Source organism: Ovis aries, chromosome 7 (assembly GCF_016772045.2).
Source record: "Ovis aries strain OAR_USU_Benz2616 breed Rambouillet chromosome 7, ARS-UI_Ramb_v3.0, whole genome shotgun sequence".
NCBI lineage: Eukaryota > Metazoa > Chordata > Mammalia > Artiodactyla > Bovidae > Ovis > Ovis aries.
In genome coordinates this window covers 62,947,340-63,067,116 of record NC_056060.1, presented here as the reverse complement: position 1 = coordinate 63,067,116, position 119,777 = coordinate 62,947,340, and the positions used below count along the sequence as shown (strand labels likewise).

At 42.5% G+C, this 119,777-nt stretch overlaps 2 protein-coding genes and 1 long non-coding RNA gene across 3 annotated transcripts; 2 read left to right on the top strand and 1 right to left on the bottom strand.

Annotated features, from left to right (window-relative positions):
• Positions 1 to 9,190: 9,190 nt before the first annotated feature.
• On the bottom strand, positions 9,191 to 60,464 carry LOC121819982 (uncharacterized). The gene is made up of 2 exons (XR_006060392.2): positions 60,202 to 60,464; positions 9,191 to 9,604 (listed from the first exon to the last, which is right to left on the bottom strand). It is a non-coding gene; the product is annotated as an uncharacterized LOC121819982 (long non-coding RNA).
• Positions 25,326 to 37,903, top strand: BLOC1S6 (biogenesis of lysosomal organelles complex 1 subunit 6). Its single transcript, XM_042252523.2, has 5 exons — positions 25,326 to 25,476; positions 29,553 to 29,694; positions 35,025 to 35,112; positions 37,056 to 37,146; positions 37,785 to 37,903. The coding sequence occupies exons 1-5, from the start codon at positions 25,395 to 25,397 to the stop codon at positions 37,901 to 37,903; spliced, it is 522 nt and encodes a 173-aa protein (XP_042108457.1). The 5' UTR covers positions 25,326 to 25,394.
• Positions 60,465 to 60,866: 402 nt separating the features above from the next.
• Positions 60,867 to 114,792, top strand: SQOR (sulfide quinone oxidoreductase). Its single transcript, XM_004010645.6, is given in 11 exon segments — positions 60,867 to 60,947; positions 84,593 to 84,843; positions 89,022 to 89,192; positions 95,418 to 95,471; positions 99,244 to 99,438; positions 100,932 to 101,141; positions 110,671 to 110,806; positions 110,809 to 110,853; positions 112,535 to 112,602; positions 113,103 to 113,281; positions 114,477 to 114,792. Coding segments are annotated over 10 exon segments (1,350 nt in total). The 5' UTR covers positions 60,867 to 60,947; positions 84,593 to 84,609; the 3' UTR covers positions 114,535 to 114,792.
• Positions 114,793 to 119,777: the final 4,985 nt, after the last annotated feature.

The following is a 119,777-nucleotide window of genomic DNA, read 5'->3' as shown; positions in this document are numbered from 1 at the left end:
ACCATAGCCTTGACTAGACAGACCTTAATCAGCAAAATAATGTCTGTGCCTTTGAATATGCTATCTAGGTTGGTCATAATTTTTCTTCCAAGGACTATGCCAAAGCCTTTAACTGTGTGGATCACAATAAACTGTGGAAAATTCTGAAAGAGATGGGAATACCAGACCACCTGACCTGCCTCTTGAGAAATCTGTATGCAGGTCAGGAAGCAACAGTTAGAACTGGACATGGAACAACAGACTGGTTCCAAATAGGAAAAGGAGTACGTCAAGCCTGTATATTGTCACCCTGCCTATTTAACTTCTATGCAGAGTACATCATGAGACATGCTGGACTGGAAGAAACACAAGCTGGAATCAAGATTGCCGGGAGAAATATCAATAACCTCAGATATGCAGATGACACCACCCTTATGGCAGAAAGTGAAGAGGAGCTAAAAAGCCTCTTGAGGAAAGTGAAAGAGGAGAGTGAAAAAGTTGGCCTAAAGCTCAACATTCAGAAAATGAAGATCATGGCATCCAGTCCCACCACTTCATGGGAAATAGATGGGAAACAGTGGAAACAGTGTCAGACTTTATTTTTTTGGGCTCCAGAATCACTGCAGATGGTGACTGCAGCCATGAAATTAAAAGACGCTTACTCCTTGGAAGAAAAGTTATGATCAACCTAAATAGCTTTGACTAGATAGACCTTTGTTGGCAAAGTAATGTCTCTGCTTTTTAATATGCTGTCGAGGTTGGTTATAGCTTTTCTTCCAAGGAGCAAGCGTCTTTTAATTTCATGGCTGCAGTCACCATCTGCAGTGATTTTGGAGCCCCAAAATAAAGTCTCTGTTTCCACTGTTTCCCATCTATTTCCCATGAAGTGATGGGACCAGATGCCATGATCTTAGTTTTCTGAATGTTGAGTTTTAAGCCAGCTTTTTCACTGTCCTCTTTCACCTTCATCAAGAAGCTCTTTAGTTTCTCTTTACTTTCTGCCACTGAAGTGGTATCATCTGCATATCGAGGTTATTGATATTTCTCCCAGTAATCTTGATTCCAGCTTGTGCTTCATCCAGCCCAGCATTTTGCATGATATACTCTGCATATAAATTAAATAATCAAGGTGACAATATACAGCCTTGTCATACTCCTTTCCCAATTTTGAACCAGTCCATTGTTACATGTCCAGTTCTAACTGTTGCTTCTTGACCTGCATACAGGTTTCTCAGAAGGCAGGTAATGTGGTCTGGTATTTCCATCTCTTTAAGATATTCTACAGTATGTTGTAATCCACATAGTCAAAGGTTTTAGTATAGTCAATAAAGCAGAAGTAGATGACTTTTTGGAATTCCTTTGCTTTTTCTGTGACCCAGCATATGTTAGCAATTTGATATCTGGTTCCTCTGCCTTTTCCAAGTCCAGCTTGTTCATTTGGAAGTCTTGTTTCACGTACTGCTGAAGCCTAGCTTGAAGGATTTTGAGCATAATCTTGCTTGCATGTGAAATGAGCACAAAAGGAGATTAAACATGTAACACAGTGCCTGTTGTATACTAAGTACTCAGTAAATATCAGTTTGTCTTTTTTAAAAGATTTATTAATCATTCGTGGTAGTTGGTAGTTAAAGATTTCCAAAGAACAATTCTTAGCTTTAACTCTGCCTCTGAATCAACTACAGTCCGTGGAGTCACAAAGAGTCAGATACAACTGAGTGACTAACACACTCACTTTCACACTGAATCAGCAGCACCAGAACTTTACGTCATCTTGGTGAGGAACTTCCTTACACTGGAGCTACTGAGTCAACACTGTTTTCCACAAAAAGACTTTTATAAAAATATTCATTTGTTGTTGTTGTTTAGTTGGTAAGTTGTGTTTGACTCTTTTGCAATTTTGACTAATTCCGATTTACTTTTCTTTGTTTTTGTCTTGTGTTTTGGTGTCATATCTAGAAATCCCCTTGCCTAATCCAAAGTCATAAATATTTATACCCTTGTTTCTGTTTTGTAGCTTTAGCTCTTACATACAGGTCTATAATCCACTTTGAATTAATTTTTGGGTATGGTATGAGATAAGGGTCCAAAGTGATTCTTTTATACGTGAATATTCAGATGTCCAAGCATTGTTTGTTGAAAATTATTCTTGGCATTGAACTATCTTGATCCTGTTGTGGAAAAGCAGTTGAACACAAATCAGTTTTCACTCCAATCCCAAAGAAAGGCAATGCCAAAGAATGTTCAAACTATAGCACAATTACACTCATCTCACATGCTAGCAAAGAAATGCTCAAAATTCTCCAAGTGAGGCTTCAACAGTATGTGAACTGAGAACTTCCAGATGTTCAAGCTGGTTTTAGAAAAGGCAGAGGAACCAGAAATCAAATTGCCAACATCCATTGGATCATAGAAAAGGCAAAGAGAATTCCAGAAAAACATCTACATCTACTTCACTGAATATGCTAAAGCCTTTGACTGTGTGGATCACAACAAACTGTGGAAAATTCTTAAAGAAATGAGAATATCAGACCATCTCAGCTGCCTCCTGAGAAATCTGTGTGCAGGTCAAGAAGCAACAGTTAGAATTGGATATGGAACAGAGGAGTGGTTCCAAACTGGGAAAGGAATATGTCAAGGTTGTATATTGTCACCTTGCTTATTTAACTTATATGCAGAGTACATCATGCAAAATGCTGGGCTGGATGAAGCACAAGCTGGAATCAAGATTGCCGGGAGAACTATAAATAACCTCAGATAACACCACCCTTACGGCAGAAAGCAAAAAGGAACTAAAGAGCCTCCTGATGAAAGAGGAGAGTGAAAAAGCTGGCTTAAAGGTCAACATTCAGGAAACTAAGCATGGCATCCATTCCCATCACTTCATGGCAAATAGATGGGGAGACAATGGAATCAGTGAGAGACTCTATTTTGGGGGGCTTCAAAATCACTGCAGATGGTGACTTCAGCCATGAAATTAAAAGACGCTTGCTCCTTGAAAGAAAAGCTATGGCAAACCTAGACAGCATATTTAAAAGCAGAGACATTACTTTACCGACAAAGGCCTGTCTAGTCAAAGCTGTGGTTTTTGGATGTGAGAGTTGGACCATAAAGAAGGCTGAACATTGAAGAATTGATGCTTTCAAACTGTAGTGCTGGAGAAGACTCTTGAGAGTCCCTTGGATTGCAAGGAGATCAAACCAGTCAACCCTAAAGGAAACCAGTCCTGACTATTCGCTGGAAAGACTGATGCTGAAGCTGAAGCTCCAATATTTTGTCCACCTGATGCGAAGAACTGACTCCTTCGAAAAGACCCTGATGCTGGGAGAGATTGAAGGCAGGAGGAGAAGGGGACAACAGAGGACAAGATGGTTGGATGGCATCACCAACTCGATGGACCTCAGTTTGAGCAAGCTTCGGGAGATGATGAAGGACAGGGAAGCCTGGAGAGGTGCTGTCCATGGGTCGCAAAGAGCTGGACATGACCAAATGACTGAACAACAAACAAAACATATGGGTTTATTTCTGGACTCTCAATTCTATTCATCAATCTATACACCTGTCCTTCTGCATAGTTTTCAGCATAGTTCTAGCTTGCATTTGTGTTTTCCTGGTGACTAATAATTGCCCTAGAAGTTCTTTTCTGCCCTTTCCCGTCAATCCCTTTCCTTACTGCTTAGAACTGACCACTGTTTTGATTAGTTTTTTTATATATATTTTTTTACCATACATCAGTCTCTGCTGTTCTAGAACTTTACATAAAAGGAACCACACAGTATGCACCCATTTAGTAGAGGCTTCCTTCACTCAACATAATCTTTTTGAGATTCACCTTTTGGGGCCAGTGTGAGGAAATCAGGACAGACTCCATCTTGAAGCCTGTCATCCATCTTAAAGACAGGATGTGAACTGGGCCTGAATACCTGCCCAAGAGTGAGGAAACTGTTGCTAGTGAAAACCAGGTCTGGAGACTTTCCTCCCCTACAGATGACAACCGGAGACTGTAGTTGAGGTCAGGCCGCCCCTGATTGGGTTAACCATGGAGACATTCCCTCCTGAAGTATAATCATTGTTCCCTGCCTTTAACCTTAGTTGTTTGTTCTCCTAGCACCTACTTGTAAAACTCAACCATATATAACAAAGAGGTTGCTAACATGTAACCAGGCATGTAGTGGGGGTTACAAAACTGGGCCTCTCAGAAACATCAGGGTCCTTGTTGGGAACTGATTCCCCTTGGACCCGCTGGCATAAGAAACTGTACTCCACTGTCTTGAGTGTCCTTTGTGAAGCTCAAGTGTGTTTTGCGACTGCGGTTTCCACAACATTTCTGGCGCGTTGGCTGGGAAGCCCTTGGCGAGACAGGCTCATTGAGCCTCTGCCTGTAACTTGCTGGGACGAGAGCCTCTGGGAGAGGAAGATGCCTCCCCCTCCAGACTGGCTCTTGTTTTAGCGACTGTCCTTCTAGGTGGACTTCACAAGACCGTGGACGACAGAAGGGAAGCTCGCAGGTAGGTCTCGCTGTAATAGTGGAAAAAGGGGCCTGATCAACCTCTTGGGGCTGGATGAGTCTACAGCGGCTGTGTCCTCATAGGCTCAGTGGGAAATTGTTCATTGAAATAACTGGTACTCTGTTAACCAGGCCTGTACTGATTGTCAACGTATCTTTTGGTTTCCAAGGGACTGTCCCCTTTGCCATGACACTCTCCCATTCTCCTTAGGGACTCAGGGACCTCCTGAACATTGCTTGGGGTCAGATTGGGAACTGTGGCTTTGGACACATGTTTGCCTACATCATCCAGTGATGAGATCGTCTTGGATTTCGGAAGGATCAGAGTTGTATAGAGAAGAGTACGTGGAAGCCTTAATTGACTGGATCTGGCTGGCTGCTGAGAGAGCAAGAAAAGCATGAGAGGTAGTATTACCATTGAAAGACTTAGCAGGTAAAGCCCTTTTAACCCCAGTCATAGCTGAGATAAAGTGGCAGTTGTCTTGTTTCTTTGAGTGGAGACATTGGTATTGGCTGGGATATAAGACCCTGGCAAAGGAGCAATGAATTAGAAGTTGGATTTGCCATAAGTGATAAAAGGAAAGTAAAAGCAGCATGACTGGTGGAGAATCCAAGCCGACCATTTTTGAAAGCATGATTAAAAACTTCAGAAAGGGCTTTGGAGGAGACTATGGCATAAAGTTAACCCCAAACAAGCTTAAAACCTTTTGTGGATAGACTGGCCATCCTTTGGGGTAGGATGATCTTCAGAGGGAACCTTAAAATTGGACAAGGTTCCGGCTGTGTACTCTGTGATAACCAGGCAGCCAGGCCACCCAGATCAGTTTCTGTACATTGACTCATGGCTTCTAATTGTGCAAAACCCATTCCCTTGGGCCTGGGTATGTTACCTTAAAAAAAGAGGAAGTGAGATTTTGCTGGCTCAGGCAGAACCCAGGCAAGACAATCTGAAAAAATATATATTATGATCCAGAGGAAGAGGAGCTCCCACTTCCTCCCCCATACTGGGGAACACGACAGGGACTCCCAGGCGTCTGAGGTCTAGAAAGAAACCTCAAGAGAGAGAGGTTTTGCAGATACCTCTTAGGCAAGTCCAGGCGGCACTGCAGACCGGCATATTCATCCTGGCCCCACTGCTCTTTACTACCAGCCGTTCTCCATATATAAAGAAAGGGGGCTATTAACTGCAACTGACAAAGAGATAAAAAAAATAAAGATAAAATTCTGCTGCTGTTGGAAGCAGTGTGGGAACCCGCTGCAGTGACAGTAATGCACTTGTAGGGGCCACCAGTGGTTGGACACACCTCAGACGAAAGGGAACTAACTGTCTGGCCAACTGAGCAGCAAAACAAACAGCCGCCCCAAACAATATAGCAACCAAACTTATGGTGACGCCTGTGGTATCTAGCCTACTAACCGCCCAAGCGGCCCCAATCTAAGACAAGGAAAAAAAAACCACCTGGGCACGAACTGAGCGAGATTTTAGCTTGCTATTTTATCATACCATATCTAACTAGCCTTGTGTGCAGATGTAAGCCTCTGATGCTTAACCTGTGCCAAGAATAACCCGTCTCTCAAGGAGACTGGGCCTCTGGGAATACAATTAAAGGGCATAGCTTCATTTAAACATCTAGAAGTGGACTTCACTGAGGTAAAGCCATGCCAAGGATACAAATATTTGCTGGTGATGGTATGTACTTTTACCGGATGTGTAGAAGCTTATCCCACCAAGACTGAAAAAGCTAAGGAAGTGGCCTGATTCTTGCTGAGAGATGTTATTTCTAGGTTTGTCTCTGAGTATAGAATCAGATAATGGGCCCGCATTTGTGGCTGAATTATTCTAACTGGTCTGCAAAGCAGTAAATATTCAATGGAAACTACATACAGCGTATAGGCCACAAAGCTCAAGAATGGTTGAGAATGAACTGGACCATCAAGGTGACTTTGGCAAAATGGGTGCAAGAAACTGGCGCCACTCCCCCCACCCCCCCAGATGGATGTGCAGTCATCAGTGTTAGTGAGGATCAGAATGACCCCCTAGTTGCATGGGTATTCCCCCATGAGATAATGTTCCAGAGGCCTCCCCCACTTATTTGGGAAGTAAAGTGAAATTTATTACGAAAAGAAGGGATGGAGGTATTGCGGCAACTGGAACAGTTGGGGAAGGTGATCTGTGACATCACCCTTTATGTTAAAAAAGAATTCCATTTTCTCTAGACACTACTGTACACCCATACTCACCAGGAGATTTAGTATGGGTAAAGGATTGGAAGCAACAAACGCTGTCCCCACCCACCTGGAAAGGGCCATACACAATTGTAACCACTCCCACTGCAGTTAAAGTTGCAGGTATTACTCCCTAGATTCACCATACCCAGTTCAAGACAGCAGCAGAGGAAAAGGGACCTTGGACTGCCCATCCTAACCCGGAGGAACCACTGAAGACCTGACTTGTCTTCCATCGGCGACCACAGATTCAGGATGGAGCCGCTGTGAATAATTCTGCTGTTCCTGATCAGCACGATGATCCTACCGGGACTGCAAACTCAGGATAATGTGTTCCTCTCCTGGGCCCACTTGTATACAAACTTCCAAAGTACTTCTAACTGTTAGGTTTGTGGGGCCATGCCTTTGTCAGTGTTGGATATACTCCCTTGGTGAGTGTCTCCCCTATGCAGAGGGGACTTCAGCTCCGTCTGCTCATTTTTGAGACAGCAACAAGAGGTGTTTGCTTCTTCGGTAACTCACAACCTGTCACTTCTTGCTTGGTGTAACCTGGACTTTAACCAAATTGATCAAGGCCATGGGATAACATTTGAGATAAATGCAAGCCTTACAAAAGTGACCAAAGCCTATACATTTTACTTAAAAAATAAAAGGAATGAGAACTCAATGGCCAGTAAGAAGGGACAATCCATCAGGTAATTTGATTAATTTTACAAGATATGGGATGAATATTTTTGGATGACCCCAGAAAAAGGCCAACCTATTGTCCCTGCCCGTATCTGTTGGGAACAAAGGGAACAAGAAGTTGGATTTGGTGACCATCCCATAGATGGAAAAGGACTAAAATATGTGGGATACTTGTCTTCTGAGCAATGTGAACAAATATTAAAGGTCACTTATTGCCCAGATTTACCAGCTCGCTGGCCTGGCTCAGACTGGGATCTGAAGGGTGGCCCCTAATGACACCCAATGACTGTGTGGATCAAATTTATGGCCTTGGCTTCCGGTCAGTTGGGTCAGCTGCTGTACATTAGGATTTGCCTTTGCTCATGGAAGTATTAAGCCATCCTTACAATGAGCCCCAGTAAATTTGCCTTATTTACATATGCAGTGGGCAAGGCCTGTGATGATTAAAATAAAAGCTCTAACTAACTTCACAAAACAGGCCCTCCTGGACAATGCAAAGGCAATCCAAGCTTTAAATGGAGAACAGATACAAATGAGAAAGGCAGTGATTCAAAATCAAATGGCTTTAGACATACTTCTGGTCACCCAAGGAGGGACCTGTGCTATAATTAAAATAGAATGTTGTGTATATATCCCTGATTTGTCTGGCAATGTATCAGCCACTCTGGACAACATGAAAAACCAGGTAAAAGCTATGTCTAATGGTAATCCTCCTTTTTAGATGTTGGTATTTTCTTGGATCAAAGGTGATCGGTGGAAAATCTTTTTGTAATTATTTTGTTAATCATTATCTTATTAATTTGGGGGCCTTGTATTCTCCAGTGTATAACTCGATGTGTAACCTCCAGACTGACAGCCCTGCTGCAGTTATTTAGTCCCTGTGTGCTGTACTTATCCATGACTGATGCCCATTGTTAAAGATAAGATGAGCATCAAGAGGGGGGAATGTTGGGGCCAGTGTGAGGAAAGCAGGACAGACTCCATCTTGAAGCCTGTCATCCATCTTAAAGACAGGATGTGAACTGGACCTGAACTCTGCCCAAGAATGAGGAACCTGTTGCTGGTGAGAACCAGGTCTCCTGGAGACTTCTCTTCCCTACAGATGACAACTGGAGATTGCGGTTGAGGTGAGGCTGTCTCTGTCAGATTAACTGTGGAGACATCCCCCCTTGATGTATAATCATTGTTCCCTGCCTTTAACCTTAATTGTTTGTTCTCCTAGCACCTACCTGTTGTAAAACTCAATCATATATGACAAATAGGTTGCCAACTAAACCAGTCATGTAGTGGAGGGTATAAAACTGGGCCTCTCAGAACCATCAGGGTCCTTGTTGGGAATTGATTCCCCTTGGATCCACTGGCGTAATAAACTGTACTCCACTGTCTTGAGTGTCCTCCAAGGCGTGTTTTGTGGCTCTGGATTCCACAACACACCCATGTTATTATTTGTGTCAGTCATTTGCTTATTTTAGAAGAAATTTTTATTATGAAGATTTTCCAATTTATTTCAACTTCTTTCTTTTTCATGTAATTTCTATGTGAAAAATTCTAGACTACTAGCTGTTTTTTACATTTCTCATCCAGTAGCTGATTCCTTTAATTTGGTACAGTTTTAAGTCTGTTCAGTTTTGAGTTTCTAACTTTTCATTTATTCCTGTTTTTTTTTAAAAATCATTTCCTATGTAGTTTCCTTCTTAGAGTTCCTTGAAGGCCATACCATTTTTTCTTCCTTTCAGTGTTCATATTGACATCTTTTTACTAACTTGCTTATTTAAGTATGTATTTATCCAAACATTTTATTTTTTCCAACTTAGATTTTATTTTTCCTCTTGAGTTATTCAAATACATTCTTAGTTTAGGATACCTACTAATTTCTAGAAAATTTGCCAGCATAATTTGTGATATCTGGGGAAACCCTCTAGATGTAGAAGGAACCCAGTTCCCTCCCTGCTCTTCTTTTTTTCAGGTGCATTTTTGCAGATGAGTCTGGAAGCGTTCAGTTCAGTTCAGTCGCTCAGTCGTGTCCGACTCTTTGCGACCCCATGAATCGCAGCACGTCAGGCCTCCCTGTCCATTGCCATCTCCAGGAGTTCACTCAGACTCAGGTCCATCGAGTCCGAACGGCCGAGAGGAGCTATCCTGCGTCCGAGGTCAGGGGCTGCCGGGAGGAGCTGGAAGCGTTAGTTGCAAAGATATGCATTCGCCTCTCTGGTTACATGAAAAGAAGAGAAATGTACAAAAAGGCTAAAGTGAGCTTGTGCTGTTATGAGAAAGAGCTTTCACGGTGCTGGCAGATACCTTAGTCCCATTAGAAAGTCAGTGGTCCCTCTCTGCTCCCACTGCTGCCAATAACTAAAGCTGCTGAAGAAGAGTGAGTTCGTGGTATGCTTGCCCCACCTTTTCTACCTTTCTTTTCTTTGAACTCTCAGTGTTCTCTGAGAGTTTTCTGTCCTTTCTTTTCTTTTCCCAAACAAAGACTTCCCTGGGTAGAATTGTCAAATCAACTCCCCTGTCAGCACTCGCCTTTGCTGCCTGCTCCTCTTCCTTTATTCCTCTGTGCAGGCCTCTCCCCTTTTTCTGCCCAGCCCCCAGTCCTCAGTCAGAGTTCAGCCAGAGAAGCAGAACCAACAGGAGATAGATTTAGAAATGTATTGCATAGAATTGGCTTCCATAACTGTGCTGGCTGTGAGGGGACACTGGTAGGGTGGACCATCAGGAAGGGCAGAATGGGACTCTTGGGCATCAGTTAAAACTGTTATCCACAGAGGAATTTCTTCTTCTGAGAAACCTCAGTTCTACTCTTGAAAACCTTTTAAATGATTGAATCAGGCCCACCAGACTATCTAGGAGAATCTTCCTTAAAGTCAACTGATTACAGATTTAATTCACATGTACAAAATATCGTCACTGTAACACCTAAATTAGGGTTTGATTAAATAAGTGTAGACTATGTCTAGCCAGGTTGACTTATAGGACTGACCAGCAAACCCTGTTTCTTTTAAAATTTGGCTTTTATATAGTGGCTTAATTAGTAGTTATTAATGGAGTGAGGGAAGTGAGGAGGGGCAAAATTGTGATAGGGGATTAAGAGGCAGAGACTACTATAAATAAGATATAAGGATATAGCTTAAAACAAAAAATAAACTATAAAGATATATTATACAGCACAGGGAATATAGCCAATATTTTATTATAACTTTAAATTGAGTATAATCTATAAAAATTTTGAGTCATTATGTTGCACATCTGAAACTGATATAATTTTTAATTGACTATGCCATGGGACTTCCTTGGTAATTTAGTAGTTAAGACCCTTTGCTTCCAGTGCAGGGGCATGGATTCAGTCCCTGGTCAGGGAACTAAGATCCCACATGCTATGCTGTGTGTGGGGAGGGGCCCCCTCAAAAATACCTCAATTAATTAAAAAATAGATTTCAGTTCATCACAGTGAAGAACCTCCTAATAATTATAAATCCTCAAAAACAATAGGCCATTTAGTGAAATAATGAGTTTTTCATCGCCAAAAGCTATTCAAAAAGAGATTGACTGTAATTAAAGATTTCTGTATTGAAAATGAAATACAGCAACAGCTATAGACACAGAGAACAAATGGTGGTTGCCAAAGGGGAGGGGGTGGTTGGAGGGTAGAAATAGGTGAGAAAGATAAGAGGTATAGACTTACAGATCAGAATAAATGAGTCACAGTATGAAATGTAGTGTGTGGAATATAGTCAATAATTATATAATATTTTTGTATGATGACATGGTAACTAGACTTATGGTGGTGATAATTTTGAAATGTACAGTAATATAAGGTCACTGTGTTGTATAACAGGAACTATTGTAGTATTGTAGATCAAAAATACTTCAAAAGCAAAAAAATAAAATAAAATAAACTCATAGGAAAAGAGATCAGATATGTGGTTACCAGAGGCGGTGGTTGGGGGAACTGGATGAAGGCTGTCAAAAGGTACAAACTTTCAGTTATAAGATAAATAAGTACCAGGATTGTAAGGTACAACACTACTGTATGAAAGTTGTTAAGAGAGTAAATCCTAGGAGTTTTCATCACTAGGAAAAAATTATTTGTCGTACCTATGTGAGATGATGGTGTTTACATTTATTGTGATAAGATTTCGTGATGCACATTCATGCTGCACATCTTAAACTTACACAGTGTTATGTGTCAATTATATCTCAATAGAACTGTAAGAGAAAGAAACATTGTTTAAGGGAGCCTCTGCAGGGGGAGACATTGCAAAAGCAGCCTCTATTTGTTGAGAGTGGTCCTTAGTCAGCTGTCAACAAAAAAAACCCCAGAGACTTCAGTCCTACACCTGCAAGGAACTGAATTATGTGAACACTCTGAATGATTGCTTCTTCCATAAGCCTCTAGATGAGGATGCCGCTAGCTGACACTGTGATTTCAGCCTTGTGAGACCCTGAGCAGAGAGCCTAGACAAAATATGCCAGACTCCTAGCTCGCAGAAGCTGTGAGATAATACATGTGTGTTGTTTAAGTTACTAAATTCATGGTAATACATTATGCAGATTGAGCAAACTAAAGCAGGCCTTGTTTCTGGATTAGTTTCTCCCTCCAAATGTTTCTCCTTTGTCAGTTGGCATGATATTAAGCTTTGTCAGTAGGAGGTGCTGGAAAGACATTGCAGGAGGAGGGTTTTTCTCCTCTCTCTTAACTCCTGGGTACTTTTCTCCCTGGTGCTCCTGAAGTCTGTACGGCTTCTGCAGTGCCCGGCTCTTGCAGTGCTTGCAGCTTCTGCAGCTTCTTCAGCATCTGCTACTGTGTGCCAGTAACTTCCCTGTGGACAGCTTCCTCCAGCATCTTCCAGAGTGGCCTTGCAGTTATGAGGTAGGGGCTGGTTTCCCTTGGCAAGTTCTGCTGGTGTGATACCATAGCAAACGTCTCCACCATTTAGTGAAAGAAAGAAAGTGAAAGTAAAGTTGCTCAGTCGGGTCCTCTTTGCGACACCATGGACCGTAGCCCACCAGGTTTCTCTGTCCATGGGGTTTTCCAGGCAAGAATACTGGAGTGGATTGCCATTTCCTTCTCCAGGGGATCTTCCCCACCCAGGCATTGAACCCAGGTCTCCCGCATTGCGGGCAGATGCTTTACCCTCTGAGCCACCAGGGAAGCCCACCATTCAGTGAGTCATGGCTATTCTGTTGCCACCACGATCTGGAGCTTAGTTTTGGTGAGGTAGGGAAGGATGGTACTTGCTCTCTAAGCACCAGAGTTGTAACTACTTCTTATATTTGCAATCCTTTATTATTATTATTTTTTAATATTTGTTTTTGGCTGTGCTAGGTCTTTGTTGCTGCTCTCGGGCTTTCTCTAGTGATGGTGAGCAGGGGCTACTCATCGTTGTGGTGTGCAGCCTTCTTATTACAGTGGCTTCTCTTGTGGAGCACAGGCTCTAGGGCTTCAGTATGGCATGTAGGGTCAGTAGTTGTGGCTTGCCAGCTTTAGAATGTGGGTTCAGTAGTTGTGACACACAAGCTTGGTTGCCTCACAGCACGTGGGATCTTCCCGGACTAGGGATCAAACTCTGTCCCCTGCATTGGCAGGTGGATTCTCAACAACTGGACCACCAGAGGAGTCCTGTACTTGCTATTCTTGTGTTCTTTAGATTTCTCTTCATTTCTTATTGGCCAATCCTGCCTTACTCCTGTGTCTATTATAGTGAATAATTCTTTATATTAAGCCTTCCTCATTGACATTACTGCATGGATTTTCTCTCCTGAGTGGACCCTGACTGACAAAGCTGAAATCCTGATAGGATTCTGCAGTGGCGAGCTAGGACCAGACAGGAGAGCCAGTTGTTGCTCCAGCTGCCTTTCAAGGCAGAGAAGGACAAAGACTGGGATTTCTTCTCTACTTTCTCCTTTCAATCTCCCAGCCTCCAGTCTCCACCAGTGCCCCCAGCTGGCCAAACCCATCTGGAAGTCAGTTGACCCAGGGGCCAGGAACACAGGAGCCTGTGATACAGAGCAGAAAAAGGAAAGGTAGGGAGTGGATCTGAGGGCCACCGGGGCTGGAAAAGTCCTTCACAATCACTGACATTAAGGAATTAGTTTTACTAGGCCAATGGTGAAATACAGACAGATTTTATTTATCTAAGTAAATTAAATGAATGTATTTTTCTCCTGGGACACATAATTAAGACTTCTATGAAATCTTAAAAAGAAAAATGACATTTTAAAATCTTTTGAAATCTTTAGCTTTGAAATCTTTAAAAATAATGCTTTTAGGGTTTACCTGGTGGCTCAGTGGTAAAGAATCTGCGTGCCAGTGCAGGAGACACAGGTTCAAGCCCTGATCCTGGAATATCTCACATGCTGCAGAGCAACTAAGCCCTTGTACCGCAAGCCCAGGAGCTGCAACTACTGAGACCACGTGCTGTGACTCCTGAAGCCAGTGCGCTCTACAGCCCATGCTGTGCCCAAAAGACGCCACCCCAGTGAGAAGCCCGAGCAACTGCAACTAGAGAGTAGCTCCCGCTAGCCGCAATTAGAGAAAAGCCTGTGCAGCAGTGAAGGCCCAGCACAATCAAATAAATAAGTAAATAAAGTTATTTAAAAAGTAGTGCTTTTAAATGTGCTCTTTCATTTAGTAAATCAGGTAAGCAGTTCAGAAAAAATACTAGATGAAGATGAAAATAAGTGAATAATTAAAGACAGCACTTTCATAAAGTAGTTCAAAAGACACTGATAAGAAATTTATAAGAAGGCCAAAGACTAGAGCAATCACTTAAAACTAACGTGATCCACTGGAATTTTTAAATTGAAAAAGGAATTGGAGACACTGAACTTTCTGTATTACTGACCTCATCATATCACGTTACAAGAAACTGAAGTTTTATATATCATTTCACCATCTGGTCTGAAGACTCTTTGGAAATTATTTATATCTAGCAACAGAAATACTTTGAAGAGAATATTTAAAGTAACAAATAAGAACTGTTTTGGAAAGCTACTGCATGTACTACTTTTAGTAATTTTGAATAAAGCATGATTAATATTATCTTAGCTTATTTAAATAACTCTATCCTAAAAAGAAAGCTGAGTTCTGGAATAAGTTATATTGCCTATAGTCATTGAAATTCCACTTTATGCATTATATAGAAGGTGAATATGGTTGGTGGCCACTTTGATATCTACATACTAAGATAAATGAATTTTGTGAAAACTCTAAAGTGGAAGAATTATTGCCTTTTGAATCAATATAAGCTTATTAAAAGAGAATTTTAAGATGTAAAGCTCTTGAATGAATAAAATTTTTATCACAAGTTTTACTAATAGTCCAAAAACAAGACACTTTGTCCTCCCCTTTCACACCAATAGAAGCAGGATACTGACAGTGGTATTGAGAGTAAGGAAAGTCTTGGGTGTTGGTAGTTCACACATGAGAGTGTGTGTGTATATATATATATATATATATATATATATATACACATTATATAGATATTTTTCCATTATATTTTCCATATTTTGCCATTATAGTTCTATAATGGAACTATATATGGTGTATCTATATCTATATTCTTTTATCTTGGATTTTTTCCCATTATCCTTTACTATCAATACCACCATCAGTATTCTGTTTCTATTGGTGTGGGAGGGGAGGACGAGGTTTATCTATTTTATATATGGTATTGTGTATCTGTTAATTCCATACTCCCAATTCATCCCTGCCACCCTTTCCCTTTGGTAACCATAAGTTTGTCTTCTATGTATCTAAATTTTATTTCTGTTCTGTACACAAGTTCATTTGTCCTGCTTTTTAGACTTCATGTATTAGTGATATCCTATATTTGCCTTTCTCTGTCTGACTTACTTCACTTAGTATGATAATCTCTAGGCTCATCCACGTTGCTGCAGATGGCATTATTTTGTTCTTTTTCAATGGCTGAGTAATATTCCACCACGTATATACGTACCACATCTTCTTTATCCATTCCTCTGCCAATGGACATTTAGGTTGCTTCCGCATTCTGACTATTTTAGATGGTGCTTCAGTGAACATTGAAGTGAAAGTATCTCTTCAAATTATGGTTTTCTCTGGATATATGCCCAGGAGTGGTATTGTTGGATCATTTGGTAGCTCTATTTTTAGCTTTTTAAGGAAACTCCATACTGTTCTCCATAGTGACTGTATCAATTTCCATTCCCACCAACAGTGCAGGAGGGTTCCTTTTTTTCCACACCCTCTTCAACATTTAAGATTTGTAGACGTTTTGATGATGGCCATTCTGACTGGCTTGATTGGCACCTCATTGTAGTTTTGATCTGCCTTTCTCTAATAATTAGTGATGTTGAGCATCCTCTCATGTACCTGTTGAATCTGTATGTCTTCTTTGGAGAAATGTTTATTTAGGTCTTTGGGGCATTTTTTATTGTTTTTATTTGTTATTGTTACTGAGTTGTAAGAGCTGTTTGTATATTTTGGAAATTAAGCCCTTGCTGGTTGCATCATTGCAAATATTTTCTCCCATTTTGTGGATTGTCTTTTTGTTTTGCTTATAGTTTCCTTTGCTGTGCAATGTTGCCTCTACTAATGTTCTGTAAAACTTGCTCTTAATCCCTCAGTATACAAAAGGATCTGAACTCCCCCCAATCCATGATTATCTCCTCTTGAATAAAGGACATCGAACTTGTTACTAAATTGTTTTAGTGTTGTCATTTGACATAGATGAGGTACTAATTACAGAAATAATACTGTTTCTTCTGACAAATAATATGTACTTAGGGACTGCTGTTATTTGCAATAGTGCTTCACAGCTTACAGATCTTTTCATATGTTTTATTGAGTGTTTGTTTCCCACAAGAACTATGTCCAGTAGTGGGGTCTGGTATTATTTCCCTGTCTCTTTTACTGATGAAAAAAAAATCAGAGACTAAGTGACTTGACTAAAACCTCACAACTGATATAGTTGATATCTGTTGCTTTTGTTGGGCCAGTTTACTTTCTCATTTTGGTAATATGACTCTGGTTTTCCTTTAAGGAACTATCCCTGTGTCTTTCTGTAGCCCCTAGCAGGACTGCCAATCAAGGGACTTTGCCTATCTCTGTTACATATGACCCACACTAGCCTATCAGATCCCACTATATCCCACTAAATGTAGAGACTGAGATACAGGTTGGCATATGGTCCAAGTAATTTGAGGTTTTTTAAAAAAGAGAGAAATAAATGAATTCTAGGAATGAGTTGGCTTCACTTGGGAGCTGTAAGGACCATGAAAACCTGGAGCAGTTGTGTAGAGAAAGCTGCTAGAGGGAAGCCAATACAGAGGAAAGCCAAGTAGAGAACCAGAAAGAGAGAGAGATAAAGAAAGAAAGAAATTCCTGATTTTATTTAAAGAAATGAATATAGCTATCTCTGAAGCTGGATTAACTCCTGGTTTTTAAGTTCTTTGATTCCTTGTTTTTCTTAAGCAGGTTTGGAGTTTTTCACTTGAAACTCAAAACTCCTAACTAATTCACCTAATAACTATCTTAGCTATGATTGAACCATGTCTTTTGATATTAAATCCTTTGTTAATTCCACTGATGCATACTTCAGAAAGATGTTCCTATCTATAAATGTCAAAACTGATAGGCTGCCTTTGTGGGAGATTTGAGAATCTTCCCTCTTTACATGAAGACATTCTGCCCTGGGATCCTTTTAAGTTTTCATTAAAAAAATTCTATTAAGAGAATGAGAAGACAAACCACAGACTGCAAGGAAATATTTGCAAGAGACATGTCTGATAAAGGACTGTTACCCAATGTATACAAAGAGCTAAACAACAAGAAAACAAGCAATCTGATTTAGAAATGGGCAAGAGATCAGAACAGATGTTTCACCCAAGAAGATATACAAATGGAAAATGAGCATATAAAAAGATGTTCTACATCATATGTCATCAGGAAATACAAATTAAAGCAATTAAAGAATACTACTACACACTTATAAGAAGGCCCAAATTCAGAATACTGACAAGTCCATATGCTTGCAAGGATATGGAGCAAGAGGAACTCTCTTTCATTGCTGGTGGGAATGCAAGTGGTACAGCCAATTTGGAAGATAGTTTGGCAGTTTCTTCCAAAACTAAACACACTTGTACCATATGATGCAGCAATCTTGCTCCTTGGTATTTACCCAGAAGAGTTGAAAATGTATGTATGCACAAAAATCTACACCTGGATGTATACAGCAGCTTTATACATAATTGCCAAATACTGGAAGTAACAATGATGTCCGACTATGGTGAAAGAATGAGTAAACTGTAGTACATCTGGACAATGGATTATTAACTCTATGCCAACAAGAAATGAGCCATCAATCCATAGAAAGACTTGGAGGAGCCTTAGATGCATATTGCTGAGTGAAAGAAACCAATCTTAAAAGGCTACATACTATATGAATCCAAATATATGACATTTTGGAAAAGGCAAAAGTATGAAGTAAAAAGATGAGTGGTTGCCAGGGATTAGAAGGATGGGAGAAATAAATAGGTAGTGCGCAGAGGACTTTCGGGGCAGTGAAACCATTCTGCGTAATCCTCTAGTGGTGGATATGTTATTTTACTTGTCCAGTTTCAAAGAATATACAACATGAAGAGTGGCTCCTAATGTAGACTATCAACTTTGGGTGATAATGATAGGTTCTTTTTAAAAAAAATTTTTATTTTTCACTGCTGCTGCTGCTGCTGCTGCTGCTGCTGCTGCTGCTAAGTCGCTTCAGTCGTGTCTGACTCTGTGTGACCCCATAGACAGCCCACCAGGCTCCTCTGTCCCTGGGATTCTCCAGGCAAGAATACTGGAGTGGGTTGCCATTTCCTTCTCCAATGCATGAAAGTGAAAAGTGATGAAGTCGCTCAGTCATGTCTGACTCTTCGCAACCCCATGGACCGTAGCCTACCAGGCTCCTCTGTCCATGGGATTTTCCTGGCAAGGGTACTGGAGTGGGGTGCCATTTCCTTCTCTGATTTTGCACTGGGGTGTACCCTATTAACAAACAATGTTGTGATAGTTTCAGGTGATCAGTGAAGGGACTCAGCCATGCATGTACATGTATGATAATGATATGTTAATGTACATTCATCAATCATAATGAATGCAGCACTCTAGTGAGGGATGTTGATAATGTGTGTGCAGGAGTAGAAGATATCTGTACCTTCCTCTTAATTTTACTGTGAACTAAAACTGCTGTTAAAAAAAAATCTATTTTGGACTGGTGGTCCAGTGTTTTAAGAGTCGATCTATCATTGTAGGAAACACAGGTTCGATCCCTGGTCTGGGAAGGTTCCACATGCCACAGGGCATCTAAGTCCGTGTGCCACAACTACTCATGAGCCACAGCAAGAGAAGTCACCGCAATGAAAAGCCTTCGCACTGCAACTACAAAGTAGTTCCTGCTCATTACAACTAGAGAAAGACTCTGAACGGCAATGAAGGCCCATTGTAGCTAAAAATTAAAAAAAAAATTTTTTTGTGAGTCTATTTTAAAATGTCAGAGGCCATTGCTTTTGATCTCTGCATATATTTTACAAACTTTGGCAGCAAGTTTAGAAGAATCGGTTGGTGAAATAATCCATGGAAGAGTATGCTTTTTGGATAAGGCAAGAAAGGAGTGATGGAAATGTAGCAGAGTTACCATGGGTGGAAGAATTTTATTACTTTGCTGATGTGAAAGAATATTTCTCATGTAAATATAAGAAAAGTGGTTAAAACTGCTTAAGACACCTTTTCAGGTTGGTTCATCATAGACAAAATGGTAAACTGTTTTGCTTTAATGTCCCAACTTCTCTGATTTTCTACCTCCAATTCCCTTCCTTCATTTTTATTTTGCAAGCACAGCACCGTATATGAATGTTTTCAAATTTTCAACACTTTAATCCACTAGAAGGAAAGGTCACGGGCTGTAACATCTTTCTCTTATATATCTTCCTCCTTTCCATCCCTTTTCTTCTGCAGCCTCTGGTCCCTGCATTTTTCTCACTTGAATCTTTTTGTCCTCCCACCTCCATTCTTTCATTTTTAGAAAAGAATGGGGTGAGATGAAGGGAAGGGACAAGCAAATCCTGTGAGAGAATTAGGTCAAATTCAGTTCAGTTCAGTTCAGTTGCTCAGTCGTGTCCGACTCTTTGTGACCTCATGAATCGCAGCATGCCAGGCCTTCCTGTCCATCAACAACTCCCGGAGTTCACTCAGACTCATGTCCATCGAGTCGGTGATGCTATCCAGCCATCTCATCCTCGGTCGTCCCCTTCTCCTCCTGTCCCCAATCCCTCCCAGCATCAGAGTCTTTTCCAATAAGTCAACTCGCCTCATGAGGTGGCCAAAGTACTGGAGTTTCAGCTTTAGCATCATTCCTTCCAAAGAAATCCCAGGGCTGATCTCCTTCAGAATGGACTGGTTGGATCTCCTTGTAGTCCAAGGGACTCTCAAGAGTCTTCTCCAACACCACAGTTCAAAAGCATGGATTCTTCGGTGCGCAGCCTTTTCACAGTCCAACTGTCAAATCCATACATGACCACAGGAATAACCATAGCCTTGACTAGACGGACCTTAGTCGGCAAAGTAATGTCTCTGCTTTAGAATATACAATCTAGGTTGGTCATTAGGACAGTTTTAAAAAATCAAATCAGCATATCCTAAATTTAGGACACCCTGATCAACAAAAGGAATAGAAAATATTCATGTATTAACATTTTTTACTTGACTCTGCTATCTAGCTACTCCCCTTATGTTAGCAAAAATGATGTAGGAAAATTTAAGGAAAATGGCAAAACTGAAAAATAGAAAAAAGATTTTGTGTATTTATTGCAATAGGTTTGCTTTCCCTCTTTTGGAGTTCAAGTTTCTTGAAATCCAATGGGTTTCTTTTCCTTTTGCTGTGAATACATACAGCATTTAGCTCTTTCTGGATATCATTTCTTTGGACTAAACTCTCCAGAGCAATGTGACCACATTTTGTGTTATTTTTTGTCTTTGTAAGTTCTTTTGATCTAAAGGATTATACAACACCTTTCTTCACTAGGTTCTTTTACTAACCATTTAATCTATGTTATTCCTGTTTTCCCCAAAAGTCAGCACCTTGAGGTCTTTGAGCCTTAATTAATACTCTTGTTACTTATGGTGTGTTTGTTTTTCCTGTTAGAAGGTTTAAGTAATATTTGCTCTGCATATTACACTGACCTGTCCTTCAAGATATAGCTTAGATTAATTTACTCTATTAAGTTTTAAAATTTTCTCTAGTTATCTCCCATTCATGCACTACACAACTGCACACCTGTGGCTGGCTGAATAATGCCTTCCCCTCCCCCTCAAATATGTTCATTTTCAATTCCCCAGAATCTGTGAATATTACCTTACATGGCAACAGGAACTTTGCTGATGTGTTTAAAAAGAACCATGATGAGATGGGGAGACTATCCTGAGTTATGCAGGCAAGTTCAATGTTATCACAAGTCCTTATGGGTCCTTATGAGGACCAGAGGATCGGAATAGAGGAGGAGACGATGCAGCAATGACAGTGAAGGGAGAAAAGGCAGTGTGAGGTGGGGTCATGAGCCAAGCAATGTGTCTACCCTCCAAAAAGATAAGAGAGAGGCTTCTTTCTCAGAGCCTCCAGAAGTAAGCAGCCCTGCCAAAACCTTGATTTTTAGCCCATAAAGGCTTATTTTGGACATTTGACCTCCAGAATTGTAAGGTAATAAATTTGTGTTAAGTTACCAAGTCTGTGTTAATTTGTTACAATAGCAATAGGAAACTAATATGACATCATGATGTATTTTATATTCTTCTAGGTCTGTCCACATAATTTAGTACTTTACCATCATGCTGTCTAACTTCTACTATGTAAATGCTAGAATATAAATTCCTGGTGGACAGCAACAAGAATTTTTGCCCCCCCTCTTTTTTTAAAATAACACCCTACAGTGCCTAGTCCAATCTCAGGTACTCAGTTATTTTTAGTGGATTATAACTTTGGTGAATAAATGAGAATGGCCACTACCACTGGGGAAATTAAAGGTACTTCAAAAGATGTATATAACTCAACAAACTGTTTACTTCTTTGGTATCAAATTCCAACCTTTCGGTTTTGAGCTGTGTTACAATGCAGTACTAAGTGCACAGTATTTGATTAATGGAGGCTGGAACACAGAATGTCCTCAACAAGAACTACATGCATTGAGTTGAAATCTGTGGGGATAAAGAAGAAAAAGAAGAGAAAAGCAACATGGGTCTGGCATAAAGTCCTCCTTGTCATTTTTGTCCACTAAGTAAAGTTAAAATGCTTTAAAAGGACATTACTTCTTTTAAATGTTCTTTTAAAAAACATTTCAATGTTTAATTAATTTCATCTATTAAACTTTAATATCTAGTATTTTAAAACCCAAGTAATATGCTTAATACTGTGCTAAGAGATAAAGAGGTTACAGATAATTCATTGAATAAGGGTCTATTCCAAAAGGTTTTAGCATCTGGTAAGGAGCTAATACTGACAATCAACTAAGGTTACCAAGATTTATTAAGTGCCATCTCATGTAATTCAGAATTTGGAGATTACAGATCTTGGAATCTGTATCAATTCTGGAGAATCAATACTTCATTCAGTAAATATTCATTTAGAACTTATTTGGTGCTCTGTGAATGAGTTTCTGTTTGGAGTTTGCAATCTGATACAGGAAGTCAACAGAAGCAACTAACACAAGAATGGATTAAGTGCTAAATAGCAGGAGGATGCTTTGTAGTTGGGAAAACGTTACTACTGTAATTCCTGAAAGCAGAGTTGAAAGGGGAGGAGGAATTGTGAATGATTTTACAGTAGTTATTATTTTGGCCAAGCCTTGAAAGATGAGTAAGACTTTGAAAATAATAAAATATTCTATGCATGAAAGGGCATAGTTTTGGGGAGTATGCTCAGATGAAACAAAGGATGTTTGAAAGACAGTGCATTAATTTATTATTCCTATTCCTATTATTTTACAAATGTTATTATTAACAAATAACCACAAACTTAAGGCAATACAAATTTATGTATTATCTTAGAGTTCTGTAGGTGAGCACTCCAATACAGATCCCATTGGGGTAAAACTGAGACATAGCTGAGTTCGATTCTAGAGGCTCTAGTGGTGAATCCACTTCCTTGTATTTTCCAGCTTCTAGAGGTCACCACAATTCTGGCCAGTAGCGCTCATCCTTTACTTTCGAAGCCAACATTGCATTGCATCTCTCTAGTCATTCTTCATGGTCACATCTCTTTCCTGACTCTACTCTTCTGCCCCCCTTTTCCAGGATTGAAGGCCCCTGTGATTACCTTAGGTCCACTCAATAATCCCGGGTAATCCATTTTACAGTCGTTGGGACTAGCAACCTTAATTACGCTTTTGTAGTGAAACAACATATTCACAAGTTCTGGGGATGAAGTCTGTGGACATCTTTGGTGAGGGCATTGTTCTGCTTACCACAGGTAGTAAGGAGCACCTAATCTTGAGAGGAGAGAAGGCTAAAAGAGGAAGGGGTGTGAATGCACCGATAAGGTAATTGGGGAGCAAGTTTCTGAGGCTTGATATAAATTCTCATTTTTTTGGAAAACAGATTTGCCTGTTGAATATAAAATTGTTTGGACAGGCAATTTTGGCATGCAACAAAGCAGAAGATATTAAGAAGAGGTGGCAAGAATACACAGAAGAACTGTACAAAAAGATCTTCACAACCAAGATAATCACAATGGCATGATCACTCACCTAGAGCCAGACATCCTGGAATGTGAAGTCAAGTGGGCCTTAGAAAGCATCACTACGGACAAAGCTAGTGGAGGTGATGGCATTCCAGTTGAGGTATTTCAGATCCTGAAAGATGATGCTGTAAAAGTGCTGCATTCAATATGCCAGCAAATTTGAAAAACTCAGCAGTGGCCATGGGACTGGAAAAGGTCAGTTTTCATTCCAATCCCAAAGAAAGGCAATGCCAAAGAATGCTCAAACTGCTGCACAATTGCACTCATCTCACATGCTAGTAAAGTAATGCTCAAAATTCTCCAAGACAGGCTTCAGGAATAAGTGAACTGTGAACTTCCAGATGTTCAAGCTGGTTTTAGAAAAGGCAGAGGAACCAGAGATCAAATTGTGAACATCTGCTGGATCATGGAAAAAGCATGAGAGTTCCAGAAAAACATCTACTTCTGCTTTATCGACTATGCCGAAGCCTTTGACTGTGTGGATCACAATAGACTGTGGACAATTCTGAAAGAGATGGGAATACAGACCACCTGACCTGCCTCTTGAGAAATCTGTATGCAGGTCAGGAAGCAACAGTTAGAACTGGACATGGAACAACAGACTGGTTCCAAATAGAAAAAGGAGTACATCAAGGCTGTATATTGTCATCCTGCTTATTTAACTTCTATGCAGAGTATATCATGAGAAATGCTGGGCTGGAAGAAGCACAAGCTGGAATCAAGATTGCTGGGAAAAATATCAATAACCTCAGATATGCAGATGATACCATGCTTATGGCAGAAAGTGAAGACGAACTAAAAAGCCTCGTGATGAAAGTGAAAGAGGAGAGTGAAAAAGTTGGCTTAAAGTTCAACATGCAGAAAATGAAGATCATGGCATCTGGTCCCATCACTTCATGGGAAATAGGTGGGGAAACAGTGTCAGACTTTATTTTTTTGGGCTCCAAAATCACTGCAGATGGTGACTGCAGCCATGAAATTAAAAGACGCTTACTCCTTGGAAGAAAAGTTATGACCAACCTAGATAGCATATTGAAAAACAGAGACATCACTTTGCCAACAAAGGTCTGTCTAGTCAAGGCTATGGTTTTTCCAGTGGTCATGTATGGATGTGAGAGTTGGACTGTGAAGAAAGCTGAGTGCCAAAGAATTGATGCTTTTGAACTGTGGTGTTGGAGAAGACTCTTGAGAGTCCCTTGGACTGCAAGGAGATCCAGCCAGTCCATTCTGAAGGAGATCAGCCCTGGGATTTCTTTGGAAGGAATGATGCTAAAGCAGAAACTCCAGTACTTTGGCCACCTCACGCCAAGAGTTGACTTATTGGAAAAGACTCTGATGCTGGGAGGGATTCGGGGCAGGAGAAGGGGAGGACTGAGGATGAGATGGCTGGATGGCATCACCCACTCGATGGACGTGAGTTTGAGTGAACTCCGGGAGATGATGAACAGGGAGGCCTGGTGCGCTGCGATTCATGGGGTCACAAAGAGTTGCACACGACTGAGCGACTGAACTGAGCTGAACTGATTACAGTTTAAGTGAGCAGGTCTAAAGTAAGGAGGTATCATTTTATTGGTCTGAGGCAGCTTCTGCCCATTTCTAATTGTTTTTCATAAAAATTCATGACATCATCCCATAGGATCTCAGTAAGTGCAGTTTATGGTAATTTGGCTGAATTTGCTCAGTAGATATTAATAGATGCTGCAAGCCAGGCCTTACATCGTTCACCTACAATCAACAAGAGGAGAGATGAATCTTGACAAACTCCTAGTTAGCAAGGCTGAGGAGAGCTAAACGTGAATTTATAATGGGTTCAAACTGCAGTCCTTAAGGTATTTCCTTAATAAGGATACAAAACTGAAAAGCTGCACCTGGCCTACTGATCAAAGTCCAACTGCTGGCCCAGGCTCAACACAGCGCGAGCTCAACCTAGCCGCTTTCAGACACTGCCTCTTTCATCCCGCCCGCCGACCACCAGAGTCGGGGACTCGCGCCCCACGACTCCCATAGACTCCCAGTCCCCACCCCACTAGCACTTCAGCTTGAACTCCTAAAAGCGCCGGGAGGGGGAGAGAAAAAAGGGTGTGGGAAAGGCCCGCAGTCACGTGCCCCGAGCCGGCCATCTTCCGCTTTCGTCACTTCCTGGTGCGACCGTCGCTTCTGTCCGGGTGGGCTCTGGGCGCATTCGGTGCATCCTCACTGCGTCTGACAGTCTGTGCAACTGCCCCTTCCCTGTTCCCAGCGGGAGGGACATGAGTGTCCCTGGGCCGCCTTCCCCGGACGGGGTCCTGGCAGGGCCACCCGAAGTCCTGGAGGCCGGGGACCTGACGCCAGGTAAGTGCTATTGGGCCGGGCGGGCAGTCTGACCCAAGTGGGTGGTTCTCCGGGCTGCCCAGCTGGAGTAAGTTGCTTTCAGCAGCTGCTGACCCGAGACTGGCCGCGGGGCGGAATAAGGGAACCTTGCCCTGCCGGCCTTCCTACCCAGAGGAGGGGCGGGAAACGAGATCTGGGGGTGGAGGGGGGGTGGGAAAAAACGGCGTTTGGGGTGCTGTTCGTGGGGGTTGAAAGAGAAGCCATTCTGAATCTGCTTATTGACTGCAGCACACTATTGGCTATTTGTTACAAGTTAGTGGTTGAAGATGGATTTGCCAGGATGATTGGTTTGTTATTCAGAGAGCTGAGGTATCCGGTATTACTGACCACTCACTCATGAAATGCTTGTCTTGCTTGTTGACCTTATTGCATCCCTGTTCCATTCAGCAGTCTTTCTCAACCCGAATTCAAGGAAAGGTTTAAACCTGAATGGCCTAAGGCATCTACTGAATGTAATGAATCGACTTGTTCTGCATCCATAGTGGTACTGCCTATGCGTATGTACTATCCTTGGGAGAATTGAGAAACAGTTTGTGTGTTCTGTGGTTCAGATGAGGAACCCTAGATAAGAAAGGCTGCAGGACTTTGGACGTGCCTTTACTTGTACTTCCTGTTCCAGAAACATAGAACTTACCGCGAAGCTGATAGCTCTCAGGTCTTCCTTGGTCATGCTTTTCCTCAGTGATCTCCCTCTTCACACCTTCATAAGTTGCTTCTATAAATATGACTTCCTTGTATGTAAATGCAGGTTGGGTCTCTCTGCTGCTTGCTCTTCCATCTGCTTTCTGGGTACTTTAACATGGTCATTTTGCACTAATCTTACCCTACAGCATGTACTTAAGTAAATATAGATTTCTGATCCTATTAATGGTGCCAAGTCATGATCTCTTGAAACTTTGACATTATTCTTAACTCTTTCCTCCCACCCCTGTTTATTCCAAGGGATTCTGCCCTACAATTTCCTTCTCCCTTTTGTATTTTCACCCTTTAACAATAACAGTTGTAAGGCTAGTCCAGCTCCAGTCTCTTATTATTCTTCCATCCCATCTATCACACTGTCACATCACTGCCCCAAGATCTGGGTCCCATCATGTCACTTACTTGCTTGGAAACCATAAATGGCTCCTTACTAAATTAAGGGCCAAACACATTAGCTTGGCACTCAAGGGTCGTCATTGCTGGCTGCATAGTCTTAGAGCTACTATTCAGCTCACTAGTGAATCTCTCATGCTCCAGACACGCTGAACTAACCTCTCTTTCCAGAGCAGTCCTATGCTTCTTCCTTTCCTCTTGTTGTACCCCTTTTTCTCCAGTCTTAGAATTCTTCCCCATTTGGAGATAGCCCTCTGTAGGTTGTTGGTGGAAGTGTAAATTGGTGCCATCTCATAGGAAGGTAGTTTTCCAGTGTCTGTTAACAAATGCATAAACCCCTTGTCCCATTAACCTAGTTCTAAGAATTTATTCTACAGAAACAATGATATGAATATGCAAAGACAAGCACAGCTCACTGCAACATTGTTTGAAATAGCGAAAAGTGAAATAGATGGCTTATTTTCTGTAGGTGTCTTAGTCTACTTGGGCTGCTGTAACAAAATAACATAGACTGAGTGGCTTAAACAACAGACATTCATTCCTTGAAGTTCTGGAGGCTGTGAAGTCCAAGGTGTAGGTGTGAGCAAAATACATTCCTGCTGAGGACACTCTTCAGATCTTGCAGATGGCTGCTTTCTGCTGTGCCTTCACAGGGTGGAAAGAGAGAGTACTGATCTCTCTTCTTATTTTAAGGCCCGTATTCCCATCATGGGGGCCCTACACTTACACACCATCTAAACAATTATTTCCCTAAGACTCCCACCTCCAAATACCTTTACATGGGAGGTTAGGACTTCAGTGTATACATTTTGGGGGAGGACACAAACATTCAGTCCATAACAGCAGGGAACTGGTTACACAAACTATGGTAGAATTGTATTATGTTAAAAACAATGGAGTAAATTCATATATGTTGATACAGATGATACCTGAGATCCATATTTATGAGAAAAGTTACAGTATAAGCAATATTTCATTTGTGATAAAAACAGGGTTTAAGCATGAGTTTGCAAAGACAATTTCTTGAAGGCTATTTAAGAAAACTCCAGAGTGACTCTGTCTGGAGTAAGATAGCGAGAAGGCATATTTTTACTTTTCAGGTTATGCCCTGTTCTATTGTATTTTAAGTTTTTCACAATGAGTAACATTTAAAAAGAAAGAAGAAAGAAATGAAAATTCTATCCCATTCTTCAAGCTTCAACTCAAATGCCCACACCTCCTTTAGAATTGTTCCCCAATATCCCTGGTGAAAGTAATCTTTCTCACATCCAAGGGCACCTCTCACATTCTCGGATTCACCTGTATCGAGCCCTTTCAGGGAAGGGGACTTGCCTCATTTATTGTTGTAACCCCAGAAACTACTGCATACAGCATATGTGCAGCAAAAGTTTCTTGTCCCTGACAATAAAGCACCTTGAACTTAGGGAATAAATGTGTGTAAAAGATGAGTAACAGACTCTTCCAAATACTAACCAGAAGTCTGGGGTGGGGCGGGGGGAGGGTAGTGTCTGTGAATTAAAATGTTTATATAGCATAAGGAAGGTGTACTGGTTCTTTTTCCTTAAGGTTGAAATATTCTTATTTGTTTCTGCTTATCTGTGATCCTTTTGTTTTCTATATTTTTTTTAAAGAGAGTTGCTGCTGTTTGCACTATTTTGTAAAGAAGCCTTTAGCAGTGGCATGAATCATCAGATATATTTTATTAGGTTCCCATCTGATGGTACATCAATGGCAATATCTGTACATACTTTACTTTTCCCATTACATTTTTTATTTCATTTGTGGAGTGCTTCAGTTTCTAGCTAGCTCTTGTTTTAATATTGCCTTGCAACCTAGGGAAGTCCAGTTTGTTCATGTGTTTCTCAGGATCCAAATAAAAACCGTGCTATTTTATTTTGATCTCTAAAAGCTAATTTTGAATATATGACAGCCTGTTGTTTTTCTCAGTCTTGCCAAAATTTAAATCTGTGGTAAAAACTGTACTTGGAAAAGAGCTATAAACAATGTATTGTGGTAAATGTATTCTATATAATGACCTAATTTGATATTACAGGTTATTATTAGATTATGATTAAAGATAGGTATTTCAGAGTTTAATATTAATTTTGAAATGGTTTGGACTACAGTTTTAATAATGTGACCATTCACTTGGTTTTTTTTTTTTTTTCATTCTAGACCAGTGATTCTAAAATCTTACAATTCATTGAACCCTAGTTAGAAAATGTTTTGTATTTTTCTTGGTACGAGTAGTGATTGATGGGTATTCATGTTAGACATTTTTGAATGCCTAGCACAGTGCTTACACTGTTATTATTCAAAGGAAGAGCTGGCATCATGTCTAGATTTACACAGTGATGATTACTTTACACTATTTTCTATGATAAATTCAGATGAATCTCAAGAGAGGAGAAATTCTTAGAAAATCTCTCTCCTGCTCTCTGAAAGCTGACAAAACAACTGTCCTTTACATGTAAGTAATATATCAGGCTGTCTGCAAAATAAATGTTCATCCATTTCAGTCCATCGACCTGAAAGAAATATTTTTAGGCACTGCATTTAAAATATGTATAATTTGGAAAAGAAGAATTTCTTGCTTCCATTCAGTGATTATTCCTTCCTTTTAGGCCTCAGACTCCTTTAATAATTCATTGAAAACTCTAAATCCTCTACCCTGAAAAATACATAAACATGGAAATTGCACGTATTAATGTTCTTTTAATCTAGACATAACCTTGTGCTAGTAACTTAAAAATATTTTTTGAGTGCTCATAGCTTAATTTATAGAGGCTTCTCAGAAAGTAAAAATTAAAAAAAAAAAGATACTTATAGTATCCTGTGTGTGTAGTCTGAGCTCACTGCCAGCCTCCTTCCCCCCATCCCTACTACTCTCTTATCCCTGTGTCAGTTTAAAAGTTTCCTAAATACGATCTTTTGCTCGGGGACAGGTTTAAGTGACACTTCTCCAGATGAAGGGTTAATAGAAGACTTGGCCGTAGAAGATAAGGCCGTGGAGCAGCTGGCAGAAGGCTTGCTTTCTCACTACTTGCCAGACCTGCAGAGATCGAAACAAGCTCTCCAGGAACTCACGTGAGCCGGCGAAAACCACTGACACCTCTCTCCCCTCTGGCATAGTCATAGTTCACTGTATAAGTAACGTATATACTGTATTAGGGGTATATTTTATAGCATATAATACCATAGAGTATTTCTTTATCTTTTGTGATAGCAAATGGACATGGAGTAATTAAATTACACACATACTATCCTGTGATTTAAATGTAAAAAGTGAGATGAATGCTCCTAGAGTATTTGGTGTCTTCTAAGAAGTACGCCTAAATCTTATCTAGATGCTAATTAGTTTTGGTTTCTCACCACCATTTTAAGAAAGTACTGTCTCTTGGGAATGTTGCAAATGGGTTTATGTCTATTTCTGAGTAGAGCTGCAAAATTGTCTCCATGAGAGTCACATTTGTTTTCTGTTGTTGGTTCACATGAGTTGCCAGAAAGTTCTAATTACCTCTTCTTGAGATGACCCATTTCAGTCCTAGTTAATGGAATGGAGCTCTACTAGCTAACTAAAAGATTGGGGAATAAGCTAAGAGACGAACAGGATAAGGGAGAATGGAACCCATAGTGTGTGATCAGGGTGTGAGCCCAGAGTGTGATCAGTATGCAGAAATTATACTCTGACTTTATCAGTTCCCACCCAGAAACAAATACCTGAGTTTCTAATTCCTCTTGGGTTAGGACCTCTCTGAATTGCCCACACTGGCCTATTATTTCTTTTTTGTGGTGGTCAGCTTTAAACTCGCTATGAACAGCTGCTGCACCAAGGCTTTCTCTTTGAAAACTAATCTCACAAGCCTTTATTAGGGCAAAAGGAGAGGAGTAATCAACAACATTGTCCATTTTGTAAATAGTAACCAATGTTACAATCCTTGGGTTTGAAGATGATAAATGAGTACAAAGATGATACTGTGTTCTATTACATGTGGTACCCTACTGTAGTTAAGGGAGTTTGTAACATTCTTAGTTTTCTGCTAGTTCCAAGTGAGATATTTTTTTGTTCCTTGTGTGTGTTATGTCTTGTATTTTAACACCAGTCAGTGCTTGTGGCAGAAGAGTCATAAAGATTTTGTGAGTGAGTTTGGATGATGTGTGATAGACTGAAGGAGGGTAAGCAACTCTGCAAGCAAAGCACATTAGAGAACACTTTATGTATAAAAAGCTGGGAATCAAGTAAATGGAAAGTGTAATTGGTGAGGACATTGGCTGAAATTTAGTGTTTGAATAGCCCCATTTATCTTCTTAGGCATCTGGACAATGATGATGAGGATGATAGTAATTTCAGCTACTATTTATAACAATTGAATATGATAAATAAGCAGTTAGTAAAGTTCCTAAGTGTTAAGGAAAGATAAGCATTCATTATGCCAGCAAATTTGGAAAACTCAGCAGTGGCCACAGGACTGGAAAAGGTCAGTTTTCATTCCAGTCCCAAAGAAAGGCAATGTCAAAGAATGCTCAAACTACTGCACAATTGCACTCATCTCCCATGCTAGCAAAGTAATGCTCAAAATTCTCCAAGCCAGGCTTCAGCGGTACGTGAACCGTGAACTTCCAGATGTTCAAGCTGGATTTAGAAAAGGCAGAGAAACCAGAGATCAAATTGCCAACATCCATTGGATCATTGAAAAAGCAAGAGAGATCCAGAAAAACATCTACTTCTGCTTCACTGACTACGCTAAAGCCTTGGACTGGGTGGATCACAACAAACTGGAAAAATCATAAAGAGATGGGAATCCCAGACCACCTGACTTGCCTCCTGAGAAATCTGTATGCCGGTCAAAAAGCAATAGTTAGAACTGGACGTGGAACAACAGACTGGTTCCCAGTCAGGAAAGGAGTACGTCAAGGCTGTATATTGTCACCTTGCTTATTTAACTTATATGCAGAGTATATCATGAGAAATGCTGGGCTGGATGAATCAAGCTGGAATCAAGATTGTTGGGAAAAATATCAATAACCTCAGATATGCAGATGACACCACCCTTATGGCATGAAGAGAAGAAGAACTAAAGAGCCTCTTGATGAAAGTGAAAGAGGAGAGTGAAAAAGTTGGCTTAAAACTCAGCATTCAGAAAACTAAGATCATGGCATCTGGTCCCATTGCTTCATGGTAAATAGATGGGGAAACAGTGGAAACAGTGTCAGACTTTATTGTTTTGGGCTCCAAAATCACCGCAGAGGATAACTACAGCCATAAAATTAAAAGACGCTTGCTCCTTGAAAGAAAAACTATGACCAACCTAGACAGCATATTAAAAAGCAGAGATACTACTTTGCTGACAAAGGTCTGTCTAGTCAAAGCTATGGTTTTTCCAGTAGTCATGTATAGATGTGAGAGTTGGATTATAAAGAAAGCTGAGCACTGAAGAACTGATGCTTTTGAACTGTGGTGTTGGAGAAGACTCTTGAGAGTCCGTTGGACTGCAAGGAGATCCAACCAGTCAATCCTAAAGGAAATCAGTCCTAAATATTCATTGGAATATTCATTGGAAACTGATGTTGAGGCTGAAACTCCAATACTTTGTCCACCTGATGTGAAGAACTAACTCATTGGAAAAGACCCTGATGCTGGGAAAGATTGAAGGTGGGAGGAGAAGAGGACGGATGACAGAGGATTGGATGGTTAGATGGCATCACTGACTTGATAGACATGAGTTTGAGTAACCTCCAGGAGTTGCTGATGGACAGGGAAGCCTGTCGTGGTGCAGTCCTTGGAGTCGCAAAGAGTTTTGCACGACTGAGCTACTGAACTGAACTGAGCTGAAGCAAACTTCAGAGAAAGAAAAAAGAAATTTATGGGTCAAGTTAAGCGCTTTCTAGACTATTCCGTTGATCAGTGTTTCTGTTCTTTCAGTAATACGATGCTATCTTGATTTTTGTAGTTTCTGTAATGAAATTTGAAATTTGGTAATGTAAGTAATATAAGTCTTCCAGTTTTATTTTTCTTCTGTATGTCTTGGCTAGTCTGGGTCTTTGGCTTTCCATGTGAATTTTAGAGTCAGTTTGTTGACATCTACAAAATAACTTGCTGGGATTTAGATTGAGATTGCATTGACCCTATGGATCAAGTTGGGAAGAATTGATATCTTAGCATGTTGAGTTTTTTATTCCATGTACTTAGAATATCTCTTCCATATTTAGATCTCATTTATTTCTTTCATTAGAATTTAATAGTTTTTACATATAGAGCCTATATGTATTTTGTTAGATTTATACCAAAGTATATTTTATTTGACAGGGATTATTGTCAGTGGTATTGATTTTTTATTCTAATTATGCATTGCTGATATGTATGAAAGCGGCTGACTTTTGTATGTTAACTTTGTATTCTGAAACCTTGCTGTATCCATATTTTCATTCCTGATTTTCGTCTGTTGTTGATTCTTTGGGATTTTCCACAGAGGCAATCATGTTTTCTGTGAATAAAGACAGTTTTATTTCTTCCTTTCTAATTGTATGCTTTTTATTTCCTTTTCTTGTCTTTCTGCATTAGGACTTCTGATACAGTGTTGCCTAGGATTACTGAGAGTGGACTTTCTTTTCTTGCTCCTGATCTTTAGGTGGAAAGCATCTAGTTTCTTACTAGATGCTGTGGCTATTATTATTTTTTTTTAAAGATATTCTTTATCAAGTTGAGGAAGTTTCTCTCTTCCTAATTTGATGAGAATGTTTTTAATCATGAATGTATGTTGGACTTTGTCAAATGCTTTTTCTGCATCTGATGAGACCATATGGTTTTTCTTCTTTAACCAGTTGATGTGGGTTTCACTGATTGATTTTCAAATGCTGAACCAGCTTTGTGTATTTGGAATAAATCCCACTTGGCTGTGGTATATAATTCTTTTTCGTATATTGCGGGATTTGATTTGTTGGTATTTTGTTGAGGATTTTTGCATCTATGTTTTGTGAAAGATAATGGTCTATAGTTTTCCTTTCTTGTAATGTCTTTATCTGGTTTTGACTTTAGGATAATGCTGGCCTCATAGGATGAATTGGAAAGTGCCCCCTTTGCTTCCATTTCTAAAGGAGAGTGTGGAAAATTGGTATAATTTCCTCCTTAAATGTTTGATAGAAACTGTCAGTGAAGTCATCTTTCCTGGTACTTTCATTTCTGGAAAGTTGCTAATTATAAGTATAGGCCTACTTAGATGATCTGTTTCTCCTTGTGTGAGTTTTTGTAGTTTGTGTCTTTCAAGGAATTAGTCATTTCCATTCTAAGTTATCAAATTTGTGGGCATAGAGCTATCTGTAGTATTCCTGTATTATCCTTTTTAACATCCATGGGATAAGTAGCAATGACTCCCTTTCCATAAATTATGTTAGTGATTTGAGTCTTCTTTCTCTTTTTCTTTGTTAATCTAGCTGGAAGGTTATCAATTTTATCAATCTTTTTGGAAGAACCCACTTTTGGTTTCTTTCTGTTTTTATGTTTTCCAGTTGTAACACCGTGGTTTTGCTGTCCTACTTGTCTTGGATCGTTGACTTGCTGAGTTCTCCTCTCATCCATTCAGTGTTTCACCCTCTGTTGTCTCCAGTCAGAGCTGAAGGGACACTTATGACCTGTGTGGTTTGTGTGCTGAATGAGGAGATGTTACAACTGCCCTTCAGTCTCTTCATTGCTATTTCTTTTTGTCATCATTGTTTTCTGTCTAACATAGTTTTGGAAGCCCATCATGTCATACCTTTGTTTGTCTATATTAGTCTTCACAGTATTTGATTAAATGACACCCCCCCCCCCACCTCCCCCAGTGTCACTTATTCCCGTGATCCTAGCATTGGTTGATCTGGAGGAGAATATCAGAGAAGTTGGTTTCTCTTCCTCAATTTTAATGAGAAATCTTAGAAATTACCTGATGTGACCTTCTTACTTTGTAAATGAATTTAGGTTCAGAAAAACTAAATTTCCAAGATCACACAACTGGTTATTATCCCTTGATACTACATTTTTTTCCCCAGCTCTAATCTAAAAATTCATGACTTCTTTTCCTTTATGGTAATGTTACAATTTTAATATATATAAAACATCAGATTTCTTGGGCAAGATAGTATAAAAAACTTTTTCAGGGATAATACAGAGTTGCTAGAAATAAGTAATAAAATAATTAAAAATGGTTTGATGTTACTAGAATCTGAAATTGAGGCCAGAATAAAAGACATATTTGGTTATCAGAATGTGGCTTTGGAATATTATTTTGAAAAAGATTATGTTAAACTAAATAAGCATTGAAAAGTCAATAAATTTCCAACTTAATCTACTTTTAACATTAACCAAGATGAATGTGATTCCTTTTACTGAACCATCACTTAAAGTATATAGAGTTTATTTTGGCTGTATGCTTTTGTTTCAGACAGAACCAAGTTGTATTATTAGACACACTGGAACAAGAAATTTCAAAATTTAAAGAATGTCATTCTATGTTGGACATTAATGCTTTGGTGAGTATGATTTGGGGGTTTCCCAGGTGGCTTAGTGGTAAAAAATCACCTGCTGATGCAGGAGCCACAGGAGATGTGGGTTCAATCCCTGTGTCAGGAGGATCCATTGGAGGAGGAATTGGCAACCCACTCCAGAATTCTTGCCTGAATAATCCTGTGGATAGAGGACCTTGATGGGTTACAGTCCATGGGATCACAAAGAGTCAGCACTTACTCTCAAGTATGATTTAGTTGACAACAGCTTAGAGACAGGTTGTTTTAGAAATAGTTTTATCCTCCCAATTTTGTACTTACGTATGTTTGAGATTTTTTTTCTCTAATTTTTAAAATTTAGAATGTGTTGTTTAACAGGAAACCTTGATTTACTTTATTGGATCTTCTATTGTCTTGAATTGTTAACTTTCAAATGTTAAACTTGTGATAGGAAATTGAACTTGTATATGAAAGTCTGGAATAGATCTGCTCATAAGTAAAGACTAATAAAGAAAAGTAAACGTAAGGAATTTTGGGGGTGCTGTTTTTCCCTTTAAGGAAGACCATCTCTCTTTATCAAGTACATGGTTTTTAAAGTTAGCATTTATTTAATTGTATGGCATTTTTGTAATGCCATAACAAATTAATGCTGAAAGAGACTGACGGTCCTTGAGGGACCCTTTATATCTTTCAATATAAGTGGCAACAGTTGCATTTTGCCAGAAGCTTTTTAGCTTTTTGATGAGAGGAACTGATATACTTTATTTTAAGAAATGGGGAATTGACAGAAATAAGGAACTTGTGGCTACCTTTCTCTTTACCCTGAACATTAGAAATAGTGTAGTTTGCATGATTTTGTGGGCTTTCTTATATATGTCAAAAATGGACTTTCCATTGGAAAAATGTGGCTGATTAATGTTTTCCTTTTATAACAATCAAATCAAGTCCACCTTCTCTAGTGTTAGGCAGTGACGTGTGGTTGTAAATACAAAGTCTTCTAGTAAGTGGTCCCTGATTTGTGAAGGAAGTGGGCAAAACCCACCAACTTTTGTCTTTCCCACTGAGTTCATATAGCAGCAGAGCACATATTTGTTGAATGAATTAAGGATAAATGAAAGACCCAAGCAGATGTAATACTGTTGCTTCCATCTGAAGGGGCAGAAACTAAGTCTTCCTCTTTTTCCTTCTCTCAGCCCAAGAGTGGTTTTGATTGTCATGTAGGAATTGATAATAGAAGGCCAGAAAGAGAAAGAGGGTCTGTAAGCTCTCTAGCTCATCAGACTCTGACTTGACTTGTAGCTACATTAAGGCTGCTAAGCTCGCTACTGACACATCTTTCATTTTTGTTACCTGATCTTCTCTCTCTGTTACCTTGCTTCCTGAGAAAGAAGTGCTTTTTCCTTCTCTCCTATCTCTGGCTGAAATGGAAAGTCTGTACATCATTCATTGGGAAGAAAAGTGTCCTTACAGAGATTGTTCTCCTTGGTCTGACTTCAGAAGCCCAAAGAACATGACCAAACTTGTCCACAGCCTTCTCAGGGCTCTTTGGCCACAGCTTGGTTTTTCCAGATGGGCAGACACAACCGTCCTGTGTACCCTGCTCGGTCTTTCCCTTGTACAGAGTGTTTTACTTTTCTTGAATGAAACTGGTACCATTGTTGGATAGTCTTACTAAAATTTCAGGATTATACTGCATGTTTTTAAGGGGAAATGTTATCTTTACAGAATATAAATGTCTATGTTTAGTAACTTTTTAATCAATCTGAACTGAATCCAGTATTCTCAAAAGCCCTACTAGTGGTTTAAATTAAATTTAAACTTTTTGAATTAAAATGTGGAGATAATTAAAGCTTCAAAAGTTTTGACTAATTTAGGAAGAATGAGCTATAACTTAGATATTGGTTTATTCATCCATTTTGATATTTCAGTCTGTTTTAAGTTGACTTTTCATTTTACTTTTCCATCTTAAGTTCACTGAAGCTAAACACTATCATGCCAAGTTGGTGAATATAAGAAAAGAGATGCTGATGCTTCATGAAAAGACATCAAAGTTAAAAGTGAGTTGAAAATTCTTTTTACAGTCTTTACAGAAGTAGAGGATTGTCTCTTTTTCTTCAGAATTCATTTTCTGACTTTTTATATATTCATATACAATCACATACTTAATTCATGGTACATTAGTTTCTTTTAAAACACATTCTTATGAACCCCACTGGGTTTTTCTACTAATAACTGGGCTGGTGGGCTCACATTCTCTGAATATGTCACTGTAATTGTCATTCGTAGGAGTTTTGAGTAACAAACTTTTTGTATCAAGGAGACTTTAAATTACCCAGAACATTAAAAATTGTGAATCACTATATTGTATACCTATAACTTATATTGTACGGCAACTATACTTCAATAAAAAAATGGCCCAGGACAAATTTTAAAGTTAAATATGAAATTTATTACTATATAAAAGCACCATTACTTAAATTTTTTTTAATTTTTAAAGGTTATTTTCCATTTTCAGTTGTTACTAAATATTGGCTATATTCCCCTGTTGTACAGCACATCTTTGAGCCTGTCTCACACCTAGTCATTCGTACCTCCCAGTTGCATCTGCCCATAACCACTAGCACTACTGCTTTTAAACTAGGCCATAACCTATAAGCCTTTTGTTCTCTTGGCTTTTAATTTTTTTTTTTTTGACTTAGAAAGAGCACTTAAACTACAGCAAAAGAGGCAAAAAGAAGAGTTGGAAAGGGAGCAGCAACGAGAGAAGGAATTTGAAAGAGAAAAGCAGTTAACTGCCAAACCAGCTAAAAGGACGTGAGAAGTCAGATGTTGGTATCCTTCCTTTTCCTGTTCCTGTTCTGGATTTAAGATGATCCGGTGTAGACTTAATGTTAAGGTAGTGCCTTATACCACTGTGCTCTGTTTTGAAATCCTTTTCCAGGAGTGCTGTCTCTCTTCATTTCAGCCATTCAAGAAGCTTAAAAGACATAATGTCGCCTGGTTTGGATATTTGTATAATTTTTCAACTTTGTTTTGCTTATTTTTTAAATTCATTATTTTGGCCTTAGGTCATTTATAAACCAAAAAAATGGTTTGATTGTTTTAATAGTCTAGACTCTTTAAGTGGTTAAAATTTATTATGCATTGTTTAGCTTCTTAAAAACTATGGATTTGAAAGTTTCAGTTTCTTATTTTATGAAATGATTTGCCTTTCTGACAATACAATACTGGGTTTTGGCAGTTGCCTTTTCATTGTTTGGTTAAGAAATGCCAACTGTTTAATCACATATGCCACTGGAAAAGAGGTGGTATAAGCCTTTGTGAAGAATGTGATAGAAAAGTATATACACAGGAAATATTAGCATCTTAGACATAGGATAGGTGAACAAGATGCCATAGAGGTTCCACTGACCATATACTTTTATCTGCTTCCTAGCTTTGTTGTTGCTGTTTAGTTCTTACGCAGTTCTTGGGTTCAAAGTAGATTATATCTGTTCCTAAAATTGGGTGAAGGTGGTGTAGCTTTCACACAAATGCACTTAAATATTCATAATTTTTAGTCATCACACTCTGTGAGATATACAGTTGTGAAGTTGATAAGATAATGAACTTGACTTTCCAAGGGGAAAGTGTTACTGTTATTTCCAGCTATCCTCTGATTTGCTGTGTGGCCTTACATGTGTACTTTTTTGTGGTTAAAAAAAAAATTCTCAAAGTAGAATTATACATGGCAACTATCCGTTTTACAGATAATGACAAAAGTGGTGGAAAACTAGTAAATAGCTTCTTCACAAAGGAGGCAGCATGATATCCTTAGTGTTTTCTAGATCCCCCCCCCAGTATTAAATGTAGATATTTATTATGTGAGGGAAATATTATGAAGTTTCATTATTTTAAATTGAGCATGTATTGTCCACTTTTTTAGTATTATTTAATATCCAAATGATGTCCAATCTCTGTTACACACAGACTGTACAGAGTAGGTTAGGTTACAGATTATGATTAGAATGTGTCTCTCATAAACTACATTACATTTGGTGGGCTGGAAGCACTATCCCTGATCACATCCCAGGATGGAGAAAGCATTTAGATTTACGTTAAGTGCTAAGAACCAGTCTGTTTAAAGATTTTTCCTTCTTTAGTGAGTGAATTATGATCTCACAGTTCACTTGACTTTGACCTTATGTGTAAGAGTAAAAATATATTTTATTTTTAAAGGCTGTGTGTTACCCTCAAAACACTAGTTAAAACTACAGGGGTGGCAGGATCATGAGTACTGGCAGAATGACGCCACCTAAACTGCTGAATATGCTCATTTGCAACCTGACAAAGTCCGTGCATTGTTTCTTAAGAGTGGTTTGTGGCCCACCTGCAAAGATTATTTGAAATACTGGTTCTTGGACACCATTCTCAAACTGCTGAAGCAAATCTGTTTGTTTTGCTTTTTTTTTTCTTCCTGTTTTTTAAAAAAGTTTTGTCAAGTGACTCAGATGTACTTTATAAATTGAGAACCACTAGTCTGGTGATCCAGGTCAGAGTCTTCCAATCTAGGCTGCATATTATCACCTGGAAGCTAAAAAAAAAAAAAAAAAGTTTCTGAAAGATTTTTACTCATTAGTTCTTAGATAGGGCCCATGCATATTTTAAGGACCCTCCTAGATATAAGCCTGATTCAAGGAACCACTGGTTGAGACTTTGTAGTGATTTAGATTTATAAGGAATAAAATAATGTGAAAGCTACCCAGTAACTCTTGGGATTACTCTTATGAATAAATTCTTAAACTACTGCTTTTGATACGAAGTCAGATTTAAGACTGAAATAAATATGAAATAGGTATAGAATTCTGGTAAATTGAATTTTTGTGATCTATTTTAAAGCAGATCATGTTTATTGAATGAATGGCAAGATACATGTATTTTTAGAAATGTGTTTCCATTTTGAAGATTTCTTAAAATGTTGAGAATATGTATTGGCATCCCCTATTTTGGGGGCTTCCCAGGTGAAGCAGCAGTAAAGAACCCGCTTGCCAATGAAGAAGACTTTTGTAAGAGACTTGGGTTTGATCCCTGGTTTGGGAAGTTTCCCTGGAGAAGGAAATGGCAACCCACTCTGGTATTCTTGCCTGGAAAATGCCATGGACAGAGGAGCCTGGTGAGCCCCAGTCCATGGGGTTTTAAAGAGTCTGACACTACTGAGCAACTGAGCACGCACCACTATTTTTAGGTCAATTGTAAAACAGAAGTACTGTTACCTTGGTAATTAAAATCTAAAACTTTTAGCTGTATTTCAGTAGCATACACACATATCTTACTGACTAAAACTGAGCAGAACCCTTAAATTAGTCTTGCTGTTTTTTGTACAAAATAATGAATTGGTACTTGAGTTGAAAAAAATTGCCTTTGGTATTTTGTTTGGAAAAAACTGCCTTTGTTTTGATTATGTTTGTCTATGTTTCAGTACGTATATCATATACATACTAAAGTGATGGGAGTTAATCTTGTATTTACTTTGCAGGAAATATCATGTAAATATGCAGACGTTGAATGTAGTATGGATTGTGTCTGCAGTGAGCTTTTTGGTGGGTACAGTTTATATGTGCCAGTTATATACCCTCATATACTTGCCTGATTTTGAGCTTGTAAAAATGAGAACTCGTTTTTACACATTTAATAAAGGAAAAAAGGTCTGTGAATTATCCAGTATCATCTGTCAAGCACTGATGTGCACACAGCCCTGTGTGCTTTATGTACTTTATTCAGACATTCTGTTCCTTTGCTTTCCTCTGCTGTCATCTTCCTCTCAGTGTTCTCTGTAGGTGTGTCACAGAATGACTGGTCTGCTCATGAGATCCTTTTCAACAAGGTGATGGCAAGTGTTACGAAAAGATTCTAGCTGAAACAACCCAACTTTATAAAATTCTTCACTATTTGAGAATAAGTTATACTTTCAGTGGTTTGGTAAAAAGTGCTTCATGAAGACCATACATAGCCTATGGAAACTCCAACTATAATAGAATATTTTAGGTCAAGTTTTTAATTTTTTTAAGGTGGTAGTCCTTGGGCATCTGGAGGAGGGACTTCTGTCAATGGCTTTTGAAAGAGACATGAACTCTCATAAATTTCTCACAGAGATTTGTATATATGAGTTTCTCAGGATTGAGTCTACAGATTTCATTAAATTCTTTTACAAATAAATTATATATATATATATATGGTTTCCTTAAAGCAGTGATTTTTAATCATTAACATTCAGACCTCACTGTGCACATATTTTAAAAAGTAGTTTCTAGGCTTCCCTTTTGAAGGAAGATGGTTCCTATTTTATATATTTGCTGAGAAATTATGCTTGTACCGGTGACTCAGACATTTAAGATTTGTTCTAGTTTAGCTCTGCTTGCATGTATGAGGCCAGGTGCCATCTAGTCTTCAGGTTAACATTTGAGTGAAACTATTCAGTGGGTTTGTTTTCAGAGCCACTAAGAGAGTTTAAGGGAGTAGTCAAGGGAGACGGTTCTAATGACTAGTTTAAAAAGCACTTAAATGGGGAGGGAGGTGGGAGGGGGGGGTTCATGTTTGGGAACTCATATACACCCGTGGTGGATTCAAGTCAGTGTATGGCAAAACCAATACAGTAGTGTAAAGTAAAATAAAGTAAAAATAAAAATTAAAAAAAAAAATAAAAAGCACTTAAAGCAAAAATTCCAAAGAAATACAGTGTGAAGGAAGGGCAGTCAAAGAGAAGATAAGTAAAATTTGGAGTTGGTTGAGTATGGTAGTTGAGTAAGAGAAAAGGAAAGGCTAAGACTGAAATAGAAGGAAACAGTGATGTATCTTTTGTGTACCCTGAAATAAGGGAGGCTTATAGGCATGTGAAGAAGAAGAATAATATTCACGTGTTTTAGATTAACATCTCTCCCTCCTGTCCCTTCATCTTAAACTGAAGAAAAGGTTGTAGCTAGCTGTTCAGTCTGGTGTAGATCATGCATATTCCCAAAGTGCTTCAGGAGGCCTGCAAGGTTCAAATCTGGGTAAGTGTACATAGGTGCTGCTCACTTCCATTCCAGGTTTGACTTTTATTAGGACTTTGAAAAGGAGAGTCAAAAAGCATATAGAACTTGGTACAAGGGAATAAAAATACAATCTTAAAATCTGCTGATTTATATTTTAGTCTCATCTAGAAAATACCTTCACAGCAACATCTAGACTGGTATTTGTCCAAATAACTATATAACATGATCTAGCCAAGTTACCGGGGCTTTCCTGGTTGCTCAGATGGTAAAGCATCTGCCTGCAATGTGGGAGACCCGTGTTCGATCCCTGGGTTGGGAAGATCCCCTGGAGAAGGAAATGGCAACCCACTCCTGTACTTTTGCCTGGAAAATCCTGTAGATGGAGGAGCCTGGTAGGCTACAGTCCATGGGGTTGCAAAGAGTCAGACACGACTGAGCCTAGTTACCACGTAAAATTAGCCATCACAGTTGAGACTGAATTGAATCTAATAGGAGAGAGAAACAGATACTTAAAATGGCTATAATAAAAACCTGTATTACATAAATGCCAAATAGGGAATATTAAAAAGATTAAGTTCCTGAGATTGTAACATGGCTTAGGAGCTGGTAATCCTTGGATAATCCAAGCCATTGCTTCTATTCCTGATTACATACTCTGTTAGATTTAAAAAGATAGGCAGTCCCAAGCTCTTGGGAATAAAATGCGCTCAGAGATAATGTGTGTACTGGACTGTAGAAGAATAGATGCCACATCCATTGTAGCATTATTCCTTCTGTATTAACTAGGGGTCTGCTCAGTTTTCTTAAAAATGGCTTCAAAGAAGAGGTAAATAGTTTTAGAAAAGACTCAACAGATGAACACACCTTAGACTTGAAACCCGATGAAATACAGAAGGGACACTGCTGCCATCTTGTGGTACCCTGCTCCCCTAGTCTACGAATTCTGTATTGTCTCAACCAGTTTGATGAAGTTTGGCCTAAGCATTTTCAACTATAGTTTTTTTGTAAGTCAAGATTTCCTGTATGATCTGAATTTTTGTTTAAGCAGTGAGATGTTTGAAAGTGATCTGTGAAATATTTGATAAGGTTTAAAATTACATTCTTCTAACTTTTTGAATCTTTAGTTTGATGTTAGGCTTGAAGTTTCTTTCTTTCTTTCTTTCTTTCTTTTTTTCTTTCTCCAATCATATAATCTGTCATTAGCCACCATGCTTGGAATCCTGGTCTAAGAAAAGCATTCTAGGCCAAAAATAGATCTGGTTGTGGGCAAAGGTCCCAAGAGTTCTGTGCTTTGATTCACCTGACTCTTCCCCTTGGTCCTGGCCCAAGGGCAACCAACCTATGGGCTCAGTAGTGGAAAAATTAGTCTGGCAGTAAAAACTGCCTAGATGGGGACATAGAGAATCTCTTTGGCTTAGTCAGTTACTGTCTTGGGAATATGTAGATCAGAGTACTCACTTTTAGTACTTGAAGGAGAAATGAGAAGATATATGGAAACAGAACAGCTGAGTGTTACGGGAGTGAGGGGAGGAGTAGGGATCCATGAATTTCTGCTTCTGAAATGGGACAAGGTCCTAGGCCCCTCAAAATGTCCTGGATCCTGAGAGCTATTTTCCTGTAAAGGCTTTGTGCGACCTGGGTGCTGGGTTTTTCTTAGCTTCCTATGGGCTTTGATTACTGGGCTAAGATTGCTATTTTCCACAGATATTTTACAGTACCACCCTTCCGTTCCCTACTTCCCTTATTTATGAGACAACCTTAACAGTTCTCTATTTATTACAACTTTAAGCATCTAACATTGTCATTGTCTCCTGCTCTAGCATATTATATTTTTCAAATATACATTATCTAGTTTAATAAGGAACTCCGGCTTCCCAGGTGGTACAGTGATAAAGAATCCACCTGCCAATGCAGGAGAGGCAAGAGACTTGGTTTCAATCCCTGGGTCAGGAAGATTCCCTGGAGAAGGAAATGGCAACCCACTCCAGTATTCTTGCCTGGAAAATTCCATGGACAAAGGAACCTGACCGGCTACAGTCACGGGGTTGCAAAGAGTTGGACACGACTGAGCACACAAACGCATGATCTAATTTAATAATAAGGATGCTGTTTAGGAGCTTATGTGTTTCTATGCCTGCTAATCCAGGAATTCAAGGCGGAAGGCAACACTGGCCAGCGCCCGGGTGAGTCCTGCCACTAGCCCATACTTGTTCTCATTGCTTGCTAGCATTTGTTTCGTCCAATTTCTTAGAGAATTCTCATCTCTGGCTGGATCCATAATCCCACATTTGCCTCCAGCTTATTCCCAAGCCTGAAGTTCAGAGCCCCAGATCGGCTGAGTTGCCTTCCCAGTACCATATCCTTACTAGCATTTTATCGATGAGGACATTTTGCAGTTGAGGACAGCTGAGATACACTGAGTCTGAGTAACTGCCCAGATCACACAACCACAGTTGGTGGAGTGAGATTTGATTCTGGGAAAAAGCCAAAGCTACCACATTGCTGGGGAGTTTTCCTGGGCCAGAGACCCTAGGAACAGAGATAGAAATAGGCTTACTTTAGGAGTTTTACTTTAAACCTTCTGATAAAACTATTCCAATCCCAAAGAAAGGGAATGCCAAAGAATGCTCAAACTACTGCACAATTGCACTCATCTCACATGCTAGTAAAGTAATGTTCAAAATTCTCCAAGCCAGGCTTCAGCAATACATGAACCGTGAACTTCCTGATGTTCAAGCTGGTTTTAGAAAAGGCAGAGGAACCAGAGATCAAATTACCAACATCCGCTGGATCATGGAAAAAGCAAGAGAGTTCCAGAAAAACATCTACTTCTGCTTTATTGACTATGCCAAAGCCTTTGACTGTGTGGATCATAATAAACTGGACAATTCTGAAAGAGATGGGAATACCAGACCACCTGACCTGCCTCTTGAGAAATATGTATGCAGGTCAGGAAGCAACAGTTAGAACTGGACATGGAACAACAGACTGGTTCCAAATAGGAAAAGGAGTGCGTCAAGGCTGTATATTGTCATCCTGCTTATTTAACTTCTATGCAGAGTACATCATGAGAAACGCTGGACTAGAAGAAACACAAGCTGGAATCAAGATTGCTGGGAGAAATCTCAATAACCTCAGATATGCAGATGACACCACCCTTATGGCAGAAAGTGAAGAGGAGCTAAAAAGCCTCTTGATGAAAGTGAAAGAGGAGAGTGAAAAAGTTGGCTTAAAGCTCAACATTCAGAAAATGAAGATCATGGCATCCGGTCCCATCACTCCATGGGAAATAGATGGGGAAACAGTGGAAACAGTGTCAGACTTTATTTTTCTGGGCTCCAGAATCACTGCAGATGGTGACTGCAGCCATGAAATTAAAAGACACTTACTCCTTGAAAGAAAAGTTATGACCAACCTAGATAGTATATTCAAAAGCAGAGAAATTACTTTGCCAACTAAGGTCCATCTAGTCAAGGCTATGGTTTTTCCTGTGGTCATGTATGGATGTGAGAGTTGGACTGTGAAGAAAGCTGAGCGCCGAAGAATTGATGTGTTTGAACTGTGGTGTTGGAGAAGACTCTTAAGAGTCCCTTAGACTGCAAGGAGATCCAACCAGTCCTTAGCCCTGGGATTTCTTTGGAAGGAATGATGCTAAAGCTGAAACTCCAGTGCTTTGGCCACCTATTGCGAAGAGTTGACTCATTGGAAAAGACTTTGATGCTGGGAGGGATTGGGGGCAGGAGGAGAAGGGGACGACAGAGGGTGAGTTGGCTGGATGGCATCACTGACTCAATGGACGTGAGTCTGAGTGAACTTCAGGAGTTGGTGATGGACAGGGAAGCCTGGCGTGCTGCGATTCATGGGGTCGCAAAGAGTCAGACACGAGTGAGCGACTGAACTGAACTGAACTGAATGATAGGGAATCATGTAGACCCACCATTTCATCTGCTAATTTGTTTAATCCAGTCTGATAATATTGGAAGAAATGGAGGAGGCATGGATTTCCTTGTTAGGAGAGAGCCTAGTGGGAAGAATGCACAGAGCTCTTCTTTGGTTTTCCTGCAAGGCAGTTTTAATTCTAGACTGACTGTGAAGCTCCACATTTACTCAATAGATGCAAGCAACAATGAGACTGGACCTGGCTGAGACATGGCTCGGGACCCTTCCTTTCAGATGCTGGTGCTGCTGGAGTCAACAGAAGAAAGGCAGAGCTGCTCGGAGAAGTGAGTGACTCCAGAAGGGCCAGGGCGTTCCCACTGCAGCTGTTTTTGGACATTTCACTACCACCACCACCTTGAGGAAGCTATCATGGATGTTGCCTTGCTGGGCCTGCATTGCTGGGTCTTCAACCTATTGCCCAGTTTCATTTCTTTGTGCATCTTTATGGCTTTGGGGAAAGAACACAGGATGAGAAGCCAGGTTCTCTCACTGGAGGCTTCCAAGCATTTCATTTCCTGTCAGGGGTAAACATGCAGATAGGAGGTGATCCCTGACTCTTCCAGCATTAACATCGTGAGATACCTTGTATCCCATGGCAGTCAATGAACGTAGGCTTGTGGGCTGTTGTTTTCACTTGATGAGGGTACCAGTCCATCTGCTTGGTACAGTGGCAGCATCTAGGCAAAAGCATTCATCTCAGATGAGATATTTCTAGCCTTTAACTACCTCACAGCCTGGCCTCAGAAGAATCCTAAGGTCTGTGAATTTACCCTCGCACAGTGAGGGAGCTGGGAAGAGATCACTTCTGAATGAAGGCAGAGGATCCTTTTCTGTCTGGATTGCAAGAATAATGGTGAGGAGAGAGGAGGGGAGACACATGTGAGTCACCCTGCCTTTGCAGTCTGTCCTGGAGCTTCTTACTGTATTGATCACTCTCCTCTTCTAAGAGAGGTGTCATTCTGATTGACAGCTTGTGCCCCCTTAGAAGTCAGACCTCTTACTAAAGATGTGCACTGGCATTTAAAGTGGATTTTGTCACATGCACCATAACCTCCATTCTGGGCCCCTGTCGTAACCATGAGACTACATCTCACACACCTCTAACTAGAGGGGCCATAGCTGACCAAGCACTCCAGCCACACTGTTCTGAGGCCCACCTGCATTTGTACCGAGGCATGTTTCCTACAGGCTGCTTCCAGCCAGTGTCCACTCCTGGGAGACATGGGGTATCTCTGATGTCAGCTTTGGCTCAGGGACTCCACACTGGCTTGGATGAAGCTCAGTAGTTTAGGATGCTTCCCCCAACCTTATCTCCTTCACTCCAGAAGACAGTCCAGGAAGGAATAAAGTGGTTGAGGAAAGTGGACATGCTGCTGCTGCTGCTGCTGCTAAGTCACTTCAGTTGTGTCCGACTCTGTGAGACCCCATAGACAGCAGCCCACCAGGCTCCCCCGTCCCTGGGATTCTCCAGGCAAGAGCACTGGAGTGGGGTGCCATCACTTTCTCCGGACATGTTGGAAGGGCTCTATTTATGTAAGCCAAAAGACCAGCTAGAGGATGCATCCCATGAGAGGATATACCAGTCCCCAAACCATTGAAATGCACTGATGAGAGGGATACCAGCATTACTAAGAAGTTGTGCAGGCTGGGGATGATGGAAGGAGAAATGGTTACAAACTGAGCTTGTTAGCATCTGCAGGAGTGATATAGGCCAGGAGGTGGCACTTACCTGCCAGAAGTCAGGAGGCCATAATTACCTCACTCTTCAAAATGTAAGGTCAGAGGGCAGTCAGTGGGCTTTATCTGCAGAGGGTTATGGAGAAGGCTAATGGGGTGCAGTGTAGATTTGCATCTAGAGGCAAAATGGTTAGCAAGGATGCTGCTTAGCATCTCTTAATGGGATGAGCAAACTTTAAAGGTCCAAATAGTATTTTAGGCTTTGCAGGTCACATGCTCTCTGTCACAGCTGCTCAACTCAGCTGTTGTAGCACAAAAGCAGCCTTAAACAATATGTAAACAATTTTAAAGCTGTCTTTCAATAAAACTTTATTTACAAGAACAAGTGGTTGTCTGGATTTAGCCAGTGGAGCTATATTTGCTAATCTTTTACCTATTAAAAAAACAACAACCCAAACTAAAATTGGATTAAGAGGCTGAGAGCCGTTACTTTAATAAAAAATCATGATCTCATGCTCAGTTCCCAGACTTGAGTCAGTTTTCAGATCTGAAACCCAGTGACCACAGAAGTAGCAGGAGGAGGGACCCTGCAGCACTATTACAAGTGCATACTGTGGCAGTCCTTCCAGACTTTCCTCAAAAGAGTCTACTCATGGCCATTTAGTCACATGACTATACACTAGTACTATTGGACAAAGGTTTGGAGTTGATGCCAATATCCACAGACCGAAAAGGTGCATCCTGGCCATCCTGTTGGATTGGGGGGCCTTTGAGGGCTAGGTGAAAAATGAGGTCCTGTATAAAGTCCAGCTTACAGTGGGCCCACATCTACAGATTGAGGCAGGGGTTACCCTATCTTCTCTCACCACTGACCCCTCCAACACCATGGGGGTCAGCTAACAGGCCTACCTGCACTGGGCCCATTGGGCCTGTTGCAACACCATTTCCTGCTCCGGCCCTACTCAATGCTGGCAGCCTCTGTGTCACTCAGTATGTGGGCCAGGAAATATCCCTGGGGAACACAAAGAGGCAGTGTACTCCTTCTTTGAGACATGACTGTCAGATGCAGTGATTTGTCTTCTGCTTTAAAAGGGGCTGTCCCATAATACCCTTGACCACTAGGCTTCTAAAAACATCATTGAAATGGCCTGTTTCTGTCTGTCCATAAGGTTTATTTCCCATCGGAAGCACAAGTATCTTACTAAGACCTGGAGCATTCTAGCTTACTCCCTCGTCCTATCCCGATAGGGAGGTCATTGGTGTAATGGATCAGTGTGATATTTTCTTGGATGTCAGCACTGCAGAATTCTCAGTCTATAGTATGAAAGAAGGTGGGAGAGTTAGCATAACCCTGAGGCAAACTGTCAGTGAATATTGTCTTTATCCTGCCTACAGATCCTCAACCAGCCCTTCTATCTGGAGGCTTACTGAATGTCTGATCCACAGGAACGGAATCCCATACAGCAGAGCATCCAAGCAGGGGCTGTACTTCAGATGCAGCTGGTGTGGAACCAGGGCCCTCTGGTTGTGTCATGTACTGCACCACCCAGAGGTAACTGGCCCTGTGGATTTTGGGAGGGCCTTCTCAACTCAACTGGAATGCCAGCTCAGAAGGCACTCTGAAAGGATGGAGTGCTGTCCTTCAGCACATAGTGTATTAAATCGGAGACCTCTGTGGTGCTGTGTCCTCAATAGGAAGAAATCAAGGGTCTGGAGACCAAGAGGTGGAAGCAGGGACGGGCTTGGTTACCGTCATTCTGAAGGACCCACTGTGGAGTTTTGTGCTGCTTTTCCCTGCAGCTCGGCTTTAAATAATTGTAGTTTCTGGTCCCCGAAGAGAACACACTCTTGCCAGGGGCACCATAAACATTCCAGTGATCTATATGGTAAAGCTACTGACAGGACAGTGGGAAATTTCTGTGTCCGGGGAACAGCAGGCAAGAGAGGAGTTGCCGTGCCGGCAGGTCTGACAGACCCTGGTCATCAGGAGGAGGAAGGCTGCTTTCACACAAGGGGAGCGAGAAAATGTGTGTGAGACTTGGGTTCAGGTGGGCACCTCCTGAACCCTTTGCCCTGATTTAACTTTGTGAATAGACATGTGCAGCCACCCAGCCCGAGGAGGGTTTGATTATCAAGCTTTCAGACCCCTCAGGAGTGAAGGTTTGGGTCACATCACCAGGTAAGACACCAGGACCTGCCAAGACGAGAGCTGAGGGCGAAGGGGGTTATAGAGTAGACAGTGGAGGGCAGGAAGGGGAGATGGTGAGAAAAACGTGGCCTTGGGATCAGCTCTGTGCTCTCAGAGGACAGTAATTTACCCCAATACTTCCTCTTTTGAGTTACCCCTCAAGGAAGGAAAGCACACAGGTCCATGGGGGAACTGCTCCCCGCACCTGTGAGAAGTAGCTCTATATGACACGGGTGACTGGTGGACAGGAGACATGGTTCCCAGCCCTTCCAGGGAAGTGCTTGCTGCCCAGATCCTCACTGTGCAACTTCATGGTCTCCCAGTGCTCCCTCATTAGATGAACTCTCCTGTCCTGTTCAAACATGCAGAGAAAAGACACAGATGAAGCAGTGGAAGGATTGCTACCTGCTCCTGGGGTCAGGAAGGCCTCAGATCCTCACATGCTCCGCACCTCCTGAGGTTTTCACTGAATACTGTTTTCCAGGTGCTTATCAAATGTGAGCTGTAAGTTTACTAGATTTCTGACAGTCCTTTGAGGCAGCTTGTTTTAGCTTCCTTGGGCACTTATACTCTTACCTAGGAACCATTCCATGGAACCCAATACACACTTTTGGGAAAAAGACCCTGCTAAGTCCTGGGGACAAACAGATGTAGAAGACATAGTTCCTGCCCTCAGTGGCTTCATGTTTTTTTGTGGAGAGACACAATGTGCCACTATGCATAACTTTGTTAAAGAGGGTAATAATTAACCATGACACCAAGTACCAAAGGAACAGAAACCGGGAACCATGGGGCTCACTGCTGCCACGAAGGCAGGTTTGGGAAGAGATGTCTTGAAGGAACTGTCACTGACAGGGAGCCAGAGGAAGGTGAGTAGGAGGGGCTCTTTTGATTTTGAGGCAGAAGGAACACCCATAAGCATTTATTTGCCCTGAATGATAGATTGAGACCTTCTCCACTCTGCTTCATCACTTGGGAATATCAATTCTACTCTCAGATTCAATTTTATGTCTAAGGGGCACTTTGCAGTGCAGTCTATCTGCCTATACTGTAAATAGCTTTTCTACATCTCTGATCATTCTCATCTTTGAGAAATGAAGTCTACCATTCTGATACTAAAGGACTTCCCTATAGCTCAGATGGTAAAGAATTTGCCTGCAATGCAGGAGACCCAGGTTCAACTTCCGGGTCAGGAAGATCCTCTGGAGAAGGAAATGGCAACCCACTCCAGTGTTCTTGCCTGGGAAATCCCATGGATAGAGGAGCCTGGTGGGCTACAGTCTGTGGGGTCACAAAGAGTTGGACACAATTGAGCGACTAACACTATTACTACTACTATTCTTATCAGTTCAGTTCAGTCACTCAGTTGTGTCTGACTCTTTGAGACCCCATGAACTGCAGCACGCTAGGCCTCCCTGTCCAACACCAACTCCCAGAGCCTACCCAAACTCTCTATCGAGTCAGTGATGCCATCCAACCATCTCATCCTCTGTCATTCCCTTCTCCTCCTGCCCTCAATCTTTTGCAGCATCAGGGTCTTTTCAAATGAGTCAGCTCTTTGCATCAGGTGGCCAAAGTATTGGAGTTTCAGCTTCAATATCAGACCTTCCAATGAACACCCAGGACTGATCTCCTTTAGGATGGACTGGTTGGATCTCCTTGCAGTCCAAGGGACTCTCAAGAGTCTTCTCCAACACCAGAGTTCAAAAGCATCAATTCTTCTGCGCTCAGCTTGCTTTATAGTCCAACTCTCACATCCATACATGACTACTGGAAAAACCATAGCCTTGACTAGATGGACCTTTGTTGGCAAAGTAATGTCTCTCCTTTTGAATATGCTGTCTAGGTTGGTCATAACTTTCCTTCCAAAGAGTAAGCGTCTTTTAATTTCATGGTTGCAGTCACCATCTACAGTGATTTTGGAGCCCCCCAAAATAAAGTCAGCCACCGTTTCCAATGTTTTCCCCATCTATTTCCCATGAAGTAATGGGACCAGATGCCATGATCTTTGTTTTCTGAATGTTGAGCTTTAAGCCAGCGTTTTCACTCTCCTCTTTCATCAAGGGTCTCTTTAGTTCTTCTTTACTTTCTGCCATAAGGGTGGTGTCATCCGCATATCTGAGGTTATTGATATTTCTCCCAGCAATCTTGATTCCAGCTTGTGCTTCATCCAGCCCAGCATTTCTCATGATGGACTCCGCTTATAAGTTATATAAGGAGGGTGACAATATACAGCCTTGACGTACTCCTTTTCGTATTTGGAACCAGTCTGTTGTTCCATGTCCAGTTCTAACTGTTGCTTCCTGACCTGCATACAGATTTCTCAAGAGGCAGGTCAGGTAGTCTAGTGTTCTTATACTAGGCCCAATACTCATACTATTTCGTTTGTCTTAGAGCAGGCCTGTTGAACTACTTTCTCTTCAACTCCTTATATAATGCCTATCCGAACACTGGATAGCAGTAATACCTATAAAGCTGTAGTTATTTTGGTGACTACCATTCGTTGTTGTTTAGTTGCTAATCCATGTCTGATTCTTTGCGACCCCATGGACTGCAGTACACTAGGCCTCCCGGTCCTTCCCTCTCTCCCGGAGTTTGCTCAAACTCATGTCCATTGAGTCGACCTCATCCTCTGTTGCCTCCTCCTTTTGCCCTCAATCTTTCCAGCATCAGGTTTTTTTTGCAGTGAGTCAGCTCTTTGCATCAGGTGGCTAAAGTACTGAAGCTTCAGCTTCAGCATCAGTCCTTCCAGTGAATGTTCAGGGTTGATTTCCTTCCTGAATACTTATTTTATGCCAGATATGGTACCAATCACTTTCTATATATTAACTCTTAATTTTCATAAGTATACTATGAGGTAGGTACTCATAAAAATACCCATTTTACTGATACAGTTAACCAAGGCACACCAACTCATTCTGAGAGTGGTGGTGTATGAAGCCAAAGATAACCTCTGGTCTTCATAGTTCCACATACTCTGAGGGCTTTGTGGCCCAAAAGACATAATGTTTATTCTTCCAGAATATCCTTGAGGTAGGAGGACAGATTTATTCCTATCATATAGATGAGGAAATTCAGGCAAAAGTTTTCCATAACTGAGTTTGAAGCTTAGTTTCTGAGAAAGGCTTGATTCCAGATCCAGTCTTTCTCTTATGTCCTCCATCCCTTTGGATGGAGAGTCTGAGCTTGCCCAAGCCATGCCTTCATTCTCCAGCACGCTAATGTACATGTATTTGGCAGAAGTCTTTGTTGCTCTAGGGCAGAGTGTTCTTACTATCACACCACCTTGCTTATATAAGTATAAAACTATATAATAAGATCTAATATTTACAGGGCCTAGAGTTGACATTTTCCTTTTCCCTTTTGGGAACCTAGTTTTCAATCCCTTTTCTGGTCTGGGGGAAATACTCATCATAAAAGTCCAGGTGGAAGTCAGAAGGCCCATGTATGCTCTCTCCTTCCTCTGCCAGCTGGCCTATGACATAGATTTGGTCAGTGGACACTCCCGTGAGGACTTGAATTCTCATTTCCTTTATATTTGTGTCACTCACTTTAGAGTGAATTGTGAAGGCAGTGGGAGTATTCAAGGGGCAGCCTGGCTGTTCCTGATGAAAGATGGCATTGTGTTTTCTGCTTTTTGATTTTGTAGAAGTTCAGTGATTCCTGTGCACATTTCCTGCCATTATTACTTTGTCATTTTGATAGTTCTGTGAACCCCTGAGAGCCTTTATACATCCTCTTTCTGCGTAAGTTATCCAGAGCTGTTTCTTGCCTACAGCCAAGAGTGCTGATTAAGAGTCCTTTGTAGCTTGGGAAGCACCTCCACGTGCACTAGTGCTTCTAGTCTGAAAAACAACTTCATCTTCTCTGTAACAGATAAGGAAACTCTAGTCACCCTGTAGCCGGATAACAGTTTTAGTTCTTATTTGACATGCAGCATGGCTGTGAGGAAAATGGTACATTTGTGAGGAGTTAGTCTGCCTTGAAAAAGAAAAGCCTTGTATGGTACACAGTCATCATGCTCTGTGTGACTGCCTACCCCGCTCCAGTTCTGAGAATGCAGTGGTCTAGCAGGATGAACACTCTGGGTCCCTACGGTAGGAACTCACCCCCAGCTCCCATTCCCACATGACTGCTCCCCGTCAGCTGGGCTGCTCTCTCAGCTAGGGAGCTTAGGGAGGGTTTGCTGGGCCCGAGGCCTGAAGCTGCTTCTCTAGCTACTCACCAAGGGAAGAATTTGCTACCAGGAAGGGACGAGATGGGGCTTGTGGATCCAGCAAAGCAGAGGGTACTATTTTAAGCTGCATGCCTGCAGAAACAGCCCCTTCACAATGCCTTTCCTCCTGCGCCTTCCCTTTCCTATGCTCCAGGGAGTGCATGTCTCTGTTCTATTCCCCTCGCCCGCCCATCCATTCCTATTGCCGGCCCTTCCTGCTCACGAGCCTGTGTATCTTCCCAGAGCCCTGTCAGCTTACTACTCCTTCTCCTGGATGTTCTTGAATTGGAGTGTGTTCCTCTTAGTGCCAGCCCCAACTGTCACTGCCTATCACATCCTCTTCCCACCCTTCCACAGTGCGTCTCCTAGTTTCCCAGCTTCCAAAGTGCACTCTCACTACTTTGCAAGTCCCACAGGGATAGGAACCGAGTCTGAGTTTTTCAGCAGTGTGTGGCCAGGCAGTAGGCACAGGGTTTGCTTGTGTAGCAGAGAGGGACCAAAGGATCGTTCATCCGGTGAAAGAATAACAGAGTGAGTGAGTGAAGTCTCAGCCCCTTCCTGGCTGTCTGATGTTCTAGTCCTGGCTCTTCTTCAAAGGATAAAGAGAGGTCTTGGGTAAGATAATAGGATAAATATAGGTAGAAGTATCCAGCATGTGGAATCTTCTCAGGACATCTTTTTAAAGTCTGAATTTGACCCCATACCCAGCAACCTCAAACCATGCACAAACAGCACATCTCTTGTAGTTCTTTCCTATCTGCATCCTTCCCATCTAAACCAAGGCTGCTTTTTTATGGTTCAAACCAGGGCTGCTGCTCCTTTTCTTTTTAATTTTAAAATTTTATATTGGAGTATAGTTGATTTCTGGAGTAGGAAATGGCAACCCACTTTAGTATTCTGGCCTGGAAAATTGCACGGACAGAGGAGCCTGGCAGGCTGAAGTCCATGGGGTCGCAAAGAGTTGACATGACTGAGGGACTGAGCATGCACATAGCTGAATTACAATGTTGTGTTCGTTTCAGGCAGCAGTTGAGTGATTTAGTCATACATATATCCATTTTCCCCCCAGATTCCTTTCTGAAACTCTAATCAGAATACCGAGTAGAGTTCCCTATGCTATACCGTAGGTCTGTGTTGACTATCTAGTTCATACATATTAGTGTCTGTTTACCAATTCCAAACTCATAATTTATCCCTAATTTAACTCCTAATTTATTCCACTTTGGTAATCATAAATTTGTTTCCATAGTCTGTGAGTCTGTTTTGTAAATAAGTTCATCTGTATCATTTTTTTTTCGATTCTACACATAACTGATATCATATGATATTTTTCTTTCTCTGACTTACTTCTCTTAGTATGATAATCTCTAGGTCCATCAGTGTAGCTGCAAATGGCATTATTTCATGCTTTTTATGTGCAAAAGCTTTTAAGTTTAATTAAGTCTTATTTGCTATTTCTGTTTTTATTTTCATTAGAAGGTGGATCCAAAAAGATACTGCTGCAATTTATGTCAAAGAGTGTTCTCCTTATGTTTTTATCTTAAGAGCTTTATAGTTATCTGGCCTTACATTGAGGTCTTTAATCCATTTTGAGTTTATTTTTGTACATGGTGTTAGAGAATGTTCTAATGTCATTCAAATGGTGAGACTAGGAGGTGAGGTAGGGCATTTTGGAAACACTCAAGGACATTTTTGTCAAGATGACTGGGAAATAATCTATTGGCATTTAGAGAGTGGGAGCCAGGAATGCCAGTCTCCTGTGCTGTGTGGATAGTTCCACACACAGGTAATTGTCTTGCATGATTTCTGGTGTTCCCTCTTGCCCTAACATTAAGTATGAAAAAAAAAAAAAGAAAGGTGGTTTGACTGTAACACAGAGAAAAGGCAGAACCGAGGTACCAGTGGAATTGGTGCCTGTAATCCTGGCCTTCCTGCAGCTGAGACTGCAGCCCCAGAGAGCCCCCTAGTGGCAGGGGAGGCAGACACAGGACTTGGGCTTCCTTGCCCATGGCAGTGCCTGCAGCACAAGAAGCTGGGCTGCAGTGGCAGTTGTACATGGGACACCGGCCCACTAGCTGCTGAGGTGCCGCTGGCTCCAGCCCCCTGGTCCACCACCTGTGAACCTGACACCACCACATGGCAGACGCACCTGCCCATCCCCGGCCTGCTCCCACTGTCCGCCCCTCAGTGGTGATGGAGCCTGTGATTCAGGGGATCCTGGGTGAAACAGAGGAGCCTAGTGTCCTGGTGCACAGGCAGCCACACCAGCAACACTGACCCCAGAGGAACAGATGTGATAAGGAGGGCATAGGGCCACATCTCTGACGGAAGTGGTAGAGAGTGCAAAGTACTGATTCTTGAATATAATTTATCAGAAGCAGTGCATGGAAAAGAAACCAAAAACTTATGCTGTAGTGCCACCTACAGGAAAACAAAAGAAACGCCTTTAATTTCTAATCTGTTGAATTGTTAGAATCCGGCAGAAAGGTGTTGGCTACTTCAGGAATCCCCAACCCTCAGTACTGGTCCATAGCCTCTTAGGAGGTGAGCAGTGGATGTGAGCAGTGGGCAAGCGAGTAAAGCTTCATCTGTATTTACAGCTGCAGGAAAACAAGTTCACCGATTCTGCATTATGGTGAGCTATATAATTATTTCATGATACATCACAATGTAATAATAGAAATAAAAGGTGGCAAAGTGGTATAAAAAGTCTGCCTGTCAATGCAAGAGATTCAGGTTTGATCTCTGGGTCAGGAAGATCCCTGGGAGTAGGAAATGGCATCCCACTCCAGTATTCTTGCCTGGAAGATTATATAGACAGTGGAGCCCAGCAGGCTACAGTCCACAGGGTTGCAGAGTTGGACATGACTGAGTGATTGAGCACACCCACACAAAGTGCACAGTGAATGTATGTAATGTGCTTGAATCATCCTGAAACCATTCCCCGCCCCCCTGGTCAATGGAAAATGATCTATGGAACTGGCCCCTAATGCCAAAAAGGTTGGGGACCACTGGGCTACTTCAAATGCACTGGTAGAAGAACTATGCATCAAGCACCATAAAGAACCACAGTAACAACATACCACAAATTGAAAATGACAGTTCTCCAGAAACCAAACTTAATGTCATAGAATATTGCAGTCACACTGGTAAAGAATTCAGAGTAGCTCTCGTGAAGAAACTCAGTGAGCTAAAAGAAAACTCAGGCAGTTCAGTGAGCTTACTAATAAAATTAATGAACAGAAGGAGTATTTCACCATAAATAGTGTGAAAGTGAAGTCGCTCAGTCGCGTCCGACTCTTTGCGACCCCGTGGACTGTAGCCCACCAGGCTCCTGTGTCCGTGGGATTCTCCAGGCAAGAATACTGGAGTGGGTTGCCATTTCCTTCTCCAGGGGATCTTCCCAACCCAGGGATCAAACCCAGGTCTCCTGCATTGCAGGCAGACACTTTAACCTGTGAGCCACCAACTTTAAAAAAAAGAACCAGACAAATTTTGGAGCTGAATAACTCAATAAATGAGATAAAGAATGTATTAGAGAAAGCATCGGAAATAGAGCAGACCATATGAAAGAAAGAATTAGTGAGCTTGAGGACAAATCTAGAAATGATACAACTGGAAGAGGAAAGAGGAATGAGATATTTAAAATGAGGAAATTCTGTGAGAGTTATCTGACTCTTTTAGGAAGTGTGACATTAGGGTAATGACTATCTCAGAAAGAAAAGCTTGAGAAGGGAGTGGAGAATTTAAATAATACCTGAGAATTTCCCAAACCTGGGAAAGGAACTGGATATACAAGTCTGTGAAGCCAAGAGAGCATCCAATACACATGCCAAAAGACCTTCTTCAAGACACATTAAGACTGTCAAAAGTCGATGACAAAGAATGAATTTTAGAGGTTTCCCTGGTGACTCACTGGTAAAGAATCCACCTGCCAATGCAAGAGACATGGGTTTGATCCCTGGTCTGGGAAGATCCCACATGGATCAACAAAGCCTGTGCACTACAACTACGAAAGCCTGGTGGTCTAGAGCCCGTGCTCCACCACAAAAAACAACTGCAATGAGAAGCCCATGCACCACAATGGAGAGTAGTGCCTGCAATTAGAGAAAGCACACTGGCAGCAACAAAGACCTAGCACAGCCAAAAATAAATTATTTTTTTTTAAATAATGAATTTTAAAGGCAACTAGGGAAAAAAGGATGGTAACATACAAAGGAACCCCTATTAGGCTTTCAGCAGATTTCTCAGCAGAAACCCTGCAGGCCAGGAGGAAGTGGAATGACATTCTTAAAATATTGAGAGATTAAAAACTGTTGCCCAAGAATACTCTATCCAGTAAAATTATCATTCCATATAAAGGAGAAATAAACACTTTCTCAAGCAAACAAAAACTGAGGGAGTTCATCACTACTACACTTCCTTATAAGAAGCCTTGTAAGGAGCTCTTCTACCAGAAAACAGAAAGGCAAAATACATAAAACTTTGAGCAAGGTGATACATAGAACCAGAAAATTGCAACTCTCAATAAGATTAGATTTTAAACACTATTATAGCATAAAGGTTAAGGAGGAGAGCAGAAAAAAAACTAGTGTATACTTCAACTTTGTAACAATGTAAAGAGATAATGTGAGACAACAGAAACAAAAAGAAGGGGAAGGAAAAGGAAGAAGCCTATATAGGTAAATAAAGATAAGATACTACCAGCAGAAGGATTATTTTACCTATGAGACATTTTATATAAACCTCATGGTGACCACAAAACAAAAATCTAGAGCAGAGACATGAAACATTAAAAAAAAAGAAAGAGGAAACAAAAATATCACAGAAAAACACCAAAACTAAAATAGCAGACAGAAACAAAAGGAAAAGGAACAATGGAGATGTAGAGTAACCAGAAAATAAAGGATAAAATGGCAAAATTAAGTCCTCATTTAACTAATCATCCTAAATGTAAATGGATTGAATTCACACATTGAAAGACACAGAGTGTTGGATGGATTAAAAAATTAGACAGATGGAAACAATTTTTGTTGATAAGTGTGCTGTAGGGTATACAGGGACAGAAGTGGAACACATAATATAAACTAGTGTTCAGTCGCTCAGTCGTGTCCGACTCTTTGCGACCCCGTGAATCGCAGCATGCCAGGCCTCCCTGTCCATCACCAACTCCTGGAGTTCACTCAGACTGACGTCCATCGAGTCGGTGATGCCATCCAGCCATCTCATCCTCTGTCATGCCCTTCTCCTCCTGCCCCCAGTCCCTCCCAGCATCAGAGTCTTTTCCAATGAGTCAACTCTTCGCATGAGGTGGCCAAAGTACTGGAGCTTCAGCTTTAGCATCATTCCTTCCAAAGAAATCCCAGGGCTGATCTCCTTTAGAATGGACTGGTTGGATCTCCTTGCAGTCCAAGGGACTCTCAAAAGTCTTCTCTAGCACCACAGTTCTAAAGCATCAATTCTTTGGTGCTCAGCTTTCTTCACAGTCCAACTCTCACATCCATACATGACCACAGGAAAAACCATAGCCTTGACTAGATGGACCTTTGTTGGCAAAGTAATATCTCTGCTTTTGAATATGCTATCTAGGTTGGTCATAACTTTTCTTCCAAGGAGTAAGCGTCTTTTAATTTCATGGCTGCAATCACCATCTGCAGTGACTTTGGAGCCCCCCCAAAATAAAGTCTGACACTGTTTCTACTCTTTCCCCATCCATTTCCCATGAAGTGATGGGACCAGATGTCATAAACCAGGGTTACCTCAATAGATAAACCTAACAAGACAAAACCAGAGGGAGGGGCTCAGAAGTTCAACGTTATTAGGCTCCTACTTCTCTGTGATTGCGTCAATTTTTGGTTTGCTAGGATTTCACCTTAAAAAGTTGGTTGAAACAAAAAATTCAAAAGAGATTAATCAAAATTCACAGAATGAAATGTAAAAGAAATAAACTTTCAAGGCACTTTTTAAAGGCAAGTTTGTTAACTCACATCTGAAATTATTAAAGCTTAAAACTGCAGTAAGACTTCTGGACATCCTATATGTTATAAAAAGGGGTTCTAGATCTGACGTAGTGGAGAACTACTCACCTGCATTTCACACCTACTTAAAGCAGCCAATTGAAAATGTTCATTCATGAAAGTAGGACCCAACGTTGCGTGGAGATTAGTGTCTGAAAGCTTGCTCACCGTGACCTCCATCCTAGGGTTGAGAGTGCTGCCCTGGCGCTTGCTTACCAAGGCAAGTCTGGGGGCTTCTCTGGGCCTCGGTTACCTTTTACGTGTGAAAGAAGAGCGGGAAAGCGGTGTCTCTGGACAGCCCTGGGGACCAGATGAGAAGCACAGGGCTCACTGGAGGACCCGACACAAACCGCCAGGCCTCTATCCACAGACCCGCCTTCACCTTTGTCCCTCCCAGTTACGCAACAGTGTAGGCACACGGGATGGGGAGGGGGGGCGACAGGTGGCCTCCGTGCCCTCCTCTGAGGCACCAAGGGGTCCCAGCTGCACCGCACAGTGCACTGGCGGGTAGGGGCGAGTCTGCCCTGCCGGCAGTGCCCCTGACCCGCCTGACCCGCGCCCCTGGCTGTCCCCCGTGCGCGCTGGAAACCCGGGTGTAGCCTGCACTTGGCCTTGGTTCCCCGGGCTGTGGCGCCGGGCGGGGCAGCTGTGGGACCTTCCCGGAACTTTCCCGGGGAGCGGGGGGAGGCTCGCTCTCCCCGCCTCCAGCCTCCGCCCGGGGACCGCACGGGCCCCAGCAGAGGCCGCGAGCCCTCGCAGGAAGCGGCAGCTTTTACTGCGCCAACGCTGTGGCCCGAGGCTCCGCGCACCTCTGGGTAAGAGGCATCCCGCTATCAGGCACTTGGCGAGGGAAAAGGGACCCGGCGGGGAGAGAGGTCACCCCTAAAGCCGATTGTTAACCCAGCTCTGTCCCGCATCTGGGACAGCGCGGCCCCAGTGCATCGCGTTCCATGCCGCTTCACTTTTTTTCTCCACCCGCCGCATCCGCAGCTCTTGCAGCCCCTGCTGGAACCCGGGTCTTGTGACGTCCTGGGGTCGTGGAGCTGCTGCCCTGCGAGGGGAGGTTAAAAACCAATGTATCCATGGTCTTGTGAATGGGAATTTCTTGGTGCCCTGGTGTGTAGGAATTTCTGGCATCTTCCACTTGTTGACTGTGTCACTCCGGCGTGGTCCCAGCGCGCAAGGGGTTCTCAACCCCCCGGGGTAGGAGGTGACGTCTGCTGGTCTGCCCACAGTGGGGCCCGTTTATCCACACAGCCTGTGGGAGGGAGGGGCGGGGGCTCAAGAAGTATCCTTCAGCTATGGCTGGAACCGGCCATGGAGAGCATTTAGGGCCTGTGCTAAACAGGAACTGGTGGAAAGGGTTCTCTGGTGAAATTGGGGTGCTTTCCTTTCTCTTCGTTTCTCTCTTTTAATAATAAAAATCCCAACCTAGCCTCTTACTCAAAGACACAGGGAGCAGAGCTCTGGATTTGCCTGGGCTGCCCATTGCTGTGGTGTAGGGGTCTGACCCATTTTTGTGCCATGTACCGCTTTGGCAGTTTTGGGGAGACTAAGGACCACTTTTAGGTTCAGTGCTTTTGAAGGTGTAAAATAAAAGGCAGAGTGTTATAAGGGAAACCTATTCCAAATCACTTGTCCAAATATTAAGAGAATTGATGTAGTAGTATATATGCCTTTTAAAAATAATGCATTAAGTAACATCATCTAGCAGTGGATCTAATAGCTATCATAATTTTGAAATAGTAACAAATAATATTTCAAGATTTGGGTAATGCCTGTAATATAAGAAAATATCTGTGATTTCTGTTGATGATAAAGTCATAGTTACTGCATATATCTGCTGGGGTTTGTTGCCTGAGAAGAATGAAGTGTTTGTTACTCAGTTGTGTTAGATTCTTTGTGACCCCGTGGACTGTAGCCTGCCTGGCTCCTCTGTTCATGGGATTCTCCAGGCAAGAATGCTGGAGTAGGTAGCTATTCCCTTCTCCAGGGGATCGTCCCCACCGAGGGATCAAACCCAGATCTTCTGCATTGCAGGTAGATTCTTTATCATCTGAGCCACTATTTAAAATGGAAGAAAGTGCTAAATTTTAGTTAGAGATTAGTGAAGATGAAGATGTAAATGTTTATTTTCTATGCAAGTTCCTGGTTAAGTGGAAGGTACTGCCCAGGAAGTCAGGTCACATGACTTCTGCTCTTGATGCTTTCACTGACTAGCAGCATGAGCTTGTCTTTTGGACTTCTTTTCACCTTGACTTCTTCACTGTACCGTGGAGATAATCATACCTTCCCCTTCATTTAAGGTGTCCAGTGCTATACCTGGCACAAAGCAGTGAAATAAGTACTGTTTACTAGAACTTGTGTCCCTCTCTGGACCCCAAGCCATTGCCATTATGTCCCCAGTCCTGGTACATAGAATGTGGTGGTGGTTCAGTCACTGAGTCCAGTCCCACTCTTGCCATCTTATGGAATGTAGCCCTCCAGGCTTTTCTGTCCATAGGATTTCCCAGGCAAGATTACTGGTATGGGTAGCCGTTTCCTTCTCCAGAAATTCATCAATAAATATTTTTTGAATGAATAAATACATTGGAAATTATTGCTTGTAACTACAACTAAAACACTCAGAATTTATCCAGGGGACAGCTGGTGGTTTGTGAAATGACTCCGCTTAAAATAATCTGGGGTTTCTTTTTCCTAGTGGCTGAACACATCTGGAGCTGGAATGCTTGAAATGTCAGTCAGGGCCCTTGGGTCTATGTGGGTCTTTGTGACTAGTGTTCTGCCAGAGAAAATGAAACTTGATGTTTATAGGAAGCTAGAACTCTTTTGCAGAACAGTTTATCCTCCATCTTACCTGTGTCTAGGCTCGTTAATTTGATGTGATGTAACACAGGAAGTTGTCTTATAGGGAGTGGAGCCTGACCCATGATGAGGCATTTCTGGGCCCAGTGGCACATTTCTCTTCCCTCTTTTCTTTTCACCTTCCCGTGCCCCATTGCACATTGCATAACTCCTCTATGGCCCTTAAAGATTTGGTAAGTAGGAGCAGTAGATGGAAGTTGCTACAGGCTGGCCAGATTAGACCTAAAGCCAGCTAGCTGCTTCTTAGTGCCCAGCCTTAAAAGTCTATGTAATCCAATAAATGTGGATGTTAATAGGAAGAAGAAAATCAGACTCAGCCAGGGACCCCTGTGATTTACTTTGTAAAATTGCTAAGTTGGGGCGGAAAGATGGGGAGAGAACTTTGTAAGGAACAGTAAATTTAGAGCACACTGGGGCTTTTGATGGCCGCAACTTAGGAAGGGGCAAATACTGATATTATGAACTGAATTGCATCCCCTCAAAAATTCATATGTCGAAATCCTAATCCCTGTATCTTAGAATCTGACTGTTCAGAGAGAGGGCCTTTAAAAAGGGAATTAAGGTTAAATGAGATCATAAGGGTAGGACCCTAATCCATTATGACTAGTGTCTTTATGAAAAAGGAAAAGACACCAGGGGTGCATGTAGAGACAAGACCACATGAGGACGTAAGGAGGCCCAGGCCTAGGAGAGAGGCCTCAGGAGAAACTATACATGCTGACACCTTGGTTTTGGACTTCCAGCTTCTAGAATAGTAAGAAATAAATTTCTGCTATTTGAGAGACCCAATTTGTGGTATCTTGTTATGAAAGCCTGAGCAGAATACTACACAGGCTGAGGAATGTTAGATGGAATGTGAGCTCTTTCTTCCTTCCAAGCTCTTTCTTGCAGGTTACACTGACCTTCAAGGCTCTATGTTCCAAATGATGTTGCTAAAAGATGGAGGAGGAAGGCTCAGCTCAAATAAGTTTTCTTTTGCGGAGCCACTGACATTTCTGATTCAATTTTTGCTGTAGGATAGCCTGATGAGGCAGACTAATTAAATCTGGACTTCGCCCTTTGAAAACAAAAGGTTAAGCACCTGACCCTTTGGTTCTGCAGATCCATGGGATGAACCCTCTGTGCCACATGTCTGGTTGCCTGAGTGGGGTTAACTCTCAGGGTAACTAGGAATATCAAGGTGAAAAGAGTTGGTTAATATATCAAAATATTATACTGCTGCCTTTACATAGGGCCCCAAGGGACCCTGATCTTGAACTTCCAGCCTCCAGAACTGTTAGAACATAAATTTCTGTCATTTAGCCATTTTTCTTTTTCTGTTGTTTGGTTTTGTTTTTAAGGGCAGCTCTAGCAAGTAAATAGATCTGGGCACTCTATTCTAAGTCGTGATCCCAGCAGGTCCTTCAGTTTCTCTTAGGACACCTCTCCCTTACCTACCCAAGAGAATCTCATATGCTCTTTCTAGAGACACTCTGTATTGTCCCTTGGATCCTGTCTGAGGTTGTTAAGGCCTTCTTCCCCTTCATGATCCTGACAGTTAGGAAAAAACAGAACTTGACATCTTAAGCAAATGACCAGCCTAGTTGCTGAGCCATGTACAGAGCAGATGCTTTATAATTGCATGGTGGGTGATGGGTTGATGGTGCTGGTGATGATTCTTAAGGACCATGGGGTAATTCCTTTCTAATCATAATGATTTTCCAAGTTTTGACCCTAGCTTGGTCCTCAGGAGCTTTCATTTCATGCAGCAAGCTCTGGCCCTATCTACAGTAATGGAGAGAAGATACCTCTGTTTTTATCCTGGGACCAGTCTCTAACTTCTGGGGCCTATGGTGATTTCACTCTATGTACTTTCTCTTTTCCTTGGCAGTTTGCTTTAAGGCAGCCCATGATGTCTTCATAGGAAAATAATGGGTTTTAATAATCACCTTGCTACAGTACAGAATGTGAGAGCATTCCAAGGAGGTTCTGGGTTTAGTAGATGTGGTTTTATGTTTCTGTAAGCCTGTGAATGGTGCTCGAGGTAGGGGACTAGACATTCTCTTTTCTGGCCAACTGGGTTTGCATGGTAATCACGAGCCTTTCAAGGTCTAGGTGGTCAAACCTAAGCTTGTTTTGAGTCACAGAGAAGGAGGGGCCTTTAAAGTCAGCTGGACGCAGTGACTTATTTTACACTTCTGGAAATGGACTCAAAGTCGTTGTGACTTGCTCATGGCTCCACAGTGTCTGTTTCCTTACTTATAAAACAGGGGTAATAATACCAACTTCTCAGGTTGTTGTGAGAAATTATGTGAAGAACATAACCTGTCCTGTCACATAGAAAACCTTCAGTGATTTTTTTTTTCTGATATTTTCCTTATTTCTGGGATAGTGCACGGCGACTCCCAGTGAATCATGGTCAGACTTGGGGGAACATAAAGGGAGATATGGTTCCTATTCTGTTTATGTTCAAGCCCTGGCAACAAACCCTTGTCATTCTTTGCTGCAATAATTCAGAGCCCAATCAGTTTAAAGAGTTAGTAGAACAAGTATTCCCATTTGAGCATCTGCTTGTGAACCTGTTTCCCTTTCCCCCTCATTTAGAGGATCACAACGTTTAGAGAAGGAAGGGACCTTTGAACCTATGCAGTTCAATCCTTTATTCCATTGTTGAAGAAAACATAACCCAGAATAGTTAAGGATGAGCTCTACCTGGCACTACCTGGAATGTGGATTTGGGTCTCTGACTGCTGACAAATCCTCATACAAGGCTTATGCAGTAGTGGGGAACTGTGTCATTAATCTAGATGTAGGAAAGACACGAGCTTGAGGAACCTGGTACACCTGTTACCTGGCACCCCCTCATTCTGTCTTAACCATTAAAGGATTGAATCTGGCATCTCTTCAATCACATTCAAAGAACACTTGTATAACTTATAATTAAAGAGTCCCTTCTCATTGTGTTAAGATCTTGGATGCTGGATTCCAGGCAACGATATGCCTGACAAATTGGCCAGTCCCTGTTTATAATGAAACTCCATTCCTCAGAGTCTTCTTGTATGTGAAACTCTGAGTGGGAATCACAGCACTCCTGAGGCTGATGCATACTTTTATTGTGATCATTGAGTGGGTTCAGGAGACCAAGGCAAAGCTGGATCCTTGCTGTGTGACTGGAAGCAAATTAATTCTATGTTAGGCTCCCGCTGTCCTGTGTGCCTTGCTCTACAGTCCCCAGATGGACATGCACAGGCTTATGCATATGTTGAAACCTTCAGTATACTTACTTGACTGAAGGCCAACTGTGAATGGTGGGGTTAAAGGGGAGCCAAATTGTGATGTTTTATGCACTAGAACATGAGAGGTCAAGCAAGCAAGGAATCAAGGCATTTCCCCCCATATAATTCAGTCAAAACCTGAAAATTTTCAGTTGCAATAATCCAATTGACTGACATTTTCCCCTTTTCTGGAGCTGTAGTGTGAGCTGATTTCCCTCCCATGAACAGAGTTTCTGTTTTCTGCTTAGTTAATATATGGTTTGGGGAAATCATCAGTCCTTCCCTATTATAAGGCTTTCTGACTGTAAAATGTATATAGGCTAGGGAAACTGGTAGGAAATTTCTCAGCAGCAAAGGGAACCAGTGTTTCATTGCTGCGTCCTCATTAGTAACTCTTAATCAGCAATTCTTTAAAGAAAATTCCTACAGTTCCCTCCTAAAGAGTTAGAGAACTAAAAAACCCCAATGCAATTCTAAGCGCTGAATCATCAAGGAGCTGTGTGGGATTGTTTCCTGGGTCTATTTGCTCCTGGTCCACACCTAGAGCACTAGTCTCACAGCTTAATGTTTAAACAAACATTTGACATTGCAACAGCTCTAGCGGTAGAGTTCTGACATGGCCCTGCAGGCCTAAATGAAGGTTGCTCCATTTTCTTTATTTGTTAACAAAGTAGTAATCCAGTTCCTGAACACACAGGCGATGCCATTACTCAAGGGGAGGTGAGCCAAGAGGAAGGGTGCTGCCTGTATAATCCCTCGGTGGGCTCCGCTCCTTTGGCTCTCAAGGTTCTCAGAGGGTGTGGATTCCTTCTCTCCCCTGGTGCTTTGGACCTTTGCTGCACTTTGCTGCACTTACACCCTCTCTTCCATATAGCCACCCAGAGCAAGGTCCCATTTCACATCCTTCCTTCTTTATCCGCTGTGGCTAATTTGTCACAAACATGGCTTCAACATCGGTTTTGGATTCACACCTTCGTCTCTCTTCTCATGTGTATTCCAAACCCTGGCTGGTTCCTCAGTTTCTGAATCAGCTACTGAATGATCTGTATATCCCTGGTCTTCTTACTCATCCTGGGCTCCTCAGTGTGTAGCACAGTGCCTGGCACATAGTAAACACTCAAAAATGCTGAATTCAACTGAATTGCTCTAAGTCATCCCCTCAACTCCCTCGCGGGGTCTTCGTCAGTTTCCTTAAGAACTTCAAGGGCTCTCATTTCCGTTAGCAGGGACCACAGCTCACACGCAGCCAGGGCTGAGCAGTAACAAATACAAATCTTGGCTATGTGGGGCTGGGTGAGCTTTAACTTCGTTCAGGGTATAGATGGGCAGTGACCAATCTAGAGATGGGCAGTTCCAGCTGAGAGCTGACATGGGAGAATGTGGGCTTAGTGTTGTCAGAGAGGCCAACGATCTGGAATTTTGAAGGTGTGTGTACATGCTCCCTTCAGTCGTGTCCAACTCTTTGCAACCCTATGGACTGTAGCCCTCCAGGCTCCTCTATCCATGGAATTCTCCAGGCAAGAATACTGGAGTGGGTTGCCATGCCCTCCTCCAGGGGATCTTCCCAACCCAGGGACTGAACCTGTGTCTTTTATGTCTCCTGCATTGGCAGGTCGGAGAAGGCAATGGCAACCCACTCCAGTACTCTTGCCTGGAAAATCCCATGGACTGAGGAGCCTGGAAGGCTGCAGTCCATGGGGTTGCGAAGAGTCAGACACGACTGAGAGACTTCACTTTCACTTTTCACTTTCATGCATTGGAGAAGGAAATGGCAGCCCACTCCAGTGTTCTTGTCTGGAGAACCAGGGACTGGGGAACCTGGTGGGCTGCTGTCTATGGGGTCGCGCAGAGTCGGACATGACTGAAGCGACTTAGCAGCAGCAGCAGCAGCAGCAGCAGCAGCAGCAGCAGCAGCATTGGCAGGTGGGTTCTTTACCAGTAGCGCCACCTGGCATATTCAAAATTTTTAATATTGGGTTAGTAATGTTCTCACATTACTAATTCAGAATTTAGGCAGAATTTGTGAGTCAAACAAAACACAGCTCTGGTCTGCATTGGGACTGCAGGTTGCTTCTTTGTGACCCTTAGATTAGATGACTATTGTCTAGGATTAAGCTTCCAACCCCAAACTTTATTTAACGTATGCCCACCCAGTCTTCTTTCTCCCTCTTCCCAGTGGACTCTGGTTTAGACTCCCTTCCTCCTTTCCCACAGTTGTGCCATGCTCATTCTAGTTGATTCTGTTTCCTAAATCTCTTAACTGTCCCAGACCAGCTCAGACAGGCCCTGGCCTAGACTTCCCTGTTTCTGCCCAAAGAATTCCTCTCTCTTCAGCTGCCTAGATGTCAACGTTGGCTTTTGTTTTGTTTTCCTGAAGGGGCCCTTCCTACCTCTCATTCAATCATTCTCTTTCCCTTTTCTCTGTCTTATCTAAATTTTTATTTGTATTTCTAATGCTAACACTGTATTAGGCCCTTATCATTACACCTGGACCTCTACACTAGTTTCCTGATTTCCAGACCTGGTTTTGCCTCTCCGATTTAATTTCTCCCTGACACTAGATTCATTTTTTCAAAGCTGCCTCCTCTGTTCTATCACTTCTTAAAACTTTTTTTTTTTGTTTTGTTTTTCAGTATAAAGCCTCAGTTTGCTAGCATGGCCCTTTATAATTGGACTGTGATGTTTCCTTATTATCTACTCCTCTCAGTGTCAGTCAATTCTGGTTGGCCTTCCCAGCTTATTAGTCAGAGTCTTGGGAAATACTTGGCATGCTCAAGGCTGTTAAGAGGGTTTAATGAAACAACTGTTTACAAAGGTGTGGGCAGGGTTAAGGGGAACCAGCAAGAGTAGTGAAGCAAATGTATTGATTTGGGGCATGAAGAAGCAAGCAGAGGGAGTGATTACTGGCACCTTGGGAAAAAACTGTAGCTGAGAAGAGGGCCACCCCACAAGAGCCAAGGCCTTTGGCTGGAGCAATCCAGTATTGCTGAGCCGAAGCTTAGCTGGGAGGGGTCCGGGCAACAAATATCCTAATTTCATTCTTTTCCCATCCTCTAATCTACTGGTGCCTCCTACTGGCTGACTCCACCTGGAAGCCAGAGAACCTGGGAGGCCAGCTGATGCCCATCTCACAGGTCAGCTCTCAGGGCTTGGAGAGAGCAGAGGCGGCTGGGGAGAGGCCTGGAGGGTGGTAGCCCACTCTTTTACTTACTTAAGCTGTTCCATCTCCCTTGGTGTACCCTTGCATAGCATCTCCACTTGTCCAAATGCTGCCAGTCTTTTATCTCTTGCTCAGATCATGTCTGTTTCACCAAACTGTCATTGGTTATTTCTTCTCTCCTGAAAACACCAGAGGTGTTTAGTTCCTACTGATTACATTGCATTTTGCTCCTTCAACTTATGTCTAAGAACTGGGATATAAACCCAGAGGTTTGGAAACCAACCACAACTTTCCTCCCGACTGATCCAGAGATGATGTAGGTGGTGAAAAATACAGGTGCCTCATTTTTGGCAGCTGTTCCTGAGAAGGTGGCTAGAGAATGCTACACTCTTGGTAGAGTACAGAGGTTTTCTGCCTGCTGCTCCCGACTGTCTGGACCCAAGAGATGACAAGAAGGACTCAGATACTCCATAAGTGTTGTGAAGATAGATGGGACCAGAGTCTTGAACCATTGAACCAGAGTCTCAAACCATCAGGCAATTTCAGACTCTCTGGGTAAACAGATGCGTCAAAATGCCAACAAATAAACGATGACCACAAGAAAGTTCTAAGAAGGGCAGGAGAGGTACCACAGTTTGTAGACCAGCCTGGCTGGAGGCACTACAGAAGCGGGGACTTGGGCTGGACTTTGGGCCATGGCTAAGATGAAGAAACGGAAGGAGGGAGCATTTCAGGAAGGCGTTATAGTGGAGGGTGAGGGACTAATGTGTTCTCCATTCCACTAGAATGCAAGTTCTGTCAGCACAAGGACCTGATGTGACATGTTCACTATTCTATTCCCAGCATCCAGCACAGCTCCTGTCATAATGAAGGGTAAGATCTCAGTCACTGCCTTAGTCCACTGGGGCCCCGATAACAAATATAGTAGCGCCCTCTTATTGGTGGGGGAATATGTCCCAAGACCTCTTCAGTGAATTCCTGAAACCATGCATAGTACCAAATCCTGTATATACTGTTTTTCCCTCTACCCACACATCTGTGATAATATTTAACTTATAAATTAGGTACAATAAGAGATTAACAATAAGAATAAAATAGAACAATTATAACAGTGTAGTATAATGAAAGTTGTGTGAATATCATCTCTCAAAATATCTTATTTATGAATTTAATATAAATTTAGTTTTCCATCCCAGCTAAGCACGTATCACTCTGGGGTTGTAACTTTTACAGTTTGAGGTGTGATAGCAAACTAGCATGAATTTCTTTTTCTTCTTCTTCACAGTTTCATGATAGGTTTGTTCTTACCATACCACTTACCAATCTCAGCATAGGGGCCCCCCCGCCCCACCTCCTTTATTGAAAACCTTCACCTTTTCATTTAAAGGAAGCACTTTATGGCTTTTTTTGGCCTTATTCAAATTGTCAGAATCACTACTCTTGTGTTTTGGGACCTTTATTAAGTAGAAGAAGGGTAACTTGAACACAAGCACTGCAATACAGTTTATCTGATAGCTGAGGTGGCCACTAGGTGACTAACTGGTGGAGTAAGCTGGATGAAGGGAGGTCATGTCCCACGTGGGATGCAGCAGGATGGTATGAAATTTCATCACTCCACTCAGAGTAGCATGGAGGTTAGACTGTGTGAATTGTTTATTTCTGAAATCTTCCATTTAATATTTTTGGACTGCCATTCACTGTACATAACTGAAACCATGGAAAGCAAAGCTGTGAATAAGGGGATCTATGGTACCACAGACTGCTGCTGCTGTTTAGTTGCTAAGTCATTTCTGACTTTGGGACCCCATGGACTGTAGCTTGCCAGGTCCCTTTGTCCATGGGATTTCCCAGGCAAGAATACTGGAGTGGGTTGCCATTTCCTTCTCCAGGGCATCTTTCAGACCCAGGGATTAAACTGGTGTCTCCTGCACTGGCAGGTGGATTCTACCATTGAGCCACCTAGGAAGCCTGTACCAAAGACTAACTGGCTTATATACAACAGACATTTATTTCTTGTAGTTCTAGAGCCTGGAAAGTCCAAGATCAAGGTACTGGCGTGGTTGGGTCAGGGCCGATGTCATTTCTTTGTGTCCTCACATAGTAAAAGGGGCGAGGGACCTATCTGGACCCTCTTTTATAAGGGCACTAATACCATTCATGAGGGCTCCACCCTCAGGACCTAATCAACCCCAGAGGCCCCACCTCCTGACTAACACCATAACCTTTGGGAGTTAACATTTCATTCAACATGTGGATTTTTTTTGGGACACAAATGTTCGGGCCATAGAGTGAATTAACAGATGGCTGGATTTATTTAGTACCTTTACATGTCAGATGTATACGTGATGAATGAAAGTAGAACTTCATTCAGAAAAACTGTATTGGGTATGGAGGAAAACATAAACACTTTCAAGCTAGGAAAAAAAGATGTGCACACATCTCATTACCTTTAATTTTCCAGTATTTAAATTAGACCTTCTAACATTAAAAAACCAAAACTTTCCCCTGAAATTGGGCTCACCTTGCTCTTGGCCTGCATCATCAGCAGCTGGCAAGCTCTGCTGTTCTTCCGTTAGCGTCTAAAGCTACTAGACTGGGAATGGGACCAGGGCAGATGGGGAAATTGCTATGTGTCAGCGCAAGTCCTTGTGTGTAGCAAGTATGCCATGCATACTTGTGGAAACACGCTTAGCTATAGCAGCACTGTGATGATGCAAATTTCATGTAACTCTTTCCATAAAGATATACTTGCACATTTAGTGTTGCTAAATGTAATTTAATCTGAATACCTTATGTGTAGGAGACAAATCTGTAAATAAAAATATAGCTTAGACAATGTTTTTTGAGCACTTCTGATTGATGGCACTTCCCTTTTTATCAAGGATAAATGAGTAAAAAAGATGAGAACTTTCCTTGGTGGAGAAGATATCTTGTTTCGATACTGCAGGTGAAAGAGTGTGACAAAAGAAAGGAAGGCCCCATGCTGTATTCTTCAGGAGTAATTATTGCATTAAAAAATCATACCGTAGCTGTGTTATTTAATTGTAAAATTTGGCCCACTCATTCACATAATTATAGCATTCAACAGTAATACATAATTAAATTGCTTTTTAAATGCCACCTGATAGTTGAGTGGATTTGTAAGGAGGAGCAGAGCAAAATTTGTTAAACGTGTAAAATCTTCCATCTGACTGAATAGTAGTGAATGCATTTTAGTGTAAGTATATTAAAATGTACCTGAGATTTGTTTTCAATCAGGCATGGTGAGGCCAGCCCATCAGGAGATGACTGCCGTGAAAGACGAAGCTTTGACTCCCAGTTCCCTAGGAACAGGAGGCCTGCTCCACCGCACTGGGTCACATGAGGAAGCACCAGATTGGTCAGGCAAATTAAGGGGAAAGCATGGGCAAAACCTGGGTTTCCCTGGTGGCTCAGATGGTAAAGAATCAAGACCTGGGTTTGATCCCTGGGTTGGGAAGATCCCCTGCAGATGGGAATGGCTACCCACTCCAGTGTTCCTACCTGGAGAATCCCATGGACAGAAGAGCCTGGAGGGTTATGGTCCATGGGGTTGCAAAGACTTGGCCACGACTGAGTGACTAACACTTTCACTTTTCATGGGCAAAACCTATGGTGTGATTTTCATGAGGCAGGGGGAGCAGACTGACCAGGTTTGGTGCTGGCTAATTTGAATAATTTTAGTGGACTCTGGACTGTAGGGGCTGCCCTCGTTGTCTTGATGTCTGGCCCTGGGATGATTAGGGGCGAGGAATATTGCCTTCTGGAATGTAAAAGCCAGATAGAGGGAGTGGTTCAGGTTTGGGCTCTGGGTTGGTTGGTATAATTACCAAAGGTGTGCTTCCAGACTGAGGTGTTTACATTTTTAGAAGTTGGCTAGTCCTAGAAACAGTGTTTCTTTGGGACTAAAGCTTCCCTGGTGGCTCAGAGGTTAAAGCGTCTGCCTCCACTGTGGGAGACCTGGGTTCGATCCCTGGGTCAGGAAGATCCCCTGGAGAAGGAAATGGCAACCCACTCCAGTATTCTTGCCTGGAGAATCCCATGGACGGAGGAGCCTAGCAGGCTACAGTCCATGGGGTCGCAAAGAGTTGGACACGACTGAGCAACTTCACCTTCAATAAAGCCTCCAGATGTCAAACAATCGTAAAATACAGAAATTAAAAACATGATTAATACAGTAGGATTCAGAATATCTCCAGGAAGGTTTCAGGAAGTGTCTTATCCAGTGCCACTGATAAATGCTGCAGATATGCCTACAGACTTGACTTGGATGTGCTTCAGATTGAGATGTGATCACATTAAGGAACCATAGCATTTTGAGCAGAGAAGGCAATGGCACCCCACTCCAGTACTCTTGCCTGGAAAACCCCATGGATGGAGGAGTCTGGTAGGCTGTAGTCCATGGGGTTGCGAAGAGTCAGACACGACTGAGCGACTTCACTTTCACTTTTCACTTTCATGCATTGGAGAAGGAAATGGCAACCCACTCCAGTGTTCTTGCCTGGAGAATCCCAGGGACTGGGGAGCCTGGTGGGCTGCGCTCTATGGGGTTGCACAGAGTTGGACATGACTCAAGCGACTTAGCAGCAGCAGAAGCATCAGCAGCAGCATTTTGAAGGTCAGTGTGTATCAATTTCATGGCAATCCAATCATGGTGACAATTTCCCTCTGATAGTTTAAGTCAGAGGGTGTGATGGCTACTGTTATGTATCAACTTGACTGGGCCATAGGGTGCACAGACATTTGGTTAAACATTATTCTGGGTGTGTCTATGAGAGTGTTTCTGGAGGAATCAGTAGACAGGGTAAAGAAGGTTGCCCTACCCAATGTGGGTGGTGTCATACAATTAGCTGAAGGTCTGAATAGAACAAAAATGCTGACACTCCCACGAGTAACAGAGATCTCAGAAGAATCCTAAATCACCAAGAATCCAGACATTTATTGTGACTTATTTTCTCATTCAGTATTATCTAATTTTGTATCTGTAAATTTGGTCCCCAAGTTGTATAGGCGTCCCTGGATCTGCCTATAAGGCTGCCCTTCTGGGGCATGGCATGTGAGGGCCCAGCAAAGAGGTCGTCCAGAGATCTAGAGCTGGAGAAGGTCCAGACTGGGAGCTTACCACCTCTGAATTGCTGGCACCTTCTAATGCCTGCATTGCTGCTCCTTAGGGCATACAGGAAAAGTTGCTTTACATAGAAAGAACTCTTTGTGGCTCTGGTCTCGCTGCAGATTCAAGCGACTTTTGGGAGATCACCTTGGGCCTCTGAGCCTCAGTTTTCCCATTTGTAAAGTGGTATCAATACCTCCATTGTAGGCTCAGGTATGGGCCTTGTGAATTGTAAAGTTCTAGGCACATGGGAGGGAAGTATGATTATAATTGTGTTGCTACTTGTATTTCTGTTATCTTGCTGTTACTTGAAATATGCATAGACGTAGCATTTCAGTGACTAAAGAGCAAAGCTAATGTCCATCCTGATATGCAGTTGTTTGCTGTTTCATTCATTCTAATTTTTTATTGTGGCAGCTTTCCAGAATATCCAAAAAAACCACAGATTACTACAAGGAATGCCCATATAAATCCATAAATTGGCTTCAAATTATTATCAACTCTGAAATAATGCCATTTGTAGCAACATGGATGGACCTAGAGATTATTACACTAAGTGAAGTAAGTCAGACAGAGACAAACATCGTATGATATCACTTGTATGTAAAATCTGAAAAAAATGGTGCAAATGAATTTATTTAAAAAACAGAAATAGACTCACATAGATAACAAATTTATGGTTACCAAAGGGGAAAGGAGGGGCAGGGATAAATTTGGAATTTGGAATTATCAGATACGGACTATATATAAAACAGATAAACAACAAGGACCTACTACTGTAGAGTGCAGGGAACTATATTCAATATCTTATAGTAACCTATAATGGAAGATAATCTGAAAAAGTATATATATACACATACATATATATCTGAATCACTTTGCTATATACTTGAAATGTAAATCAACTATACTTCAATAAAAAATTAAAATTTAGAAAATATTATCAACTCATAGCCAATCTTGTGTCACCAACACTCCTACCTACTTGCCACTTGTAATATTTGCAAGCAAATCCAAATGATTTCAACTGTAAGAATATCAGTATGTATTTTTAAATTTTAAGAGCCCTTAAAATTATATTAATGTCAATACTATTATTCTACCTGGCTCATTCCCCCCAAAACTTAAATTTTTTCTTCCAATTTGCTTAGTAAACTAAAATTTAATATCATATATTCTCTCCCATCTCACTCCATGGTGCATAATCTACATTATATCTGAATGTAAATAAAATTCAGCTGGTAGGCATTTTCCTAGAGTTATCTCTTAAGTCTAATGCTGTGAGACTCCTCAACGGAGGAGTCAGTTTGAATTAAACTCTCATCTTCAATTAGTCATGTGACCTTAAGCAGGTACGCCACTTTACACTAAACTTCAGTTTTCTTTTATGTAAAATGGGGATACTAACACTCTCTTTACAAAGTTATTGTAAGGAGTCTGTCTCTGAGATACCATAAGTACAACTAAAATGCTCAACAAGTGTTAGCTGTTACTGTTATCACAGTCTCTCCATACTTTTTCTTATTGAATCCTCTCTTCTGGAAGTAATTTGGTGGAGAGATGTAAATAACTGATGGTCAGTTCAGTTCAGTTGCTCAGTTGTGTCTGACTCTTTGTGACCCCATGAATCGCAGCACGCCAGGCCTCCCTGTCCATCACCAACTCCTGGAGTTCACCCAGACTCACATCCATCGAGTCAGTGATGCCATCCAGCCATCTCATCCTCGGTCATCCCCTTCTCCTCCTGCACCCAATCCCTCCCAGCATCAGAGTCTTTTCCAATGAGTCAACTCTTCGCATGAGGTGGCCAAAATACTGGAGTTTCAGCTTCAGCATCATTCCTTCCAAAGAAATCCCAGGGCTGATCTCCTTCAGAATGTACTGGTTGGATCTCCTTGCAGTCCAAGGGACTCTCAAGAGTCTACTCCAATACCACTGTTCAAAAGCATCAACTCTTTGGCGCTAAGCCTTCTTCACAGTCCAACTCTCACATCTATACATGACCACAGGAAAAACCATAGCCTTGACTAGACGGACCTTAGTCGGCAAAGTAATGTCTCTGCTTTTGAATATACTATCTAGGTTGGTCATAACTTTTCTTCCAAGGAGTAAGCGTCTTTGAATTTCATGGTTGCAATCACCATCTGCAGTGATTTGGGAGCCCCTCAAAAATAAAGTCTGATACTGTTTCCACTGTTTCCCCATCTATATCCCATGAAGTGATGGGACCGGATGCCATGATCTTCGTTTTCTGAATGTTGAGCTTTAGGCCAACTATTTCCCTCTCCACTTTCACTTTCATCAAGAGGCTTTTTAGTTCCTCTTCACTTTCTGCCATAAGGGTGGTGTCATCTGCATATCTGAGGTTATGGATATTTGTCCCGGCAATCTTGATTCCAGCTTGTGTTTCTTCCAGTCCAGCATTTCTCATGATGTACTCTGCATAGAAGTTAAATAAGCAGGGTGACAATATACAGCCTTGACGTACTCCTTTTCCTATTTGGAACCAGTCTGTTGTTCCATGTCCAGTTCTAACTGTTGCTTCCTGACCTGCATACAGATTTCTCAAGAGGCAGGTCAGGTGGTCTGGTATTCCCATCTCTTTCAGAATTTTCCACAGTTTATTGTGATCCACACAGTCAAAGACTTCGTCATAGTCAATAAAGCAGAAATAGATGTTTTTCTGGAACTCTCTTGCTTTTTCCATGATCCAGCAGATGTTGGCAATTTGATCTCTGGTTCCTCTGCCTTTTCTAAAACCAGCTTGAACATCAGGAAGTTCACGGTTCATGTATTGCTGAAGCCTGGCTTGGAGAATTTTGAGCATTACTTTACTAGCATGTGAGATGAGTGCAATTGTGCAGTAGTTTGAGCATTCTTTGGCATTGACTTTCTTTGGGATTGGAATGAAACTGACCTTTCCAGTCCTGTGGCCACTGCTGAGTTTTCCAAATTTGCTGGCATATTGAGTGCAGCACTTTCACAGCATCATCTTTCAGGATTTGAAACAGCTCAACTGGAATTCCATCACCTCCACTAGCTTTGTTCGTAGCGATGCTTTCCCGGCTCCACTTGACTTCACATTCCAGGATGTCTGGCTTTAGATAAGTGATCACACCATCATGATTATGTGGGTTGTGAAAATCTTTTTTGTACGGTTCTTCTGTGTATTATTGCCACCTCTTCTTAATATCTTCTGCTTCTGTTAGGTCCATACCATTTCTGTCCTTTATCAAGCCCATCTTTGCCCGAAATGTTCCCTTGGTATCTCTAATTTTCTTGAAGAGATCTCTAGTCTTTCCCATTCTGTTCTTTTCCTCTATTTCTTTGCATTGATCACTAAAGAAGGCGTTCTTATCTCTTCTTGCTATTCTCTGGAACTCTGCATTCAGATGCTTATATCTTTCCTTTTCTCCTTTGCTTTTCGCCTCTCTTCTTTTCACAGCTATTTGTAAGGCCTCCCCAGACAGCCATTTTGCTTTTTTGCATTTCTTTTCCATGGGGATGGTCTTGATCCCTGTCTCCTGTACAGTGTCACGAACCTCATTCCATAGTTCATCAGGCACTCTATCTATCAGATCTAGGCCCTTATATCTATTTCTCACTTCCACTGTATAATCATAAGGGATTTGATTTAGGTCATACCTGAATGGTCTAGCAGTTTTCCCTACTTTCTTCAATTTTAGTCTGAATTTGGTAATAAGGAGTTAATGATCTGAGCCACAGTCAGCTCCTGGTCTTGTTTTTGTTGATTGTATAGAGCTTCTCCATCTTTGGCTGCAAAAACCTTAGTTAAAAGGCCCAGAAGGCCCAAGGGGGAGGAGCTAATGAAGGAGGCGAGCCTTCCAGGCATTTTGCCACCTGGGCAGTAGGTATAAGCCCAACCCATGCTGTGTGTAGATGAGGTTCACTTGTGTCTCAGAGACTGGGGCCCACAGAGATCCAGAACTTCAGGACTTCACAGTTCTGTGTAAGCTTGATAAGGGAGCTGGAGGCCCAGAGTGCAGGTAGGAGAAATGGGGTAGGTGGCGAATGCTGGAGGCTGCCTGTTTTCTGTTTTTCCTCTTTGGTTTTGAAAGTTTATATGAAGGTGATGTAAACTTTCAAAACCAAAAAGGAAAAACAGACAACAGGCAGCCTCCATGAAGGTGATATGTTAAAAAGATGGCCTTGTGGTTATTGAAACCCCAAGCAAAGAGGGCCCAGCCTGTTGTGGGCTTGAGATAAAATAATAGTGACCCATACAAAGACCCCTCAGTTTCCTCAAGAGCAAAAATAACTGAAAGATTGACTATAAGTCCTATTGGCCTGGCGGATCTTTTGTTAAGATGCTCTGAATAATCCTTGTTTAGAGGCCAGCTCTGTTTGAACTCAGCCAAGTGTCCTAGCTGACACCCAGTGAGTGGCATGTCACATGGCCCAGGATTATGGAGCTCTCGACACTGGCAGTCTGCACTGATTTTCCCAGACGGGCTGGCTGTGGAAAGGTGTAGAGTTCCAAAGACTTGTCTGGACCAGGACCCCAGATCAGCAGCCAGAAATGTAAGTAGGAGGTGCCTCACAGGCTGTCTTATCTTTCAATTAGCAGGGCTTTTATTTCTTCAGTCAGACTACAGATATAGCAGAACATTTATTTTGATTCTTTGAAGGAAGCACTCGATTTAGGATTAATTGAGGAATTTTTATCTAACTTAAAAGTATGACATTATTTAATTAGAACATGTATTTGATAAATGAAATACATTTATTTCCATTAAATAAATGTGGCACTTGTTAAAAGAAAGTTAACTTTGCCTTATTGATTGTTTTAAAAAGAGTGTGTGTTTCACTTTGTAAGAGTGTAGAGAGAAAGCAGCTACATTTCCTGCATTGTTGGTGATTCTTATTTCTTAACTTCGGGTATATGTGTTTCAGGCTACCTTCTAGGGAGACTCAGAGACTTAGATTTATGCTCCTTAGTTATTTTGTTGACAGATTTTTTTATTTCTTTGCTGTTGACTCCAGGGTCAAATTTGGCCTTTCTTTTTTTTTTTTTTTCATTCTGGTTCAGATTATGTGACTTGCTTCCTTCAATTGTCTGGTTTTTTTGATTGTTTCTCCAGTCTTGGTTTAGGTCAATGTTCCAACATTCCAAAGTGGGATCTAAATTATGATTTTGCATTATTGCTCTGGTTTCTTTCTGGTCTTTGACTTTGTATCACGCCCTACCTTCACTACTGATAGCATTAGACTGCGGTTTTGGTTTTTCTGATCTGAAACTTAGGATGACATTATATTGTTAGAATGAGTGTGTTACTGAGATTTTCAAGTGTTTTGAAACTTGGAACATTTCCTCTAACATGTTATTTTGTGTTTGTGAAATTTTTGTTTATGGTTGAAATTTGACTGCAAAGGCCGGGACATTCTGCTTGATGACGATTATTAATGAAGTTGATAGAATTAGTTCAGAGGACTTTGTGTTTATTAATACAGAATCCAGAAATAAGCTGTGGGGGACTGCTGAAATAAAATAGAACTTGCCTTCTTGGCTGAATGAGGGAAGTATTTGCATAAACTCTTCCTCTTTTAAGAGGAGAATCATGGGGTACTAGGCTGGAAGGCAATTAGGAGGTTGAAGGGCCTCAGATTGCGTGGCTTGAAAACAGAAACTTAGCCAGGCTTCCTTTTAGGTCATTATTTTGTAACTCCATGGAGTTAAGGTTCTGTGTCAGGGGAATTGCCTGGCAGTCCAGTGATAACACTCTGTACTTCCACTGCTGAGGGCCTGGTTCAATCCTTAACTGGGGGACTAAGACCCCACAAGGCATGTGGCCAAAAAAACCCCCCAAAAGATGTTTTGTTGGACCATGAAAAAGTGGTTTTCCTGAAAGTAAAGTGAGGAGATTTGCTATCATATAGAAAGGCAGAATATGAGGACTGTCTATTCACCATAAAGTATCTTCTTCCCAACCAGAAATTAACATTCTACTTGGTGATTTCCCCAACTCCTCAATCATTCAGTTCAGTTCAGTCGCTTAGTCGTGTCTGACTCTTTATGACCCCATGAACTGCAGCATGCCAGGCCTCCCTGTCCAACACCAACTCCCGGAGTCCATCCAAACCCTTGTCCATCAAGTTGGTGATACCATCCAACCATCTCATCCTCTGTTGTCCCCTTCTCCTCCTGCCTTCAATCTTTCCCAGCATCAGGGTATTTTCCAATGAGTCAACTCTTTGCATCAGGTGGCCAAAGTATTGGAGTTTCAGCTTCAACATCAGACCTTCCAATGAACACCCAGGACTGATCTCCTTTAGGATGGACTGGTTGGACCTCCTTGCAGTCCAAGGGACTCTCAAGAGTCTTCTCCAACACCACAGTTCAAAAGCACCAATTCTTCTGTGCTCAGCTTTCTTTATAGTCCAACTCTCACATCCATACATGACTACTGGAAAAACCATAGCTTTGACTAGATGGACCTTTGTTGACAAAGTAATGTCTCTGCTTTTGAATATGCTGTCTAGGTTGGGCATAACTTTCCTTACAAGGAGTAAGCGTCTTTTAATTTCATGGCTACAATCACCATCTGCAGTGATTTTGGAGCCCCAAAAAATAAAGTCTGACACTGTTTCCGTTGTTTCCCCATCTATTTGCCATGAAATGATGGGACCAGATGCCATTATCTTAGTTTTCTGCATGTTGAACTTTAAGCCAACTTTTTCACTCTCCTCTTTCACTTCATCAAGCGTCTCTTTAGTTCTTCTTCGCTTTCTGCCATAATGGTGGTGTCATCTGCATATCTGAGGTTATTAATATTTCTCCCAGCAATCTTGATTCCAGCTTGTGCTTTCTCCAGTCCAGCGTTTCTTATGATGTACTCTGCACAGAAGCTAAATAAGCAGGGTGACAATATACAGCCTTGACGTACTCCTTTTCCTATTTGGAACCAGTCTGTTGTTCCATGTCCAGTTCTAACTGTTGCTTCCTGACCTGCATACAGATTTCTCAGGAGGCAGGTTAGATGGTCTGGTATTCCCATCTCTTTCAAAATTTTCCACAGTTTATTGTGATCCACCCAGTCAAAGGCTTTGGCATAGTCAATAAAGCAGAAATAGATGTTTTTCTGGAACTCTCTTGCTTTTTCCATGATCCAGCAGATGTTGGCAATTTGATCTCTGGTTCCTCTGCCTTTTCTAAAACCAGCTTGAACATCTGGAAGTTCGTGGTTCACATATTGCTGAAGCCTGGCTTGGAGAATCTTGAGCATTACTTTACTAGTGTGTGAGATGAATGCAATTGTGCTGTAGTTTGAGCATTCTTTGGCATTGCCTTTCCTTGGGATTGGAATGAAAACTGAGCTTTTCCAGTCCTGTGACCACTGCTGAGTTTTCCAAATTTGCTGGCATATTGAGTGCAGCACTTTCACAGCATCATCTTTCAGGATTTGAAATAGCTCAACTGGAATTCTATCACCTCCACTAGCTTTGTTTGTAGTGATGCTTCCTAAGGCCCACTTGATTTCACCTTCTAGGATATCTGGCTCTAGGTGAGTGATCACACCATCGTGATTATCTTGGTTGTGAAGATCTTTTTGTACAGTTCTTCTGTGTATTCTTGTTTCCTCTTCTTAATATTTTCTGCTTCTGTTAGGTCCCTACCATTAAGAAACAAAAAACAAAGAAAACTCAAACAAACAAAACCAAATTGACTGATTTTTAAAATTTAAAACTCATTGAAGAAAATGTGAGAAAAGCACATGCAAAGAAGAGGGAAAAAATCAATTATAGCTATATCAAAACACTGCTACTATTTTAGGTGTCAATACCGTGAAAAAAATGGTTTCCCTGTTGTGGAAAGTATGGAAAATATCTGGATTTTTTCATTTAAGATTTTCATGTTAGCACTGTTTGTTGTTGATAGAGATAGTAGATATAGTGGCTTAAAGCAGACACCCTGGCACTAAGGTGGCCAGGTTCAAATCATAATCCACATGTGAGCTCTGCCTCAATTTTATCATCTGTAAAATGGTGATAATGATAGTCAGCTCACAGGTTAAATATTTGTGGAAAGGACTTAGAACATGTTTGTTATTGTCTTCAAAATAGTTTATTATTATAATATTAATGTATGCATATAGTAGAAAGTTTATAAGATACAGAAAAGCAGAAGAAATAAAAATCACCCATTATTCTAAAACCCAGAGAAAACCACCAATGTTAACATCTTATTTTTTTTTAATGCATTTTTCTCTTACATAGTTGACCTTGTATTTCCAATTTATATTCTGATCACAACATCAGCATTTTATATGCTCTTTGTAAACATAATTTGAAAAAACTATATACGTCAGCTTGTGTAACAATATTTTATGTAACCTTTCCTCAAAGTTTGACATGTGGATGGCTATCTCTGTTCCCCCTACCCATTTTAAATAGAAGCAATCATAAATTAGCCTTGGTTAGAATACTCTGGAACCTGAGCCTTCCCTGGCCCATCTAGAGCCTGCAGTTGTTTCTTCTGTAACCAGGATGAAATCAGATCCAATCCACAAGCCAGTTAACTCAGATTTGACTGTTATATGAATGAATACGTGAGATATATCTTTGTAGAGTCTTGTCTTATTAAGTATTAGAGGTTATTTCCTTAGATCTGAGTCCCAGAAATGGAAGAGCAGAGTCAAAGGATGAGAAATGTTTTTGATAAGAGTCATACTGACTTAAACTTGTGGCAACCGTGAATGAGCCTTCCTCAGTTTCTGTAACCCCGTGTACCACTCTCCAGATCTGGGTTGCCTGTCAGATCTGAAATACTGGGGAAATTGTCATGGGTGCCAAAACAATGGAACAGAGTTAATCCTAATTAAGATCATCACTCTGGCTTCTCCTTCTCACTCCTCCAGGGCCCACCCTTCTTCCTTCATAGCCTTTCCCCCTTCCAGCTTTCTCTAATTCCCTTGTGTAGCCTTCCTCTTCTCCACCTGTGGGAAGTCATAAAATTAAATTGTTCCCATTTAGAAGTTAGTGATCTTTGCAGCTGTAAGTATTATCCCCCAGCTGGGTACTTGCTGGGTACCCCCAGCTGGGAGCTTTTTATAAAGGGTTCGTGGAACATAGGAACCCACAGGATGGCGCTAGATGGTGAAATTTAGGGCTCTGTAATACACAGGGTGGGGGGAATTTTGGTCGGGGCCCCTCAACTTACATGATAGATCACATCCAAGATATAAAGCCCATTCTGGGGATGGGGTGAAGTCAAGGCCAGTTTCTGAGTAGCCTTCATTTCCTCACTGCCAAAACATCAATTGCTACAGCAGAAACATCTTTTCCTAAAGGTGAAGTACATCTCTTGGAAAACCTATCAAGGGGAGATTTTTACTGAATTGGATATAATAAAAGACTTGTCAGCAGGATATGCAGATTCTTTACATAAAATATAGCTTTATGATACTAGGGAAGGGCTCCTTTTATAGCTTTTTAATCATGTGGTTGAAATTGCCAAAGGTGTGGAGAGCCTTTGCTCATGTGTCTATAGCCAGTGATCTGATTAAATTGCATGTCCCTGGCACAGCAGATCCAGGTACTTCTGAGTGGGACCGAGGCCCTGATTTCTGTGACCTGAACCCTGAGCTGTAGAAGGTGGGTTTCTTGCTGAACTCTGTTCTCAGCAAGGTCTCAGGTGGCAAGGAATTGTAGACTCATACATCTCTGATGGACCAAAAAGCCAAAGAAAGAGTTGAAGAATGCGCCAGAGAGAAGAGGGTGACAGTGGGTTACCCTAGATGATGCCCTCGTTTTAGGGATGGACAAGGATGGGGACAGGCACGTTATGAGAGAGAACTTAAAAGGTGAGGTTTACCTGCGATGTCCTGAAGGAAGGAGGAGAGGGAGAAATGGAAAGCTTAGCTGGTGGAGCATTCTCAAGAAGCTCTTGATCATGGCCAGGTGGGAGGGTGGTCTTGAAATGGCGGGAACCAGCTGCAGCCGGCCAGATGCCAGTCTCCCCTTCCTCCCTAAAAGAAAATGCATCAGTCTCATAGTGGCTCTTTCCTTATCAGAGTCTTATCTGTTCCTTTGTAGCCCGATCCGGCCTGAAGATGACATTGCTGGCTTCTGTGGTGTCCTGCTCCCGTGCCCGGCTCTTCACCTGCTTCCTCAGGCTGGGCTCTCAGCAGGCCAGCCCCCTGCAGCTGCACACAGGGGCCAGCCTCACAGCCAAGAGCCACTATGAGGTGCTGGTGCTGGGTGGGGGCAGTGGTGGGATCAGCATGGCTGCCCGCATGAAGAGGAAAGTGGGCGCAGAGAATGTGGCCATCGTTGAGCCCAGCGAGGTAAGTCTTCCCCTTATGAGTGTGTGTGTGTGTGTGTGTGTGTGTGTGTGTGTGTGTGTTGTGCACATGCACGTGCGGGTTAGGGGCTGAGGTGGGGATGACTGTCATGCCCTGGGCCTCCATGTTCCCAGGTTCATGCTTCTCTTTCTGGGCATAAAAAGCAGGTCGTCCAGAAGGATTGGGAGAAGGTGGGGGGAGGGAGAGAGCAAGGACAGATCTCTTGGCTTCTTATGATCTCCTCTGTGTTAGTTTCTTAGAAGTGCCATAACAAATGACCATAAACAGTGTGGCTTAAGACAGATAATTTATCCTCTCACAGTTCTGGAGGCTGGAAGTGCAAAACCAAGGTGTTAGCTGGGCCATGGTTCCTCTAAAGGCTGTTCAGGGCAAGGGGAGGCTGTGCCGTGCCTCTCTCCTAGCTTCTGCGGTTGTGGACAGTCCTTGGTGTTCCTCGGCTGGTTGCGCATCACCTTGGTCTCTGCCCCTGTCTTCACATGGCCTTCTCTGTGTGCCGCTAGTGTCAGCACAAGACCTTTCTACAAGGACGTCAGTCATTGGATTAGATTTTAGAGACAATCCAATGGATAAACATTAGAGAGTTGAGGACACTCTAATCCAGTATGCGTGTGTGCTAAGTCGTTTCAGTCGTGTCTGACTCTTTGTGACCCTACGGACTGTAGCCTACCAGACTCCTCTGCCCATGGGTCTTGCCAGGCAAGAATATTGGAGTGGGTTGCTGTGCTCTCCTCCACGGGATCTTCTGGATCCAGGGATCGAATCTGTGTCTCCTACATCTCCTGGCAGGCAGGTTCTTTACTGCTAGGGCCCCCTGCTGCTGCTGCTGCTAAGTCACGTCAGTCGTGTCCAACTCTGTGCGACCCCATAGACGGCAGCCCACCAGGCTCCTCTGTCCCTGAGATTCTCCAGGCAAGAACACTGGAGTGGGTTGCCATTTCCTTCTCTAATGCATGAAAGTGAGAAGTGAAAGTGAAGTCGCTCAGTCATGTCCGACTCTTAGCGACCCCATGGACTGTAGCCTATCAGGCTCCTCCGTCCATGGGATTTTCCAGGCAAGAGTACTGGAGTGGGGTGCCATTGCCTTCTCCGAGGGCCCCCTGGGCGTGCCCTAATCCAGTATGACCTCATCTTAAATTGATTACATCTGTAAAGACCCTATTTCCAAATAAGGTCCCGATCACAGGTCACAGGGTTTGGATGTCAGCATATATTTTGAAGAGAGACAGTTCAATTCACATCACCCTCCACCTTCAATCTCATGTCCAGAGGAAAATCGGTGGTCATTGCACTTTCCTTTCCCTGTTCCAGTCTGGAGAAAAGATGATGAGTTGATGGGTGGGGAGGCCTCTGAAAATGTGTCAGTAAGTTTGAGAAATTTAAGTGTAAGGGATTATAAACAGATTATGAAACAGAAAAAGGTAGCAGACACCAAAAGGGAAGTTGGGAAGTATTTGTAAGGCACTAACATTTTAAGGTTGTCCAGAGCTTCAGAAACCCACTCCAGTACTCTTGCCTGGAAAATCCCATGGACGGAGGAGCCTGGTGGGCTGCCGTCTATGGGGTTGTGCAGAGTCGGACACGACTGAAGTGACTTAGCAGCAGCAGCAGAGCTTCAGAAGAATAGTCAAGATTTTTGACAGTTTGCCTAATATTTCCTAAGGAACCAGACATGCACCAGTGGGGAGTTGTATCTTTGGGAGGAAAAATCAAAATGGACCTGATGCCTTTTTAGTGGAGCGAGTGGGGCAAGAAAGGCATACTTCTTTTCAGCAAGTCTTTCCTGTACCAAATGAGGCTGCCCAGGGCTTTGCTATATTCTCTGATTGGTATGCTGTGATCTGCGGGGAGATGGTAGGGCACTCTCTGTCAATTTCCCCCTTTTTTAAATAGAAGAGCTCAGTTTAAGTTTCAGCTCTCCCTACCTTTTGAAAAATTATTTTTAAAAATTTTATTCATTTACTTTTGGCTGTGCTGGGTCTTTGTTGCTGCACGCTGGCTTTCTCTGGTTGCGGGGAGTGGGGCCGCTCTCTAGTTGCCGTGCAAGGGCTTCTCACTGCCGTGACTTCTCTTAGTGCAGAGCACAGGCTCTGGGGTGCCCAGGCCTCTGTAGCTGTGGCACGTGGACTCAATAGTATGGCTCCTAGGCTTAGTTGCTCTGAGGCACGTGGGATACCAACCTGTGCATCCTATATTGGCAGGTGGATTCTTTACCACTGAGCCACCGTGGAAGCCCCAATTTCCTTTTTAAAGTGACTTTAATTCAGGGACAACATTTAAAATGACAGTGGTCTGAGAGCTGTATTAGGTGGCCTCTGGTGGATTGTAGTTATCCCACGGAAGGTCTCTCGTGGGTCTACTCTTTGTAATGCGACAGGCTCCCCTGAGGCACTGGACACAATTCAAGAGATGGAGTCTGCCTTGCTTCGTGAGGATGTGCATGACAGGGCTTCTGAGAGGAGCTGCCTGTGGCTCAGGTGTTTGGTACTTTCCTTCCTGTGTCTGGTTTAGGGATTGCTGGAGCTCATGCTTGTTGGCAGTCTAAAAAAATGATCCGAGCTTGTATTTTCATTCCCTTTTCTGTTCAAGATGGACTTGACATCATTGAGCTCTCACAGCTGGTGATCTCTGCCCCCATTTGATCCTATGCGTTATGGCTGTAGGGAGATTGCAAAGCTGTTCCTATGTCCTCTTCACTCTCTGGGGCTGCTGGCAATTCTGTCTGGCCAGTTTGAGGCATTTTGATAATGTTGAAATCTCTTGGTCCTCCAGTCTGCTCCGTGGATACATGGGAATTCTCAGAGGCCATTAAACCAATCTGCCCTTTGACCCTGAGTCTAGGGCTTTCATAACTAACTGAGATCAAGAGTGGACCATCTAAAGCAAGAGAACTCCAGAAAATACTGAAAGTTTGGGTATCAGGAGGTAGGATCTGATGCCTCCTGGCTTTGGGTGTAAAAGCCTCTGAGAAAGGAGAAGAGGGCCCCCAAGGACTGACTGGGGATATCTGCTGTCCTCCTCATGGGCTTGGGAAACACAGGGGGAAGTTAATGAAGTTCTGAGCATCCCCAAAGTGGCAGAAAACTTTTCAGACTTGCCTCACAAACTTCTGAGTAACCATGTTTAGCCTTCTGGACTTAATTTTTCTTTGTATCTATATACAGGAAATGGACTCATAATATGTGTGTGTATGTGCTAAGTGCTAAGTCACTTCAGTTGAGTCTGACTCTGTGTGACCCCGTGGGCTGTAGCCTGCCATCCTCCTCTGTCCATGGGATTCTCCAGGCAAGAATACTGGAGTGGGTTGCCATGCCCTCCTCCAGGCGATCGCCCCAACCCAGGGATCGAACCCACATCTCTTACGTCTCCTGCACTGGCAGGCAGGTGCTTTACCACTAGCGCCACCTGGGAAGCCCGGGTGTGTATGTATGCTTGTTTATGTAGCATGTGGGCTTTCCAGGTGGCTCGGCGGTAAAGAATACACCTGCCAATGCAGAAGGCACAAGTTTGGTCCCTGGGTTGGGAAGACCCAGTGAAGAAGGAAATGGCAACCCATTCCAGTATTCCTGCCTGGAGAATTCCATGGACAGAGGAGCCTGGCCGGCTACAGTCCACGGGGTTGCAAAAGATTTGGATGTGATTTAGTGACTAACGCAACAAATATAGCATGTACATGTTAAACACCAGATCTACTTTGTGTTAGTCGTTCAGTCGTGTCTGACTCTTTGTGACACCATGTTCTGTCCATGGAATTCTCTAGGTAAGAATACTGAAGTGGGTTGCCATTCCCTTCTGCATCAGATCTTCCTGACCCAGGGATCTAATCAAGGTCTCCTGCATTGCAGACAGATTCTTTACCATCTGAGCTACCTTACCTACAAAAGAATTCAGCTAAGATCAGCAAAAAAAATCATAAACTATCTTTAGTGACCACTGTATTATCTATTGCTTAAAGTGGATTTAAAGTTACTGCCCTTCAGAATTTAACATAGTAGGAAACACCAGTGGAGTTGGTGGGGAAGACTAACCTTTTGGAGACTTCTCCGTGATGCTTCAAGGGTCAGGAGGGAGGAATTGGGAGAGTCTAGCTCATGTACCTTTACCTATGACTCTTTCGATCAGCCTCACATTGTAATGAATCTCCAAATACTTTTGTTTTTTAGACACATTTCTACCAGCCCATCTGGACCCTGGTGGGTGCTGGTGCCAAACCATTATCCTCATCTGGCCGTCCCACAGCAAAGGTGATTCCATCTGGTGTGGAGTGGATCAAAGCTAGGGTGGTTGATCTGAATCCAGACAAGAACTGCATCCACACAGATGATGACAAGAAGGTAACCACTGGGGTCCTTTGGCTTTTGTTAACCTGAGGGTTTATACTGAATGCACATTGTATCAAAACGGGCAGCTTCATGGTGAGAGGGTGGGGTATCTGTGTGTGTGTGGGTGTGTGTTTGCTAAATACTGCGTGAGATGGGACGGGTGTGGGCAAAGGAGGACGGGATAGATGGAAGGACTGAGTGAAAGCTGAATTAATAAATGAACAATGAAGACGAGTTGAAAACCAGTGTTTGCCCTGTTGCTTACTATAGTATCATGTACCTGAATTCTTATTGAACAGACACTATTGCTCTGTGTTAAAATACCAGGTACCTCCCTCCTTTTTCCTTTGAAGCAGTGGGCTTCTGCACCTGACAGATGGCCTTGCAGAGGAAGGGGATGTTGGAGAGTATCCGTCTCGGTCACACTAGTGGGTGCTGTGCCGTATGACTGCGGTTGGTGTTAGGGCTAAGAATTGCTGCTGCTGCAGCTTGAGGGTCACAAAAGCACCATAGATGTCTCCTTCTATCCCCACCACACTTGGATCCCAACTCTTTAGCAGCTGAAGCCCCTGGGTTTGACTGAGGGGATGAGGGCAGGATGGTGAGAAAATAGGCTCAGAAGCCATCCTGTCCCCTCATCTGCTGCTGAGCCCGGGACAGCTACCATGCTGTCCCTGGCCTGTCCCAGGGTCTGGTGGCTCTTGGGCCCTTAATTGGCCTTAATACCCTGACCCATATCCCTCCAAACTGGGCACACCAGCATTTTCACAGAACTGTAGAATCAGAGTTGGTGGAAATCTTTCAGCTCTAACCTCTTTCTCTAAGCAGAGACCATTGGCTGCAAGTATCCTCAGCCTTTCCTTAGGTCATGGATCTTTCCAAGTAGGACCTTAGCCTGCTCTACAGAATGCATATAAGTGCCTAATTTTGCATTAAATTTCAAGGAATACAGAGATTTTTTGTAGCCTTTCCCTGAACCCTGATCAAGAATACCTGCCTAGCTTCTGTTCGTTCTTCCTTCCCCCCACAGTATTTATTTATATTAAGCATTATTATAACCTGTGTATACGGTTTTAAGGATATACAAGTGAACCAAAAAAGACAAATACCTTTATTGTTCAGGATTTTATATTCTAGTGGAGGAGGACATACAATAAACAATAATCATAATAAGTTATATAGTGTGTTAGAAGGTGATGAATGTTAATTAAAAAATAGAGCTGAGTTACTTGGACTTAGGCACAGGGGTTAGGAGGTTGAATTTACAGTGGGTTAGGAAGTGGGTTGGGGAAGGAAATGGCAACACACTTCAGTACTCTTGCCTGGAAAATCCCATGGATGGAGGAGCCTGGTAGGCTGCAGTCCACGGGGTTGCTAAGAGTCAGACGTGACTGAGCGACTTCACTTTCACTTTTCACTTTTGTGCATTGGAGAAGGAAATGGCAAACCACCCCAGTGTTCTTGCCTGGAGAATCCCAGGGACAGAGGAGCCTGGTGGGCTGCCGTCTATGGGGTCACACAGAGTCGGACACGACTGAAGCTACTTAGCAGCAGCAGCAGTAGCAGTATTTACATGTCCCACTTCTCTGAAAGTTAGCACTCTTCATTTTTTCTAGGCAGACAGGTTATATGAAAGTTCTTCCTTTAATGAGTCAGAACCCACCTTCCTGTAATCTCTTTTCTGTTTTGTCTTTGGCCATAACCCAAGGTGTTAGTGGCCATGATAATTTTCTTATTCCTTATTCTTCCTGTAGTGTGGGAGAGAAGGTCTTCTCTCTTTTCAATGGAGAAACCCTCTAGCTATTTGAAAGTGGCTCTCAGAGTCTGTGTCTGTCTTCTTCTCAGGTAGACTTTTCCTCCTGTCCCCACTTTCCTCAGATCTCATGGGCTCCAGTCCCCTCCCTACCCTCTTTATCCTGCACTAGACATCATCTGGCTTGTTAGTACCCTGAGATCCATGGCCCCAGTAGGTGTTTGGGAGAGTAACCAATGCTACAGAACAGCCTAGAATAGTGTGGGGCCGTTCTCTTCCAGCTGGCTCGAGCCCAGGCTAGCATTTGCCAGTGACATTTCTCAGTGTTGATTCATGCTGGTCTAGAGACCATCGCCTTTTATTCACATGATCTACTGTCGAGTCAGGCATCCCCCATCCTAAAATACAGACATATTTATATATATGTGTGCATATATAAATATATAAATATTAAATATGCAAATATACAAACACACATATTTATATATCTATGTATATACAAATATATATGTGTATATAAATATAAATATATTTGTATATGTGTATACAAATAAATATACATTTATTTACATTAAATTAAAAAATTTATATATTCTTTATATATTGTTTTTCCCATGTTGATACACTTCCTTATTTTCCCCAACATCTCCAGGAGAACAGACTGAATTAAACACAAGACTGTTTTCAGTTCACAGGATTGAGCTTTGGGGCTTCTTTTTCTCACCAGTCTGCTGCCAGTTCAAGGGACCAGCAGACCTGTATCTTTGAAGACACGGCACCCCTTTGGTACAGCAGTGCCTGCCTCCTAGTCAGACCCTCTGCACTGCAGGAGTAGCTCAGTACCTCTGTGATTGGCTTTGCGTGTATCTTAAGGAACATAAACTTGTCTCACCTCTTGAGAATGAGAGGTACTGGGAGGCGCCCTCACTTCTGAACCCTGCTTAGACTCTAAGGTCTAGATGCTTGGGAGAGTTGTAGTGCCTTGTTAGGGCTAAGGAATAAGGTGGTATATAAACTGGTGAGACTTTTGTCTGGGATTTTTTAGGCAAAAGTATTCCATAGCCAGGGCTTCTCTTGTGGCTCAGCTGGTAAAGAATCTGCCTGCAATGCGGGAGATCTGAGTTCAGTCCCTGGGTTGGGAAAATCCCCTGGAGAAGGGAAAGGCTACCCACTCCAATATTCTGGCCTAGAGAATTCCATGGACTGTATATTCCATGGGGTTGCAAAGAGTCAGATGTGACTGAGCGGCTTTCACTTTTCACTTTCTATTCCGTAGCCAAGTATCAGAAATCTGCATATCCTGTCTCATCGTCTTGCTTTTGGTTCATCCTCCCAACTTGCCTGGATCTTTTACATTTGTGAGTCTGTCATCCAGTTAGCAGTTTTTCCTTGCCTTTATCCATGATGGGTTCATTTAAGTTCAAGGTCTGAATTCTTTAACATGTCCCTAGAGAACTTTTTTCCTAGCATGCATGAATCAATCAGTATTCTTTTGAAAATATTAAACAATTTACATAATCATTTCCATCATTTGTTTGCACTTTCCTATCCTGTCCACAATGCGAGGGCCCTGCTGAAGTCCAGACCCAGTGTGTCTCCGACTCTTCCCCGCCCCAGTGGTCTGTTTGGAGTGTGTGCCGCAGGCCCAGTGTGTACATGGATCTTGCTCCTTCTCCAGACTTAACCTGGTTCTATTCCTTGTTCCCGCTGCAGCACACTGGCCTCTCCTCTCCTCAGACACCTCAGCCGCCTTCTTCCCTGGTATATGTGCGCAGGCTGCTTCCACCTCTCCCCTAGCCTCTCCCCTAACTCCTACTGATCTTTACCTTAGACATGGCCTCCCTGACCTACCAGAGTAGTCAGGTTTCCCCCTAGACTTGCCATCCCAGCACTCTGTGGTTTAGTAACTGTCCGTGTGGGTATCTGTTCACGTCTGTCTTGCCCACTAGACTGAATTCCTGGAGGGGTAGGAACTGGGCCTTTCTTGTTCGGTGTTGTCTCTCCAGGACTTAGCATAATATCTGTCACATAGAAGGTGTTCAGTCAATCTTTGTGATCAAGCTGTACCTCAATTTCTTCATCTGTAAAATGGTACGAATACCTACTTCACTGGGTTGTTGTGAGGATTAAATGAATTAAAACATGTAAAATATTCAGGACAGTGCCTTGTACAAAGTGGATGCTTAAGAAATGTTGCTGGTATTACTTTTTAAAGAATACATGAGGGACTTACCTGATGGTCCAGTGGTTAAGACTCCATGCATCCACGGCAGGGGGTGTGGGTTTGATCTTTAATCAGGAGACTGAGATCTGACATACTGTGTGGTGCAACAAAAAAGTTAAAAAAAAAAAAGGAAGGAAAAAGTATATGGGGAAAAAAAGGGAAAGAAAATATTTATTGAGTATCCACTCTGCTCACAGAGTTCTTGACTGCCGACTGATGGGAAGCAGGTTTGCCGTCTGCAAACACTTGCTGATGCCCTTCTTTTTCTAAATTATTACGAGACATCATTTTATTAGATGGGCCTGGAATTTTGAAATGGATAAACATCTTGTTTACTAAATTGTTAGTGTCATAATTTACCTCTCCCACCGCCTCATATAAAATTACAAAACACTTGTCCATATTTAGCCTTTTGGCAAGGTCTGCACTGTTCTCCGAAACTGCTCAGTTTTGTTTACAAGTTTTTGTAATTCCTTAGAGTTTAGATCATCTGGCCTGGAAGCTTGAACTCATTCAATATACACAAAGTGTTCTTGTGTTCTTTGCTACTTTAGGATTTATTCTCCCTTATTTTGTTCATAATCTTAAGCTTGTACGTTATTAGTCCATAAAAATAATCAATATTGTGCTCTAATAGAACCATCAAGGCATGCACAAACCAAAGGCTTTTCTTTACAGTGCTCACATGTCTTACATGTGGGTCGGGACCCCCAGATCCTGTGCCATCTCTGACCTTACATCCTGAAGAGTTCACTCGGCCATTTAATGAGCCTGGTACACTTTCCTACAGAACAAAGAATATAAGGGCACTCGGTCTCTATGGTTAGGCAAATCATGCAGTTGAAGATGTATTTGTTATCTGTCCACTTTGATAGATTGTGTTTTTCACAAGCAGCCGAAATCAACCATCTACCTATCCATTCATCCAACAAATGTTACAGACTTCCTCACTTTAGTGTCTTGTGTTAGATTCTAGGACTATAAGGAATAAGACATAACCTTTATCCTCTAGGAGTGTTCAGTGTAGTGAGGAGGATATTGCTGCTGAATAACACAAGGGCTAAAAAGCATTCAGTCCACTGTGCTGAGGGAGCTGCAGGAGGGGCCAGCAGGGAAGGGGACTGAGTCATAGCCAGGTCTCACGGTGGAGGTGACCTTGGAGCCGAGTCTCCTAGGTCAGGACCTCTTCAGCGACTTGCTCCCCTTGGCTCCTCAGCCCAAGCCGAGCTCTTTCGGGTCTCTTCTCTTCCACTGTGATCTGCCCAGCTGGCCGCTCTGCTTCTCTATTTGTGTTTTTCACAAGCAACTGAAACCAACCATTCACCTCTCCACCTATCCAGCCTTTTGTACAAGGCTGTGGCAGTCGCCGCCTGTGGCTCCAGGCTGGGCTCCCACATTGACTGCTGTCATTCTCCATTTCTGTAGGCAAGTCCCTTTACTTTATATCATTTTTGCTTACACTTTTGTACTTCAGCTTGTCTTCCTCCTGATCCTGAACCCACATTTCCATCATAATTAGTGTGGATACTTTTGCCCTCAGCATGGATGAGCACAGTGCCCATATTTAAAGAGAAGAGTTTTAAATTCCAAACAGCTTGTTCAGTAGGATCAGATAGGTTCTATCACATCTTTTTCAGTGTCCCTCAAAAGAGCAGTTTCTCAGTTATGCTGTTGATCCAGTCTATATGATGGGACAGATTGGCCTGAGATTCGCATATTACCCTGTAGGTGGGACTTACAGGTTAGCTTTTAAAGAAAGTTGATTGTTTTAAGATTAGAAAGTCATCCTCCAGCCTTCAACATGAAACAGTCAGTTCAGTTGCTCAGGCTGACTCTTTGCGACCCCATGGATGCACGCCAGGCTTCCCTGTCCATCACCAACCCCCAGAGCTTGCTCAAACTCATACCCATTGAGTCAATGATGGCATGAAACAGTGTTAACACAAATAACTGTGGTCTCTTTTCTGTTGTGCTCCACTGTGTAAAAGTACAGGTATCTCAAGCTCCCAGAAGCCAGGCATGTTATATATTTGTGAAGCCCTGACATGTGAAGCAGCAGAGAACGGGTAGCAGAGAGGTGGGCGTAATGGCACACTGGAGTGTTCACCCCTGCCTGCTGGCCTGCCCACCATCTGCAGCCCCACGTCATCATATTACAAGATGGAGACACAGTAGGGGCTACTCATGTCTGGGGTCTGAGTCAGTTCTGGGGCTGCCCCTTTTTGTGTCTTGGTCTAAAATGTCATTTTTTGTGTTGCAGATCTCCTACAAATATCTTATCATTGCTCTTGGAATCCAGCTGGACTATGAGAAGGTACTTAAAAATTTTTTTTTTAATTTGCTTTTGGCTCTGCTGGGTCTTTGTTGCTTTTGCACCGGCTTTCTTTAGTTGTGACGAGCAGAGGCTGCTCTCTGCTTGCAGTGCGTGGGCTTCTCACTGTAGTAGCTTCTCTTATTGCGGAGCATGGGTTCTAGGGCGCACAGGTTTCCGTAGCTGTGGATCACGGTCTCTAGAGCACAGGCTCAGTAGTTGTGGTGCACAGGCATAGTTGCTCTGTGGCATGTGGAATCTTCCCGGACCAGGGATCGAACCCACGTCTCCTGTGTTGGCAGGTGGATTCCCATCTACTGTGCCACCAGGGAAGTCTGAGAATGTACTGTTTTAAGCTACTTCTATTACTATGTCATGGGCTTCCCAGGTGGCTCAGTGGTAAAGAATCCACTGCCAGTACGGAAGATGCATGAGATATGGGTTTGATTCCTGGGTTGGGAAGATCACCTAGAGTAGGAAATGGCAACCTGCTCCAGTATTCTTGCCTGGAAAATGATATGGATGGAGAAAACTGGTGGGCTACAGTCCATGGGGTCACAAAGAGTCAGGCACAACTGAGCATGCCTACATAAGAATGTTATACTGGCCTACTTATGCTGTGATCAAAACTGCATTTAGTTGTTTTTTACTCATTTTGACAAGAAAGAGTATTAGAAATCCTCTTTCAGTTTTATTTCTCAGCAGCCTTTTTATGGTTTTAAGAAAGTCTTCTCTAAGATTCTGTCAGTGATCATCATATGTTCTAGCTTCAGGCTTTAATCAGAATTCAGCATGTCCAGGGCCTGATGGTAATTTGTACAAAACAGCAGCCTTTCACATACTTACAAGAAAACTACATTTCTCTGTAGGACTGAGTTGGTTGTATTTCCTTTGAAAGTTAGATTTAGACCGTGAATTCTTAAGCAGACTTTAAGGGTAGAATATCGGCAGTTAGCTTATCAGGCGCTGAAGGGATGTCTAAGTTTCGTTGAATAGAGGCTGGGTTTCTGGTATAAAGTGACTGATGCAATATAAAAGCTGCCCCAGCAGTTCCTTAGACCTCCCTTTTCAGTGAGCCAGGGAGCCAGATGCCCTCTGACAATTTGTGAGATTCAAATTTATTTTCCTAAAGCATAATAGAGTGAGTTAGTAATTATGATTTCCAGGAGCTTCTTGGGAAATATGAATAAGTAGTTGAAGCACATAAAGCATTGTGATAACCAGGTCACAAATCTCAGGAAAGTGGTTTAGGTAAGGGCCTCATCTGAGTTGCATCCACAGGGTGTTTGATGTGTGTTTCTGGGTTAAAAACCGGAGTAGTGACATGCCCAGTGTAGGAAGTAGAAGAAATGAACTGGGACCTGTTCTGTAAAGGTTTAAACAAGCCATGGATTAGTGTGGAGTTTGTGATGAATTTGGTACCATGGGTCATGAGCCTCATATAAACAGAAAACCATTGAGGACTCTATGGAGAAAGGTGCCAGTGATAGTTTTGGGGAAGTCCATGCCTCTTCAAAAGGTCCACCAGAGTCGACTTAACAAAGGTAGCCTGTCTCTTTGGTCATGTCACCCTGACGGCTCGCTGTGTGCGAACTGTTTGAATACACCAGTGCTGAGAGTGCTTGCACCCTCTTGCAGTAAACCAAGAAACAATAATATTTAAAAGGAGCTGTTACTATGGAGTCTCTAGCATGTGCCAGGGACTATGCTAAGAATCTGATATTGATTCCTCATGACTGCTTGCAAGGTAGACATTTTTTATCTCCTCTTGACAGATGAGGAAACCGAGGCTAAGAGGATGTGAGTAGTGTTTCCAGGGCTACTGTGTTACTTAGCAATCTTGGAGATACTAGAAAACTACCCAGGTTAGTGTAAACAAAGGAGAGATGGCTTTGATGAGGATGCCAAGGTGTGTGGATCTCGGGGGCGGGATGTCGTTGGGGCTCCAGAAGGACTGATCTCTGCTCTGGGCTTTGTTGAACGTGAGCAGCTTCTCTCTTCCCAGCTGCCTCTGCCTCTTCCCCCACCAGCTCCCGGAGAATCTCTGCAGTGCCATGTCCCGCTGTCTGGTCCTCTCATTGTGGTAGGATGGTCCACAGCTCCCCACAGAGTGGGGGTCAGATCTCATCTCTTTCTTAGACTTTCCTGCTCCTCCTGCTTCTGGGTTCCCAGGGAAGCACCTTGGATTCAGTGGTGTCATAAACTGCCCGTTAGGAACAACTCTCCTTGAAAGGAACTCGTTGCTACTTTATGGCACCATTTTCCTTGATAACAGCTTCTTCAGACTAGAGAAATGTGATAAGGCAGATTGGCTATTTATCTCCTGGATCCTGAGTTTTGCTTTGGGAGCTGGAAAAGCACGGAGGTCCTGTGGGAAGGGCCGCAGGCAGTGGGCAGGGGCCTCAGTATCTAGTTGTATAAGAGTCTAGGTGGGTCTCTCAAACTTGTTTCCTCATCTTTGTCTGTGGGTCAGTAATATTCCATCCCCTCCCTCAGAGGGAGTGTAGTGAGTAAAGTGAATATTAACATAGATGTGAGACGGCAGAAACATTAAAATGCAGGGTGATTTTATAATAGTAAGTGGTTACTGTTGTTGAGACTGCTAATATTACAGCTACTTAAACTGTAGCAGAAGATATGGTTAACAATCAGAGGCATACTTGCGCTTAACATGTGATGAAGGAGAGAGCAGGACTCTTTCCCTGAGACTTGAGGAATAGGTGTTGGGCGATTCCATGAGTCACGAGTGGGTGCCCTTCAGCCTGGAGAGGTTTTGAAGGACCGCTCATCTTGAGACTGTTTTTGATGGTTCTCTGATCATCCTTGCGTCTCTTAATGCACTCATTCCCATCTCCATTGTGCTATATGAACCTTCTAACATTGAAGAGAAGGACCCAGTTGGTCTTCCTGACAGGAATACACTGACGTTTTCAGAGCATGCACCATACACGTGTCATTTTTCTAGTCGTCTTATACCATGGTCTCTTTACTCTTGCCAGCAATCCTACAGAGCAGTCACTTTTATCCCCATTTCACAGAAGATGAACATAAGCATTTCAGTGAGCATCAGAATTACCTGGAGGGCCTGTTAAAACAGAATTTCTGGGCTTGCCTCTGAGTTTCTGATCCAGCGAGTTTGAGCTAGGGTCTGGTAATCTGTATTTATAACGAATTCCCAGGTGGTACTGTTTTGGGGACCACACTTGAGACTCACTGCCTGATTTATTGGGCCATTTACTGGGGATCACAGTGCTTGTAAATGGAAGAGCTAGGACTCATACTGGAGTCTGTAGGTTCTCAAGTCCATGCGTTTAATTTCCTGCCTTTGCTGCTTTTATCAAGCGCTTGGCCTGGTCCAACCTGATACAGGGTAATTTAATTTTGTTATTACTGATAGTGTGGCTCTTGGTTCTGCCTGTTGTGCTTCTCCCTCCTAGTAAGAAAACTTGTTCTCCATAAAGGAAGTAAGTCTGGCTTCTTGTCCTCACTCTGAGGATGAGAAGAGAGGTTCAAATTCTGGTCTCCAGGCCACAGAGGCCCAGGGTTTCCCTCAGCCTCACCTGTTCTCCACTTTGGTAGATGACTGCAGGCCCCACAGCTCTGGGCTTAGCAGACCCTCACTCACCTGCTAGCGCCACTGTGTGTGAGTCCAGGAGGCTCAAAATTGTGCTGCAATACAAGAGAGGTGGTAGAAATGAGAGTGAAGAAGGATTCTAAACACAGATTCCACTTTCACTTTTGTTAAATAATAATTTCTTTGTGTGCTTTGTTGCAGATCAAAGGCCTCCCTGAAGGTTTTGCCCATCCCAAAATAGGGTCCAATTACTCAGTGAGGACGGTGGAGAAGACATGGAAAGCTCTGCAGGACTTCAAGGAGGGCAATGCCATCTTTACCTTCCCTAACACTCCAGTGAAGTGCGCCGGGGCCCCGCAGAAGATCATGTACTTATCAGAAGCCTATTTCAGGAAGGTATGCTTCCTTTCCAGGCATGGGCAAGGAGGGTAGAAGGGATATCATTTTTATCCATGTCAAAATACCATTTTTGTTTCTAAATTTAGTAGTTCAGTCGCTAAGTCGTGTCCAACTCTGCAACCTCATGGACTGCAGCACATCAGGCTTCCCTGTCCTCCACTATCTCCTGGAGTTTGCTCAGATTCATAGCCATTGAGTAGATGATGCTATCTGACTATCTCTTCCTCTGCTGCCCACTTCTCAAAAGTATTGGAGCTTCAGTGTCAGCCTCAGTCCTTCCAGTGAATATTCAGGACTGATTTCCTTTAGGATTGACTGGTTTGATCTCTTTGCAGTCCAAGGGACTCTCAAAAGTCTTTCCTAACACCACAGTTCAAAAGCATCAATTCTTCGGCACTCAGCCTTCTTTATGGTCCACCTGTCATACCTATGCATGACCACTGGAAAACCATAGCTTTGACCAGAGGGACCTTTGTTGGCAAAGTAATGTCTCTGCTTCTTAATATGCTATCTCAGTTCGTCATAGCTTTTCTTCCAAGGAGCAAGCATCCTTTAGTTTCATGACTGCAGTCACCATCTGCAGTGATTTTGGAGCCCAAGAAAATAAATAGACTTTATTTATTTTATTTCTGTTGTTTCCCCATCTATTTGCAATGAAGTGATGAGACCGGGTACCATGATCTTTGTTTTTTGAATGTTGAGTTTTAAGCCAGCTTTTTCACTGTCCTCTTTCACTTTCATCAAGAGGCTCTTCAGTTCCTCTTCACTTTCTGCCATAAGGGTGGTGTCATCTGTGTATCTGAGGTTATTGATATTTCTCCCAGCAATCTTGATGTCATCTTGTGCTTCATCCAGGTTGGCATTTCTCTTGATGTACTCTGCATATAAGTTAAATAAGCAAGGTGACAATATACAGCCCTGATGTACTCCTTTCCCAATTTGGAACCAGTCCATTGTTCCATGTCTAGTTCTAACTGTTGCTTTTTGACCTGCATACAGATTTCTCAGGAAGCAGGTAAGGTGGTCAGGTATTCCCATCTCTTGAAGAAAGGCTTTGGCATAGTCAATAAAGCAGAAGTAGATGTTTTTCTGGAACTCTGTTGTTTTTACTATGATCCAGTGAATATGGAGCACTTAGAACAGTACCTGGTCGACTCTAGAACCTCATTAAATGTTTACTGAGTGAATCAACAAATGAGTACATGAATAAACAATTCAGGTCTATCTTTCCTTGGACCTGACTTTCATCTCTGGACCTCATGGAACAGGGTCCACCTCAACCCTGGAATCAAGTTGGACTGAGGTGCTGTGTCACTGATGGAAGATTAAAGGAGGAGGAGGCTGTGATCCACACCTCATCCCACTAGTGCATAGTGATGGAGAAAGCTGATGAGGTCTTTGGAGGGTTTTTAGTCTTGTCTAGGTTAAAATAAAGGGTGGTTGGAGTAATGCTTTGATGTTGATTGTTTCTATGTTTTTCTTTTTTTCAGACTGGAAAGCGACCCAAGGCCAATATCATTTTCAACACTTCTCTTGGAGCCATTTTTGGGGTCAAGAAGTATGCAGATGCCCTACAGAAGATTATCCAGGAGAGGGCCCTCACCGTTAACTACAAGCAAAATCTCATTGAAGTCCGAGCTGATAAGCAAGAGGCTATTTTTGAGAATCTGGACAAACCTGGAGAGACTCAAGTGATTTCAGTGAGTGTGGAGGCACAGCTGTCAGCTGAGCAGTGCCATGGATGCAGGCGACACTGAGGGCCCCACTTCTTTGTCCATCGTTGTCTTGTGCTTGGGAGGCTGGTTACAGCGAGCATCGTAGGGGTGTAATGGGGAGAAGGTGGACCCAAATGGGGAAGAGGAAGAGATAAGAGGTTGTGTCCATGGGAGAGGAGGGCTCATCTACCGTTGCTGTTTAGCCTCTCAGTCGTGTCTGACTCTCTGTGACACCGTGCACTGTGGTTCACCAGGCTTCTCTGTCCGTGAGATTTCCCAGGCAAGAATACTGGAGTGGGTTGTCATTTCCTTCTGCAGTGGATCTTCCCGACCCAGGGATCGAACCCACATCTCCTACTTGGCAGGCAGATTCTTTACCACTGGGCCACCAGAGAATCTCTCATATACTGGTACCAAGTGAATTTTTATCCTGTTTTGTGTCTGTATCTTTGGCACTGAGTCATTTGAAGCAGCCATTTCACAACTTTAGTTGCCTAGAGTTCAGGAAGGGCTTCTTGTGCAGGATATAGTGATTGTCTCCATTTATGGTTTGTGACAGCCAGACCTGCTTGTGGGTAGTTCAGGAATGATGGAAATCTTTTACCTGTGAAAGAGGGTGTCTTTAAACATCTCATACCTGTGCATCAAAGGAAATGCTTACAAATCCTTGAAAGGTCTGGCAGAACCACATCCTACTTGGAGAGATCTCGTCTTTGTATGTGGGCTTGGCTTCTGTGCATCTGTTTCTTCTGTGAAGTGGGAATAGTACATTAAGAACAAGATGCAAAGGCATCCAGAGAAGATGCAGAGAAGCATCATTTGTTTATATCATTTTGGCAAGAGCTGTTAGCCTGAGAAAACAGTACACAGTCACATTTTATTCATTCAGCCTTTTTAGAGAAATGAAGGATTCCATAAATGGAAATTTTGAAGTGAGCCAAAGATTAATTTTCTAAACATCAGAACTTCACAGTTTAAGCTTTTTAGTGGGAGCGCTTTCTAAAATGTATTGCATACATCTTTCCATTCTTAAATGGTGTGTCAGTTGAGTTCAGTTCGGTCACTCAGTCGGGTCTGACTCTTTGTGACACCATGAGTGGCAGCACGCCAGGCCTTCCTGTCCATCACCAACGCTCAAACTTCATTCAAACTCATGTCCATCGAGTCGGTAATGCCATCCAGCCATCTCATCCTCTGTTGTCCCCTACTCCTCCTGCCCCCAATCCCTCCCAGCATCAGAGTCTTTTCCAATGAGTCAATTCTTCCAATGAAGTGGCCAAAGTATTGAAGTTTCAGCTTCAACATCAGTCCTTCCAATGAACACCCAGGACTGATTTCCTTTAGAATGGACTGGTTGGATCTCCTTGCAGTCCAAGGGACTCTCAAGAGTCTTCTCCAACACCACAGTTCAAAAGCATTAATTCTTCGGCGCTCAGCTTTCTTCACAGTCCAACACTCACATCCATACATGACCACAGGAAAAACCATAGCCTTGACTAGATGGACCTTAGTCAGCAAAGTAATACCTCTGCTTTTGAATATGCTATCTAGGTTGGTCATAACTTTCCTTCCAAGGAGTAAGCGTCTTTTAATTTTATGGCTGCAATCATCATCTGCAGTGATTTTGGAGCCCCCAAAAATAAAGTCTGACACTGTTTCCACTGTTTCCCCATCTATTTCCCATGGGACCAGATGCCATGATCTTAGTTTTCTGAATGTTGAGCTTTAAGCCAACTTTTTCACTCTCATCTTTGACTTTCATCAAGAGGCTCTTTAGTTCTTCTTCATTTTCTGCTATAAGGGTGGTGTCATCTGCATATCTGAAGTTATTGATATTTCTCCCGGCAGTCTTGATTCCAGCTTGTGCTTCTTCCAGCCCAGTGTTTCTCATGATGTACTCTGCATAGAAGTTAAATAAGCAGGGTGACAATATACAGCCTTGACGTACTCCTTTTCCTATTTGGAACCAGTCTGTTGTTCCATGTCCAGTTCTAACTGTTGCTTCCTGACCTGCATATAGGTTTCTCAAGAGGCAGGTCAGGTGGTCTGGTATTCCCATCTCTTTCAGAATTTTCCACAGGTTATTGTGATCCACACAGTCAAAAGCTTTGGCATAGTCAATAAACCAGAAATAGATGTTTTTCTGGAACTCTCTTGCTTTTTCCATGATCCAGCGGATGTTGGCAATTTGATCTCTGGTTCCTCTGCCTTTTCTAAAACCAGCTTGAACATCAGGGAGTTCACGGTTCACTTATTGCTGAAGCCTGGCTTGGAGAATTTTGAGCATTACTTTACTAGCATGTGAGATGAGTGCAGTTGTGCGGTAGTTTGAGCATTCTTTGGCATTGCCTTTCTTTGGGACTGGAATGAAAACTGACCTTTTCCAGTCCCGTGGCTACTGCTGAGTTTTCCAAATTTGCTGGCATATTGAGTGCAGCACTTTCACAGCATCATCTTTCAGGATTTGAAACAGCTCAACTGGAATTCCATCACCTCCACTAGCTTTTGTTCGTAGTGATGCTTTCTAAAGCCCACTTGACTTCACATTCCAGGATGTTTGGCTCTAGGTGAGTGATCACACCATCGTGATTATCTGGGTTGTGAAGATCTTTTTTGTACAGTTCTTTTGTGTATTCTTGCCACCTCTTCTTAACATCTTCTGCTTCTGTTAGGTCCATGCCATTTCTGTCTGTTATTGAGCCCATCTTTGCATGAAATGTTCCCTTGGTATCTCTAATTTTCTTGAAGAGATCTCTAGTCTTTCCCATTCTGTTCTTTTCCTCTATTTCTTTGCATTGATCACTGAGGAAGGCTTTTTTATCACTCCTTGCTATTCTTTGGAACTCTGCATTCCAATGCTTATATCTTTCCTTTTCTCCTTTGGTTTTCCCTTCTCTTCTTTTCACAGCTATTTGTAAGGCCTCCCCAGACAGCTATTTTGCTTTTTTGCATTCCTTTCCCTGGGGATGGTCTTGATCCCTGCCTCCTGTACAATGTCACAAATATCCGTCCATAGTTCAGGCACTCTGTCTATCAGATCTAGTCCCTTAAATCTATTTCTCGCTTCCACTGTATAATCATAAAGGTTTTGATTAAGGTCATATGTGCATGGTCCAGTGGTTTTCCTTACTTTCTTCAATTTAAGTCTGAATTTGGCAATAAGGAGTTCATGATCTGAGCCACAGTCAGCTCCTGGTCTTGCTTTTGCTGACTGTATAGAGCTTCTCCATCTTTGGCTGCAAAGAATATAATCAATCTGATTTCAGTGTTGACCATCTGGTGATGTCCATGTGTAGAGTCTTCGCTTGTATTGTTAGTATGTAGTCACTATCATTTAAAATCCTGCTAATGACTCAAAGTCATAATTTTAAAAAACTTTCATTTGGAAATAATCTTAAACTTAGAGAAGTTGCAAAAATAAAAATAGTACAAAGAAAACTGTATATAGCCTTTACCTAGATTCACTTATTGCAGAGTTTTACCCCATTGCTTTGTCATGGCTTCACTGCTTCTCTCTCCATATATAAATATTATGTAATGTAATATATTGTCCCTAAAGCATTTAAAGGTGAGTTATGTACATCACAGGCTTCCCAGGTGGTGCTAGTGGTAGAATAAGTTGCTCAGTCGTGTCCGACTCCCTGCAACCCCATAGACTGTAGTCTGCCAGGCTCTTCATCCATAGGATTCTCCAGGCAAGAATAGCGTAGTAGGTTGCCATTTCTTCTCCCTGGGGATCTTCCCAACCCAGGGATTGAACCCGGGTCTCCCACACTGCAGGCAGAATCTTTACCATCTGAGCCACCAAGCTGGTAAAGTGGTAAGAACCTGCCTGCTAATGCAGGAGACACTAGAGACGGGTGTTTGATTCCTGGGTTGGGAAGATCCCCTGGCGGAGGGCATAGCAACCCTCTCCAGTGTTCTTGCCTGGAAAATCCCATGGACAGAGAAGCCTGGTGGGCTACAGTTCATAGGGTTGCAAAGAGTTGGACACAACTGAAGCAACTTAGCACATACTCATGTACGTTATGTGTCATGGCCCTTTACCCCTAAATATTTCACCATAATTTTCCTAAGAGTTAGGCGTATTCTCTTATATAACCACATTACAGTTACCAATTCAGTAAATTTAGCAAGGATACAATATTTTAATCTATGATTTGTATTCAAGTTTTGTTGATTGATAAATAGTATTATACTACTTCCTGTCCTCCAGAAGTTGGTCTACAGGCAGGTATTGCATTTAATTGTCATGCGTTTTTAGCCTCCTTTAATCTGGAACATTTCTACAGCCTTTCTTTGTCTCCCATGACCCTGCATTTTGAAATAATACAGCTCCCTCCCTGACTTTTATTTTTTAATTAGGTGTCCTCGTTTTGAGTTTGTCTGTGTTTCCTGGTGATGAGTTTCAGGCTCTGCATTTTGGGCTGAAATACCACATAAGTGATGTGTCTTTCTAGGAAAACACGTTAGAAAGCACACAGTGCTTATCTGCCCCTTGATGATGTTCATTTTGATCACAAGTCCAGATATGGTCCCATTTCTTCACTGTAGAGAATTATTATTCTTTTTCTTTTTGCTTCTAATAAGGAGGGGGCACTTTAAGACCATGCAAACACCCTACTCCCTACTCATTAAAGTTTCCCAATAGATTTAGCATCCATTGATGATTTTTGCCTAATCCGGTCTTTACTATGGTGGTTGCAAAATGATGTTCCAGTCTAGCATTCCCTCCACCTGTACTGGTAGATTCTTGGCACCCTGTCAGCAAAAGCTCTCCCTTCCCAATTAATTATTAGTATGAACTTATGTGGAAAATTCTGAAAGAGATGGAAATACCAGACCACCTGACCTGCCTCTTGAGAAACCTGTATGCAAGTCAGGAAGCAACAGTTAGAACTGGACATGGAACAACAGACTGGTTCCAAATAGGAAAAGGAGTACGTCAAGGCTGTATATTGTCACCCTGCTTATTTAACTTATATGCAGAGCACATCATGAGAAACGCTGGAGTGGAGGAAGCACAAGCTGGAATCAAGATTGCCAGGAAAAATATCAATAACCTCAGATATGCAGATGACACCACCCTTATGGCAGAAAGTGAAGAGGAACTAAAGAGCCTCTTGAAAGTGAAAGAGGAGAGGGAAAACGTTGGCTTTAAGCTCAACATTTAGAAAACTAAGATGATGGCATCTGGCCCTATCACTTCATGACGAATAGATGGGGAAACAGTGGAAACAGTGTCAGACTTTATTTTTGGGGGCTCCAAAATCACTGCAGATGGTGATTGTAGCCATGAAATTAAAAGATGCTTACTCTTTGGAAGGAAAGTTATGACCAACCTAGATAGCATATTCAAAAGCAGAGACATTACTTTGCCAACAAATGTCCGTCTAGTCAAAGCTATGGTTTTTCTAGGAGTCATGTATGGATATGAGAGTTGGACTATAAAGAAAGCTGAGCGCCGAAGAATTGATGCTTTTGAACTGTGGTGTTGGAGAAGACTCTTGAGAGTCCCTTGGACGGCAAGGGGATCCAACCAGTCCATCCTAAAGGAGATCAGTCCTGGGTGTTCATTGGAAGGACTGATGTTGAAGCTGAAACTCCAATACTTTGGCCACTTCATGTAAATAACTGACTCATTTGAAAAAACCCTGATGCTGGGAAAGATTGAGGGCAGAAGGAGAAGGGGGCAACAGAGGATGAGATGGTTGGATGGCGTCACCAACTTGATGGACATGGGTTTGGGTAGACTCTGGGAGCTGGTGATGAACAGGGAGGCCTGTCGTGCTGCGATTCATGGGGTCGCAAAGAATTGGACACAACTGAGCAACTGAACTGAACTGAACTGATGAACTTATGAATGCCTGTATTTTCCCCCACTGGTTTTGTCAACTAAAAAATATAGTCACAACCTAAAAGTAGAGAGTTAGTTTATTTGGTAGGAATGTTTAGGACTCTGAGTCAGGCAGACAGCATCTCAGTAGTTCTGAGAAAACTGCTCCAAGGAGGCAGGAGGGGAAGTCAGGCTATATACCAGTTTGTAACAAAGGGAGCAGGCAGCCTGAAGATCAAAGATCAGGTAGCAAGTTAAGGAATTCAGCATTCTATGTATGGGAAGATGCAAGCCTCTGGGCTCACTGAATTCATTCTTTTCTTTTGCACCTCTGCTATCTGGTCCAGTCCTGTTTCCTTGCTCACCTTGCTTCTTCATTCCCTGAGCTCCTCAGCAGTCACTGTGGCGGGTGGTCGCATCCTCTGGATTGCAGTTTTGGGAGCCCTCATTCCTATTTGGAGGCCAGAAATTGCAGATGGCTGTGACATGTCTTGTTTATTGCTATGTCAGGAGATACGTTCATTTCAGTTTATAATTCATTTTGTCCTTATGTATTTTGGTGCTCAAGTTGTCCCAGATTGGGTCAGCAGGAACCCTTTCAGAATGGCCCTTAATGTCCTTGTGACATGTCCCCATTACATTTTTGAGCACTTCCTTGCTTTCTGATGTCCCACGCTTGTCTCCTTGCCCCAGCTCACAGTCATCATTTTGAGTAGCTCTTATATAGTTATGCATCTAGGGCCTACTGGGTTGTTTAGGGCTAATTATCCCCTTATGAAAGGATCTCCATCTACTCTGTTATTTGATTTTGTGTGCATCCTCTTTGTAGTTTTCTTGTTTTCTTCCTTCTTAGCTGTCAGGCAGTTGTGACTGGGAGATCCTTTTAGCTCCAGCATTTTAAAACATTTAGCTACTTCTAATCTTTTTATTGGCTGGAAAATGAGATAGCCAAGCTCATTAAATTCTATGTAAAGTAAAAGCAGATGGGTGGTTTGTGAGGGCCCACAGCATATTTTTATGAGCAAAGTGTATGAGCTTGAGTGCATGAACTTAATTTTGTTATTGGTCCTTTCACTCTGGTTCTCTGCTGTGCTGTGGCTAGTTAAGGCTTGCAGATAGGGACTTGGATAAATAAATGGTTATTGTTCTTCTGAAGGGTTTATAAAGAAAGAAGATTATTTGTGTCCCTTTTGAAGTATAGGCTTTTAGATTAGATTTTCTCTTCAGACCTAATTCTACTCTTTAAAATATGAATTTCAAAAAAATCTACCAAAAGGTTTTAGAGCAGTGACTCTCAGCTCTGGCTGCACATTTCAATCACCCAGAGGACTTTCAAAACATGCTGATGACTGAGTCTAACTCCCAGAGATTTTGATTAATTGGTCTGGGGTCTGGATTGAGGATTGGGACTTTACAAAGTTCCCCTAATGATTCTCATGTGTAACCAGGACTGAGCACCACTACCGTAAAGAATTAAATGTACCCAAAGCCTCTAGTCTCTGATCCTTCATAGAGAGCTTGTGAACTGGCCCAAGTCTCCAGTTTTTAGAGATCTGAACTTGTTTTATATCACGGCATCCTAGAACTAGAAGAGAGTTTGGAGATTATCCAGTACAGTGCATTTCCTCATAGAAAAAGAAAGGAAAGGTGAAGTGACTAAGTAATAGCATTTCACTTTTCGTTCTAAATGAACCTATTCCTTCAAGCCAGAGTTTCTAATACTGTCATCTACAGGTTTCATGTTTCAGTATCATTGGGGTGAAGGTTGTTAAAGTACACATTCCCGTTCTTCTCCCAGACCTAATGGATTGGGATCTTGGGGTGGTAGGGCCCGGGAACCTGAATTTTCTACAGATCTTCTTTATAAACATAAAAGTTTGAACACCACTACTCTGAATAGGTTATTTATGTTAATGAAGGAGAACTATGTTATTCGCTAGATTCAGTTTATGGAAATAACTGATAAAAAAAAGCTATATCTGAATGCCAATATTAATTTCCAACAAATCTAAAAAAATTATCCTAGTAGTTGTTTTGCTCAAGTAAAATGTCATCCCTTTATGATGATTATGTGGAAATATTTAACCTCTCTTCTAGAAAAGATGTATGAAATTCATGTGTATTTGTGAAATTCAAGCACATATTAATTCTAATAGATAGAGATGATGCTAGTAAGATTTGGCCCTCAGTTCTGGTTAACTTCAGAAATGCAGACATGGCCTTAATAATTTGGTGGATGATGGTGGTTGACTATTCCATTTGCTGTCCTGCAGACACGTGCTCAGTTTGTGTGAAATTAACAGACACAGCCTCAGGGACCCAGGCCACTAGAGAGCCAACTAGAGTACTCTGCAAAGCACTGCACATTTGCTCCATTTCTTCCACCTTAAGGTTGACTAAGCTCATAACTGAGAGTGGGAGTAAATATAAGTCACATCCCTGACTCCCTCTGCCATCATGACTGCCAGGCCCTGGTGAAGATGCAGAACTTGTTATGAAAATCGGGCTGTTGACTATCACAAGGTTAGGATTGTTCTAAGATGCTGAAGTTTTCGCTGTAATGAAATGTTTTGTGAACACTCAATCAATTTGAAATCGCTAGATGGAGTTGGTAAAAGAAGTAGAATAAACTACAAAATATTATGTAAACAACCAAAAAGCATATCACATAAACAAAAGAGTTATATGAGCCATCAAAACTGATTAGGTTGGGTCAGTGCCTAATTGCCAAAGGTAGCCTTCCTTGATAAAGGTTTTTGGGGAAAAAAATCCATCCTGCCTCCTGCATAGTTCAGTAAACCCAATACTGAATTAGACCCCTCCTTCTTCATGAAAGTGAAGTCGCTCAGTCGTGTCCGACTCTTTGCGATCCGTAGCCCACCAAGCTCCTCCGTCCATGGGATTTTCCAGGCAAGAATACTGGAGTGGGTTGCCATTTCCTTCTCCAGGGGATCTTCCCGACCCAGGGATTGAACCCAGGTCTCCCACATTGCAGGCAGACGCTTTAACCTCTGCAGCACCAGGGAAGCCCTTAAATACAAGAATACAGTCTCTCAGAAAACCTCCTATAGAGACACAGAACTTCAGATCCAAGTACTAACATACTCCTTCTTCATAGTGCTAGCCAATATTCTTGCTGCCTTTATTTCACCTTAAATTGGTGTTTTGATGGTTTCCTTTTCGTGTTTTGAGAGTTGACTCATATTTGAGAATGGTGCTCGCTTATCAGCTCCTAATATGGGTTTTTTACAAGTTTTAGGCACTCTGAGAACCTCTTTGCAGAGTAAACCTGGTGCAACCAGACTTTACAAGTCATCAGCCGAGGGTCAAGAAGACAGCAACTGAGATACACCACCGCTTTATTTCAGTAATAAGTAGAATCATTAATGAGTTCTTTCAAAATGTTAGTGAAGTTCACTCCAGTTTTTCAGATTCCCCCATGCCAGCTGCCAAAGGAATCCCGTGAACTCTGTATGGGGAGACCACGTCAGTTATTTTATCACTGCCTTGCATGGGAACATGGATGATCTTGGCAAGTGTGTGGATCAGTACGAGCACTAACTGTACAGTGTTCTGTGCAGCCATAGTCCATGTGTGTGTCAGGGAGTCGGGGCCAGAGCTTGTGCGGCTATGGAAATAATGGAACAAACACACATTTGGATGCTCTCCTTTTTGCAGTATGAAATGCTTCACGTTACACCACCCATGGGCCCACCAGATGTCCTCAAGATGAGTCCTGTGGCTGATGCTGCCGGCTGGGTGGATGTGGACAAAGACACTCTGCAGCACAAGCGGTACCCAAATGTGTTTGGGATCGGGACTGTACCAACCTGCCAACATCAAAGACCGCTGCCGCCGTAGGTAAGGCCTTGAGCTATGTTCCCTCCTCGCTCAAAGCAGGGGTGCCTTCTGCTAAGGCACCGCCATAACAAAAACAAAAGTTGGACACCAGCGGCATTTCATTATATGCTAATTATATTAATGAAGAAACTTTTGTGCCTAAAAACGCCTTTGGTCTCCCCAAAACAGAAGTGTTGTCAATGAACCTAGTGTTGTGTAATTAACCTAGTTGTCAATGAACCTAGTCTTGTGTAAAGAAGAAAGTATCTGTTGAATGCTTTGCACCAGAGTAGCATGACCTCATCTGCCTTTTCTGGGTCAGAGGGAGGTTTTCAGGGGAGGGGGACATTGGAGAGAGAGGTACCACTTTTCCAGCTCTCTAGAATTCTGTTAACTTCTCATGCTACTGTGCTCACATCCCTGGTCTTCTTTGGAACATTCCTGATGCTGGCCAGGTTGGCTATTTTTCTTCTGCCTGAAACACCGTAAAACTAGGGAAGCATTTGTTTCCCCAGAAAACACATGCAAGTCAATGAAAGCTTGCAGAGCAGAAAATTGCTGTGTTAAGACAGATACAGTGGAGAGTGCCCTGATTGGTACACGATTAAGGCCTCAGTCTGGGCAACTAAATTCTTCACGTCGATGTTCCGCTCTAGCAGTGATGGAGAGAATTGCCTTTCGGATTCTGTTTTCGGTAGACAGGAACTGTCTTTTTAGATGCTATAAAACACGAACCTCCCTGCCTGTGGGTATGGAAGCGTTTCATGTGAATTACATACCCACAGAACGTGTGTAACTTTTGTTGACTGTGTCAACTGAAGAAAGGCTTTCTAGGAAATCCACCCAATGTCCTTATTATTTATAGTCATTTCCCCCAAACTTTTCATTTCAAAAATCTCAAACCTATGAAAACTTTGAAAGTACAATGAATACCCATATGCCCTTCAGGTATTAACCAATTATTCATATTTTGTGACCAATATGATATAATAATTAACCAATAAATGAATATTTTGTCTGATCACTCTATGTACCTTTTTTAAAGTCATCCGAAAGTAAATTTTGACATCATGATATTTCACCCTCAAATACTTCAACTTCTGTCTCCTAAGAACTTTCTCCTTTATACCCACAAGATCATTTTCATGTCTAAGAGATTGAACATCACATTATAAAATCATCAATACAACCCATTGTGAATTTCTTCAGTTTTTCTAAAAGTGTCCTTTTTAGCTTTCCCTATCCACTCTTCCCCCCACCATCCCCAGTTCCCCTTAAATCTGTGAGCTAGTCAAGGGCCACACTCCACACTGATGGTCATGTCGCTTTGGTTTTCTTTTAATCTAGAACAAGCCTCTGACATTTGCTTTTTCACTTTCACGACATTGACATTTTTGAGGAGTGCTGGTTGGGTATTATATGGAAAACGCCGCAATTTAGAATTGTCTGGTAGTTCCCTGTGATCAGATTCGGGTTGTATGTTTGTGCCTCCACTGTGCCACCTCAGGAACCCGTCCTGTTGGTTTGTCTGGTCCTTGGCAAAGCTACAGTCCATCACTGGGTTGAGTTGTGTTCTAGTCTCAATCTAGAGGGATGGGATATGGAGCCTTCTTAACTTCTTCACGTTAAAATTATTTGCAAGTTAGTTTTCCTGGAGAATCTAGACACTTCTGATTTTCTGACTTTTCCGTATCTTATATAGCTGCCCAATCAGGAATACTTGACAGAACAATTTCTCTGATTATGAAGAATCAAAGACCAGTGAAGAAGGTTTGTATGCCTTGTAAGAATCACTGTCTCAACTTACCATCTTCCATTCTGGATGAACACTTTCCCACAATTTTGCTGCTTTCTTAGTTTCTCTATTATGGGCACTTCAATTTTTGCCTTTAGTATATCCTTGCTATATAATTTCTATATTTTCATTGTGCAAAGTAGAATATACAAAAAGGAAAACATTACCACTGCTCAGAGTAAATAATAAGTTCTGAGATGTCTAGGTGGTGGTGGTTTGGTCGCTCAGTCGTGTCCGATTCTTTGCGACTCCATGGACTGTAGCCAGCCAGGCTCCTCCGTCCATGGGATTTCCCAGGCAAGAATACTGGAGTGGGTTGCCATTTTTGTCTCCAGGGGATCTTCCCAACCCAGGGATTGAACCTGCATCTCCTACATTGTCAGGCAGATTCTTTACCATCTGAGTCACCTGGGAAGCCAAGGTGTCTAGATAGCACATGAAAAAAAGCCACTTTCCAACTCTGTCTCAATCACAGTATGATGGCTACACGTCGTGTCCGCTGGTGACTGGCTACAACCGTGTGATTCTTGCGGAGTTTAACTACAACGCTGAGCCCCTGGAAACCTTCCCTTTTGACCAGAGCAAAGAGAGACTTTCCATGTACCTCATGAAGGCTGACATGATGCCGTTCCTCTACTGGAATTTGATGCTGAGGTAAGTATATCACCTGGGGCAGAGGCATACCTGTTAGCAGATTGCGACAGCCTGTACAGGGGATTTGTTTCAAGGAGGCCTTCCAGCTTCAGGAGATATGACCCTGAGCAGGTGAAGGGGATGCACCTTGCTAAGTCATGTCTCATAGATTGGTAATGGGAGTCTGAGAAGGGTTCCGAAGCCTCAGCCAGACGTGGTGGGCAAGAGGCTGCCCTGGGTGAGAGAAGGAGCCTAGCACGGCTACCACCCACCCACGGGGACACAGCATCTTCTTTTTATAACCGGCAGTGACCAATTCTCCTGTCTTTCATGCTCTGGCGCTCTCTTGCTGCTGCATAAATCATCATCATCATAATCATAGTGAATCACTTTGACCTGTCAAGTACTTTATTATAAGAAAAAGAAAACATACTAATTAAGAGCTAAGCTTTGGAGACCTGTGTTTGAGTCACCTCTGCCACCTACCAGCTATGCGTCCTAGGGCAAGTTGCTTAAACTCTCTGTGTTTAAGTGTCTTATCTGTAAAATGAAAGGAACATTGTCTTCCTTACAGGATGGGATGAATAAGACAATACATAAAGAGACAGGTGCATCGTAGACATTCAATAAGTAAACAGTGACAAACTTAATAATTCTTCTTCCTTGTTGCAAAAAAAAAATCTCATTTGACTCTCCCAAACCTTTTGAGAAAGTAAGTCAAAATGTAGACACCAGTGTTTTTCAGCTAGGGATGCTTCTGCTCCCTAGGAGACATGTGACAATATCTGGAGATATATTTTGTTGTCACAGCTGGAGGGGGTGCTACAGGCATCTAGTGAGCAGAGGCCAAGGATGCTGCTGAATAGGACTGCCCCCTACCATTGAGAAGTATATGGTCCAAAATGCCAATAGGTTTGGAAACCCAGACCTGTACCTAATTTACGAGCTGCTCAAGGCAGAGAGGACTGCAGTTTGCGCGTAGTAGAGGCTTCGTACAGTTTTGCTGAATTGAGTCAGTGTGTCCAGGCTCACATAGCAAGTCAGTGTTAAGGTCAGTTACACCCTCCTAGACCTGGGTTCTTTCTACCTTGCTGTCAGTCTTGCTTTATAGCCTGAGAAACAGTGTCTGTGAGCAGCCTGGCTTTAAATATCCTGCTGCCTGAAGCCACCCCCTTTTTTTCCCATGCAAAGAACTGTTCTGTGTCATTTCTTACAGGGGCTACTGGGGAGGACCAGCGTTTCTGCGGAAATTGTTCCATCTGGGTAAGAGCTAAGGATGGCCCAGCCCTTGCTCTCCCTGGATGGCTTCTGGACTGGAATCACAGCCATGGATTGACCAAGAGCAGCACGAAGAACTCAAAACCCAACCCCATAAAGAATTTACTGCTGGATGACAGTGACTAAATGCCTCCTTCTCAGTCCCTCCGGGCAGCTCTCATGCAGGCTGCTCAGGACAAACTTAATTATTTGGAAAGATTCAAATGAAAAAAATAGACTTCTATTTTTTAAATAAAAGCTTCCACTGATTGAGATTCTATGAGAAAATTTGATCTTGATTGGTGGTATGAAAAGTTCTAGCTGTAGGGAGGAAAAGATTGTGGTGGTGGGATAGTTTACTTGTTACCTACTTTGACTATTCAACTGAGAGCTGGCATAATTTCACCAGAGCCTGTCTGGATTTATAAAAACAAGAGTCATTTCCAGGGAAAGTATTATTTGAAGCAGTACCTGTGAAGGCTGTGAAGACATGTGGCCTAGGGCTGGCGCTATGGGGACACAGAGGACTGGCTGCTGCCCTCTGCTCCTTGACTGTGTTCGTGCCGAGGCCACGTTCTCCCAACCCGTGACTGACACAGAGGGTGCTCATGCTGGCCTGTTCCTACGGGACGTGTAAGTCCTCTACTGGCAACTTTGGCTCCAGAATTGCCCATCAGTCTGGCCAAAGAGCATCAGGCCAGACTTAGAAGTGCACCAGGCCCGAGGTGGTTCTTTCCCACTCCTCCTTCCTTCCTCCCCCTCTTCCTCTCCCTTCCCCTCGCAGGTGTCCCTCTCACATCATGGTCTGAAAGCCCTCCCTTGCCTTTTCCTGTGCCTCCTCCTTTAGCCTTGACAGACATTTCCTCCACTAAATCTCTTGCAAATCCAATTCTCTCATGGCCCCTGCTTTGCAGAGAATGTATACTTAGTGAGGATGGGGTTGATGCAGTACCAGTTTGGGCCAAGAAAATTTTGAATGAGATCATGTTAGAAACACTGCAGGATGTAGTTTCAGTTGACTTGAAGTTCAGCAGCAGCTTCAAAGTTATTTTTCTCCAATTAGTTTATTTGGAAGCTTACAGTTTCAGGTTTCAGTTCAACCTGGTATTTGAAAGCTTCACATGTTTCATATTTATTTATAAATTCCACCAAAGGGCAGTTGCATAACTGTTTATGCAATAGAGTTCAAACCTAAACTGTTACCCAGTTTGAAGAACAGTGTTATTTAGGGTTGCTAAGTCCAACCAGTCCATTCTAAAGGAGATCAGCCCTGGGTGTTCTTTTGGAAGGAATGATGCTAAAGCTGAAACTCCAGTACTTTGGCTACCTCATGTGAAGAGTTGACTCATTGGAAAAGACTCTGATGCTGGGAGGGATTGGGGGCAGGAGGAAAAGGGGATGACAGAGGGTGAGATGGCTGGATGGCATCACCGACTCGATGGACGTGAGTTTGGAGATGGTGATGGACAGGGAGGCCTGGCGTGCTGCGATTCATGGGATAGCAAAGAGTCAGACACGACTGAGTGACTGAACTGAACTGAAGTCTCTCGTTTCCTGAAGTTCCTGGATGGCTTTAGAAGCTCTGCTCAGGCATTTGTTCATTAATTTAGCAAGGATTTACTGAGCTCCTATGAGCTGCCAAACACTGCCTTGGCCCTGGAGATGCAGTTGTGATCCAGACAGATAAAGGCCCTGCTACAGCCTCGTTGTTCCCGTGATAGTCTCCTCTCCTTTCCCTGGGATGCTGGGAAACTTGCTGGAAAGGGCCTTGGTTTGATTAGGAAAGTAGATTTTCTTCAGTAGCACATGTTTCTGAGGAGGAAAGGGCGTACCATCCTCGCAACAGACTTCTCATCTGGCGATAGAAGTGGGACGTGTTTTCTGGCTGGCCACACTCTGGCTTGTCTGGGGTTTCCTGTTTAGCATCTAGTATTCTGGCATAGCTTTAATAGCACCGCTCCCCGCTCCAGTTTTCACTTTCCAAATGTCCCGTTTGGACAATAGATTTTATTGACCACTGTAGTGATCGCACTCAACCCTCCCACCCTCACCCGGGTTCTAGAATGAGAGAGCAGTGCTACAGCAGCTGGTGCTGTTTCTCAGTCTGTGCTGCTGGAGAACAGGCAGACGTGGGGGTTTTCTGTCCTGCTCTGAGTCCCTGGGCCTTTACAGAGCTCCTTGCCTGAGCCGGCTGCAACCTGGCTCCTGGTGGGCTGCCAAGTCAGGGAGAGCTGGGGGCTGTTCACCCAAAATGATCTTTCTCTGCAAGGTCCACACAGTCCTGGGAGTAACGTCCCTAAATGTGGACACAAATGCATTTTCAAAGAGTGAAGCTGTGTTTCTGGGAATGGCTAAGGCTCCTGGGTGAGTCACTTTGAAATTCCTCACAGGGTGAGCTGGCATCTCCTGTGTCTGTTTAGGACTGTGTATTCTGAATAAACCTCCAAGCATCATCAGGAAGTTGCTTCAGTTCACATTATGCTGGGCAGAACTGACTGCCAAGGCTGGGGGAGCAGTAGCCACTGGTGACCAGTACATTGTTCTCTAGCTTTCGCTCCTTTGATATGGGAAAGATCAGAAATGAGCTGAATTCCAGAAAAGTTTGACTTCTGAAACCATATCTTTTTAACCACAAATGTGGGCTTGCTCAAGGGAGAGGCCCTGCTCTGGGACTGCCTTCAGTTTTTCCAGTCAGCAGCAGTAAATGGGGAGGGGTAAGACCAGGGTAGCTGGTGGTGTCTCCAAAGATGGTGCCTGGGGTGGGTGAGGTTGCAGGTCCCATCCTGCTGATGTCTCCAGAGTCCAGAAGTGACACAGGGCTGGGGCAGCTGGCTTGGGAAATCCCTTCTTGGGTCCACGCCCCCCACCACTGCCTCCACCCTTTGTCCCAGAGCTCCTTCCCTTTCAATTTCTGCCCTGGCGTCAGGCCCTGGGTGAACTGAGGGTACAGTGAGAACAGACCTGGGTGGCAGCTTAGGGACCACTGAGCTCCAGGGAGGGAAGTGAGACTGAAGTCAACAGGGGGAACACAGGGTTTCAGATTTAGTAGATTATTTTGGTATGAAACCTCTTATTTCTAAATTTTGTAGACAAATTCAGAGAATGGAGATCAATAAAAGGAATAGAAATCACTTCAAATCCATGACCCAGTTGTAACAACTAATAGCATCTTGGTGTCTTTTTCTCTAATGTCCTAATGATTGCTGTTAAAGTTCCTGAAAACAAGTAGGATCATACTGTAAGTACTGCTTTGTGACCTGTGCTTTACACTTAATAAGTGTTGAAGGCCCAGTGGTTGGTTGTAGGGAGGAGAGATTGGTAAGTTACTCAGGGTGTACAGATCATTTATCCTGGCTGAGAAAACTGCTAATTAATTAATGTACAAATATATGTAAATGTGTAATTCTCCAACAATCCTGAAGGTAGAATTATCAAAGATATGGAATATTGTTCTTTTGAGGAAGGTGGCTTTGCAATGTAACATTTAAGAGTGGGTCCTCTGATTGTTTGCATGCACAGGATAACTTTAGTCTGATTTTAAAGCAAAGTCCCCTTTATGCCCTAAGACCACAGATGAAGCTTTCATTTCAGATAAGCTCATTGTGATCATTTCAGGAAGGGAGGGATCAAGAGCAATGGTTTGGATGAGATAAGGCTTTCTGAAAAGATGAGTGAAAACCAGGTCTCTCTGGTTTGGTTCACTGCTAAGTAGTTAAGGAGATTGCTTGTCTTTATGCTGGAGAAAGTCAAGGTCAGTACTTTGCAAGAGGAAGGTAGAAAGGTCACAAGACACAGCTGAGAAGGATGGATGGTAACATATGGAACAGTTTTCTCCCCAATATTGATTTTTTGAAAAATAGCTTTCCTGGAGGAGTGCATGCTATGAACAACCCTAAATGAAGTTAAAATTTTCCATGTTTGCATGTAGTAAAACTATTGTAATTGCATCCCTCAGGTACCATTTGGGGCCACGCCCAGGCCCACAGAAGTGCAGACAGGCAGGAACCCTGGTGCTGTTCTGTCACAAACTGGGTTTGGATCTCTCGAGGCATAGATGGACAGAACACAGGATTTGGAGCCATAGACCAGGATTCGGGTCTTGGCTTTCCCACTGACTGCTGATAGCATCCTCTTGCGTGTTTTAATTGCCACTTTGTCACCTGTAGAGTGGGTTAATGATCCCTACTTCGCAGAGCTAATGCAAGCATTAAATGAATTGAGGTAGAGCTTTTAGCAGTTTGGCAGATTGACTGTAGCTATTATTGTTGTCATTGACTCTAGTAGTTGAATGAAGCACTCAGAAATACAGCCTCCCCTTAGACTAGAAATTCTTCCCTGTCTAGGAGAAATGGGGTCATGACAGCTCTCCAACATCCTTTTTCTAGCAAGAAAGATGGATTCTGTCACTTGTTACCACCGTAACTCTGTGCCTCATTTTGATAGACTTTCAGAGTTGGGAAATTGTCAGCATTATAGATTAGCCCATGCGGGGTAGTGGGTAAGCATACATGTTTTGGATCCAAGACTGGATTTGAATCCCACATCTGCCTCCCATTGGCTGTGTGACCCAGGAAAACCCTTTGGGCCCCTGGTAGGTTCAGATCACAGAAGGACCTGTTTTCAGTCTCTTAATATCAGTCAGTTCATCTCTCCAGGGTATATAAATACATATGATATATACTATTGGTTATGGGGCTTCACTGACTGCAAGAATTCATTATTAGTTACTTCCACAATTATTTGGGGGGGCATCTAATATACTGAAGGCCCCTGGGTATTCAGAAATCTGAGTCCTTATCCTCTGTGAGCTCTGTTTGATTCTTTCCATGAAGCGTCAAGCTCGAGGTCCCATCTGTATGTGGTCATAGCATTCAAACTGTGCCATCTTACACCAGGCATTCAGGAAAATACCGAGAAGAAGGAAAAGTTTGAGTTGAGTCCTTGTATCAACCAGGTCTCATTTGGTTCCAAGTGACACAAATCGAAGCCAAATAAGCCTAAAAGAAAAAGGGGGAACTTACTGGCTCATGTAACTGGGAAACTCATGTGTAGACTTCAGGCTTGACTAGATCTAGGCATCACAAGGTAATCAAGGTGCTCTCTTTTCGTCTCAATTCTCTTCCCTCCGAGTCACTCTCTGTGACCGATATGCTTTCTGACTGTGGCCAGGGAGGAGGGCTTCATGCATGTCCTCCTGGCTCGGCCTCCCTAATGGGACAAAGAACAGGGCTTTCCAGATGCCAACAGCCCAGCTCTGGGG

What these genes read in the sequence shown, in the direction of transcription:
- BLOC1S6 (XM_042252523.2), top strand. Translation starts at nt 25,395, where the DNA reads ATGAGTGTCCCTGGGCCGCCTTCCCCGGACGGGGTCCTGGCAGGGCCA. An exon ending in GGCCGGGGACCTGACGCCAG is followed by an intron (nt 25,477 to 29,552) that starts GTAAGTGCTATT and finishes GCTCGGGGACAG; the next exon opens with GTTTAAGTGACACTTCTCCA. An exon ending in GACATCAAAGTTAAAAGTGA is followed by an intron (nt 37,147 to 37,784) that starts GTTGAAAATTCT and finishes TTTTTGACTTAG; the next exon opens with AAAGAGCACTTAAACTACAG.